At 42.3% G+C, this 137,652-nt stretch overlaps 2 protein-coding genes across 2 annotated transcripts in view; both read right to left on the bottom strand.

The window, feature by feature from the left end:
• GAREM2 (GRB2 associated regulator of MAPK1 subtype 2) overlaps window positions 1-9,555 on the bottom strand; it is a 14,176-nt gene extending 4,621 nt beyond the window's left edge. The window contains exons 1-3 of the mRNA XM_032391463.1: window positions 9,371-9,555; window positions 6,329-6,469; window positions 646-776 (exon numbers count right to left, since the gene is read on the bottom strand). Of these exons, the coding sequence (XP_032247354.1) occupies window positions 646-776; window positions 6,329-6,469; window positions 9,371-9,482 (384 nt within the window). The 5' untranslated portion in view covers window positions 9,483-9,555. The remainder of the gene's footprint in view (window positions 1-645; window positions 777-6,328; window positions 6,470-9,370) is intronic.
• Window positions 9,556-35,606: 26,051 nt separating this feature from the next.
• Window positions 35,607-122,839, bottom strand: RAB10 (RAB10, member RAS oncogene family). The gene is made up of 6 exons (XM_032391477.1): window positions 122,045-122,839; window positions 64,972-65,032; window positions 49,403-49,541; window positions 43,446-43,535; window positions 42,828-42,929; window positions 35,607-38,094 (listed from the first exon to the last, which is right to left on the bottom strand). The coding sequence occupies exons 1-6, from the start codon at window positions 122,169-122,171 to the stop codon at window positions 38,011-38,013; spliced, it is 603 nt and encodes a 200-aa protein (XP_032247368.1). The 5' UTR covers window positions 122,172-122,839; the 3' UTR covers window positions 35,607-38,010.
• Window positions 122,840-137,652: the final 14,813 nt, after the last annotated feature.

Here is a 137,652-nt window from a genome sequence, read left to right as displayed (position 1 = left end):
GGGGGGGGGGGGGGGGGGGGGGGGGGGGGCGTGTTCCCCGGGCTGAAACCCGATCAAGACCACTGGACTGGGGGGTTGGGGACCCACCTTCCCTCCTGGAGAGGCCACATGGCAGCTGTGCAACCTTAAATGAGCCACCTCTGGGGCCTAGTTGCCTCATGTAATAACTCCTACTTGGAAGAATTGCTGTATGTACAGTGACCTACTTTGAAAATACCCAATAAATGACAATTTTATTATCGTTATCTTTACAATTTGGGCAGGAATAATGCTCCACCCACTCAACAAGGCTACTGTGAAGAGAAATGAATTGATGGATAAGGGTTTGTAAACAGTAAAGAGCGATCTGTACACAAGTGGGGTCTGTTGGTATTGTGTACCCCAACAGCCACCCCTTACCAGTGGACGCTAGGACAGGCTGCCCTGAAGGCCTCCAAGTCAGGGCCTGATGCTCCACACTTACTCCTGCCTCACCACCTTTCCAGAAAGTTCTGCAGGCCAGTGGGTCATACACCTAGCTCTTCTGATATGGCCCAGTCGTGCCAAATGCCGTCGGGGAGCTGCCAGGAGCCACACTGCCCTTCTACCTAAGGGCAACCCTCCAGCCAGCGAGGGGGCATCCTGCCTGGTGTGGCAAGGACTGACCTTGACACTGAAGGTGATGGCTTCCATCACAAAGATGCGGTCAGGGAAGACGCTGGCCACCTCCTCCACGCTGCTGAAGTACCTCACTGGCTCCCGCACATCCCGGGCCTGCTCCAGGAGCTTGAACTTCCCTACAAAGGAGGAACACAGGCTGCTAGGGCAGGCCTGCCTGCTAGTCCCTGCTTCCTGCTACCCTCACCTCAGCCAGCCCCGCTGGAACTCCGGCGGGCAGAAAGGCAGGTCTGCACCCGCAGGAGGTGGAAGGGGCTGGTCAGCTGGCTCAAGGGCAAAGGGAGAGCACAGACATAGCATCTGGAACCCCACGGAGAGCTTGTGGGTGGGTGAGGAGGTTAGCAGCTGCCTGCCCAGAGAAATCCGAGCGCAAAGAGGCAGCCGAACACTTGCACACAGAGCTGGCCTCTACCCAAGCATCAGTGTGGTGCAGGAGATGCAGGCTCCTAGCTTTGTCCCAGCCCCACTCTGACTTGCTGTGACCCTAGACAAGTCCCTTCCCCTCTCTGGGTGCTCATGTGAGGGTGCTGGAGCAGGGCCTTTGGGGCCCTGTCTGGATCTGGCATCTAATGCGTCGACCTTGGGTGGCTGATCCATAGCGATGCACTGGGCAGGCCGGGGGCTCAGCCCGAGGCCTTGGAGGCCCCAGGAGAGCTGCTCAGACTCCAGCTCTGTTCCCAGACCCTGCCCCGGTCCAACATCCAGCCGCACCGTCCCAGAGACCTCTGACCAGAGCCCAGCAAAATCCCTCAGAGGCGGCCTTCCGGGCCTGCAGTCTAGGGCTGTTTTGGCTGGCTCGGCGGATGCCCCCTGCAGACACGGACTTCCAAAGAAGGAGGCTAATCCATGAAGCTGACACCCTTGTGTAAATGGTCTTAACTCACTGGCCACACACGTGTAATGTGCCCACCTACAAGAGCACAAAGACAGGCTGCGAAAATCCCGGACATGTGGACGGATACCCTCTTCTCAGGCCTTCCACAGACAGAGGGGAATCTTAGGTGAGGGGACAACAGGCCAAGAGGAGGCAAGGTGGCTCTTTAGCTTCCATAGCCTTCCTGGAGGAGGTTGCTGCAGTCCTGGTTCCAGCATTTACTCATTCCCCAGTTATGGAGCACCCTCTGCGTGCCAGATGTTGGGCTAGACCTGACAGAGGGTGCAAACCCAGGGACTCGGACAGAGTGGGTGTGACGGTGAGCACCCAGTACCGGCGGGTGGGGACCCGGGACTAGAGAGCCAGAGGACCGCGGAGTGAGTGGGAACCTGCCTGGCAGCCTGAGGGGATCCTGAGAATGAGACGAGTTTTACGGAACAGACCGTCCCACATGGAAGAACTGGTGCAAACCAGAGTCAGGAGAGCAGACTGCCGGCCCTGGGCCCGACAGGGGAGTGCCTGTGCCCAGGACTTGAGGAAGGGGACAACAGCTGGGGAAGTAGCATCCGGGTGATGAAAGGCTCTGAACGCCAGACTAAGGCAGAAGGATTCTACGCAGGAAGAAATGAGCTTTCGGCTTTTTAGCTTTTCTCCTAAATTCAATCCCAATGAGATCAAAGTCTTATACCTGAGGTGCACTGGTGGGAAAGCTGGGGCCATGTCTGCGGGGCCTCCAAGATTGGCCCCCTGAGTCTGTCTCCAAACAAGGTGAGTGAGGACATCGCCCGAACCAGTGGTGACTGCAAGGGTCTGAGGTGGACAGTGACACTGACCATTCAAGACAGGCCCAGATTGAACTGGTACCTTCTGCCCTCTGCTCCGATCATCAAAGCCCTCAATGAACCACCAAGAGACAGAAAGAAGCAGAAAGACCTGAATCACAGTGGAAACATCACTTTTCAGGAGATTGTCAACACTGCCCCACAGAAGTGGCACGCATCAGTAGCTAGAGAACTCTCTGGAACCGTTCAAGAGATCCTGGGGACTGCCCAGTCTGTAGGCCGCAATGTTGATGGCTGTCACCTTCGTGACCTCATAGATGGCATCAACAGTGGTGCAGCAGAATGCCCCACTAGTTAAGAACCAAAAGGAAAGTATTTCAATAAAGGGTCATCCGACCCCCCCCGCCAAAAAAAAAAGAAAGAGAAAATAAAAAGAAATGAAAGCAATTACAGTGTGTTTTGAGCAAGGAAATGCCAAGATCCAAGTTGAGCTCTGTAAAGAAAGTGTGGGCGGCCGGCCGGTCAAGTCAATCGGCCAGGGACTGTTCTGCAGCAGAGCCCGGACGGTGGCTGGGGGCAGAGCGAAATCGAACAGACAAAGGGGTACGTGGAAGGAAGACTGGGGTGGCAGATGAGGAGTGGGCAGGGGAGGAGAGGACTCGGGCCACCACGCCCGGCAGGAATAGAGCTGGCAAAACAGACTCTTAATGCTAGACAACAAACTGAGCGTTGCTAGAGGGAGGTGGGCAGGGGGTGGGCCACATGGGTGATGGGGATTAAGGAAGGCACTTGTGATGAGCACCAGGGGGTGTATGTAAGTGATGAATCCCACACCTGAAATCAATATTACACTGTACGTTAGCTGGATTTTAAATAAAAACTTGAAACTACAAGAAAGAAAAAAAGGAGACAAAAAAAGAAGAAAAAATGGAGCTGGCAGAGCTGCTAAGCGAAACTGGGGACCCAGAAGTAACATGCTGTGGGGCTGGAGCCAGTCCTGAGGAGGCCAACTGAGGGGGTGGGAGGCCAGGAAGGGGTGCTCCTGGGGGGGTCGGGGGCAGGGCTTGGGGATGCCTGGTCAGAAGTTCAGACTGAAGGTCATCAGCCCACGGGTGGAGTCTTCCCTAGGGCAGGGAAGACAGCTCAAGGAAAGAAGAACAGAAGATCTTAACGCTCTGGGAACCCTCTTCCCAGAAAAATGCCCACAGCGAACTCCTGGCATGAACACAAACACCATTTTGTATACAGTGTGGGGAGTCCTGGATTCCCCAAAACCCAGCCAGAATCCCAGACTGAGGACCCCCCACTGGGCCTCCCCAGTGCTGGGTAGGAAGCAGGAAGGGCCAAGGACAGACTCCATGAGCATCTAGAAGCAGGAAAGAAGTGAGAGCGGAGAAAGAGAAGGGCAAGTGCCCCGGAGAAAGCTGGGGAGGGAGTCCTGCCCCCACCATTCTGAGACCCTCGAATGAAGACGTGCCTCAGCCCTTGAGGGCAGCAGGGATGCCGGGGGAGGGGCCCAGCAGGGAACAGCCGTCTGGGGGTCGGGTGGCAGGACTTGCACTTCGGCTACCTTCCCACCGGGAGCGCTGCCCCTCCCTCACCCGGCGTCCCCCCCCAGCCCCCAAACCCCCCCACCCCAAGCAGCCATGCAGGGCGAAATGCCCGCTGCCCCCTGTGGGGAGAGCCGGAGCCAAGTCAGGGCTGCAGCCGGGGGAGGATGTGGCCCGGGGATCGATGTAACCATGGTAGCCGGCACCACCCCCTCGGCCGCAGCCTGAGCCCAGCACCGGTCATTACTGCAGGAGGAAGGAAGGAAGGGAACCCTCCCGGGACTGAGGCGCTAGCCCCTGGAAGCCTTTACTCCCCCCTGCAGCTTCTTCTCCTGCCTTCCCCCGGCCCGAGACCCCCGCAGGCCCAGGGAGCTGCACCCCCTCCCCCAGCCTGCCCCTGCTCCCTGCCCTCCCCTCCTAGAACACATGTGTGCTGCCTGGCGTCCCGTCCAGCCCGAAGCAGCCCTGCTTATCTCCCCTCTTCCCAGCAGCCCACCCCGGCAGCCGTTCCCTCAAGAATGATGGGTAAATGTGCACACTTGGGGGTGGACAGACCCGGTTGTATCCCATCTCTGGCACCAACCAGCTGTGTGACCTTAGGCAACCTATTTACTCTCTGTAGGCTTTAGTTTTCCCATCTGTGAAATGGAAGCATACGGCCTAGCGCCCCGAGTGCCAGCCGCCGCTGACCAGAGCCACCTGGCCCCGCACTCGGGGCGGTGGGGGCTGCCTCAGAACAGCCAGGTTTCCCCGGACTCCCGGGTGCGGGGCTGCACTCCCCACCCCCGCGGCCCTCCGGTCCACAGCCACTGCCCCCGCCCACCCTATTATTAATTCATTAGGAGGAACTGGGCTGTGCTCTCAGCTTCCTCCTTACCCCGCCCCTCCTACTCCTAAGGGGCCCGGCCTCCCCTCCCCCACCGAGCCACCCACTGGAAAGATGCTGATGGGGATGCTCCTCTCCTACAGGCCAGCTGTCACCTCATGACCACAGGGTCCACATGCACTCAGGGGCACCAAAAGACATAGGGGAAGGGCTAGAAGCCTCCTGCTCTCACTCTTCCTAGGAGGTTCTGTGCCTTGGTTTCCCGGATTCTTAATCACACAACTGAAATAGGAGAGTAAAGTCACACTTCTGTCAGTGAGGGCTTTTTCCAATTTTTGCTTTTTTATCCCAAGAAGACCTGGGACCTCTTCCTGGACGAACACCAGATAGATACCCAGCCTGGGAAGTTTCTAGCTTCTAAGCAGGCCTTCTCAAGGGCTCAGGGCTCAGGACAGAACCCCAGGTCAGAAAGAACCTGAGAGAGTTTTCTCGTCTTTTAAATGGGGTGTGAGGGCTATGGGGGTACCAACTTCGCAGTGTTGTTGTAAAGAGCAGAAGCCTTTGTCTTAGTCCTGTCCCCCCTGGTTCAGGAAGGGCTGGGGGTGGGGGGCAAGCTACTGGAGTTCCTGGAGCCTCACTTTGTGAGTTAAATGGAATTAATAAGACTTTCTCACAGGGTGCCCGTGGGGATAAAATGATGAAATGCTCAGCTCAGTGTCTGGAAGGCAGCCATGGGTTTAACACACAGGAGCTGTGTGGTCGTGGGCTCACATGGGGGCTTCGCTGGGATGGAGCCACCAGATTCCCATCCTCCCCACCCAGGTGACAACAACCCTGCATTGCTGGTGTGGTGCAAGCAAGCACCAGCCCCGGAGTCAGGTTACTGGGGTTCTAGCCCATGCTCTGCTTCTTACTAGCCGTGTGACCCTGGGCAAGTCCCTTCCCTCTTAAACCCTCTGTTTTATCATGTGTAAAATACAAGGGCTGTATTTTCCCTCTCCAGCAGCAGAATCCTTTCTTCAAACAAAATCTGATGTAGATCAACATCATATGTATAAAAGATAAAAGTAGTTCATTAGCGTAATCTTATTTAAAAGTCTAAAACATTAACATTCACTTATAAAGTCAATCAATGAAAACAACGAATTTAACACAAAAATTGGGAAGAACAGGATTACAGTGGGCAGGGGCAGCCAGATACTCCGCCCAAGCATCCCTTTGCTTCTGAAGGGCTTTGGCTGCACGCCACTGAGAAGATCCTGGCCGTGTTCTCCTTGAGGGTCCGTACCAAACAGGCTTAATGAGGCAGCTCACGGAACACAGCCCAGGTCTCTCGCTGGGCTTAAGGTTTGACTCCTAGCAATCTGAGAGTGTGGGTATTTTTTTTAATCAGTTGTTTAAAATCTATTTTAAAATAAAATGTGAATCAAAGGTTTTCAACAAGAAAACCAGGACTCCCCAGAACAGTATGAAAACCACGGGACCCTAACCCTAACCGCCCCCTGCCCGCCAGGCCCTGGCTCAGCCCTGTGGCTCCAAGGAAAGGGTGGTCACCAACAGCTTCTCCCAAGCCCCACCCCCTACCCTCCTGCCTCCACCCCCCAGCGGCTCTATGTCATCTGTCCCTGGCTGGGCACACCTGGGTACTGCAGGGGGATGTCAATCTTGGGTCCGATGACGTAGTGGCCCTCCTCCAGGGTATGGGCTGTCACTGTTGTCCACTGGCGGCAGGAGTGAATGAGCAGGATGTCTCTCTCACTGACGCCCTCGGCATACTCCCCTGGGAAGCGAAGGACGGGAGAGGAGGGAAAGGCAAAGCGAACGTCAGGAGGGGCAGAGAGAGTAGGGAGGCTGACTACTCTAAGACCCCGACTAGGGGCAGCTCCCCATGAGCCTGTCCGGGTCAGCAAGGCTCAGGGGATAAGCAGTTTGCCAGCTGTGGCCTCAGGGCTGTGAGTCATGCCCCGTCTCCCAGGGCCCAGATTCCCGCCCCTGACAGGGCCCCAGCAACCAGCCCAGCCATAGTCCTGAGTCTTTCACCTGCTGTCCCAGGCCTAGTGCTGCTCGGGGCCCTGGGGCTGGGGGGGGGGGGGGGGCCAGGGAGGAGCACCTCCCAGCAGATTCGCCAGCCCTGCCCTCCAGGAGCACTTAGACCCATGGGGAGGTGGAAGAAATGTGAACGGAGAAAACAGACCACCTTTGACGTTGAGTGGAGGGTGTCTGGGCACTCCCAGAGGGGAGCAGCAAACTAGCTGGGGGTGGGGTGAGCAGCAGACCCTAGAGCTGGCCCGCAGGACCACCAGCAGGGTTCTCAGCCCCCAAGTCAGTGCCTGAGCCAGGCAAGGAGGCCTGTCCCAGCCCTATCTGTGTTGGAGGCACAGACAGGGCTGAGACAGGGCTGTCCGTTGTGAGTCCCAGCTGAGGGCTCCCCCCAGCACCATACATCACTCGAGTCAGAAGAAGAACAGGGCTTGGAGGAGCTGATTCCTGCCTCTCTCACGGGCAGCCCTTTTACATGCATTGCCCCAGGAGACTCTTACATTCAGGGGATCCCAAAGGAGAGGGAGGAAAGTCTCAGATACCCCCTAGCCCCTCACAGAAAGGCTGTTTCTTGGCCCGCCCTTTGTCAGCCCTTCACCCTCCCAGTCTCTGGAACACTGTGATGAGGTTGGGGGGGGCGGCTTTCAGGGGGGGCCTAGTTCTGGGGGAAGCTGCCACTGGGACAGAGGTGTTGGGAGGGGCCTGGGCCCAGGAGGCTCCAATCCCAGCAACGGTTTCCAGGGGAGCCGGAGCGGCCTCCTGGCTGCAGCTGGTGGGCAGGGGGGGTGGGGGACGCCTCCTTCCCAGCCCTCTCAGACACAACTGACTCAATTGCTGCCACCCAACCGAATGGGAAGTGGTTTATCCTGATGCCTGAGGGCCCCATGAAGTGTGTGGGGAGGATGTGTTCAGGTGCTTGGGGGAGGGCCTGGCTCCCACTGTGTTGGAGGGGGTCTGAACCTTCCTCCTGGAGCCCTCCCCTCCGGGGGCAGAGAAAGCTCTCCTAAGCCCCGGCCCACCCTTCCACAGGGACACGGGCCACCGCCACACAGGGCACACACCAAGAGCCACGGGTCACGGTCCCAACAGTCGAGGCAGCACAGCCACCTGGCCCAGTGACAGACAGGAGCTGGTCACCCCACTGACACAACTCAGTCCCACAGCCCCACTAAGGGGCCTCTCCCAAACGCAGAGGCATACAAGGACTTTTAAGACTTCAAGACACACTTTGTTCGCATAGTCACACTCATGGTGACCACAGCCACAGCCCCCACGGTCACAGCTAGACCATCACCAGTTGTCCATGCATTCATCCATTGGGTCAGTAAGTCCATAATCTTTATTAAGCAGGATGTCTCCCTTCAAGGAGGATGCAGCCCAGCCTTAAGACAATAAGCTATTACAGTGGGTGCACAGGACTCAAGTCAGGGGTGCCAGAGGGGTCATGGGAGTCCAAAAGAGGCCTGCCCAGACCGGGGAGCTTAGAAAGGACCCCCAGGAGGGAGAGATGCCCAAGAGGATGTGTGGCAAGTGGCCAGGCAGAACCCAGGGCCCGCTCAGCCCATTCACAGGCAGACACATACAGCCTTGAGGCTGACACGGACGGTCTCGGGATCACACGCCGACGACCCGGAGAACAAGACGCTGGGCGGCTGAGCCCCTCTGTCCGACGGCCCGGGCACGGACGCCGCCACGCAGTGCGCTCGCGAAACGCGCTGAGGCTCACGGTGCCCACTCGTCGCCACCGCGGGTCGGAGGAGGGGCCGCGGGCCCCAAGGAGAGGAGAGGAGCCTGTGGCCGCGGGCCCCATTAGCATTCAGGGAAGCGAGTGTGCCAACGCGGGCCAAACCCCTATTCTTCTCACACACAAAACCCCCGGCCTGGCTGCCAGCCCCGGCTCCCGCCCCTCCTCCAGCCGAGCAGCTCCCCTTCCTCCAAACGGTCCCCTCACTCCGTGCAGCCTCCAGGCGTCCCCTTTCGGGCCCCCATGCAGAGTCCCATCGGCAGAGCACCCGGGCCCCTGGGAAGTGGGGCAAGATGTGGGGGAGGACCGGGGACTTGGGGGCACGCCCGGCGGGAGGGCCAATCATTCGGGTCTCTCCCCGAGGTGGCCTGCCCGCCTGGGGCCGCAGACTGCTCCCCAGGACGCGAAAGGAAGGTGCAAGAAGGGTCCCAAGAGGGGCCAAGCAGGGCTGGGGGGCGGCGGCGGTGGGAAGACAGAGTCGGAGGCCCAAGGGATGCGGGAGGATCGAGGTGAGAGGCGGGAGACAAAGGGACGGAGGGGGCGCGGCCCGGGCGGGGGTCTGAGCGCGGCAGGGAAAGGGATGCACGACGGGGCGGGCGCGGGGCCTCCGCCGCGCTCCGGGTTCTAGCTGGCCCGGAAAACTCTGTCCCGGCCGGGCCTCAGTGCCTGTCCCGGATTTCTGTCCCGGTGCCCGTGCGCAGGGCCCAGGAGGCGGCGGACCCTCGGCTCTCGGGCCCCGGGTCTCCAGGGAAGGCGCACCGGGAGCTGCGCGGGACCGGCGCCGGGAGCGGGAGGGCAGAGGCCACATCCTCACGCCCCCCCCATCCCCCAGCACCTGCCCCGAGAGTCCCCGATTTCCCCGCGGACCCCCAGCCGCCCTCCCCCGCACCCCGGTACCTGGCCCGAGGCAGGCGAGCGTGGGCAGGCGGCAGCGGCTGACGATGAGGTCGAGCGGGAAGGCGCCCATGCTCCAGCGCAGGCCGGCCAGCCCGGCCGCCAGCTTCTCCATGGCATGGGCGCCCCCGACGGCCAGTCCCGCGTGGCCCGGGCTCCCGCGCCCGCCGCCACCTCCTGGGGCCGCCGCGGCGCTCCCCGCCTGGCCGCCCGGCCGGGGCTGCGGGCGTCACGTGGCCGGCCTCCCCGCGAGGCGCCGGCCCCCGCCCCCCGGCCCCCGGCCCCCGCCCCCCCGGCCCTCGCCCCACCCCCCGGCCCCCGCCCGCAGCCGCCGCCAAGTCCCGCCTCTCCGCCCCGCGGGGCGCGCCGGCCCCCCTCCCCGGGCGTCCAGGTGACAGCCCAGGACCGAGGACCCCGGGCGGGCGCCTGGAACGAAAAGGAAGACGCGCGGCGGCATCTCCGGGTCGGGGGCAGAGGGCAGCCTCCTCTACCCCGCCGAGTGCGTCTGGAACCCCTTTCTCCGCCGGGAGCGGCGCCTCTCCTCGGCCCCTTGTGCCACCGCCCACCCCGGGTCCGCTCCGCTTCCCGAAGCTCCTGCGCAGAATTCGGCAGCTGCGGTCGCGGCTGCCATGGCATCTATCACCTCCAGCTTCACAAAGCCCGGCGAGGCCGCCTCATTAACCCCGTTTTACCGATGAGCAAACTGAGGCTCAGAGAGGTCAAGTGGCAGCTCGGCTTGTGTCCTGGTTTGACTTCAAAACCTACTGCCTTCCCCGATACTCGCCGCACCCCCCCCCCGAACCCCACTGAAGAGCACTTGCCAAGCTCCCACTGCCCTGGAACCGATTTTCACGGGTCCTGCGGGCCGGATAGCTCCAGCACACGCAGCACGCCACGCACAACCGCTCCGCCTGAGGCCCCAGCAGGTGACTGGTGGTGGAGTCTCCTCTCTCAGGCGGATTGTCCGGTCTCTCCTTCCCTTAAGTTGCTCTTCCTTTTCTGCTGTCCACACCCCCTCCTTCCAACCCCTCGTGGCTCCAGTGCGGGACCTCCTCTTGGGAAGCCCTTCCAGAAGATGCGGTGGCTTCAGCGGGGGACGCGCTGCCAGAGGACCCCCGTGGCCCTCGATGTGTCTGCGGTGCCTTCGCAGGTGACAGGGGCGGGTGCAGGCCTGCGGAGGGGCCTGCGCCGCCAAAAGTAGGCCTTAGCCCCAGCTGGTCCTTAAAGGGCTCCATGGACTCTAGTCCTCAGCCTCCCAACCCAGGGAGACCCCCACACAGGTGCATGCAAACCCTCTCTTCGAGGGGACTGACCTCCCACATCGTGTGACCTGAGCCCCATGAGCAGTGGCACCAGAGAGGATGAACACAACTTCACAGTGGGAAGACATTTCTGATCACTTGTCCCATCTCCATCTTCTGCAGAGGAAGCAAGGGCAACTCCAAGAGCAGGAATGCCTGGCTCCAAGATAACAAAACAGGAAAGCAGAGGAGGCCGGCCTCCGCCAGTGCTGACTCCGCAACCAGGCCCGCGGGCCCGCAGCCCAGCCCAGGCCGCCTCCCTCCATGTCCACTGTCCCGAGGCTGAGCGGCTGGCCCTCGGGCTCGCTCTTCCTTCAGCCACCACAGCTGTGACTTGGGCTAACCCGGATGGTCTGTGGGGTGGGGAGGAGCACGCTCCTGGGGAAGTGGGCAAGAAGAAGGTAGAGCAAGGGGAAAATGCAGGCGTTTAAGGCAGGCATGGAGGGTCAGAGGTAGGAGGATGAGGAGGCCGAAAGAAGCAAATGGGTGAAAGGAGCCTGACTTAGTCACTTTTCTTTCCCTGCCCTGCAGGCTCTCTTGAGTAGGGTGACCACAGCATTTGTCATCCAGACGAGGACACTTCTGAGTGAAGGAGGTGCCAGGCGGAACAATAGGCATAAACCAGACTCTAGGACAGCGGCTGTAAACCAGGACTGGGCCATGTGGTCGGTCACCCTGTCTCTGAAGGACGCCTCTGAGCCGTGCCTACCGCGGCTTCTCACGCTCGGCAGGAGCTCACCCCGACTCACCCCGGCTCTAGGCCTCAGTTTCCAGCTCTGCGCCTCCACCCCGGAAGCAGCATCCGCAGGCCTTCCGTTTCAACAATCACGCTTGTGTTTGCTCCTCTGTTACCTTCTATCCCAGCTAAGGAATCGCCTTTCACCTGGTGCCCTAACCTGGAAATCTCCTTAACCCTTACTTACATCCACCTGGTCACCAAGTCCTGGTGATTCCCCTTCTAGCGTGTGTCCTGTGGAGCCCTTCCTCCTCTCCAGGCCTGCTTGTCCCAGCCTGACTTCCGTTCCTCCTCCAGCCTTCTCTCCCTGAGGCCACCCTTCGTAGTTCACGCCCAAAGCCCTGCATACAGCTCTGAATGGGGGCTGAGTCAGGGACCACACACGTGTGAGACATCAGGCAGAACCACGTAACTGGCTGGACCCACTTGCTAACTGTTGTAGAGTTCCAGAACCTCTCCAGGGCTTTTTAATGCTTGGCAAAGCTCAGGGACCGGACACACAAGTGCCCCAATACAGAGATCCCTGGATTTGCTTGGGGCTCAGGCGCCGTGTGGGAAGGAACTCAGCGTCACTTAGAGTCCGAACTTCTTAGAGCTTAGGCGGAGGTTTCTGGAAGATGGTTGGCAAGACGGAGAGCCAGGAAGCAAAGTGAGGTAGGAAGATGGGTCAGTAGAAAAGCCAGACTGAGCAGCTGGATCTGGAAGTGAGAGAGCCAGGGGGCCTGCGTGGTGTATGAGGCTGTGCCTGAGGTTTCCAGCCCTGGGAGAGTGTGGGTCTGGCTGAGAGGCAGAGGCCTGGGCTGGGTCACTGGGATCCCAGCTGCTCTGCTGACAGGGTTGATGGTGACAGGTAGAAGGTGGCTTCCTACTGGGTGGAGGGGAGGACACGTGAGAGGTCAGTGGTGTGGGGGAGGGGGTCGGAGCCCTGGCAGAGGCCCACTTTTGGCCCAGTGGCCAGGGGTTAGCCGAGCAGCCCGTGAGTGGGGCAGAAGCGTCAGTGGAGTAAAAAGATGGCAAAAGGGGCCAGCCCTGGCCGGGGTTGTGTGTGAAACAGCCCCACCCCACCCCATCTAGGGGACAGATAGCCTTCTCTGAGTCCATGAACTATAGGAGGCCAGAGAACATTTGGGTAAGCACCTCTGAGAATTCTAGGAAATACTGTATCCAACTTTTTATTCTAGAAAATTCGAAATGTACAGAAAAGTAGAGGTAATAGTCTTATGAATCCTCCATGTATCTCAGTGCACTTGTTTACTCCCCCTCTTAATTTTTTTTAAAAGTTTATTGAGATATAATTCACATACTATGCAATTCATCCATTTAAAGTTATACAATGTTTTTAGCGTATTCACCATATTGTGCCACCATCACCATGATTTTGCCATAAATATTATTTGTATCTGGACCAGGCAGCTGTACCATCATTAGGCGTTTCTAAGACTACCACACACCCATTAGAAATAATGCTTACAAAAGAATCGTAATGATTTGGGGAAATCCTCATTGTAAAAGGTTAATGTAAAAAAGTCAGGATAGCATTTCATGAATAAATGAACTATAAAAAAAGAAACAGTCAAAGGGAACATGCTCTAATTTTTTTTTAAAGATTTTATTTATTTATTTTTGAGAAAGAGAGAGAGCGACCCTGCCCATGATCGGAGGGGAGGGGCAGACGGAGAAGCTGACTCCCCAGTGAGCAGGGAACCCAATGAGGGCTGGGCTCAGTGAGGGGCTGGATGCAGGGCTCATTTCGGGTCTCGATTCAGGGCTGGATGGGGGGCTGGATGCGGGGCTCAATGTGGCCCTTGATCCCAGGGATCATGACCTGAGCTGAAGGCAGATGCTTCACCGACTGAGCCACCCAGGCGCCCTGCTCTAATGTTGAAAGTGTGTCTGGGTCATGGAATAAGTGATATTGTTTCTCTAATTTTAAAATATTATCCAAAGTTTTATATAGTGAAGAGGCATTTATTTGGTAATTAGAAGCCAGTTTAAACTTTACAAATGAGGGTGTAGGACCTGATGGTATCTGACGCCCTGCCCGCCTCAAAGTTTTTGTGTTTGAATATTCTCCCCACAGGCGTCCCACCGCCCACCAGAGGGAGGAGCGGGGCCCCCCAGCCAGGGCCCTCCGGGTGGGGGTGGGTGAAGGCCTGCCCGCTGGGAGAGAGGGTTCTGGGCCCAGCAGGTCCTCCACAGCTGGAGACAGCCAGCTTGCCCCCTCACAGGCACCCAGGGAGATCACCATCCTGTGCCTCATTCAACATCAATTTTCTTTGATAAAAGAAATTCTTTCAAAAAAAAAAAAAAGACATTCTTTCATTACCACTGTATTACAAATTTAGGCATTTATTACTTGCACTAAACACATAACTTTTTGACAATTTATTTGGAATTGTCTTTCATTTCACTCACAATCACTAAGTAATTTCCATGGACATATAGTTCCAACATTTTGTTCAACCTCTGCTTACTGTTCTCCTTCAGATTGTCTTTTGCAATATTAAGAATCAGACAACTTATGTGTAAACTAATTAGAATTTAAATAAAAACTTGAAACAAAAAAACAAAGAATATATGGGGCTCCTGGCTGGCTCGGTTGGTAGGGCACACGATTCTTGATCTTGGGGTATTGAGTTCGAGCCCCACAATGGGTATAGAGATTACTTAAAAATAAAAAAAAATCTTAAAAAAAAAAATAATATAGCTGTCCCGTGAGCAACTTCAACTATGCCATCATAGAGATTCCAAATTGTAACTGTCCTCAGATGTCTATCAGCTGACAATTTTTCCAATTGTTCATTGCAACTGTATAGAAATACAGTTGATTTTTATATATATTGTCCTTCAAACTTCTTAAATTCACTTACCAGTTTTCATATCTATTTTTGTAGATTCCTGGGAATTTTCTATGTCCATGATCGTTTGTCTATAGAAACAAAGACCGTTTTATTTGATTGTCTTCAATCTGTATGCCTTTTATTTTGTACACTGGTGAGGACCTCCAGTTCTGTGTTGAATCGGAGAGGTGAAAGCAGACATCTTTGCCTTGTTCCTGATTTTCTAGAGGGAAAATCTTTCATCTTTTACCATTGAGTAGGATGTTAATTGTGGGGGTTTTGTAGGTGACTTTTATCAGGATGAGTTCCTTCCTATTCCTACCATTTTATTGTTTTCTTTTTGTCTCGATTTTTTGTTCCTCTGGTTCTTCCTTTCCTGCCTCTTTTTTTTTAATCTATTTCATTATTTCTATTGGCTTTTTAGCTATACTTCTTTCCACTGTGTGTGTGTGTGTGGTTGTTCTAGGGATTACATTATTCACTCATGTTTTCCCAGTACTGCTTCATACTAAATGTAGAAAACTTGCAACATATAAATCCATCTATCCCCTCTCCAATATACTATAGTGTGAAATGGATTCCATCTACATATATCTTATTAACCCCACAAGACAGTATTGTCACTTTTTTTTTAAGATTTTATTTATTTATTTGAGAGAGAGCGCACAAGCAGGGAGAGTGGCAGAGGGAGAGGGAGAAGCAGGCTCCCCGCTGAGCAGGGAGCCCAATGTGGGGCTCAATCCCAGGACCCTGGGATCATGACCTGAGCCGAAGGCAGATGCTTAACGACTGAGCCACCCGGGCACCCTGACAGTGTCGTCACTTTTAAAGAGTCTTAAAAATAAATAAATAAAAATAAAGAGTCATACATAAAATAATGAAATTAAGAGGAAAATAACAGACCCTTTACATTTACACACTGATGGTCTTTATTCCTCTGAGGACCTAAGTTTCCATCTGGTATTATATCCCTTCAGCCTGTAGGACTTTCTTTAGCAATTAGTGTAGTGAGAATCTGCTGGTGGTGAATTTTCTTTTATCTGAGAATCCCTATTTTACTTTTATTCTTGAAGGATGTTTTCAGTGGATATAGAATTCTTAGTTGATACCTTTTTTTTCCCCAGCCTTTAAAGAGATCCTTTTACTTTTTTTTTTAAGATTTTATTTATTTATTTGACAGAGAGAGACACAGTGAGAGAGGGAACACAAGCAGGGGGAGTGGGAGAGGGAGAAGCAGGCTTCCCGCTGAGCAGGGAGCCTGATGTGGGGCTCAATCCCAGGACCCTGGGATCATGACCTGAGCCGAAGGCAGACGCTTAACGACTGAGCCACCCAGGCGCCCCTACTTTTTTTTTTCAAGATTTTATTTATTTATTTGAGAGAGAGAGAGAGAGAGAGAGAGAGCATGAGAGGGGGAGGGTCAGAGGGAGAAGCAGACTCCCCGATGAGCAGGGAGCCCAATGCAGGACTCTATCTTAGGACTCCAGGATCATAACCTGAGTTGAAGGCAGTCTCTTAAGCAACTGAGCCACCCAGGTGCCCGAGATCCTTTTACTTTTATTTGCTATTTATAGTCCACTCTCTAGGGGCTTACTTTAGCTGTTTTTATGTGTATGTGTTAAATCCAGAGGGTTTTTTTTTTTTTTTTTTTCTGTGTAAAATTGCTCTGGCAGGATCTTACTCAACTATTACCAGAAGCAGATGTGTCACAACTTTATTTTCCAACTAGGCTTTTTCTTTTGAAAAAAGTAAAACCTATAGGAAAGTTGCAAGAATATTACAACAAACTCCCATATGTCCTTTACCTAGATTCACAATATAATACCTATTATTTTTTTTTTCTGAACCATTTGAAAGCTAGTTCCAGACATCATGCCACTTTGCCCATAAATCCTTCATTGTGTGTTTCCTAAGAACCAGGACATTCTCTTACACAGCTAGAATTCAATTCTTAAATTCAGGAAATTTAATATTAATACTAATATTCAGTTCATATTTAATTTTTATTATCCCAATATTGTCCTTTATAGTTTATAGAGTTGTTTTTTTTTTTCCAAGATTAATCTAGGATCTAGGATCATGCATTGCGTTTAGTTGTTATGTCTCTGGTCGAATCTAGAACAGTTTCTCAGCCTTTGTTGAACTTTTAAGAAATTGACAATTCTGAAGATACAGACCATTTGCTCTGTAGAATGATCAGTTTTGGCTGATGCATCACCGTCAGGAAGACTCAACACATCACATCAGGAGGCAGGTGATGCCCGTTTGTCCCATTTTTTGTGATGTCAACTTGGATCACTTGGTTAAGGTGGTGTCTGCCAGTGTCCCCACTGTAATGGCACTTTTTTCCCCCTTTGTGATTAATAAAGAATTGGTGGGAAGATGTTTGGCTGGGTAAGCATCCTGTTCCCAACACACTTGCATCCCATGATAGCATCCGATTCTGATTCCTGCCTGAGTCAATTATTACTGTGATGGTTGCCAAATGATTTTTCTACCTCTGTCATTTCCACACGTATCAGTCAGCATTCCGCTGTAAAGAGGCACTTGCCCTCCCCCTCCCTTTATTGATTAACAATTCACGAGTTCTTCTAAGTTTTTCATTCATTGTGACACTCACATTGCCCTGTATTTGACCAATGGGAGCACCTTTCAGCTAGTTCCTCTGTTCCATTGTCGGGATTCCATAGTTCTTTGGAATTTTTCTAAGTTTCTGGAACAATAGGATGTTCCAGGGTCATTCTGCACAGTCCCTGCCCAGCCCAAGAATGGAATCAGCCATTTCTTCAAGGACTACTGTTTCCTTATAGTGTTTTGTCAACTGTACTCCAGGCAGCTTTATCTGTTGGGTCCGGGGGAGAGATGCTCATTAGAGTTAAGGACAAGTAAGAAGCTCGTGTTGTCATCTGAGGGAAATGTGTCCACAGTCCGGTCCCCCTGCTGCATCTCTCTGTGGATGGAACACATAGTCACTGCCCTCTCTGCTGGCAGGCCGCATAGACCAAAGAACAGTCTGGAAGTCTTTCTTACTGCTGATATTTGGAGCGCCATATGGGTCCATGTGTTCTTATAAAAAGAAAAATACAAAAAAAAGAAAAATATTAAAAAAAACACATGTCACCATGTGTTCTTATAAAAAGCTGAGCCATGTTGAAGGAGCAGGGGACTCTTGATCTCAGGGTCATGAGTTTGAGCCCCATGTTGGGTACAGAGATTACTTAAATAAATAAAACTTTTTAAAAAAAAATTTTTAAAAACTGAGCCATTCATAAGGACATTTAAAAACTGAGTTTAATTTGTTGACTCTCAGCCCTCATTCAAGTCAGGGTGTAACACTGTGGTAGTTTCATTTTTATATGTCCTCTACAGTTAAGAATAGTTGACTTAAGATTTTCCTTCTTATTTCTGTGGTGTGAATTATGGCATCACTTAGAACACAGCAAGATGTAAAAGAACCACAATTTGATTGGCTTTTGCAATTTACCGAATGTAGCTTGTTATTGCAAAAGAAAATGTGGAGGGGCACCTGGCTGGCTCAGTTGGTAGAGCATGTGACTCTTGATCCCAGGGTCATGAGTTCAAGCCCCACAGTGGACATAGAGCTCACTAAAAAAATAAATAAATAAAAAGGAAAAAGAAGAGAAAATGTGGAAAGGAGTCTATTCAAGGGAATTTCTTGGCATGTTTCTATTTTATCATAAAAAAGAGAGTACTGTAAGGATAAAGAGGAATGGAGGCCTAACCCTCATCTATAGGCTGTTCCTGAAATGCTCCTTCCTAAAAATAAATAACTCATGAAATATTTACTTCAGGAAGCTAGAACTTTAAGTTTTGGTCAATAGTGCTGAACACAGTAAATCAAACTATACCTCTTATAAATTGTGTATTTTTTTTAAAAAAGATATTATTTATTTATTTGTCAGAGAGAAAGAGTGTGTACAAGCAGGGGAGTGGCAGGCAGAGGGAGAAGCAGGCTCCCCACTGAGCAAGGAGTCCTTAGCAGGACTTGATCCCAGGACCCTGGGATCATGACCTGAGCCGAAGGCAGGCACTTAACCAACTGAGCCACCCAGGCGTCCCAAATTGTATATTTTTTAAATGAATATGTTTTATTTTTAACTAAATAATACATGTTTATCCAAAACAAAATGTTTTGACTCTAAATAGTATTTTAAGCTTAAAAAAGTAAAAAATGATCAACATGTTGCATTATTTTCCTTATCCCCTATTTTTTATTTTGTAAAATTTCTTCTAATTAAGCTTCACTCTCACTAAGACTTTTTCTTCTTTTAAGTAAGCTCTTCACCCAGCATGGGGTTTGAACTCACGACCCCGAGTCCGCCCTCTACCAACTGAGCCAGCCAAGTGCCCCACAGTAAGGCGTTCTTAAATTTGAAGCTGCATTATCCTTTTCATCTCTTGCTTTTAAATGTTTTCACTTTCACAACATGACAAGTTTCAGAATCCTTTAAAAATGACTTTGTTCAAATTGTTTTCTAAAAGTGAGATTTTGTATTATTTGTCTTTCATACCATCCAGAACCACATTTGCCTGAATAGACATTTTGGATGGACTCAGTGTCATTTGGGCCCAAGTGACAGCAAATGATGAAGCAAAACTGTAGAAATTGTCCAACATCTTTTGTGTGAATCAAGTTGATGATCTGCTGAGGATCTAACAGCTTTGCCTTTGTCTGCTGAGACAGATTGTCCAATAATTCTACTGAAATTCCCATCTGAGCAATAAGACAACTAGATCGATGGAAGAGAACAGAGAGCCAGAAATAGGCATATACAAATAGAGTCAGCTGATCTTTGACAAAAGAGCAAAGGCAATTCAATGGTGAAAGAAAGAATAGTCTTTGCAACAAATGGTGCTGGAAAACAGGACATCCACATGCAAAAAAAGAAAGGAATCTAGGGGCACCTGGCTGGCTCAGTCAGTAGAGCATGTGACTCTTGATCTCGGGGTTGTAGGTTCGAGCCCCACGTTAGGGTATCGAGATTGCTTTAAAAAAATAAAATCTTTAAAAAAAAAGAATCTAGAAATAGACCTTACATCCTCACAAAAATTAATTCAAAATGGATTATAGATCTAAATGTAAAATATAAAACTATAGAATTCATAGAAGTTAACATAGGAGAAAACATAAATGACCTTGAGTTGGGTGATGACTTTTTAGATACAACACCAAAAGCATCATTCATGAAAGAAAAATCGGACTTCGATAAAATTACAAATGTCTGCTCTACAAATCTGAGTAGCAGACAGAGCCTGGACAATATTCATGGCTACCAGGAAGTGTCAGCTTCCTTCCTTCCTCCCTCCCTCCCTCCCTCCCTTCCTTCCTTTTCCTTCCATCCTTCCTTCCTTTTCCTTCTTTTTCCTTCCTTCCTTCCTTTTCCTTTCTCCATTCCTTTTCCTTCCTTCCTTCCTTCCTTCCTTCCTTCCTTCCTTCCTTCCTTCCTTCCATCTTTCCTTCCTTCCTTCCTTCCCTCCTTCCATCTTTCCTTCCTTCCTTCCTTCCCTCCTTCCCTCCCTCCTTCCCTCCTTCCTTCCTTCCATTTTGAAGAAGGCAACAAATTCTAGGAGATAATATATTGGCTTATATTTGAATCAGGACAGGAAAAGGAGAGCTTCCCCATTTTTGTAGGAAATGAAATTATTCCCATCACAAAAAAAGCACAACATGGCTGTTGTTTTATAACCAGGAAAGCCAACCACAAATCTACCCTTACCCCTGCTTTGCCCCTGTTTGCACCAGGCTTCTGGTCACCCGGCAGCAGGGAGGGAAGGCAGCAACTGAGAGCCCTGAGCTTACGGATCTAGTCAAGCCAAGAAGTTTCCAGAACTTGTGGGACAGCTCCCACCCGGTCACCTACATAGTGACTGAACAGCCCTCTTGGTAAGTTGAACTGATCCTTTATGTCGTGCTCCTGGCCTCACAAGTAGATTCGATGCAGAAACTCAAAACTCACTGTGAAACCGTTGGCTGTTACATGGAACATGAGAATTTCGAAGTTTTTAGCAAATTACATATTTCAACTTATTTATAAGTGGACTTCTGAAGAAAGCATTTAATTTACTACTAAACCACTGATAAAATTAAATACGATATAATGCTATCGTTAAAAACTGTGGTCACAAAAATTGTAATATATAACATACAATTTACCATTTTAAAGACTTTTACCATTTTGTTTTTGGGGCACCTGTGTGGCTCAGTCTGTTAAGCATCTGTCTTCAGCTCAGGTCATGATCCCAGGGTCCTGGGATCAGGGTCTGCCTCGGGCTCCCTGCTCAGCGGGGAGCCCGCTTCTCCCCCTCCCTCTGCCCCTCACCCCCACCCCCCAGCCCCACTCCCATTCCCACTCCCACTTGTGCTCTCTCTCACTATCTCTTTCTCTCTCAAATAAGTAAATACAATCTTTAAAAAAAAATTTGTTTTTAAGTAATCTCTCTACCCAATGTGGGGCTCAAACTCATAACCCCAAGATCAAGAGTCACACACTCCACTGAGTCAGCCAGGTGCCCCTAAAATTTATCATTTTAAAGTGTGCAATTTGGTGATATTAGTACATTCACAACATTGTGCAACCATCACCATTATCTAGTTCCAGAACATTTTCATCACCCCAAGAGGAAACTCTACACCCTTTAAGCGGTCACTCCCCAGGCCTTCTATTCCCCAGCCCTGGCAACGACCAATCTACTTTCTGTCTCTGGGATTTTTCTGTTCTGAACATATCATATAAATGAATCATACACTATGTGATCTTTTGTGTCTGGCTTCATTCACTTACCACAGTGTTTTCTAGGTTCATCCCTTTTGTAGCATGTGTCAACACTTCATTTTTAAGGCTGAATAATACTCCAATGTATAGACATAGCACATTTTGTTTATCCGTTCTTCAGTTGATGGACATTTGGGTTGTTTCTACTTTTTGGCTATTGTGAGCAGGGCTGCTTTGGCCATTCCGGTACACATTTTTTGTTTGAACACCTGTTTTCAACTAGTTTGGTTACATACTTAGGAGTGGATTTGCTGGGTCATATGGTAATTCTGTGTTCAGCAACCACCAAACTGGTTTCCACAGTGGCTGCACCATTTGACATTCCCACCAGCAGTGAACGTGGGTTCCAGTTTCTCCACTTAACCGACACTTGACTTGTGGTGGAGTTTTTTGTGTTTTTTTGTTTGTTTTTGTTATAATCATTCTAATGCATGTGAAGTGGTATCTCATTGTAATTTTTAAAAGAGAAGACGCTTTTTATTTTTTTAAGATTTTATTTACTTATTTGAGAGAGGGTGAGCGAGAGAGAGAGTACAAGTGGGGGACGGGGGAGGCAGAGGGAGAAGCAGACTCCCCACGGAGCAGGGAGCCTGACGCGGGGCTCGATCCCAGGACCCTGAGATCATGACCTGAGCCAAAGGCAGACCCTTAACCGACTGAGCCACCCAGGCACCCCCAGAAGATGCTTTTTATGATTTCAATCTTTTTAAATTTATTGAGACTTGTTAAATATATATAATGCTGTTTTATAAATAACACGAGTCTATTCTATTTGCTTTTTTATTTGAATACTTATTACACTATTATGGGAAATTAAATATTAATAAAAATCAGTTTTGAAAAAAGGAATTGTAAACTAATCAATTGTATAAATTTACCTCTGTGTGATGCAAACTCCCATTTTTATAATATCATAGTATATACACTTCTTATATTATTTCCTAAGGTACTGCTTTATTTTCATTACAAATATCAAGGAGTGAAAACAGCCCTTCATTAGGGCGTGGACATCAGAGGGAGGTAAACACCCGGGTCTGGGAGTCAGACCCACCCGGGATTAAACCAGTTTTTCTCCCTGCTAGCTGTGTGATCAGGGCGAGTTACATAACTTTGCTGAGCTTGCATTTATTCATGTGCCAAATGGGGACGAGAACACGTAAGTCAAGGAGTATGTCTCCTAAGTCAGGATTAGTTGAAGTCAGATAATAAAAAGATGGGTTGCTGAGCAGGGAATTCTGCATTTGGAGGGGGGAGACAAGCATCTTTGGGGGCGCCAATCCCTCCATGACCCTGAGAAAATGCCTCCAGAATGTCTGCTTTGCTTTTCCCTTTCCTGAGAAGTTCCCAGCAGGAAGTAAGGGCAAGAGATGGGATTCATTCATTCAACAGGCACTTACTGAGCCCTGAGCCCGCTCTGTGTGCCAGGGGCCACTCTAGGTGCCCGGAGACACAGCAGCAAACAGGAGAGACAGAGCCCCTGTCTACATGGAGCTTCTATCCCAGTGGGAGACAGGCAGTCACCTACTAAACCGGGAGATTTTAATATGGCAGATGGTGGGAAGAACTGGATGAAAAAAGAAAGCAAGGGGAAAGGATAGGGACTCCAGGGCGGGGGTGGCATGGTTCCTATCCTATGTGGAGCGTCCGGGGAGGGCCTGAGTGATCAGGGGACATCTGGGCAGAGACCAGAAGGAAGCGGCAGTGTGAGTGGTTCTGATATAGGGAAGATGCGGATTTCCAACAGAAGGAACAGCGAATGCAAAAGTCCTAAGGCACAGCGTGGTTTGTTAGGGGTCAGAATGGGAAGGGGGGCAATGGGTGACATATTAAGGACTTCTGAGTGAGGTGGGAAGCCTCTGAAGTGTTTTCGGAAGAACCATGCATGACCCAATCTAAACGTTCTCGGAGGTCGCTCTGTGTGCTGGGTCGAGAAGAGCCCATGGGCAAGGGAGGAAGGGGACCCGTTGGGGCTTTCCCATTCTCGCTTGCTGGGACTAGACAGAGCTGTCCTGGTGAGATGCGGTAGGGTCTGCGGATATTTTGGAGGTAAATTTACTGACATATTGCTGTGAACTCAGAGAGAAAGAGGGACTCAGGGATGCTTAGAGCCACCGTGAGGATGGTGCTGCCTATTTTCTCGGGGGGGGGGGGGGGGAGCCTGGGGGAAGCGCCGGGCAAGGGAATCGGTGTGTCTTAGGGCAGTTACCCCGAGGGTGGCTGAGCAGGCAGCTGCCTGAGCCTGGAGTTGGGGGGATGCTCCCCTGGGAGTCTTCAGGGCGTATGTGGTGTCTAAAGCCAGGCGCTTGCAGGACGTTCCCTGGGGCCACGGGTGTAGATGAAGACAAGTGCTCTGAGCACTGAGTTCTGAGCCACTCTGACACTTAGAGGTCAGGAAGATGAAGAGACACCAGCAAGACTGAGGAGGAGGAGAAGGAGGGAGGGAGGGGGCAAGGGGTGTCCTGGACGCCTGGAGAAGGAAGTGTTTCAGGAAGGAAGGAGATGGAGTTAACATCTCAAGAATTAGTGGCCACTCCGACCTTGGCAAGAGCACTCCTGATGGAGGTGGAGGGGATGAGGCCCCAAGGGAATGCTCTAGAAGGGCTGGAGACCAGTACACACAGCTCTTTCAGGGAGTTCTGCATAAACTGGAGCAGGGAGATGGCGGGGAGCTGGAGGGGGGTGTGGAGCCTGGCATCAAGGGAGAGTGCTTTTATATTGGCCAAGTATTGGAGATATTTCGGCATGTTTCAAGTTGTATCCCTACTCGTGTGTGAAACACTGTGCGGGCAGGAGAGATCTCCCCTGTGCTAAATGGTTTGGAGCCACTTCTCTAGAAAACATTTTCTTTCTGAGTTCTCCAGTCAGTTTTCTCAACACTGAGCATTTGCCCCGAGTAACAGCTCCTTCTTTAATTATGGCAGCCAGCTGCAGAAGGGAAACTCCAGGGGCTGGGAATGCTGCCCCTCTGCTTTCTGCCTCTTACCGACTGTGAGGACTAATCACCGCCCTGATGGGAAGGTTTAAGGTCACCACACGCGTGCATTTAATTCTGCTAGTTCTCAAGTAAGAGCAGAGGCGCCAGGAGAAAGTGCAAAGGGCCCTGGTGGGGAAGAGACAGCGACCTGCCCCCCGCCCTCCCTTCAGTGACCATCAGCTGTGTGACCACAGCATGTCATGGGGCATCTCCGGGCATCTTTAGTGAAAGCACTGCAAGCAGGTCTCTAAGTGACCTATTTGTCCCTCAGACTGTCCTTGCTTTCTTGAGAATTTAGCTATGCATTTACAATTATATTTATCCTCTATTTCTAGGTGTCTGCAGTGGGAAGGGGAACAGGTCTGCTTTCTTGCCTGCCTAAAAGCACAGCTGTGAAGCTGGATCAGGTCACTTCCATGCATTCACTCGTTCGCTCATTTAACAGTATTGACTGAGCACCAACCCTGTGCCAGGAACAGGTAGGCCCTGGGGACCCAGGGGTACACGAGGCATATTGTATCCCTGCCCTCAGAGAGCCTGCTGCCTAGCTTCCCTAGGTCTTTCACATGGTCCTTTAGCTGTGTGACACACCCACCACTTAGATTTCTCCCTTGTTCTCTGGGAGACCACATCCTCTGGGTCTGCTGGAGGTTGCTTGCTTCCTGGGCCAGCCGCACAGCCCTCAGGGGCTGGCTTCCTGGGACTCAGAGCTCCCTTTCTTGGGGTACTTTTTCATTTTGCTCAAGAATGTCCTCTAATAGGGGCGCCTGGGTGGCTCAGTCATTAGGCGTCTGCCTTCGGCTCAGGTCATGATCCCAGGGTCCTGGGATCGAGCCCCACGCCGGGCTCCTGCTCAGCTTGAAGCCTGCTTCTCCCCGTTTGTGCTCTCTCTCTGACAAATAAATAAAATCTTCAAAAAAAAAAAAAAAAAAAAAGAATGTCCTCTAATAGATTCCTGAGAAGGTGAGCAAGGGAAGAAAAAATTTACCTCTTTGCATATCTGAAGACATCATTTCCTATTTGCCGGAAAGTTGAATAAGTAGAGAACTCTCCCTAGAACAGCCATTCAAAATTTGGACGCTATTGCCCCGTTGTTTCCTAAGTCTCCACATTACTTTAGGAAAATTTCTATCATTCAGGTTCTCAATTCTTTGTGGGTGACCTATCTCTCACCCTTGGATGCTTTTTCTTTTTTTCTCTTAATCTTTTCTTTTATCCTTGGGGTTCTGAAATGCCATGATAACATTCCTTGGTGCAGTAATTTTTCATTCTTTTGGGCTAGGCCCTTTTGATCTGGAGACTAATAACCCTCAGTTCTGGGCAGTTTTCTTGTCTTCTCTTTCCCGACAATCACCTTCGTTTTCCTCTTTTTTTTTTTTTCCAAAGATTTTATTTATTTATTTGACAGAGAGAGACAAAGAGAGACAGGGAACACAAGCAGGGGGAGAGGGAGAAGCAGGCTTCCCGCTGAGCAGGGAGCCCGATGCGGGGTTCGATCCCAGGACCCTGGGATCATGACCTGAGCCGAAGGCAGATGCTTAACGACTGAGCCACCCAGGCGCCCCTGTTTTCCTCTTTCTTTTCTTTTTCTGGACCTCCAATTAATCAGATTTTGGCTTTTGGATTGGCCCTCTGAATTCCTTATCATTCCTCTTTTCCATGTCCCTCTCCTTCCCTCCCTCTCTCTGCTGGTTTGTGTGTTTTATTTCTGGGAGATTTCCCTCACTTTCACCTTCTAATTCTTCTCTTGAATCTTTTATTTCAGTTGACTGTTTTTATTTTAATGAATTCTATCTCGTTTTTTAAATAGCATCCTATTTTTCTAATTCTTTTTTAAAAATATTTTATTTATTTATTTGAGAGAGAGAGAGCATGAGCTCAGGGAAGGGCAGAAGGAGAGGGAGAAGCAGACTCCCCCCTGAGCAGGAGCCTGATGCGGGACTCGATCCCAGGACCCCAGGATCATGACCTGAGCCGAAGGCAGATGCTTAACCAACTGAGCCACCCAGGTGTCCGCCCCCCTTTTATTTAAGTAGCTTCTACACCCACCACCGGGATGGAACTCGGCAACCCCAAGATCAAGAGTTGCGTCCTCTACCGATGTAACCAGTCAGCTGCCCCAGCATCCTATTCTTGCTTTATGGATTCAATATCATGTCGTATCCAAGGATATTCATTAAAGTGTGTTTGAGGTTTCTCTTCGGTTTTGCAGTTTTTTTATTTCCTTTTTTTGTTTGTTTTTTTATTCTCTTTTATGTCACCATGCAGAACTGAATATCTGAATGCAAATATCTGTTCAGTCTGGGTATCAGGTATGTGGATTTTTATTGTCTATGCTTTTCATATGTTTGAATGATTTCATATATGTTTTAGGTAGATTAGAAACTTTACATATGTTCGTCTGCCTTGGTGACTGGAACCGTTCAGCTCAGCACAATCCGCAGGGAGCTGACCTTTTAGTTGGTGTACCTCCAAGTGACACTATTTGTCAGTCTTTTCTTTTGAGCCAGGTTTTCCAGAGACCTTCCTAATCTGCCTGGGTACCTACGTCTGGCTGCCAAAGCTGGGAGAAGGGAGGGGAGAAGGCAGGAAAGAGTCTGAGAAGCCCATCATTTAAGATGCAGCTGTTGGGGCGCCTGGGGGGCTCAGATGGTTAAGCCTCTGCCTTTGGCTCAGGTCATGATCCCGGGGTCCTGGGATCGAGCCCCGCGTCGGGCTCCCTGCTCAGCAGAGAGCCTGCTTCTCCCTCTGCCTCTGCCTCTCCCCCTGCTCATGCGCACTCTCTCTCTCTCTGTGTCTCAAATGAATAAATAAAATCTTAAAAAAAAAAAATAAGATGCAGTGGTTCACTGAACCTGCTGCTTTCGATCCTGTGCCTCATCCCCACCTTTCCCTTCGTCCTCCTGGTGCCCCCGAGTCTGGAGCCTCTTTCGTTCCATTTCTGCAGACCATAAACCTTCAGAAGGGGTGGCAGCCACTCCTGGCTGCGAGGGGTGATCAGGGACACCCGGGGCTCCCGTTATTTCTTACAGAGACTTCCTACCGGCCCCATGTTCATCTACTGTCTCATGCCTGACATGTCAGTGGTACCCGGCGCTCCTAAATCCTGGAACTCTTGGATTCAGGGCGAACCTGCTCACTTTTTATCGACGTTCCTCTTGGAAAACAGGGAGGTTGTAACTTCTTCTCTAGGACATTTAGCTCTAGCTGTTCCCCATCTCCCGTTTTTAAAAGATTTAAGTTCAATATTTGCATAAATAAACCTTTTAACTCTCACAGATTGCTTGCCTTTTAACTTTTTTTTTTAGTATAGTTGACACAAAATGTTACATTAGTTTCAGATGGACAACAGGGTGGTTGGGTGTTGTGTTGTGCTCCCCATAGGTGGGCAGCTACATCCCGTACCAGGAACGCTGTTACGGCATCTCTGACTATGTTCCCTACGCTGTGTCTTTTATTCCCGTGACTTACCATTCCGTAGCTGGAAGCCTGGCTCTCCCACTTAATTTTGTGTGGCTATGTTTACCAAACTCCTACAGGATGGGACCTCAGACTGAAGGGCTCTACGGGAGTTTCTTGTGACACAATGAAGACATGCAGTTCTCAGAAATGGTCACAAGGTGGCTCAGTGACTCTATATTTAATTTAAAGTTACTTTCTCCCTACTACTGGGCCAACCCACAAGAGTTAAAAGTCTTGAATCTTGGTTAATCCAGCATAGGATAATTATGCTGGGCTGAGGTTCGGCGTGCTTTCTAGTCCACCTGCTTCTAGAGACAAGGGAATGGAGAGCCATTCGGGAGTCACCCAGTCTGTCTTCTATCTGGAGGGGCTCCGTGGGAACAGGCCCTAGGCTTGAATTTTAAAATTCTTTTAAAGTCATATTCAAAGCTGCCTTCAAACTGTAATACTGTGTGAGTGCATGAAGGTGGCAGGGGGCACGAGGAGGCCAGCGCAGCCCCCGCTGCATGAGGTGGCGTGAAAGAAACAGAAGAGGAGTCCCTGGGTCACTTACCACATGTCCTGAACTCTTGCCTCGTGCCACTAAGCACTGTGAAAACACAAAGGGGTCAAGACAGGGTCCCTGCCCTCCAGAGTTTACAACCTGGTAAGGAGATGAGCCCACAGAAGACACTTGACTGCAACCAAGGAAGTCTGCCATAAATGCCCAGGGGAGGAACGGGAACAGTGCTCTTCTCGGTGCGGGGATGCGGGAGTCACTCCCCTGCTCCGGAGTGGAAGGCCCTTGCTGGGGATGGGGCTGGCCTTGGAAGAACGGTCTAAGTCAACCCTTCTCAAATTGGAATAGGTGCAGTAGGCATCGCCTAGGGCTTTTGTTTAACGGTAGATTCAAATTCAGCAGGGCTGTGCGTGCGTGCGGAGTCTCACCTGAAACATATTGTGTTAACTGGGCTGGGTGCAACCCCGGCGTTCGGTATTTTTAAAAGCACTTCCCAGGTGATTCTAATGCACGGGAAGGTTCGAACATCACTGACGTGGGGACCATGTGTCACTCCACCCAGCACCTGAACCCCCCAGCTAGAGTCAGAGCCCACCCCACACTATGGAAGCTGCACGCGAGACCCTCTTTCCCCCACTTCCCTAGCGTCTGGGGCTCGAGCATGCACTTCGGGCTTCACCAACCAACTTGACCATCTCAGACTTCGCTTGCAGCAAGAGCTACTGAAAGAAGCCGAAGCTGCTCAGTACTGACCTTAGCAAGGATTTTGGCCTTGGTGGCAGCTCTACTGTTCTCAGAGGCGGCGGTGACCATTCCGGGGGCATGATGTTCAGCCGCAGTCAGGCCTCGGCAGACCAATTCTGCTAAGCCTGACTTTGAGCAGTGGTCTTGTCCGCACAGCCTCTGAAACTGGTCCTATGGTCCTGGAGATTGTGAGCTACCCAATATATTAAACCCACCCAGAGTCCTTTATGACTAAATATAATACACCCTTTAAAACTCCGTAACACAAATGTGTAGATTAATGAATTGGTTTTTGTTGTTGTTGTTTTTTGTTTGTTTTTTAAGATTTTATTTATTCGACAGAGAGACACAGCGAGAGAGGGAACACAAGCAGGGGGAGTGGGAGAGGGAGAAGCAGGCTTCCCGCTGAGCAGGGAGCCCGATGTGGGGCTCGATCCCAGGACCCTGGGATCATGACCTGAGTCGAAGGCAGATGCTTAACGACTGAGCCACCTGGGCGCCCCAGATTAATGAATTGTTATAAGGCAAACACCCTTGTAAACATCCCTGCAAGAAGAGTTTGCTATCCCTGAAATCCTCCATGTGCCCCCTAGCATTTTTTAAAAGATTTATTTATTTATTTATTTTGGGGGCGGGGAAGGGCAGAGAGAGAGGGAGAGACAGAATCTTTTTTTTTTTTAAGATTTTATTTATTTGTCAGAGTACAAGCTGGGGGAGCGGCAGGCAGAGGGAGAAGCAGGCTCCCTGCTGAGCAAGGGCTTGATCCCAGGACCCTGGGATCATGACTGGAGCCAAAAGCAGATGCTTATCTGACTGAGCCACCCAGGTATCCCAAGAGACAGAATCTTGAAGAGGACTCCGTGCTGAGCCTGGAGCCAGACGCAGGGCTCGACCCCATGACCAGGAGATCGTGACCTGAGCAGAAACCAAGAGTCAGACGCCTAACCGACTGAGCCACCCAGGCATCCCAACCCCCTACCATTTATAACTCCTCCCTCCCTGCTAAGAATATCCCTATCCTGACTTTTAGAGTAATCATTTCCTTCATTTTCTTTATATTACCTCTGTAGTTCCCTAAATACATTATAGTTTTACCTTTTTTTTTTTTTCTTTCAGTCTTTGATTCATTTATAAGCTCTCACTCTCCCTCCATTGAAATTTCATTGCTGAAGAGACTGGATCAGTTGTCCCGTAACATTTACCAATCTGGATTTTGTTGATTGATGTAGTTCATTATGTTCCTCTGTCCTCAGATTTCCTGTAAATTGGTAGTTGGATCTAGACCAAAACTTTGATCTGACTGATGTTTGAGACTTTGTTTGGCGTGGCCTCGTCGTAGGAAGTATTGTGTTAGCGGTCAGAGGTACATAGGTGTTTGGCTCTATTTCGTTGTATCTCCCTTTGTGATGTCAGCCTTTGATCATTCCTAGATCCATTAATTCATTAGCAGTTACAAAACAGTTATATTCTATCATTTCTTCTTTCTTCCTCTGGTGGAATACTTCTCCATAGACCCCCTTCACCTTACTATTTATTGGGAAGAAAAACTTTCTCTATCCTCCTAGGTGCAGTGTTTGGAAGCTTGCAAATTAAACTGACAAAAGACAGATTAGTAACAGAAAAGCAGATTTTTATCCACTATGTATCTGTGCGTTCACAGAAGAATGTGTCTCTTCTAATTTGGGGCTTATATGCCACCTTAATAGGGGGTAGGGAAGGGCAGAGAGGCACTTCTTACACGGGGAGGGGGAGAAAGGGCACTTACATGGCTTTTTGGAGAGATAAACAGACCCTTAGGAGGACGGGAGGTCAAACAGTCCACGTTTGTGACCGTGTTTGGGTGTGTACAAATCTCTCCAAGAGCTTCGAGTTGCTCCTTAGTGACCAGTGAGTTCTTTTGGGAAAAGCTATGCTTTTAAGCAGATAAGGGATTTCAGAAATTCAGAAACCTTCAGTTCAAAATCATGTTCATGCCCCAGTGGCTTATTCTGGCCCCCTTCGCTGTTCAGTCACCCAGTGGTGTGGTCTGTAGAGGGAAGTCAGGTAAGTTCTCGATTCTTTTATTTACCAGGGAGGGTGTGGTGGGGAAGAGAGCTGTTTCCCAAGCACCTCCCGAGAGTGACCGGTTAGGGGGGCGGGTGCCTGCGTGGGTGTATCCCATCATCGTGGAGCCACAGATTTATAAATATTTGATGTGTTCTCTGGCCAGAGCGGGCCTCTTCAAGTTGGCTCCCAAGCCCTATTGACACATCCTTAGATTTTCAGGACTTCTCTGTCTGATGTGACAAACATGGACTCTGCCATTTCTTCACAAAGCTCTGGTTTCTTCTAGTGGGAAAAAGGAACTTCTTAGGGCAAGGAACTCGCTTGCCGTTGGAACGCGCAAACCCCTCTGAATGTCCGCCGCGGCTCTCATGTTGGCTTGCGGTGTGTTTTCAAGTACTTGCAGGTTATTTTGGAGTTCTTCAATCCACCAGATGGCCCGTTTCCTCCCTACGCTTTCCTCCTCACAGACACTATTATGCAGTTCCTGTCTCTATCAGAAGTTTGTGTTTGGGAGTGTGTGGGGGTACCCTGTCAACTGCTTTGGCTGCATACACTGCTCATGGGTTTTCCTATCCTACTTGCTGTGTTTTTATGGAGGGATTTGTGGAAAATGAAAAATCAGGCCGCTTGCCACCACCTTCGTATAAAAATGCAACTTTAGGGGCGCCTGGGTGGCTCAGTCGGTTGAGTGTCTGACTCTTGATTTCGGCTCAGGTCGTGATCTCAGCGTTGTGAGATCGAGCCCCGCACTGGGTTCCACCCTCCGCGGGGAGTCTGCCGGGGATTCTTTCTCTCCTTCGCCCTCTGCTCCTCCTCCCCACCCCCGCTCGCACACACTCTCTAAAAATAAATAAATCTTTTTTAAAAATGCAACTTTAACACCCTTTTACAAAATGTCTTCCACTGTTTAAATGAAGCAAATTTGGTTTTTACTATTTGCAGCTAAGAACTGCACAGAGGGGTATTAAGCCAAGGGATGGTAGACGCAATTTGTTGCCCGACCTGTTTTGAGGCCTACAGAGAGCTAAGGAAATTTGTGTAGCACTTTGGGTGGACCATTAAGGCTGTAACATGGATTGGGGCCTGGAACATCCTCAACCGTTGGACCAGGTCAACTCACTGTTTTATTTCCCTGGAAGCTTGGATGATGACGAACTATGGTCAAAGCATGACACATCTTTGCTGTAGGCGACGGGGCCACCGTAGATTCTCGAGCAGGACAGTGGGGTGCTCAGAAGACAAACCTTCTGAGTGTGCAAGAGGGACAAGGGGAGTGAGCGGGAGAGCAATACTAGGTGGCGAGTTAGGCAAGTAACGCCCTGGTCTACAAAGAGAGGACGAAGTATCGAAACGAGAGCGGTGGGAATGTCAAGGGGAAGACAGGTGACAATGGAGGAAAACTGAACGGTACTAGGTGACCATGAGGGGAAGAGTCATCACTGGGTGAGGTCTCAAAGTTGGGTGACTAGAAACAAGAATAGTAATGTCACCTCCCACATGAGTGACCTAGAGTTGAAACTGGAAAAGTGATCCCTATCCTAGGAATTTATTCTTCACATAATTCTCTTCAAACATTTATTTCCAAGGTGACATGTAAGTGGCCTGTGTTGATTAAGAGGAGTGGGACGAGTGCCTCGCCCGTGCTCGGGGGTTCTCCCGGCCGCAGGGATGTGGGAGGTGCCCCAGTGAAGGGCACAGCGTAGAGGGACTTCAGAGCCGGCTGGCTCATCCCAGAGCGCTGGCCTGGAGAAAGTTAGCGCCTTAGCCTCACAGGCAGTCAGTCCACTGCGGCATCTGCCTTCGGAACCTGCCAGACCCGCGGCTTCTGTAATTGCCCACGTGACACCGAGGAGGCTTTAAGCACTTCAGAAGGGGCCCGGGTGAACGGCCTCTCCTGTGAGTCCGATCATTTCCAAGGCCACATCCACTCTGACCCCTGCACATCTGGTCTAAAGTAAACAGACCTTTTCCACTCACCACTAAAACCCTGCACTTCAAGCACTCACGGGAAAGCTCAATCTTGGACTGACTACACTCAAGCTCCAGTCAAGACGACTGCGATCGTTTCAGAATCAAATGAGAATGGTAATGACCCTTTCTTGAAGAAGCAAATAAACTCTGTCTATAGCAAGTTATATCACCAGAAAGCTACAAGTCTACACTCATTACTTCAGCTCCCTGCAGAAATGCCACCATGGGTTTTCAATGTACTTTTCTGTTTCACAGAAATTAGCAAAAATGATAGAGCAAAATGACAAGCAAATTTATGCATTTTATGAACTTGCATTGGAGACATTTTCACTTTGATAGCCAATAAAACCTTAATGGTAGAAATTTCTGAATTTTGTACTGGAGATTTTTTCTTAGCAACCGTTCTAAGATGCAACAAGATGACACCTCTCTGTATCTTGGTGCTGGAAATCTCAGATCTAAATTCAGTGTCCCAGAAAAGCTTGAAGCCCTCAATTCCCCTACAGGACCCTTAATCTTGCATCAAGTTATACTGTACTAGTCATTTATTACAAACTATCTCAAACCTAAGAATTTGGCATAAATTATATCCAACTGCCTTCTTTTCCCTCTCCTGTATTTTGAGTTTTTTCACCAATACTTGTGGTAGTGATTAATAAACAACACAGGTGCCTCTCAAAGTCTAGCTTTAGAAAGCCAATTAAGAGAAATGTGAAAAACAACTACCTGTTTACTTTCAGCCAAAAGATGGTTTGGAGTAGGGGCACCTGGGTGGCTCAGTCGTTAAGCGTCTGCCTTCGGCTCAGGTCATGATCCCAGGGTCCTGGGATCGAGCCCCACATCGGGCTCCCTGCTCCGCGGGAAGCCTGCTTCTCTCTCTCCCACTTCCCCTGCTTGTGTTCCCTCTCGCTGTGTCTCTGTCAAATAAACAAAATCTTTAAAAAAAAAAAAAAAAAAGATGGTTTGGAGTAGGAGAAAACAAAATTGTCAGGGTGCGGGGGTGGGGGTGGAATATGGGTTTAAACTAAAACTGTTAACTGGGCTAAGTACTTTCAAGGGCATGACTGTTAGAAGGGGCCAATGTTAAGCTCACTGGTTACATTAACTAGCTAAGACTACACTCTAGAATTCTTTGTTAGCTCTGGCACAGAGCCCATATTACCTCCATTAAAATCATAACCAAACCTTAAGACCTTATCCTGAGAAACTGTGATAAGCTGAAGGTGAAAACAATGAGCACTGGCGTCAGGCTTGGTTTCAAAATCCAACTCCAGCACCAATGGGATGTGCAACCTTAGGCAAAATACTTAATCTGAGACCGTTTTTTTGTAAATAAACGGTATTTTGGATACCATCTCACCAGGTCATTGGGGACATAAAGAACACAGAACAGTGTCACAAGTAACTAGTAGGATCCCTAGGAGGCAAAAAATATTCTTTCCCTTTCACATATTTGAGCTTAAAACCCTGGGTTGCCCTCTGCCATCATTTTAGCCTGGTCCTATTCAAATTTCAACTAACCTACTAACTTCCTATGTGATCAATCTCCAGAACCTTCCAGCTTCTTCCTCTTCCAACACATCTAGACTTGTTTTTCCTCACACACACACTGCGCTCACCACTCTTTTGAGGGCTCACCAGGATTCCCCATTGCCTGTCGTTGTCCAGTCCAGCTGGACTTCTGGTTTCTTACATAAGCAAAGCCTGTTTCGAATTTACCTGTGGTCCCTTCTTACCCTCCCCCTTAGCCAATCAGTCTACTTACCTAAGAACCAATTCAACTATTCCCATCAACTGAACTTGCTCTTAACTATTAATACAGTACTTAAAATCTGAATCACATCTAGTTGGACCTTTTTTTTTTAAGAGTAAGCTCTACGCCCAATGCATGGCTTAAACTACTCACGACCCTGAGATCAAGAGTTGCATGTTCTATTGACTAAGCTAGCCAGGCACCCCTTGTTGGCTCTTATATACACTTAGCTAATGATTGCTTTTGCTTTCTAAACTAGATCTCAAATTTAAGGGCAGAGACCATGTTCTATTTTCCTATACCAGTCTCAAAAGGAAAATCATGGGACTCACCCTAGACACACGAAACAGAAAAAGTTGGAGAGTGAATGGGGGAACCCCTCTGTCAAATAAATCAATCAATCTTTAAAAAAAACAAAAACACTCCAGGTGATTCCTATCAACACTGCAGGACAAGAAAACTTCTACACATTATCCTTCCCACAGAGATAATCTTGTCAACAAATATTTATTTCTGTTGACTAATAATGCCCTAATATGGGATTAACCTTTTCTTTATATAAAACAAATTTGTCAGGGCGCCTGGGTGGCTCAGTCGGTTAATTATCTGTCTTCGTCGCAGGTCATGATCCCGGGGTCCTGGGATCGAGCCCCCATCACGTAAGCTGCCGCTTATGGTTCACAAAAAAAGTAAGAAATACTTTTTTCAGATAAGAGGATAGTCACTGCTAAAACAAGCATTCACCCTCCAGGCTGGGAGCCTACCTTGGCGCCCCTGGGTAATCAGCTGTGTTCAGCTGCAGTTGGCCTTGGCACATTCTAGTGTTGTTGGCTGGGGAGTGACTGACTGGTGTCTCTTTTGACACCAGGATGATATTGCTGAGATTTCCATTTTTTATGTAGTTTCTTACCAAAGATAGTTCTTAAAATTGCTTTCTGGTTTCCCTAGGCTGAGAAAGTTATTTCCCTTCTATTTCTGCTCCTCTAATATTCAGTTTGCTATTTTGCATTGTCTTCACTTCAGAAGTAATCCTCCATCTTCAACTCCATAAATAAATGAAAACCAAGTCACACAGTTGGAAATCAAGTTTTGTTTTTATATGAACAGAAGTAGACCATCTAGAAATATTTCAGTTTATTTAAATTGTTAAGTAGAATATGAAACCGAATTTGTAGCTAGTACCAGAGAATGGACTTAACTGTTTGGTGTTTAATGAGAACAGCTTCTACACAGGATCCCAAGAGACTTACAGAAAAAGGGGCAAAGCCCTAATATTAAGCAAATAAAACTCATGTTTCAAACAGGTTATACAAAAATTGATTTATACTCCATTTCCCTTTTTTTTTGATATTTAGAAAGTGCAGATTTAACAAAAGGTAGCCATATCCTTTCTATGTACAATGCCGATTATAATTATGCAAACAAAACTGTCAGTCTTTTACCCAAAAATCCCAGTGTTTAGCTCTCAAACCTTAAGTCACTGAATTGAATAAGGATTAAAGAGGGTTAAAAATAAAAAAGCTATTGCCACATTCCAGATGAAGGAAAGCAACACATACATTAAAATTAATCTAACAATAGTAGGTTTAACCTATAACTTTTCGAGAAGCTTAACATCATTTCATTATTATTTTTAGTGGAAAATTAGGGATTATTTGGCAATGCTGCTTTTACTAGTAAACAATGATAAAGTCAAGTGAAGGAAAAACCTAAGAACAACCAGTGAGGCATATAAAACTGTTTTTAGGGCACTATCTGAAAAATTCATGGATGTTTACAGCAGATACGTCCCTATGCTGTTGACGTGAGCCAAGAGGGCATTAAAATGCTATCCACGACACAAGAGAGACTTTTCAATGGAAGCTGCTGTCCTAAACTCAGCCTCTGCTAGAAATGAATCATGCTATTCACAATTATTTCAACAAAGGTATCATCTTAGGATGCTAGCAGCATTGCAAACTTAACTTACCCTATCCTGATGATAAGCAATGAAGCAAAACTAGAAAAATGAAGTGAAAAAAGGACAGGGTTAGAGATAGCTGGAGATCTTATCTGTACATGAAAAGCCTTTTGTTGTCCTTTTCCCAAATCCATGGTAATACACATTTTCCAAAGGGATGTGAAGACAGGACTTAAAATTAATAATATTCTAAAGTATTTCTAATCTTAAGGTAAAGACAACTTAACACTGAAAAAGTGTTCTTCAAAGGCCAAATCTCAGTATATTTGGCAAACATGTTAATAAATTTCACTCCTCCTTCCCACCATTTAAAACAAAACCAAAACCAAAAACAACCAAACCTTTACTGGGCTACCAAACTGCGAGAGGAGTTGCCAGAATGGAGACTCAAACTTCGGTTACAAGATTTATTCTAGGAAAGTGAATAGGCTATACACCTAATTAGAAAGACAAACCACAACACCCTCCAAACACTAGTGCATGCAATTAACTCTTCCATTTCATAAACTCAGTGGATAGAAAGGGAACAAAGAGGGAAGGAGAAGAGGAGCATGAAGTAAGAGAGCGAATGGAGGAATCCGGGGCAGAAGTTTTAGGAGAGAGAAAATGAGGGGGAAGACATTTGATAGTAGTAGGCAGTTAGAATTTATCTTTCAGTTTACTTATCAAGGTAAATCAGTACTTTATGTTAAACTTGAAAAACCTACTAGTTTGCCCCTTTCATTTTTAAATAACTCATACCATTGGGTGGTGGGGGAAGGAGAAGCAAATAAAGCAGCATGCAGGAAGACAGACACAAGGAAAAAGTGGCCAAAGAGAAGAACTGGTGGCAGGAATAGTTTTAAATATCAAGGCCACTTAAAATAAGACTCAGCAAACCAAAGCTATCATTTCTGCATTACCCTTTGTCCTCAATTAACTACTTTGAAAATTACAGCCAAGCAAACCACAAACATTTTAATGGTTTATGTTTGGATGATATGTATGTCTCCTGCACATGCTTCCACCAAAACAAACAAACAAAAGGAAAAACCAAAAAAGTTCCTTTCCACATAAGGCACAGGACAAAATTAATCCCATTTACATATTCAAGGCGAAATGAGTGTTTTCCTGGCTTTTGTTTCTTTTGCTATCACATGTCTATAGATTATAGGGACTCAAGCACATTATCCATGACAGAAAATTCCACTGTTGTACAAAATAAAATTGTTAATTCTAACTTTTATTCTCATACAATTTGCAGAATAGAGTTGAAATGATTGCTATAGGTTTTAATGTTGATAAGAACTGGACTATAATACAACTGAAATGCAGTGGTGAGCTGAGCAAGTACATTTAAAAATGAAGTCACAGACATGATTTTTCTATACATTTTCTTGTTTGAAGAAAATTATAAAGTCAGCAAGCAGTCACAGATGAAAGAACAAATAAAACAGGTGGATTGGATAGTTAAGATGAGGAACAAAAATATCTGTTTAGAGTTAAAAATGGACAGAGTGGTTTATTTTGCAGCAAGAGGAGAAAACAGGGTGGTGGATGGCAACTGACGGAACATGAGGACGCTCAGCAACATTTGCTCTTCCAGCCTGTCACGCCGCCTCCACTGCTGATATCTACATTTTCACTGTTGGGCTCTTTTACAGGGGTCTGGAACAAACACACAAGGAAAGTAACCCATGAAAAACATTGCCATGGAGAAATCACGATTCAAAAGAAATATTCTCATAAAGGTAACAAAATGTAACTCAAGTCACACGAGATAAGGTTTTCTCTCCCATGCACAGTAAAGATTTGGCAGCTTTGTTTTCGATCTACATTTTACCTGCTTATGCCAAGCTGTGAAATGTCTAGAGGCCTCTAGGCATCCCTTTAATAAAGCTTCCAATATCTTTTCTGCTCTCGTTTGCACAGAGGTTTGCTAATAACTCTTAGCTCTGACCTCTGAGTATCTAGTATTTAAGAAGCATTATCGAGCATCTGTATAAAACCAATGTTGGGTCAAGTCTAACCTCAGAGAAGTGAAACAGCCCTTTCTGTATAGTTACTTGCTTTTTGAAACTGAAGTTTGTAATGCTCTACCATAGATTTAAAAAGGCAAGCTCAAAAATGATATGCTAACATTAAGTGGAAGAAAAAGGGTAGGGCAGAATGCCAAGTTGTGTAATTCATGTTAAAAATGGATATAGAAAAAAATCAAAAGGAGGGACACCAAATGTTAACAGTAGAAAACCCTTAGGTGGTGGGTTTATGAGTGATTTTATTTTCTTCTATGAATAATCCTGTATTTCCCCAATAACCTAAATATTACTTTTAAAATCAAAAGAATATATTTTCAATGGATAGCCTATACGGTATGTATGAAAGGAACATTTTTTTTTTTTTTTGAAACTGCTTACATATAGTAAAGTATACAAATCTTAATTGTGCTTGATGGATTTTTAGTATATAAAGTAAAGCTATCAGATCAAAACATAGACTATAATACCCCCAGAAGGCTCCCATGTCCCTTCCAGCCAGTACTACCCTCCTAAAGGTAACCAGTACTCTCATTTCTGTCACCAGAAATTAATTTTTTTTTCTGTTCTTGACATTCAAATACCTGGAACCACGTTTTATGTATTCTTTTATGTATGATACCCTTTACTTAGTATCAGTCTGTGAAATTTATCCAGGCTATTGTGTTAACAGTAGGTCATCATGAATGAAATTTTAAAAGCTAGGATGTAACTGGGAACATATTCTCGCATGGAAACAAGAAAAAGTCATGTAGCCCAAGAGAAGCCCTACTTAACTCATACGGAGGTGAAATTTCGACTTGCACTTTGAGCTCACCTACCTACTCTCCACTGCCTTATGGGATTCTTCTCCTCATTGTATGTTAAAGCTACAAGTTTTGCATTAAAAAAATCTTTGCGTTTTCCTGAACAACCAACTTTATTCCTATTGCAGATCTTGAGAAAAATGACAGAAGAAGAGAAAGAGCCCCTCAGTACCTATCTCACAGCAAAAGAATATGGTTACACAGGAAATATTCTTTCTCTGGTAACTTCCAGGTGTGGGTCAGTTAAAAGTACATGGATGTTTAAAAAAAAAACCCAGGGAGGTCACTATATTCATTCATTTAACACCTCACAGTCTGTCCTTTTACAATTTAACTTAGATCCTTGAAAGAGACTCTCTGGGGGCGCCTGGGTGGCTCAGTTGGTTAAGCAACTGCCTTCAGCTCAGGTCATGATCCTGGAGTCCCGGGATCGAGTCCCACATCGGGCTCCCTGCTCAGCTGGGGGTCTGCTTCTCCCTCTGACCCTCTTCCCTCTCGTGCTCTCTGTCTCTCATTCTCTCTCTCTCAAATAAATAAATAAAATCTTTAAAAAAAAAAAAAAAAAAGAAAGAGACTCTCTGAAAAAAGGAATTATCCCATGCAGAGTAAAACATTTTAAAGCCAGAAGTATTAATCAAGTTTATTAAATACAACTTTAAGCTATTCCTAGCCAAGAATAAGAAAAGGGCCAATAACTAAAAAAGTGAGCAAAGGAGTAAAACAAGTTTACAGGAAAGGAAATATAAAAGTGATTCTTAAAACTATCTTTAAAAATGCTCACCATACTCATAAGAGAGCTGCAAATTAAACCTACTTTTTTTTTTTTTAACCTGTCAGGTTGGGAAAGATCTAAAAGTCTTACAATCCATTATGTGGGCCAGAGTGTGAGGAAACAGGCTAGTAGGAGTGGGTACAACCCTCATGCCAGCACATGGCAACATGTATCAGAATTATAAAAATGTACATATATGCTCTTTGGCCACTTCTAGGAATCTGTCCTTCATATACTTGCACATAATCATATGCTTGCAAAATGATTTAAATATAAGATTATTCACTGCAATACAATTTATGAGATCATAAGGCTGAAAATCACCTGCATGTCCCTCACTGAGAAAACCTGTTCAATTATGACATATCCAAACGAGTAGCATTCAATTATTTAAAGAGTGGGATTATTTTACTTATTTTAAGTGCCAAACAGAGTACAGCATGTTGCCTTATCTGTTTTAAAAGGGGGGGGGGGGGGGGGGAATAAAAATATATATTCGTATTTACTCATATATTAATAATTAAGAGGTTAATTACATTGGTTACCTGTGGGGGAGGAATGAGGAGTTGGGAGAATGCAGTGGGAAACTTCTCTGCACTTGCACTCTCTTTATTTTAAATGTTTGAACCATGAGAATGAATTACCTATTCAAATAATTAAGTTAAAAATGTTTTAAATTGCTTTCATTCTAAAGTTAATTTTTCTTTTACTAACTCTGGAGAGAAATCATGGCACAGAGAGCTGCTAGTTAGGAAGCACTCCTGTATTTCCCACACGTCAATGTAAAGCATGTTTATGTTTGATGTTTTAACTCCTAACTTTACCACATCAAAAAGCATATGTATGTGTATGAGAAAAAAATGGGACCTCACATTGGGGCGTGCCTACATGGGGAAGACTCCAGACTGAGATCTTTATTGGTGTACCCATAATTTTTAACCTTTAATATAACAAGGAAGATCTATCATACTGGGACACAGGTTGTAAGACTACATAAGCATTATTTTTTTTTAAAAAATGCCAAGATTAGTGAGAAAATCAAGGGATACAGTATGGGCAGAAAAAAATCAAAAACATGGAGAAAACCAAAAAATCCAGAAAGAGAAAGAACACAAGAGACAAGAGTATTTCAACAAGTGTTATGGTAAATTCTGTGGGTACCGAATAATTTTTCACTGTGACCTACGAAACTCTGAAATGCAAAGTATTCCACTAATTAAAAGAGGATTTTTCTATTCCTGTTATTTCCTTCATTTAATTAAAAATATGAACATTTTTCCTTGTCCATCTAGTACTTTATTTTTCTATTCTTCTATTTTTATTTCTCACAGGAATATTTTCAAATATAAAAATTCCTCAAGGAATTCACGGCGTTTTACCTTTACATACTGTGAAAGAATATTTTAAAAATTTTAAGTTGTTTTTATAACTTTAAAAAGATACATTAAATTTTCTAAACAAAACTATATAAACGTAAGAGTCATTGTGTAATTCTGTTCTGTGTCTCCTTCCCCTTACCACCGTCACCCACTTGGAATACTCGCTACTATTGAAGTTTGGTATAGATCCTTCCAGATCTTTATTTGCTAAACATAACCAAACATATGTGTGCACATGCATACGCATGTGTGTTTGGTATCATACGTAATTTTTAAAAATAAGATCGTACTACATGTATTATATCCTAACTTGCTTTTTATTACTCGATATATTATAGATACCAGGCAGAGGTGGAAGGACACAACTTTTATAGTCACTGTGAATAGCAATATAACTGACCGACTTTTTTCTGGTTTGAACACACAATTATAGTTAACGGATAACTACATTTCACTATAAAAAATTAAGCTGTTTGATTTCTCCCAAATTTCACTCAATTTATATTTGAGATGCCATCTCTATTACAGCTTATGTTTTATAGATATATATACTTTTTAATTTGGGGATTGGGTTTTGAAAAAATACTGTCATTTCAATCATAAACATAGAAAGGTTACCAGAAGCAATTACATTTTCTCCTATACAATGCCTGCTTCTCCTTTAGGAGTTATATCAGATTTTTTCTGTTTTTATGTGCATTTAAATGTATCATACAGATTGAACGGACAACTCAGGACTCATAACCAAATCTGCATACTATAGTCATTTGAGGAATCCTATAAGAATCAGATTTCCCAATTTTGCTACAAGTTACTCATTGGTAAGTATGGGGATTCACAAATTAAACCCAGAAAACTAACCCTGAAGTAAAATGAATTCCCTGGGATCATATTTCAGCAATTTTTAAAATATTACAGATTGAAATGATTGGCTAAATGAAATACAGGGATGGATTTATTCACTATATCATATACACACGCTCTTTACTGGCACACCTTAGAAGTGACTATATAGTTGGAAGAAAGTGATTCTGTAGCAGTAACTATTACCTTAAATTTTAAGAAATTATCTATGGAAATGCAAAGAATGTGTAAGAGAAGTGAGTCCAAAAGTAGACAGAAGAACCATAAGACCACAGACCAGACAAAAAGCTGAAAAAAGGAGCATGACACTGGGGACTTGAGAGTCAGTGCGGGAGCTCAGAAGAGTGTTACCGCGACCAGACGCTACAGATGCCTAATGGCTCACTGTTCCCCCAGGTCCTACTTCACTTTAGAGGGTTAGATACTGGTGATAGGTAAACATTTAGGAACAATACCACCAAAATCTAATTTCTGTATGTTAATCCAGTACTTCAAAAAAGAACTGTGACACTGGGCACCTTGGGAAGTAAAAATAGGATCTTACCTTTCGAAGGATATCTTCAGCTAATGTGAGGAAAGCCTTTTCGATGTTTATATTTGCTTTTGCACTAGTCTCAAAAAATCTAATACCATGCTCCCTTGCAATCTAAAATAGAAGCAAAATGTCATCACAAAATTATCAAGCATAGAGTGCCAACTGTTGACTTCAGCACCCTGTAGGAAATAATATTATTCTAAAGGAAGCAGTCCCTACTAGGTTATATAAAGCAAAGTACTTCAATGGGTCACGATTCAAATGGTCAAGTTCTTTCAAAAATAAATAAGTAAACAAAAATAATAATAAAAGAATCCTCTCCTCACTTCATGAGTTTACTTCAAATACTCTGAGGTACTTAAAGTCTTAAGTTAAAAAACTGAGGATCACTGATTTGTATTTTTCCCTCTTTGTAGTTTAAATACAGTTGAAAATACTACTACCAAAGGTTTGATTCTCCCACACCTGTTAGATATACACTGAAAAAATTCATTCAAATGATAAACTGTTTCCCACAGCATTTATAAAACAATGTGAATAGTTCAGCACAGTCCATTACCACTACCAAATGCAATACCATCTTCACAAAGAAAGGGCAGCATATTAGTTTCATTCATAGCTTTTTACCTGTTCTCCTTTTCCTTTAGGTACAACTCTTTTATCATCCATATCACATTTGTTTCCTAGTAACATCCTTTCCACATCTTCATTGGCATGCTACAATGGAATGAAGATTTAATTTACATAATACCATGACTTATAGCTTAATATTCTCTAAAGATGACTTTATTTTTCTCAATTTTCAGTGTCATTTTAATAATCTGAAGTTTTAAAGCAATCACCCTGAAATCACCCCATGCTAAAAGCCTACACAAATTCGTAAATTACTTAGAAAAGGAAACATAATTCCTAAGACATGACGCTGTCAAATATTATTTTACCCCAACAGGAGGCTGTCTAGTTTCTAGATATATTCTCACCAAAACTGAAGATACAGGCAAAAGATCTGAAATGAAATCTCTTATGCATAATCTCAATCCAAGCTGGATCATGATTTTAGATAATGAGTATTACCCTGTAGAAGCCTTAATTAAAAATTCTACAGAGCTCTTAAAATCTCAAAAAGCTACACTGCTAGGGCACAAGGAGATCCCATGCAGAAAAATCAGTTAAAAACAAATGTTTGCTCCACTGAAATCCTAACAATACCATTTGCACAAATAGAAAAATCCATCCCTGAAATTCATATGTAACCTTGAGGGACTCTGAACAGCCAAAATGATCTTGAAAAAGAAGTACAAAGCTGGAAAATTCATACTTACTCCCTGATTTCAAAACTTACTACAAAGCTACAATAATCAAGAGTGTGCTACTGGCATAAAGATATGTACGTGAATAAACAGGATACAGAGCCAAGAAATAATCCCTTGCATGCATGATCAAATCGTGCATGCATGATTTTCAACAAGAGTGCCAAGACCATTCAATGGAACAGTCTTTTCAAAAAATGGTCTTGGGCATACCAGATCTCAAAATGCGAAAGAATGAAGTTGGACCCTTAACTTACACCATATACAAAAATGAACTCAGAGTGGATCAAAGGCCTAAATGTAAGACCTAAAACTATAAAATTCAGGGGACGCCTGGATGGCTCAGTCATTGGGCGTCTGCCTTCGGCCCGGGTCATGGCCCCTGCATCGGGCTCCCTGCTCAGCGGGAAGCCTGCTTCTCCCTCTCCCACTCTCCCTGCTTGTGTTCCCTCTCTCGCTGTCTCTCTCTCTGTCAAATAAATAAATAAAATCTAAAAAAAAAAAAAAAAAAAAACTATAAAATTCAGAAAGAAAATATAGGAGAAAAATTTTATGACATTGGATTTGGCAATGGTGTCTTAGATATGACACCAAAAGTATAGGCAACAAAAGAAAAAATAGGCAAATTATACTTCATCAAAATTAAAAACTTTTATGTGTCAAAGGTCACTATCAGAGTGAAAAGACAACCATCCCCTGGAGTAAGAAAAATATTTGCAAATCATCTATCTTTGGCCCAACACTCCTTTCCCTGAATGTATCTACAGTCAAGGTAGTTAAGTTCTCTAGATAACGAAAGCACTTTGAGATTTGTCTTAAATTTGAATCGATTACATTCTTTCCACCAACCCTATCCTTTTCTGGGTAACTTTTACTCATTTCTTCAGATCTCAGCTTAAATGTCATTCCTCGTATCAAAGCCTGTTTGACTATTCTGGGTCCTAGGCCTGCACACCATATGAATTTTAAGATCAGCCTGTCAATTTCTGCCAACCCCCCACCCGACCCCCCAAGACAGCAGCTGGAATTTTGATAGGATTACACCGAGTCTGCACATCACTTTGGCTAGTGCTGCCATCTTAACAGTGTGAAATCTTCCAATTCATAAACATGGGTGCCTTTCCAATTACATGGATCTTTAATTTCTTTTAACATTTTATGGTTATCAGTATGTAAGTTTGTACATCTTTGGTTAAATTTTTCCTAACTAGTTTTTCTTCTTTTTGATGCTACTGTAAATGGAATTATATTCTTAATTTCATTTTTGGATTATTCACTGCTAGGGTATAGAAATACAATTGATTTTTGTATACTGATCTTGTATCCTCCAAGCTTACTGAACTTGTTCATCCATTCTAACAGTTTTATTTTTTGGTGTATGTTCCTTGGGATTTTTTTTTCTTTCTTTCTTCCTTTCTTTCCCTTCCTTCCTTCCCTCCTTCCTTTCCTTTTTTTTTAAAGATCTATTTATTTGATGGGGTGCCTGGGTGGCTCAGTCAGTTAAGCATCTGCCTTCGGCTCAGGTCATAATCCCAGGGTCCTCGGATCAAGCCCCACATTGGGGTCCCTGATCAGTAGGGAACCTGCTTCTCCCTCTCTCTCTGCCTGCTACTCCCCCCTGCTTATGCTCTGTCTTAAAAAAAAAAAAAAAAGATTTTATTTGAGTGAGAGAGGGAGAGAGGGAGCACACAAGCAGGGGGAGGGATGGGGGGTGGGGGAAAGCCGGATCCCCACGGAGCAGGAAGCCCAATGTGGGGCTCGATCCCAGGACCCTGTGATCATGACCTGAACCATAGGCAGAGGCTTAACTGACTGAGCCACCCAGGCACCCCTCCTTAGGATTTTCTATATACAAAATCTCATTATTTACATATACAGTTTTCCCTCCCAATATGGGTTTCCCCCTTTTCTTCTCTCCCTAACTGCCTTGGCTAGAACCTCCACTACAATTCTGAACAGTACTGGCATACTTCTCATTTTCTTGATTGTAAGGACAGGTACGCTGTTAGCTGTGGGATTTTCACAGATGTCCTTTACTAGGCTAAGGATGTTCTATTTCTAGTTTTCTGAGTGTTTTTATCATGAAAGGGTGTTGGATTTTGTCAATTTTTTTTCTGTGTCTGTTGGCATAATCATATGGTTTTTGTCTTTTATCAATACGGTGTATTACACGGGGCACTTGGGTGGCTCAGTCAGTTAAGTGTCTGCCTTCAGTTCAGGTCATGATCCCAGGGTTCTGGGATCAAGGCCCGCGTCGGGCTCCCTGCTCAGCAGGGAACCTGCTTCTCTCACTTTCTCTGTCTGCTGCTCTGCCTGCTTGTGCTCATGCGCGCTCTCTGTCAGATAAATAAATAAATAAAATCTTTAATTAAAAAAAAAAAAAAGATGGTGTATTACAGGGACACCTGGGTGGCTCAGTCAGTTAAGTGTCTGCCTTTGGCTTAGGTTGTGATCTTGGGGTTCTGGGATCGAGCCCCAAGTCGGGCTCCCTGCTCAGCAAGGAGTCTGCTTCTCCCTCTCCCTCTGCCCCTCCCCACTGCTCATTCCCGCTCTCTCTCTCAAATAAATAAAACCTTAAAAAAATAAAATAAAATAAAAAGACAGTGTATCAGACTGATTTGACTTCTTATATTGAACCACCCTTGCATTCCTAGGTAAATTCCTCTTGACCATGATATATAATCCTTTTAAAATGTTGCTGGATCAATTCAGCTTTTTTTCAGTTAAAGCTTTAATTTCTACAACAAAGTGAAAATTAGGCAACACCAATCTCTTATATGTCAGAAAAACAGATTTTCTTTTTAATGGCTGAGTTTTATGTATCTTAATTCTCATGTTGGGAAACTGAAGCCATCCGGCCTACGAAGTGCATAAGGCTATAATATAAATAAAAAAACGTATTTGGCCTTGGTGCCCTGGCACAGAACTCCTAATTTCCTGAGTGACAGAGTGTCTTCTGTTGTTCTTAACAGGGCCCTTTCTACCTACCTAAGTTTATGCTAATGAACTAGGGCAGAGGGGTGGCCTACAGAGCTTCACAATGGAAGCTGGTCACTAGAGGAACCAAACATATGAATAAAGAATTGGAACTTTCAAGGGGCACCTGGGTGGCTCAGTCCATTAAGGGTCTAAGGGTCTGCCTTCAGCTCAGGTCATGATCTCCAGGTCCTAGGATCAAGCCCAGCATCAGGCTCCTTGCTCAGCGGGGAGTCTGCTTCTCCCTCCCCCTGCTCATGCTCTCTCTCTCTCCCTCCTCGCAAATAAAAAATAAAAATAAGAAGATTTGGAACTTTCAGCCACTCCCCTACGTCCCATGAGGTGAAGGGGGCTAGAGATTAAGTTTAATCACCAGAGGCCAATGATTTAACTAACCATACCTATGCAGTAAAACCTGAATCAAAATTCTGAAACAATTAAGTGAGGGGACCTCTTCCAGGTTGGTGGTGAACACATCAAAATGCCCAGAGGGTGGCATGTCCAGAGATGGCATGGAAGCTCTCTGTTCCCCAACCCCCATACCTTGCCTGTACATCTCTTCCATTTAGCTGTTCCTGCACTGTATACTTTATAATAAAATTATAAATGTTAAATAAAAACACTTTCCTGAAGTCTAGGAGTCATTCTAGCCAACTATTGAACCCGAAAGTGGCTCCTGGGAACCCCCAAATGTGTAGCCAAATCAGACAGAAGTATGGGTGGCTGAGGGGACCTAGGACTTAACATTTGAAGGAAGGGTAGTCCTTAAACTTGGAGAATCTGACTAAGGCTGGGCAGTTAGCGTCAGAATAGGACTGAATTGTAGGATATCCAGTTCACGTCACAGATTTTGGAAAGCTGTTGGAAAAACAATGCACAGTCTCTTTATCAATTGCTCCTACTATACGTGCTACTTGGCTAAATCATAAAATAAAGGCTAAGAAAATCCAAAATGGAGCCTTTTTTGTTTAAAAAATCTGTGTATTGTTGGGGCGCCTGGGTGGCTCAGTCGTTAAGCGTCTGCCTTCGGCTCAGGTCGTGATCCTGGGGCCCTGGGATCAAGCCCCGCATTAGGATCCCTGCTCAGTGGGAAGTCTGTTTCTCCCTCTCCCACTCCCCCTGCTTGTGTTCCCTCTCTGTGTCTCTCTCTGTCAAATAAATAAATAAAATCTTAAAAAAAAAAAATCTGTGTATCATTAACTGATTATTAAATACTAACAGGCATCTCTTTGAAGATTTTTTTAAAAAGATTTTATTTATTTGACAGAGAGAGAGAGAAAGAGAGAGGGAGTAAAAGCAGGCAGAGTGAGAGGGAGAAGCAGGCTTCCCGCTGAGCAGGGAGCCCAATGCGGGGCTCGATCCCAGGATCCCGGGATCATGACCTGAGCCGAAGGGAGACACTTAACCAACTGAGCCACCCAGGCACCCCTTCTCTTTGAAGATTTATTGCAGCAATGGAAAAGTTAGTAATGAGTTGTCAGGATTGCTACCATTGAGATATCATTATCATGAGTCTAATACTGGCTTAACACTTGGTCTTGTAGCCAAAAGTGCTTTAAGGAGTTAGCCTTAAGGAAATCCAAAGCCCAGCAGGCTGCAATAAGACATGAAAAATAATTTCAACAAGAAGCTACCTATATTGCAGAACAGAAACAAACTGGCTTTGACACATATTTTACCTTATAAAAACGGACATCTTCACATGCAATGATATGGCACTATTTTCTTGGTTAGGTTTTTACCGCATTACTACTCTGTATCTTTCAAAATGTCTAGAAATGATCTGACGTTTCTGTTGTTTTAAATTACTACTGAAAAATTTAGTAATTCATTCATTCAATAAAAATTCACTGAGAAAGAATTCATTTAGGGGCGCCTGGGTGGCTCAGTCGTTAAGCATCTGCCTTCGGCTCAGGTCATGATCCCAGGGTCCTGGGATCAAGTCCCACATTGGGCCCCTGCTCCGCGGGAAATCTGCTTCTTCCTCTCCCTCTGCCCCTGCTTGTGTTTAGAGAGAGGTGTGTAAAACCACTGGTAGCTTCTACATGGGACCATCTTATAAGATGGCTGTATATAAAGTTTTTTGGGTAAGTTAGTAATTGCCTTGGATGGGGTTCTAGATAGACTTACCCAAATATTTAAGGGAAAGGTAGATAAAATATAACATTAACCTTTAAGAAGTAGAAATAACTCAATAATAATAATAGTACATTATATCCTAAACATAATTTAGAATTATTCTTAACTAAACACAAAAAATGGTCTTTATAAAGGGTTTATACAATTTCTAGGTCTTACCTCATCTATGTTTCTAAGCCATTTGCTGATGTTTTCAAAACTTTTACCATTGGTGATGTCATATACTAGCATGATACCCATTGCCCCTCTGTAGTAGGAGGTTGTGATGGTGTGAAATCGTTCCTGGCCTGCCGTATCCCTGAAATAAACAGCAATAATCTGTATTGAGCATTTTGATATTATGACATTCGAGATAAAGGGCAAAACAGTAGAATGGTTTGGTAAGATTAACATTAAATCCACTATACGCTACAAAGCAAAACAGTACCACCACTCATTTAATTCTTAAATGGAAAATAATTATGGTTTATTCATAAGAATATATATGTGTGTGTGCGTGCGTGTGTGTGTGTGTGTGTGTGTGTGTGTGTGTAACTTTCTTTAGTCAAAGGAAATTCATGACCTACCTATAGTGGATGAAAATCTGGAAGGGAAACCCACAGAAAAATGACACATAAAACTCTTTTAAGTTATTTTAAAAGGAACACCAGCAAGTGTGATAAAAACTCCTGAAATTCCATTTTATTCAGTGATCTAGTTCCATAACATAACACAAAAGCATGTGGAATGTTTAGAACATTAAAGGATTAAACCATAGCACAGCCACATTTACCTTTAGGATCATTTACAAAATGCTGTAAAGATAACCTCATTTTTAAGTAACAAGATGGAAATATGTAAATAGTATTTTTCAATTCCTTCATGCCAAAGATCCGAGACATGTATTTTGCTCCTGTAATTTCCCCCTCGTTTGCATCACCAATTTCTTCCTTTTATGGATCATTCTCATCAGCATACATACATGTTTCAGTATCCCCTTTTCTAAAAAAGCAAAATTAAAACAAAAAACCCCACTCTCAACCCTACACCCCTCCAACTAACATCACATTTCTCTGTTCCCCTCCCCAGCAAACTTTTTTTTTAACTTTTATTTTAAAATAATTATAGTCTCACAGGAAGTTACAAAAATAGGACAAAGAAGTCTTGTGTATCCTTTACCCAGTTCTCCCCAATGGTAATATCTTACACCATAGTACAAAAGCAAAACGAGGAAATTTACATTGGTACAATCAAAAGACCTTATTTAAAGTCTACTTTTCTTTTTTAACATACACTCGTGTGTGTGTGTGGGCACACATGCATGCATGTATGTAGTTCTCTGCAATTTTATCAGATGTATAGATTTGTGTTGTCACCACCACAAACACTGACAGAAAACTGCTGCATCACCCCTCTATCTCCTTTAGTCCCTACATCCTGGCCAATAATGTGTTGTCCATATCTATGATTTTGTCATTTCCAGAATGCTATATAAATGGAATCATGCTATATACAACCTTTCGAAATGGTCATCTTACACTTTTCACCATGATCTCCTTGAGATCCATCCAAGTTGTTGCATGTAACACTAGTCTGTTCCATTTTACTGCTGAATAGTATTCCATTGTATGGACATACCACAATTTGTTTAATTACTCACCCGTGGAAGGACATTGGGTTGTTTCCAGTTTTTGGCCATTACAAATAAAGCTGCTATGAATAATTATGTACAAGTTCCTGTGTGTACATAAGTTTTCATTTCTTCGGGATGAATACCCAGGAATGTTACTGCTAAGCCATATGATATGTTTACATTTATAAGAAACTACGAAACTTTTCTAGAGTGGCTGTACCACTTTACATTCCAACTAGCAAGGTAACAGATCCAGTTTCCCCGCATCCATTAGCATTTGGTGTTGTCACTATTTTTTATTTTAATCTAATAAATAAGGCATGTAGTGATATCATCATTTAAATTTGTATTTCTCTATGGCTAATGATGGTGAACATTTTTTCATGGAATTATTTGCCATCCATATATCCTCTCTGGTGAAATGGCTGTTCTTTTCTGTCCATTTTCTAATTGGACTGTTTGCCGTCTTTTTTTTTTTTTTTTTTTTTTTTAAACACTGCTACATGCTGAGAGTTTTGTACCTAGTTTTTTAATTTCTTGACAGGGTCTTTTGTGGAGTGAAAGTTTTAAATACTGAAATCCAAATTACTGATTTTTAAAGAATCTTTTATGGATCACGGTTTTAGTGTTATACCTAAGAACTCTTCACCTAGTCTTAGGTCCCAAAGATTTTCTATGTTTTCTTCTAAAAGTCCATGGTTTTATATTTTATATTTAAACTGATGATACAGGGGCACCTGGGTGGCTCAGTTGGTTAAGCATCTGCCTTCGGCTCAGGTCATGATCCCAGGGTCTTGGGATCGAGCCCCACGTCGGGCGCCTTGCTCAGCGCGAAGCCCGCTATTCCCTCTCCCTCTGCCCGCCGCTCCCCCTGCTTGTGCTTTCTCTGTCCAGATAGATAGATAGATAGATAGATAGATAGATAGATAGATGATAAATTTTGAGTTAATTTTTGTACATGTGTGAATTTTTAGAGGTTCATGTTTTTACTTATGGATGTCCAACTACTCTAGCACCATTTGTTGAAAATGTTGAGGAAATAGCCTTTCTTCACTGAATTGCTTTTGCACCTGTGACAAAAAAAATCAATCAACCATGACCCAGTCTATTTCTGGGTTTTTCTTTTTGTTCCAATGACCTATGTGTCTATGCCTCCCCAAATGCCATACTGTCTTGATTACTGTAGCTAAATAAAGTCTTAAAACCAGATAGATTCCTCCCACTTATTTTTGCCAGAGTTGTTTTAGCTGATCTAGCATTTGCATATAAGTTGTTGTTGTTTTTATGTGGGCTCCATGCCTGGTGTGGAGCCCGGTGTGGGGCTTGAACTCACAATCCTCATATCAAGACCCAGCTGAGATCAAGAGTCAGATGCCTAACTGAGACACCCAGGCAACCCTCCATATAAATTTTAAAACCAGTTTGTCTATATCTACAAAAAAATCTCCCCAGCAAACTTCTTTAAAGAGTTCTCTAATTTCTGTCTTCCCAAGTTCATTTCTCAACCAATTCTAATATGACTACTGCTACTACTATTCTACCAAACTGCTCTTCTTCAAAGGGTCTCCAAAAACCTCTGCTAGCTAAATCCAGGATTTAGTTCCTTTTTATATATTTTAATCATTCATCAGGATGCCATAAAATTGACCACATTCTCTTCTCGAAATATTTTATTCTCATGGCTTTTCTGACACCACATGTTTCTGCTCTTAGTTCTACGGCACTAACTGCTCATTCTCAGTAGCTTTTGCTGGCATTCTAACATTCAGAGATATAGGGGCTGACATTCTCTATATAGCAGCCAGAGTGATCTTCTTTAAATATGTGTCTGAGCATACGATTTTTGCTTAAAACTTCCAATAGCTTCAATGGGGAAAGAGTAAGTTTTTCAACAAATGGTGCTAAAACAACTGGTTATCTCCATGCAAAAGAATGAAGTTGGACCCCTACCTCATACCATATATAAAAATTAATTCGGGGCACCTGGGTGGCTCGGTCGTTAAGCATCTGCCTTCGGCTCAGGTCATGAAGGATCGAGCCCCGCATCGGGCTCCCTGCTCAGTGGGAAGCCTGCTTCTCACTTTCCCACTCCCCCTGCTTGTGTTCCCTCTCTCACTGTGTCTCTCTCTGTCAAAGAAATAAATAAAATCTTAAAAATTCATTCAAAACAGATCTAAGACCTGAATATAAGAGCTAAAACTATAAAACTCTTAGAAGAAAATATGAGAAGGATGTTCAACATCATTAGTCATTAGGGAACTGTTAATCAAAATCACTTCATACACCCTAGGATGGCTATAATCAAAAAAGCAAACAATAAAGGATATAGAGAAATTGGAACCCTCATACCTTGTTGGTATAAATGTAAACTGATGCTGCCACTGTGGAAAATAGTCTGGCAGTTCCTCAAAATGTTAAACATACAGCTACCATATGATCCTGCAATTCTACTTCTTGGTATATAACCAAGAGAAATGAAAACATATGCCCACACAAAGACTCACACATGAATGTTCATAACAACATTATTCATAATAGCCAAAAAGCAGAAACAACCTAAATGTCCATCAACTGATGAATGGATAAATAAAATGTGGTATAGTCATATAATGGAATATTATTCAGCGATAAAACAGACTGAAGTACTGGTATCTGCTACAACATGAGTGAGCCTTGATAACATTATGTTAAGTGAGAGAAATCAGACAGAAAAGATCAAATAATGTATGATTCCATTTATATGAAATGTCCAGAATAGGAAAATCTACATAGGCAGAAAGTATATTAGTGGCTGCCCTGGCTAAGGGGTTTGGTCAGGATGGGGAGCGGCTGCTAAAGAGCACAGTTTCAAAAAAAAGAGCATGGAGTTTCTTTTGGGGAATATAAACATGTTCTAAAATTGCGATAATTGTGAATATATATACCTTGTAAATACACTAAAAAATTAGTTTTATACTTAAATGGGTGAATTATGGTATATGAATTATGTCTCATCTCAATAAAGTCATCACAAAACAAACACCAAGGATTACTAGGCTTAAAAAACACAATTTCCGGGGAGGAGGATGGGGGGATGGGTTAGCCTGGTGATGGGTATTAAAGAGGGCACGTTCTGCATGGAGCACTGGGTGTTATACGCAAACAATGAATCATGGAACACTACATCAAAAACTAATGATGTAATGTATGGTGATTAACATAACATAAAAAAAAAATTTCCAATTCATTATAACCAGAACCAATTCCAAAATCCTTATGTTGAGGTTTACAAGTGTTACAGGACTTGTTATTTTCTCCAGCCCCCCAAATTTTGAGGCATTCCTTTCCCTGACAACTAGAGTCATGTGTTGTGCGTTGTTGTTTTTTTGATGTCCCAAAATTCACAAGCTTGTTTTCGCTTGACAGCCTCTACACTAGCTGTTCCTACAGTCTGCCTATACATGACTGGCTCCTCATGTTCACATTTTAACCATCACCTTAACAATGAAGCCTTCTCTGACCACCCAATTTAAATAGTCATCCAGTCTCTCTTCATTCTGTATCCCTGCTTAACTTCTCTGTGTAACACTTATTACAGATTTATTTACTGTTTGTCTCCCACGCCCTCTAAAATTAAAGTTCCATCAGAGATCTGTCTTGTTCATTGCAGAATCCATTCTATCTACAAGGCGAATAAGCATTCAAATGTTAATGAGTCAGTATTTCAGAATATTACCTTGCAGATTCTGTATTATTTTACATATCAAGCTGCTCCAATTCAGTTACATGACCCTTAAAAATGTATTTTAAAAATAATGCTTATATGCCTAAAAATATATGTAGCCAGAAATAAGAGAACTACCAGTACATCAATATTCCTTACATTCAATCCTGGTGTACAATTACCATGTTCATACATCTGCCCTCTATCCGTCTGTTCATACATCTGCCCTCCATCCATCTATCCATCAATTCAAATAGTGTGCTAGGCATATACAAGAACACACACAGAACATGGGTTTGGAGTCAGATCCAAGTTTATCCTCAGATTCCAATCCTTCCAGGTGGGTGACCTTAAAGGTATGTAATCTCTCTGAATCTTTGTTTTTTCATTCACAGCTAGAAGAAATAACTAAAGTAAAATTCCGTAATTTATTTGTGTGTTATAAATAAGCCGAAAGCAATCTGTAGTATAAAAATATGCAAAGATGCGATAACGTCATTTTGAGATTCAAAATTTGTTTTCAATTTGTCCTAAGTCAAAAAACCATCTCTGCAGATGCTCTTTCAAGTTGGTAGCTGTCTGTGTTTAAGCTGTACTCAAAGCTGCTGTTTCACAAGGAAATCCCTGGCTTTGCCTAAAGCCTATTTCAGAATAAATGTAAAATAAAATGATTTTTTATTTAGCCAAGATGATCTGGCTGGATTTTTCAACTTTTGTAAGAGAATTTCAGCCCTGTCACTTGCCCATCTCATCTCAAAGTATATGGATCTGCCCTTTAAAATAATGTAAAATCCCATTTATTCATTCTGCAAGTATTTATTGAACAAATAGTACATGCCAGACACTATTCTAGGCACCGGAGAGAAAGCTGTAAACAGAAAAAAACTCCTGCCTTAATCAAGTTTTATATCCTACTGGGGGTAGACGACAACCAAATAAATCATAATTTCTAAACTATACATCTTCAGAGGGTGAAAAGTACCAAGAACACAAGAAGTTAAAGAAACTAGGGGCTGATGTTGCAAGCAAGGAAAATTTTAAACAGGGTGGTGAGGGAAGGCCTCAATGAGAAGAGAAAGGGAGTAAGGAAGTATCTGGGGGTAACAATGTTCCAAGAAGAGGGAAGTATAAAGTATAAAAGTATAAAGTATAAAAACAAGTATAAAGGTCCTGACCCATGGTTGAGGAATAATAAGGTGGTCAGTAGGATTTCAGCTTTTCCTCTGAGTGAAATCAGAAGTCTGTTGAAGGGTTTTACAAAAAGAAGTAACTTAGCCTGGGTTTAAAAAGCATCATTCTATTTACTGTGTTGAAAATGGGTGTGTGTGGAGAAGCAGAGTTAGGAGGTAATGCAATACCAAAAACTGCCAACAGAACTGTCATTTAAGAAAAACCATCTAAGTGAGCGCCTGGGTGGCTCAGTTGGTTAAGCATCTGCCTTCGGCTCAGGTCATGATCCCAGGGACCTAGGATCGAGTCCCAAATCGGACTCCCTGCTCAGCGGGAGTCTGCTTCTCCCTCTGACCCTCCCCCCTTCTCAAGCTCTCTCTAATAAATAAATAAATCTTTAAAAAAAAAAAAACAAACATGTAAGAGACAGGCTATCAGTTCTTCCAGATTGTATCCTTAAATCAAGTTAGATCAGTAAAGGCTACACACACAGGCACACATACATATTTCTATCTGTATATTTATTTACATTCTTAGACCACAATTTTTATATCATTACCTTTAGTATATTAATTTATTAAAAATCACAAGAAGGAGCTTTATGAAAATGTATTCTGTATTTGTGATGATCTGTTTTCTCCCCCATTCTTTACATTATTTTTGAAAAGAGTAATGTAATCTACTGTGGGTAGCCCTCCTTCTTGGTTCTTTTTTACCTTGGCCCCCAAAGAAATTTCTAGGTAAGTTTTACAAATTAAGCATAGCAAATAAGTTGTCCTTCAGAGATAGTGTATTTACATCTTCCATTTTCCTCAATTCCAAATTCTTGTTCTATCTTTTATTAATCTTCTCTATTTAGTCACAAGGTACCTATAATCACATGTAATTTATGATTTCATGAAAGAACAACAAAAATTTTGTCTCATCACAGTTGAAATAGTTTAGTTCTTTTCTAAATTGGTAAAAAGTATAAATCAACTAATAATTCTATACCCTTAGAGAGGGGTTAAAGTTTCCTAGCTAAAATCCAGGATGGAAATGTGCTTACTCAAGACAGAGTATATAGCACCTGGGCTTCCAGAAGTGCCTACTGGTTAGAGTGCAGGAGGCATAAAACTTGTACTTTATTTTTTGTCATTAGTAAAAACAATTTAAAGAGATCTTCCACAGCACTCACCTATGAACAACCACCCCCAACACTGTCTAGCTATGATATGCTTTCTTCTTTCCCATTCATTCACATTACAAAATTAGCAAATTATATGCCCATTTCGATGTCAAATCTATGACTAAATTCTCTACCAACAAAGAATACACTGCAAAAGAAACTACTTAGTTAAATCTAAATCAACAGCACTTAGGAGGTTTTATAATACTGGTTATATATGAAATGTCAATATAAAAGATACTGAACTATTAAGGGCCCCTCTGAAAGGAAAGTAATCACTATTTAGTTAAGTTTCTGTTTTGATTCATGACATTCTACTCCATCTGTTCTTTTAGTCTCTTCCACTTCCAAAATCTCTTACACCCAACTACCTTCCTTCTTCTTATATGCTTTCCCTGCTAAGTTTTTTAAAGGCTTTCTACATCCCATTTTCATTTACACATGTCATACATTTATACCTTCCAACATGACTGTATCCACCCCACAAGATGATCTGGCTCCTTGACTCCTTGATCTCAAATTACCCTTTTCCTGAGTCCTGCGTAGATACTTAAATCAGCCCCTACCAATTGTTAAGGCAATCAACCATTTATTTCGAACCAGAAACAGAGTTCTTGCTCAATACCTCTAAGCTAATTGATGATCCTTTGCCCAGGGCTAAAAATAGCCACAGCTGCTTATTCACTGCCCAAATTATTTTTAGGTTTGCATGCACATATACACCCAAGATTAAAGACAGCGGGTTGACCCCAATAAGCAAACCAGGTATTAAATATTTGAAGAGCAATTAAACACTGTATGTACTCACAATATATGTCTATGTACCATAATACAGGTTTTAAGCCTGTTTCAAAATCACTCAACTTGGTTTTCCTTTCTTACAATTTTTTTCTTCTCAGCCTACGTTTAAGGTTTCTGAAATTACAACCCAGTGGCAACAGAACTTTCCTTACATAAAATAATAGACACACAGCTAAGAGAATGTGAAATCCTATTTTTTCCCCCACTGACATATTATAAAAGGAGTGATATATGTTCCTAGGAACTAAAATAGCTTATTTCCTTACTTGTTAGTCCCACATGCAGGTCAAGGAAGCTGTGTGCCCTGGCTGCTATCATGACAGCTATTTTTAGTCTGGGCACTGACAAGACCAGAACAGTCCAGAGACAACATCAATCTGCTCTACAAAGCAGAGATCCCAAATTTCGTAACTCTGTGTTTTTGGTAACATAATGAAGTTATTTCTTACTTTATAAATTAGGATGTCAAATTTTGCCCTGAGGTGGTTTTTTTTTTTTTTTAAGATTTTATTTTTAAGTAATCTCTACACCCAACATGGGGCTCAAACTTATAACATGGAGATCAAGAGTCACACACTCCACTGAACTGAGCCAGTCAGGGGCCCCACACTGAGTTTTATTTTATTTTTATTTTTTTTTAACAGTTGTAGCTCTATGGTTTTTTGCTTTGTTTTGTTTTTATTTTATTATGTTAATCACCATACATTACATCATTAGTTTTTGATGTAGTGTCCATGCTTTATTGTTTGCATATAACACCCAGTGCTCCATTCAGTACGTGCCCTCTTTAATACCCATCACCAGGCTAACCCATCCCCCCACCCCCCACCCCCTCCCCTCTAGAACCCTCAGTTTGTTTCTCAGAGTCCATAGTCTCTCATGGTTTGTCTCCCCCTCCGATTCCCCCCCTTCATTTTTCCCTTCCTGCTTTTTTTTTTTTAAAACATATAATGTATTACTTGTTTCAGAGGTACAGGTCTGTGATTCAACAGTCTCACACAATTCACAGCGCTCACCACAGCACATACCCTCCCCAATGTCTATCACCCAGCCACCCCATCCCTCCCACCCCCCACCACTCCAGCAGCCCTCAGTTTGTTTCCTGAGATTAAGAATTCCTCATCAGTGAACTGAGTTTTATTTTAACAAGACCTTGATTTCCTCATAGATATCCAATTTCGCTACTTCAAAATATCATTTAACTCTGCTTATCTTTAAAAAAAAAAAAAGGAGTCTGAAACCCACTCTTGCAAAGCTTATATTCCAGTGGGGAAAGGAACAAGCAAATAAATGAATAAATATATAATCCCAAACTGTGTAAACAGGACGGAGTGATGAAGAATGGGGTAAGGGGAAGGAAAAACATAATCTAGATAGGATGATCAGGGAGGTCCCTGATACTTTCGGTGAGAAGTATAAACAGAAATCAAACAAGGTCATTTAGGCAACAAATATTTACTGAGCATCTGTATTTGCCAAGTTCTGTTCTAGGTGGTCATTATAATAACCACATATCAGACAGATAGGATCCCCAGCCTAGGAAGGGGAGGAATAATGGACACTTTTAAAAAAATATGGTAACTTTATTTTTTTAAAGTGTATTTATTTAATAGAGATAGAAAGAGCACATGTGTGAACAGGGGGAGGGGCAGAGGGAGAGACAAGGGAGTCTGATGTGGGGTTCGATCCCTCAACCCTGAGATCACAACCTGAGCAGAAATCAAGAGTCGGACACTCAACCAACTGAGCCACCCAGGAGCCCCCAAAATATGGTAACTTTAGATATGAAAAAATACTATGATAAAGATCAACTAGAATAAATGTGACAGTGCCTGAAGGACTGGGCTGCTTCAGCTTGAAATCATGCAAGGCCTCCCTCAGAGGATAATGTGGAATTAAGATCTGAATGAAAAGGCAGCAGGACAAAGATGTGAAGAGAAGCATTCCAAGCAGTTGAAGTACAAAGGCCCTGAGATAGGAACATGCTTGGCATGCTCAAGGGAGAGAAAATGGCCACAACAATTAGAGCAAAACTGGTGAGAGAGGAGGTCAGAAGGGGCAGTAGCCACAACCTGACATTTTCAAATTTTATTTCTGATGAAATGGGAAGCTTCTGGAATGAAGTGGTACTTCAGAATGTTCAGTCTAGCCACAGCTGGGGTTGAGGGGAATGGGGGTGTCTGAGGAAGGTCTATGGAGCATGTACAGAGGTCCCAAATTGGAAAAGAGCTTGCCATGTTCATGTTCATCAGCTGCACGAGACCACAAAATGAGGTTGAGGCCACTCTGTTAACTGGGGTAAGGAATTTGGATGTGAAATTTGGACTTTCATTTGAAATGCAATGGAACTCAAATGGTTATAAATGGGGAAGGAATGACAACATGATCTATACTTGATTTATATTTGAAAAAAGATTACTCTGGCTGTTATGTGGGAAAAGACAGAAAGGAAGAAGGCAAAAGGGAAAATAAGGACCTGTTAGGATATTAAGAGCCTACCTACTGGCTCAAAGAAGCAGTACTGGTGGCTTGGACTGGGGGGGTTACAAAGGAGACGGCAAATTGTATATGGATTCTAGAAATATAAGACTGAATCAACAGGGCTTACCAAAGAGGATGTTGGGATTAAGGGAATGGGAAGAATCAAAGATGACTCCCCAAGAATCTGGCACCTTATGTAGATAAATGGTTAATTCCTCTACAATGTGACACTACTGATTTCTGGTTGACTGTGCTGATGTTAAATTTGCTGCTGGCTGAGGCACTTGGGTAGCACAGTTGGTTAAGCGGCTGTCTTTGGCTCAGGCAGGTCATGATCCCAGGGTCCTGGGACCTAGCCCCATGTCAGGCTCCCTGCTCAGTGGGGAGTCTTCTTCTCCTGCTGCTTGAGCTCTCTTGCTCATGCTCTCTCTCTAATAAATAAATAAAATCTAAAAAAAAAAAAAATTGCTGCTGGTACAAGATACAGATGCCAACAGTAACAAGTATTTCTGACCACCGTCCCTTAAAAAAACAAACAAAAAACAACAAGAAAAGGCAAACTTGAAGTAACTCACTATGGCTTTTTTCCTGGCAGGACCCACAACACTATAGAAAATGTAGATAGATACTGTGATGGAAACTTCTAGAGATCTGGGATTTAAAAAGCCACAGCTGCTTCTCTATCAGCCAGACAAGCTAATTTTAGGCCTACACACATTTGCCTTGGCCAGGGTGAGACCCATCGCCACCCTTATGCAACAGATAGCCTACAAGACCCCTGGAAAAAAGACAAGAAGTGAAGATCATTCAAGTAAAGAAAAATGACACAAATCTTTAGCACAGACTTTAGAAAAGTTTCCCAAATCAATATTCAATCACAGAACAGAATTTTTCATGCTGAAACAGGAATCTGAATATATTCATTCAAACTAGAGACAGATAAAAAAAAAAAATCACTGTGCTTTTTAGTAGCAATTGGAAGCAAAACACTTAATGTTGAGTAAGGATAGCATTTTGAATTTATGAGTAACGGGTTTTTCATGCTAAAAGCCTTCTTCAATTATTGTGGCATATTCCAGATCTCTTAACTTGGATCTGCATGGTTTCCTTCTCCCTGGATTGTTAGCATGCGAACCTTCAAAAGCGAAGAAAGAAAATCAGCTAGCACAATGCTAACCTCTTAAAAACTATCAATCACAAATTTTCACCACTCATTCCTAATCTTTATAGGAAAATGGATATTTCAAATTAAAAGCAGTTTTATATATGAAAACCTACACTAAAAAATTTCTTTCTAAAGAGTGTTTACCCAAAAGAGGTAAAAATCAAACAATTCTAAATTAGAGATGTTACCATTTCTATGCTATACTTGAGATTTAGAAGTACAGCAGAAATCTTTTCTAGATTAATCTTGAAGGCCACACTGGAGGACTTACTGTTACAAAAGAACATCTTTTGGGAAGGCTCTCTTTTTCAAAAACAAGTGTTAGTTGTTACTGTTTACTTCTAGAAGCTACAGAAACTAAAATGAGAGGGAGAAAAAAATACTTAAAGCCACAGGACAAGGAACAAAAGGGAAAGTTTGTGGGGCACCTGGGTGGCTCAGTGGGTTAAGTGTCCGACTCTTGATTTTGGCTCAGGTCATGATCTCAGGATTGTGAGATCAGGCCCCAGGTCCAGCTCACGTACTGGGCATGGAGCCTGCTTAAGATTTTCTCTCTCCCTCTCCCTCTGTCCCTCTACCCGTCTCTAAAAAAAAAAAAAAAGGTGGGGGGAAGTCTGTGGAAGAACAGGACAAATTTAGTAGGGCAAAGGTTTTATGTGTTATATAAATAAAAATATATCTTAAAGTTTTTTGCACTTTTGTTTCTGTTGTATACACTCACATATAAATGTACGTATATATTGAGTCACAGAGTTACAATGTAAAATGTGACTCTCACCATCAAAAAAGCTTGAACATTACTAGTTTAAAGTGTGCACAGAGGGGATGCAGTTGAGAGGAAAGAATCAGTGTGGCAGAGCCTAAGAGAGACTTGGAACACAGACTAACCGGTAGGGCCAACGCTGGGATAAGGCATGGGGCTAAAAAGGGGCAGAGGGTAGAGTTGGTTGAAATTCAGAATAAATAATTGACATCCATTCCCTTGAGATCAGCTTTAATTATAATGAAACAGAATTTAGGCACAGTTCATTTGCTGAGTTATTTCCCAGTTAAAGTAAGGAAAAATCAATGATCATCAAGTGGACTGTGCTTCAAGGGGAATCATTAAATTTAGGAAATACTTTAAAATGTCTACATTTTAAATTTGTATTAAATTTTAAAGATGTTATAAAGATTATACCTCTAATTACATGGTCAGGTAATGACATTCTGGTTAAACATATCCTACTCTTCTAATTATTAGCTCCCTTTGGCACCTGGGTGGCTCAGTCAGTGAAGCGCCCAACTCTTAGTTTCAGCTCACATAATCTCAGGGTTGTGAGACTGAGCCCCAATCTGGGCACAGAGCCTGCTTAAGATTCTCTCTCTCGGAGCTCCTGGGTGGCTCAGTCGGTTAAGCGTCTGCCTTCGGCTCAGGTCATGATCCCGGGGTGCTGGAGATCAAGTGGGAAGTCTGCGTCTCCCTTTCCCTCTGACCCTCCTTCCTGCTTATGCTCGCTCTCTCAAGTAAATAAATAAAATCTTTTTTTTTTTTTAAGATTTTTTTTTTTAATTTGACAGAGAGAGATACAGCGAGAGAAGGAACACAAGCAGGGGGAGTGGGAGAGGGAGAAGCAGGCTTCCCGCCGAGCAGGAAGCCCGATGTGGGGCTCGATCCCAGGACCCCGGGACCATGACCTGAGCCAAAGGCAGACGCTTAACGACTGAGCCACCCAGGCACCCGTAAATAAATAAAATCTTAAAAAAAAAAAAATTCTCTCTCCCTCTGCCCCTCCCCAACCCCCTGCTCACTTGCGTTCTCTCTAATAATATAAATATTAATAGTATAAATAATAATAATTATTATTATTTGCAGCTCCCTTTCAAAAGGAATACCTAACTTTTTGAAACTGTCTTTGGATTCTGGGACACTGTTCTCCCCTAATTCTCTAAATCTCCTCTGCAATCTCCTTTGCTAACTTCCGCCTCTGCTCATATCCTAAAATAAAATGTCATTATTCTTAGGGTTCTAGCCTCTTAATGGGAGATAGCCAAATAATAATAGCTATGATTTATTAAACATTAATTACGTATCAGACATTGCTCTTAGTGCTTTACATGTACCACTCATTCTCATAACCATTCTATGACAGGTCCTTTTATAGTGAAACCCAAGATAACAATGAATTCAAAATCAGCACAATTACTGATTGGTAATAAAGAAATGACAGCACTGGAAAGAGCAGGAAAATCAACTATCAAACTGCACTATTTATAGGAAGCAGTAGAGTAATGAACAGTTTTACTCTCAACTCTACAATCTGAGCATGTAATGTATCCCTGCTCTACCATTTACATGCCAAAGACCTTAGTTATTTCAAAATGCACCCATTTCATTATCTATAAAACAGGGATAATCCAAGAGAAAGGAAAATATATACCTACACAAAGATTTATAGCAGCTTTATGGTGAATAACCAAGTTGTGATGTATCTTAACAATAGAATACTACTCAGCAATAAAAAGTAATGAACTTATTGATACACACAAAAAGCAGTGATAATTTTCAAAATAATTACACTGAAAGAAGCCAGACCCTCCCCCAAAAAAAAGACCAAAAAAAAAAAAGACACTGTATGATTGTATTTATATACAGTACTAGAAAATGGAAACTAGTCTACAGTGACAGAAAGCAGAAGAATGGTTGCTTGGGGACCAGGAATAGGAAGGAGGGAAGGAAGGAGAGATTACAAAGAGGCTTCAAGGATGAATACGTTCATTATCTTGATTGTGGTGATGGTTTCACAGGTTTATATATGTGTGTAAACTCACCAAATTGTATACTTTAAATACATACAGTTATTGTATGTCAGTTATACCTCAACAAGGCTGTTAACATATCCCACGGGGTCATTTTGAGTATTTAATAGGTTAATATATATATATATATATGTAAAACAGTATTTACTATAAAATACTGCTATTCTAATTTTAAAGTCTATGATTCATACTTGAATACAAATTTAAAGAATTTCATTTTACTTCTATGGGGCAAATCCTATACAAACTAATAAAAATAATGCCTATAAAAAAGTTATAAACACATTAAAGGAAACAAGTATTTTAGTTTAAGACTGTCAAAGCAATGAACTTTTTATATTGAGTGTTTGTAAAGTATGGTGCTAACGGTTCTACATAGATTATCTCATGTAATCCTTAGAACAATCTTTTGAGATAAGTGGTATTATCTCTATTTTACATATGAAGATACAGTCTCACAGTGTTATGCAGCTTGCTCAAGTTCACAGAATAAGTGGAAAAGGTAAAACACTCAGCCAGATCTCATGGACTGAAAATAAATAAAGCCCATGTCAATATTTATTTATTTATTTTTAAAGTAATCTCTCCACCCAACATGGGGCTTGAGCTCACAACCCCGAGACCAAGAGTCACATGTTCTACCAACTGAGCCGTCAGGTGCTCCACGTCCATAATTTTTTTTTCTTCACTGTAAGAAGGTGACTTGACTGCTGGCTTTACAAAGGAAAGTCTCACAGAATCTAAACTGGTGACAAGGAAGGATTTCACTGCCAAACCTTCAGGAGCTTGGCAATCTACTATATAAAGTAGGTAAATCAGCATCACTTACCATATCTGTAGTTTGATCTTCTTCCCTTGCAATTCAACTGTTTTGATCTTAAAGTCTATTCCTACAACACAGAAAAAAAAAAAAGGTAAATTGTATCTATGGCTCTGAACTTAGCTCTCCTAAAATTAACTGGAGTAAAAATAAAAACACACTTTTAAAATCTGTGTTTGTTTGGCTCGACGGTCACTAGGTATGCAAATTCTGAGCAAATTATTCAATTTTAAACTCAAGTAATAGAAGATCCATCATGGCAGAAGAAACAGCTATATAGAAAGTTTTTTTACAATTAGGAAACGAAAAGGTAAACTTTAAAATGTCTAAATTTTTTTTAAAGTAAGCTCCACACCCAATGTGGAGCTTGAACTCATGAACCCAAGATCAGGAGTCGCATGCTCTACCAACTGAGCCAGCGAGGTGCCCCTAAAATATCTAATATTTTAATGCAAAAGAATAAAAATGTTTCCTAGTAGGAAAAAAATATAGCCTTTACTAGCTTGCAAAGTAAAAAGACTCCAGGGATAAAGAGGGTTATTTCTTTTTTTTTTTAAGATTTTATTTATTTGAGATCGAGAGAGCGAGAGAGCAAGAGAGCGAGAGAGAGTCTGCACGCACGCACTCGCAACGGGGGGGAGGAGGAGAGGGAGAAGCAAACTCCCTGCTGAGCAGGGAGCTCAACACGGAACTCGATCCCAGGACCTGAGCCAAAGACAGATGTTTAATGACTGAGCCACCCAGGCGCCCAAGAGGGTCACTTCAAGATGATAAAAGGGTGAATTAAGAAGGCATAAAAATACTAAATGCTTATTCATCTAATAACACAGAGCTTCGAAAGACATGAAGTGAAAGTACTGTAACCAACCAAAATCTTCAGCTTGGGTTGAGTTTCTCATACCCAAATAAAAAGGAAAAAAAGGCAATGTGCCTGGCATTTATAAACCTCAGACTTTACCCACAGCCCCATATTTTTGTTTCTCTCGGAATTACTGAGAAAATCATCCTACAGTGACCTAGTTGTCAAGACCAACTCTGAACCAGACTAACAATTCCAATTAGGCATACAATTTGTTAATTAATCTTAATGACAAACCTGACAACCAATACTATTTCAGAAAACTTCCCTGAAGGGAGGTGAAATTAGGACACGGTCTGAAAGTTCCATACCTTTTGAGATAGAAACCAGGTACAACTGGAAAATAAGATTTTAGGCTGTTTTAAGCTAACTACCACCATCCTAGACTCCTTGAGTTTCTCTCTCAATCAATGTTGTCTATCCTCAAACTAATTAGCAGTGGTTAAAGCAGTTCTTCATTCTTTTCTGCACAAAAACTCTCCTTGTCTACCTCGGCCATTCATTCTTCAATCTTCATTACTGGTTTCTCCTTATCTCTCTGAACTTTTCCAAAACTTGGAGTGAACTTTTCCAACTTCACTCATTCCCTTGGTGATTTTCCCTAATTTCATGGCTTTAAATTCCACAAACACACTGATAACTCTCAAATTTATATCAAAGCCCAGACCACTCTCTTGAACTCCAAACTTGAGATAACCATTTATTGTCTATGTACAAATCCCATGTTTCACAAAGACAGAAGCAAAAGTTCTTAAAATGGTTCATAAGGCCCTACCCTGCCCACCTCCCCATTTTCCACCCTGTCCTCATAATTCTCTGTATCTTTCTCTGATCTAGCTAAGTGTATCAGCCTGTTTACTATTCCACACACAGGTCAGGAAGATTCCCACCTCAAGGTCTTTGCATATAACTGTTCTCCCAACTTGGAATATCTCTTCTCCATCCATTATGGCTCCCTCCCCTCACTATCCTTTCCTAAGTAACAACATTTCCCCATGTCCCCCACCCCATGTCCATTGTCTGTTAATAACCCCTACCCCTCTTCCTTACTTTTCATCTTTAACATCCCTCAAATATACTGTATACATTTACTTGTTCCCGTTATTGTCTGTCTCCCTAAGCCAAAATATAAGGTCCAAGGGTAGGAATTTTTATCTGTTTAATTCAGTTAAATCCCCAGCACCTACAGCTATGCCTGACATAAAAGCAGACATTCAAAAAGTATTTGAATAAACAGATAAATGATGTTTTCTAGAGAAAGTGAAATGGTACCTGAGAAAAGATATATAGATATTTCACCCTTAGGGTGAAACTCACCACTTGACAAGCTCCACACTTGTCCAGGCAGCATCCACAATCATATTTGTAGAGCCTCAAGCCAAAATATGAACAACAAAAGTTCCAATGAGATACCAGAACCGAAACAAACCAAAAAAGAGAACCTGAAGGAAAAAGGGGCAATGCAGAGAAAGAGAAAAGACAGCTCCTTTTATCTTCTCAAAACATGATGGGGAAAAAAAGAGAGAGAGAAAGGAAGGAAAATCAACCTGAATCAGAAAACTCTTGGAAATTAAAAAGGGGGGGGGATTAATATATTCAACAGAAAGACTAAGAGAAAATTGAGATCCCCCAGAAAATATAACAAAATGACAAAGAATGGAATTTATGTGATATTTGACACATTAGAAGATCAACCTGGGAAGTCCGACATCTAACTAACAGAAGTTAAAGAAAGAACAGAGAAAACGACATGTAGAAAATAATAATTTATAAACTGTACAAGAAATCTGCACAGCAAGGGAAACAATCAATAAGGCAACCTACAGAAAAGGAGACGATATTTGCAAATGACATATCTGATAAAGGGTTAGTATCCTGAATAAAGAACTTATAAAATTCAACCCCCAAAAAACTAATAATCCCATTAAAAGATGGGCAGAAGACATGAATACACATTTTTCCAAAGAAGAAATACAGATGGCCAACAGACACATGAAAAGATGCTCAACATCACCTATCATCAGGGAAACACAAATCAAAACTACAATGAGATTATCACCTTACACATGTCAGAATGGCTAAAATCAACAACACAAGAAACAACAGGTGTTGGCTAGGATGTGGAGACGGGGGAACCCTCTTGCACTGCAGGTGGGAATGTAAACTGGTGCACCCACTCTGGAAAACAATTTGGAGGTTCCTCAAAAAGTTACAGAACTACCCTACGATCCAGCAATTGCACTACTAGGTATTTACCCAAAAAAATACAAAAATACTAATTCCCAGGGATACTGCACCCCGATGTTTATAGCAGCATTATCTACAATAGCCAAATTATGGAAACAGCCCAAGTGCCCACTGATTCATGAATGGATAAAGAAGATAACGGAGCCTGAGTGGCTCAGTCGGTTAAGCGTCTGCCTTCGGCTCAGGTCATGATCCCAGCGTCCTGGGATCGAGCCCCACATGGGGCTCCCTGCTCAGCCACAAGCCAGCTTTTCCCTCTCCCACTCCCCCTGTTTGTGTTCCCTCTCTCTGTATCAAATAAACTCTTTGGGGAAAAAAAAAAAAAGAAGAAGAAGATAAAGACAGTGCCTGGATGGCTCAGTCAGTTAAACATCTGCCTTCGGCTCAGGTCCTGACCCCACAGTCCCAGGATCGAGCCCCATGCTCCCTCTGACCTTCAACCCCACTCACACTCTTGCACTCTCTTATAAATAAATAAAATCTAAAAAAAAAGAAGACACCCACACACTGGAATATTTCTCAGCCATAAAAAAGAATGAAATCTTGCAACCACACAGATGGAGTTAGAGAGTATTATTAAGTGAAAGAAGTTGGTCAAAGATAAATACCATACGATTTCACTCATATGTGGAATTTAAGAAACAAAGCAAATGAGCAAAGGGGAAAAAAAATTAAAGGAGAGAGAGAGGCAAACCAAGAAACAAAGCTCTTAACTACAGAGAACAAACCAATGGTTACCAGAATGGAGGTGGGTGGGGAGGGATGGGTTAAATAGGTGATGGGGATTAAAGAGTGCACTTGCTGTGATGAGCACCTGGTGTATGGAAGTGTTGAATCACTATATTGTACACCTGAAACTAGTATTATGCTGTATGTTAACTAACCGGAATTTAAATTAAAACTTTAAAAAAATTGTGCAAGAAAACAGAACCAAAGGAATCTATTTTAGACTGACTCACCAAATGCCTAGCATAATGAATAAAATAAGGTCTATACATCATAGTAGTAGCACCATGAAATTTCAAGACAGCAGGAATAAAGATATTACAAAAGCTTGCATAAACTAGGCTCCATATTAAAAATCAAAAGTGACCACTCTGAACTTGTACTTTTCAACAGCAAAACTAGAATACAATAAGATAATGTTTTGGGTCTTTTTTTTTTTAAAGATTTTATTTATTTTACAGTCATCCCGAAAGCGAAAAAGAAGGGAAAGGAGGGGGGGGGGGGGGAGGAGACAGAGCTGACACAGGGCTTGATCCCAGGACTCTGGGATCATGACCCAAGCTGAAGGCAGACACTTAACTGATTGAGCCACCCAGGTGCCCCAATAAGATAATGTCTTTAAAAAATACTTTCAACCTGGGGCACCTGGCTGGCTCAGCCAGTAGAGAGCATGCAACTCAATCTCACGGACATGAGTTTAAGCCCCACATTGAGCGCAGTGTGCTTACTTTAAAAAAAATATATATATATATTTTTTCAACCCATATCCAGCCCCAAATCAAATGAAGGTAAAATAAATGCATTTCTAGACATGAAAAATCTCAAAATAGTTAGCTCCCATGCATCTTTTCTAAGACAACTACCAGGAGATTGCTTTGCCAAAAACAAGAAGAAATCCAGCCAAGAGTGAGGTAAATGGCAGCTCAAACTGGCTAGAGAACAACCAGTTCAGAAGCGAATGAGGACAGAAAAGGACAGAACAAAATGAGAGGAAAGTTCCAAGAAGTATGCCTACTAAGAGAGGAAGGGGAAGAAATGGTATTAACGTAATCTGTATAAAAAACAGAAATTCAGGGGCGCGTGGGTGGCTCAGTCAGTTAAGCATCTGCCTTTGGCTCAAGTCATGATCCCAGGATCCTGGGATGGAGTCCCGCATCGGGGTCCTGGGACGGAGTCCCGCATCGGGGTCCTGGGATGGAGTCCCGCATCGGGCTCCCTGCCTGCTTCTCCCTCTGCCTACCTCTCATGAATAAACAAAATCTTAAAAAAAAAAAAAAGAAAGAAAAGAAAAACAGAAATTCAGAGAATTTGGCAATTCTGTTGCAGAGTTTGGGATAAAGTATGAATAGTGTCTTGAAATCTAAGGGAATGTAACAATGAAGGAACTGTAAATTACAATAAAAAGAGAAAGTCATCCAAGAAAGGAAAAGTGATTATAGTATACTACTTGGTTTAACAGCTAATAAAAACATGTGTTATAACTATTTGAGAAGATGAAGAGAAAGGCACCAGGAGTGTCCAGTGTTATCAGAGTAATCGATTCTTATTTCCCATAACAACAAGAGAGAATTTCTGAAGTTAAGTTTTTGGGGTTTATTTTAAGTTAAAAGCTATGACTAAGGAATATGGTGCTGAGGAATAGAGAAAAAGGCCAAAAAGTGTTTGGCAAAGGAAACACACAGGTAGGCACAGGGCAAAGATTTGTTGTTGCTGCTGTCCTCACAGGCCTTGAAATACTATGTGACTTCTGAAATTCTGGTCTATTTCATTAACAGAAATAAAAATTGGGTTAACAAAGGAGGAGTTATGTTTACAAATATGTTCTCTCCACTATTTAAAGACTTCAATTTGATCATATTTTAGCATGGCCCTAAGCCACCCCTGCAGTCTCATTCCCCTTCCAGTCTTCCTCTTGTAACTTCAAACACAACTTCTGCAGCTGTGTGCTTTTTCCAAGTAAATACCTTTGTCACTCCAGCATGTACTTTCTACATTCCCCAAAACACCTAAGTATGGGAAAACTTATACTTAAGATACAGTAGAAAGGGGGTGGGGGGATGGGTTAGCCTGGTGGTGGGTATTAAAGAGGGCACGTATTGAATAGAGCACTGGGTGTTATATGCAAACAATGAATCATGGAACACTACAGCAAAAACTAATGATGTAATGTATGGTGATTAACATAATAAAATAAAATTTAAAAAAAGATAGAGTAGAAAAGCTTTTGATAAAATTTAGGAATTAGAGCAAAATCAATAGCTCAACTGCCAAGAGAAGCTAGGAAAATCTATCACCCTTTAAGATTCTGCCAGGAGAAATAATGAGATTCTCCTGCAACACTATCATTTCCTAAATTACCACAGACTACAGCAATCATAGGGTTTGCTCCAACCAGTGATTCTCTTTTAGGTTTTGCTTATTTAAAAACACTCTAAAGGAAATCTCTGTTTTTTACAGATTCCTGGGACTCAGCTCACATGAATATTTCAATTTACTGCAATCTAACTTTTACCAATTTTCAGCTGCTCAGGAAAGTAAGAAACAGTATCAGCCAAAATACCTGCCTTAATAATACTGCAGAAGCACCATCGAGTGGCAAGAGGAGTAACTGCAACTTCTAGCACTATAAATATCAGTTTAGCTTCTGATGACACAACACATAGGCAGAAATATAATAAACTCCAGACAAAGTTTAACAACTCATAGGTAAATAATACCTGCGATTTTTAACAAGTGAAAATAAAGTATTTTTACTACATCAGGAAAGGAAATAAGAATCCTATACCCACAATCCTTTGAATGCAGCTTTGTCTGGAATTTAAGAAACATTCTAATCCTAGCTCTAGCTCTGTCATAATAGCACAAATTTTGAAAAGACCACTTTTCAATAAAGACATTCAGTTTCTTTATCTAGATGCAGATGTGAAAATGCAGAATGCAAAAGCTTCCTGTGAAGATTCTTTCATGTAATAGTAACAGCTTACTAAACACTGAGAATTTACAATGTGCTTGGCACTGTTTTAAGCAGATTAATGCATTAAATCCTCAGAACAATCCTAACCCATACTTTTATTTCCATTCTACAAATGAAAAATAAAATAAAAACCAATAGCAGGAGAAAAAAAAAAGCAGTAACACTAATAATATTTACTGGATAACTACTAAGTGTTCTAAGCATTCCACATATACTATCTCATTTAATATCCAAAAATATCCTCCACAAAAGTACTAATATGCCTATTTACAGAAGAGGAAATTTTATTTTTTTTTAACTTAAATTTTAGTTACCATACAGTGCAATATTGGTTTCAGGAGTAGAATTCGGTGGTTCATCACTTACATACAACACCCAGTGATCATCACAAGTGCCCTCTTTAATACCCATCACCCATCTGGCCGATCCCCCACCTCCCTCCCTGCATCAACTCTCAGTTTGTTCTCTCTTATGGTTTGTTTCTCTCTCCTTTTTTTCTTTTCCCCCTTCTCATACGTTCATCTGTTTTCTTTCTTAAATTCCACATGAGTGAGATCATATGGTATTTGTCATTCTCTGACTTATTTCACTTAGCATAATACATTCTAGCTCTATCCACATCATTGCAAATGGCAAGATTTCATTCTTTTTGATGGCTGAGTAATATCCCACTGTGTGTGTGTGTGTGTGTGTGTGTGTGTGTGTGTGTGTATACACACACACATACCACATCTTCTTTATCCATTCATCAGTTGATGGACATTTGGGCTCTCTCCATAGTTTGGCTATTGTTAATAATGCTGCTATAAACACTGGAGTGCAGGTACCCCTTCAAATCTGTAGTTTTGTATCCTTTGGGTAAATACCTAGTAGTGCAATTGCTGGATCGTAGTGTAGTTTTATTTTTAATGTTCTGAGAAACCTCCATACTGTTCTACAGAGTGGCTGCGCCAGTTTGCATTCCCACCAACAGGGCAAGAGGGTTCCCCTTTCCAGAAGAGGAAACTTTAATTTACCCAAGGTCAGAGAACTAACAGGTAGCAGAACCAGAAATCAATTCCATGTGTTTTTTCAGACCATACAAGCTCTTAACTTACATTAAGTTCCTAACTCCACTTTTAAAATTTATTTTTATTATTTTTGAGAGAGAAAACACATAGGCGTGCAGGGGTGGGGGGAGGGGAGAAGGAGAGAGAGAATCTTAATTAAGCAGGCTCCACATCCAGCATGGAGCCCAATGCGAGGCTCGATCTCACAACCCAGAGATCACGACTTAGGCCAAAATCAAGAGTTGGACGCTTAACTGAGTCACCCAGGTGCCTCCATAACTCCATTTTTTTATTTACCTATTTTCTATTGAGGTAAAATTCACGTAAGATGCACCATTTTAAAATGAACAATTTAGTACATTCAAATGTTGTGCTACCAGCACCTCTATTTAGTTCCAAAATGTTTTCATCACCTCAAAAGGAAATTCCATACCCACGAAGCAGCTGCTTTCCATTATCCCCTCCCATGACTCCCTGGAAACCATGTCTGCATTGTCTCTATAGATTTACCTATTCTGGATATTTTATATAAATAGAAGCACACAACACGTGACCTTTTGTCTCTAGCTTCTTTTACTTAGCATAATGTTTTCAAGGCCTATCCACATTGTAGCATTTATCATACTTCATTCTTTTATGAATGAAAATTCCCTTATATGTATATACACCATAATTTATCCACTTACTTTTTTAAGATTTTATTTATTTTCACGCATGAGAGAGAGAGAACAAGCAGGAGTGGGGTGGGGAGCAGCAGAGGGAGAAGCAGACTCCCCGATGAACAGGGAGCCCCATGCGGCACTCGATCCCAGGACCCTGGAGTCATGACCTGAGCTAAAGGAAGCTGCCCAACCGACTGAGCAACCCAGGCGCCCCATCCACTTCTTTCTTGATGAAAATTTGGGAGGTTTCCAACTTTTGGCTTTTGTGAATAGCACTGCTATGAACACACACATACATGTATTTATGTGAGCACGTGTTTTTCAATTCTTTGGGGAATACGAAGAATAGAATTGCTGGGTCATATGGTCAAATTAAACATAATTTTATGTTTAACTGCTTGAGGAACCACTGTTTTCCACATCAGCTACACCATTTTACATTCCCACTAGCAACGTATGAGGGTTCAATTTTCTACATCCTTGCCAATATTTATTATTTTCCTTTTTAAATTTTAAGTCATCATAGTGGTTGCATATGAAGTAGTACCTCATTGTGGTTTTGATTTGTGTTTCCCAAAGGACTAATGATGTTGAGCATCAATTCATCTGCTTCTTGGCCATCTGTATATCTTCTTTGAAGAAATGTGTATTCAAGTCCTTTGCCTATTTTTTAATCAAGGTTTTGTTGTTGAGTTGTAGGATTCTTTTTACATTTTGGGTACCAGACCCTTATCAGACATATGATTTGCAAATATTTCCTACATTCTGTAGGCTGTCTTTTCACTTTAATTTCCACTGACACTATAAAAGCTTTTAATTTTAATGAAGTCCAATTAAATTATCTATTTTTTTTATTTTGTTGCATGCTATATAACTTCATTGATTTTAATTTTTGAAATGCATGAGATAGGAGAAGTTCCTGGGAATTAAAAAATTACTGATGGGCGCCTGGGTGGCTCAGTCGTTAAGCATCTGTCTTCAGCTCAGGTCATGATCCCAGAGTTCTGGGATCGAGCCCCACATCGGGCTCCTTGCTCGGTGGGAGGCCTGCTTCTCCCTCTCCTGCTCCCCCTGCTTGTGTTCCCTCTCTTACGGTCTCTGTCAAATAAATAAATAAAATCTTAAAAAAAAAAAAAAATAATGACAGGAAATTTACAGTCCAGAGAGAGGAGACAGTAAAATTTTAAAAAATTGTTTTTAAGATTTATTTATTTGTGGGGCTCCTGGGTGGCTCAGTTGGTTAAGTGTCTGCCTTCGGCTCAGGTCATGATTCCAGGGTCCTGGGATCTAGCCCCACGTCGGGCTCCCTGCTCAGTGGAGAGTCTGCTTCTCCCTCTCCCTCTGCCCACCCCCGACTTATGCTTTCTCTCTCAAATAAATAAAATCTTTTTTTTTTTTTTTTAAAGATTTTATTTATGGGGCGCCTGGGTGGCTCAGTCGTTAAGTGTCTGCCTTTGGCTCAGGTCATGATTCCAGGGTCCTAGGATCGAGCCCCGCATCGGGCTCCCTGCTCAGCGGGGAGTCTGCTACTCCCTCTCCCACTCCCCCTGCTTGTGTTCCCTCTCTCGCTGTCTCTGTCAAAAAAAAAAAAAAAAAAGATTTTATTTATTTATTTGACAGAGAGAGATAGAGGGAGAGAGCACAAGCAGGGGGAGCTGCAAGCAGAAGGAGAGGGAGAAAAGCAGGTTCCCCTAGGAGCAGGGAGCCGGATGTGGGGCTCGATCCCAGGACCCCCCGGATCATGACCTGAGCCCAAGGCAGCCGCTTCACCGACTGAGCTACCAAGGCGCCCCTCAAATAAATAAAATCTTAAAAAAAAATTTTTTTAAAAGATTTATTTGAGAGACAGCGTGCACACACAAGGTGGGGAGGGGGAGAGAAGGAGAGAGAGTCTTAAGCAGACCCTGCACTGAGCACACAGCCCGACCTGGGCCTTGATCTCAAGACCCTGAGAGATCACGACCTGAGCCAAAACCAAGAGCCGGATGCTTAACCGACCGTGCCACCCAGGCACTACAATAAAACAAGATTTTTAATGTTAGGAATCACAAATGCTATAAACAGGAATGGGGAGAGAGCTATTTTATACAAGAAAATCAGGGAATGCTTTACTGAAAGACCTTTGAGCAAAGACCTCAAGGAGGTCTGGAAACAAAGCCATGTGAATATCTAAGGAGAGTGTTGCAGGCAGAAACACTAAGAGCAAAGGATCTGAAGTAAAAATATGCTTGGTGTGTTCAAGAAACATAGACAGGGGTTTGAATATAGTGATATAAGCCTTCTAAACCATGAACATGGTGAAGTTCTCCATTTATTTGGATCTTCTTTAAGTTCTCTCAACAGTATTTTGTAGTCTTCAGTGCCTATGTCTTACATATTATTTTGTTAAATTTATTCCTATTTCCTTTTTAGGATGCTATTATAAATAATACTTTTAAAGGTTTCATTTTCCAATTGTTTGTTGCTAAATGCAGAATACAACTTATTTTTGTATACGGACCTTATCCTGCAACTTTACTACAGTCACTTCTTAATTCTAGCTGCTCTTTTTTTGGGGGTGGGGTGGCGGGGGTGGTGTTTAGGGTTTTCTATGAATGTAATCATAATCAGATAGTCTACAAAAAGGCACTTTTTTATGATCTTCCTTTTGAACCTCTGATTTCTTTCTTTCTCTTGCCTTATTGTTGCCAGCTAGGACCTCTAATAAAATGTTGTTTTGTACTTGATCCTTAAGAGAAAGCTTAGACTGAAAGCTTCACCATTAAAGTATCATGTTAACTGTACATCATTTAGTAGGTTGAAGAAATGTCCTTCTACTCCTAGTTTGCTCTGGTATCATGTGCAAATAAGGCTGCATTTTGTCAGATGCTTTTTCTATACCTATTAAGATGATCATGACTTTTCTTCTTTATCCCATCAAGTCAGCTAATTAAAATTGATTCTGAATGTGAAATCAACATTGGATTCTGGAAATAAAGCCTACTTGGTCACGATGTATTACTCTTTTTGTAAGTTCCCAGAATTGCTTTGCAATTATTTAGTTAAGGATTCTTATGCACATGTTCATGAAGGACATGTCAATGTTCATTAGAGATATCTTTGGTTTTAGTATCTAGGATAAGGCTGGTCAAATAAATGATTTGAAAAGTGTGCCCTCCTCTGCCATCTACTAAAATAGAATTTTCTTCCTTAAACTAAATCTGATAAAACTCACCAGTGAAGCCATCTGGGTCTTAAAGTTTCTTTCAGAAAAACTTAAATTAAGATTCTATTTCTTTAATATAGGTCTATTTACTCTATCAATCACTACAGAGGAATGGTGAATATACAACTATAACTGTATATTTCTATTTCTCCTTCCAATTCTGTTGATTTTTGCTTCAAGTATTTTGAAACCTTGTTATTAGGCATATAAATATGATAAACTGACACCTTTATCATTACAAAAAAAAAATTCTCTTTATTCCTGAAAGTATATCCCTTGCTCTGAAATCTACTTTGTCTAATGTTAATATAGCTACCTGAGCTTTTTTTTTATACTTAGTAGCTTATTAGATAGTCGTAATATATTTTTAGTGGTTGCACTAGAGTTTATAATATACATTTTTAACTAAGCACAATTCACCTTCAAACAGCATTATACCATTTCTCCTTTTTTTTTTTTTTTTTTTAAAGATTTTTTATTTATTTATTTTGACAGAGTGAGAGACACATCGAGAGAGGGAACACAAGCAGGGGGAGTGGGAGAGGGAGAAGCAGGCTTCCCGCCGAGCAGGGAGCCCGATGTGGGGCTCGATCCCAGGACCCTGGGACCATGACCTGAGCCGAAGGCAGACGCTTAACGACTGAGCCACCCAGGCGCCCCCATTTCTCCTATTAACATAAGAACCTTATAGCAGTAAACTCCCACTTTCTGCCTCCCATTATTGGGCTATTATTTTTTTCACTTTTTACTTCTACTTGTACTTCTGAATTTTACTTGTAAATTGTCTTTGAAATAAATTTAAATCTGAGAAAAAAGTATTTTATATTTCCCCACATTTCTTATCCTCTCCATTCCTCTGTGTATATCTGGGTTTCCACCTAGAATGACTTTCTTCAGCCTCAAAAACTTCCTTTAACATTTTTAATAGTGCAAGATGGTCGGCAAGAAATTCTCTCGGCTTTTGTTTGGAAAATGTCTTTATTTTGCCTTCATTTTTGAAAATTTTTTTTTTTAAGATTTTATTTATTTGACAGAGAGAGAGAAAGAGAGGAGTACAAGCAGGCAGAGCGAGAGGGAGAAGCAGGCTCTCCGCTGAGCAGGGAGCCCAATGTGGGGCTCAATCCCAGAACCCTGGGATCATGACCTGAGCCGAAGGCAGACTTTAACCGACTGACCCACCCAGGCGCCCCGAAAGGTATTTTTGTTAGGATTAAATTCTAACTTGATAGTATTCTGCCTTCGAACTGTTTTTTAATATTTTATTTTTAAATAATCTCTACAACCAAAGTGAGGCTTGAACTTACAACCCTGAGATCAATAGTCGCATGCCCTACTGACTGAGCCAGCTAGGCGCCCCTCCCTTCAGAACTTTAAAAGTGTTACTCCATTGTCTTCTGGCTTGCACTGCCTCACACACACCGCTTTTGGTAGAAATGTATATTTAAGAAATTTATTATTATTAAATGATATTAAAGAAAAGTTGCAAAAACAGAGTCCACATATACCTCTCATTCAGCTTCTTCTAATGTTAACACTTAAATAACCATTTATCAGAAACAAGAAAGTAACAATGGTACAATGTGATTAACTATAGACCTAATCTACCAGTTTTTTCACTAATGTCCTTTTCTGTTTCAGGATCCAATCTAATTCCCACACTGCATTTAGTTGACAAGCCTCCTGAAATCTGTAACAGTTACTCAGTATGTTCTTGTCTTGCAGGACCTTGATAATTCTGAAGAATACTAGTCAGGTATTTTGTAGAATCTCCCTCCATTTGGGTTTGTCTGAGGTCTTCTCATAATTAGAGCAAAGCTTCACATTTTTTGGTAAGAACACCACAGATATAATATTTTGCCTTTCTTAGCTCATTATCAGGGAGTATACATTGCAAGTATCTTACTGCTGTGATATTAACCTTGATAACTTGGTTATGGTGGTATCTACTATATACATACATATATATATATCTCTCCACTATAAATTCACTGTTTTTCCCTTTGTAACTAATAAGATTTTTGGAGAAAATACTCTAAGACTATGCAAATATCATGCTTCTCATCATACCTTCACCCACTGATTTTACCTTCCATCATTAATTTGTTCCTGTGACAACTGTTACTGTAAAATTTGCCTAATGGTGATGTTATGTTTCAGTCACTGCTTTACACTTAATAACTGGAATTCCATTATTTATTATTGCCAATATGGACTCATAGAAATCTTATTCTACTGCTTATAATGCAATACTATAATTATTTGATTCCAGCTTTGGTCATTAGAAGCTCTTTCAGGTTGGCTCCTATGTCCTTTTGATATGTCCCACCCTTTTCTAGCACTTCTTTGTTTTCTGGCACCAAAGATGTCCCAGGATCATCTTCTACTGCCCCTATCCCAGCTCTTTGCTCAAAGAGCACTGGTTCCTCTTATTGAAGAATTGTAGAGTCCAAGATCTGGGCACAAGGTATGCTCATTGCTACTGGGATGTAACTGCTTGTAGACGTTCCCAGAGGACAGAGTGAGGAAATACATTTCTGTAAAATAACCCATGCATATACATACATTTCTGTAACTATCTATCTGTATGTATAATATATACAAAACCATAAGTTAATATTGAGACCTCTGACACCTCCAATTCAACACCAAAAAGTTCATTCTAGTCTCTTTCCTTTCCTTACTTGTAACCTCTTCATTTAACAATTAGATACCTGGCTGTCATTACCTAAAATATATTTACTTATATATTCAATCCCAGTATATACATAAAGTAGTTTATACACAAAGCAGTTTCAGACTTACTAACCCATACCCTTATAAGAAAGGGTAGATTTACTAACTAGAATACTTGTATATAGTTCTTTTTATCTTTAGTCTTACAGTATATCTAGCCAACATACTGTGGTTTTTTTGTTTTGTTTTGAGAGACAGAGCAGGGGAGAGGGGTACAGGAAGAGGGGGAGAGAGACAATCTTAAGCAGGCTCCACACTGAGCGCAGAGGCCAACGAGGAGCTCAATCTCACAACCCTGAGATAACGACCTGAGCCAAAATCAAGAGTTGGACACAACCGACTAAGCCACCCAGACACACCACAAAATACTGTTTTCTAAAGTTACTCTGATTATCCTCTTCGTCCCCCTCAGTGTGGTTATGTTATTCAATTGTAATAAAGTGAGGTTCATTTGTTGGCTTACATTATTTTCCTGAAAAGTCAACAGCTGTTGCCCTGTGTATATATAATGTGTCTATCTTTCCTCTAGCTTCTCTTAAGACTTCTCTTTAGGGCGCCTGGGTGGCTCAGTTGGTTAAGCGACTGCCTTCGGCTCAGGTCATGATCCTGGAGTCCCTGGATTGAGTCCCGCATCGGGCTCCCTGCTCGGCAGGGAGCCTGCTTCTCCCTCTGACCCTCCCCCATCTCATGTGCTCTCATTCTCTCTGTCTCAAATAAATAAATAAAATCTTTAAAAAAAATAAAATAAAAAAAAAGACTTCTCTTTGTAACTGGTTTTCAGAAACTGGATTAGGCTGTGCCTTGGTGTGACTCTTTTTATCCTATCTGGTTTCATTAAGTCTAAGGGATTATAGCTTTCATCATATCTGGAAATTTTTCAGCTATTATTTCTTCAAATACTTGGGCAACTGCAGCCCCTCCCCTGAATTCCAAATGCAAATGTATTACACTATCTGATAATGTCCCATACATCACTGAGGCTCTTTTTTTTTCCCCCAGCCTTTTTTCCCTTGTGCTTCATTTTGGACAGTTTCTTTTTTTAAAAAAGATTTTATTTGACAGAGAGAAACACAGCGAAAGAGGGAACACAAGCAGGGGGAGTGGGAGAGGGAGAAGCAGGCTTCCCGCAGAGCAGGGAGCCCGATGTGGGACTCGATCCCAGGACCCTGGGATCATGACCTGAGCCGAAGACAGACGCTTAACGACTGAGCCACCCAGGCGCCCCCATTTTGGACAGTTTCTATTACCCATGATATTTTCTTCCGTATATCTAATCTGTTGTTAAGCCCCATCGACTGAGTTATCATTTCAGATACTGTATTTTTCAGTTCTAGAAGTTCCAGTGGGTCTTTTTTTACATCTTATATTTCTTTCATCTTCATGCTTTCCTTTAACTGCTCCAACATATCTCTGTCTTCTAAAACTATCATCTCTGTCATTTCTGGGTCTGTTTCCATCAACTGATTTTTCTCCTGGTTAAGGATTACATTTTCTTATTTCTTCATATGTCTAATAATTTCAAATTAGGTGCATCTTACGTATTTTTATTATATATCTTATATAATCTTATATATTTTGTTATATATATTTTGCATCTTACATATTTTGTTAATGTATAGATTTTTTTTTTTTTTTTAATATTTATTTGTCAGAGAAAGAGCGAGCACAAGCAGGGGGAGCAGCAAGCAGGAGAAACAGGCTCCCCACTGAGCAGGGAGCCTGACGTGGGGCTCAATCCCAGGACCCTGGGATCATGACCTGAGCCAAAGGCAGACGCTTTACTGACTGAGCCACCCCAGGCATCCCTAATGAATAGATTTTTTAAATGTTGAGTTTTGTTCAGATGAGCAGCTAAATTAGTTGAAAATCAGCTTAATCCTTTAGAGATCTGTTTTTGAGTTGTTTTTTTTTTTTTAAGATTTTATTTATTTGAGTGTGAGAGAGAGAGCATGCGCACAAGTAGGGGGAAGGGCAGAGGGAGAAGCCGACTCACCGCTGAGCAAGGAGTCGGATGTGGAACTCGATCCCAGGTCTCCGGGATCATGACCTGAGCTGAAGGAAGACGCTTAACCGACTGAGCCACCCAGGCGCCCATTTCAGCACAGTTTTAAGGTAGGGCGAGAACAGCCTTTTCTCCAGAATTACTTTAGCCCTACTCCTAATGAGTACCATTTCTGGGGTCTCCCCCAAATGGCCCTGATTGTCAGTAAGTTCTCTCTATTCAGGGTGGTCAGAACTAGAATGTATCCCAACCCATTTTAAGTCTCAATACTTCTACCAGCTATCTGGTAGTTGTTCTTCCCCTAATAGTTGTTTTCTGCCCAGCCGTGGAGTCCCACAAATCTTACTATACAGGCAAAGATTCAAAGGGACTCCTTTCTGGATCTCACTGTCTATAGAACCCCATCTTCTCTATTATTATTATTATTTTTTTTTTACAAGAAAAGTTTTAAAATAGGCTCCACGCCCAAAGTGGGGCTTGAACTCATAACCCTGAGATCAAGAGTCACATGCTCTACCAACTGAGCCAGCCAGGTGCCCCCATAACTCCATCGTCTATGATAAACAATCCTGCAAATTCCAGCCTCCCTGGTCTCTCTCTACTCTGATTTCTATCACCTTAGCCCAACAAGACTGCCTTGCCCTGCTTAGATCCTGCACTGGAATCCAGTTTCAGACAGAAAGCCAGGGTGATCAGGTTGGGTTCAATTTCTTTGTTTTCCTTCTCTCAAGGATTGCATTTCTGCCCCAGCTGTTACCAAATATTTAAAAACAGTTGTTTCATGTTTTGTCCGGTTTTCTAGCAGTTTATAGCCAGAAGGCTATTCTGGTACCTGTTACTCTATAATGTCCAGAAGTTCTCAACAAGCTTTATTGTCTTTTAAAGATTAAGTAATCCTTGATCTTTGTTGGAATATGTTTCAAATCGTTTGAGAACCTAATGAAAATCATGGATCCTTTGCCCATACCCTTACACCAAACTGCACATATACAAAATTTGGAGTACAATTTCAGGGAGTTTATAGCCTCTGCCCAAGTCCCCCACCTTCTATTGTACCAGAGGGTTGTGGTCTACAGTATTAGCGCATTATCATTCTTTCAAAGCTTTAGAGCCAATTTTTATTCACTGAAAACTTGCTGGGCTACAATTAAAGTATTTGAATGACGGAAGTTTGTTTTTTTTTTTTTTTTTAATCAAAGAAGACACTTTAAAACAAGTATAATTCAAAGTTCAGAAATAATACAGCTATTATTGTTTCTTCATGTGTGACAGATAGTATTTCTCACATATCTTCATGATGATACACTGGCAGTTTGATATTACAGACTGAAGAAACAAAGCTGAAGTAACCTGGATTTTGTACCTAATTAGCTTTCTTTTGTTATATAATTATTAAAAAGCAAATTATTTTTTTACTATGCTGATCCAGCCACCAACAAGAGTAACACTGATACTGAATTATAAATATATACACTTCATATACATATTCATTCTTCATTAACTGCTATTAAAAACTGGATTCTCTTAGGTTACTAGTCCTACAGTAGCACAAGCCAGCTCTGTCAGGCCAGATGGATGTGAGTAAATAACATCTCACCTAATCCTATATATTCAGCAATAAATACTTGTTGATTTAAGTAATAGAAGGAAGTTGAGAAAGTAAAGACAGAAAGGTAAATGAAAGGATAGCATATAAGAATGCTTAATATTTAATTATCAAAACTCAGTTGATCAGAATGTAAGGGTTTATTTCTGGACTCTCAATTCTATTCCACTGATCTGTAATGTTTACCTTTACGCTAGAACCACACGGTCTTCATTACTGTAGCTTTGCTTTAACTTTTGAAATCAGGTAGTGTGTCTCCCAACATTGTGCTTCGTTTTCAAGATTATTTTGGCTATTCTGGGTCCTCTGCATTTCTCTATTAATCTTAGCCACCTGTCAACTTCTGCAAACAAGCTTGCTAGTATTTTGACAGGAAATGCATTGAATCTGTAGACCAATTTGGTTAGTACTGCCACCTTACTACGGTCTTCTGATCCATGAACAATGGGTATCTTTCCATTTTTTTAGATCTTTAGTCTCTTTCAACAGTTTTCAGTGTACAAGTCCTGTACTTCTTTTGTTAAATTTGTTCCTAAATGATTCTTTTTGATGACAGTATAAATAGAATGAATGTCTTAATTTCATTTTTAGATGTTTCATTACCATAGAGATACATTCAATTTCTGTATATTGATCTTGTATTCTATTTAGACTTTTAAAAAGCAAAGTAGCTATTCTAAAGTACCTGTACATTATATTACATTAAAATTATATTACAGGGGCGCCTGGGTGGCTCAGATGGTTAAGCATCTGCCTTCGGCTCAGGTCGTGATCCCAGGGTCCTGGGATCGAGCCCCCCATCGGGCTCCCTGCTTGGCAGGGAGCCTGCTTCTCCCCCTCCCTGTGCTGTTCTCCCTGCTTGTGCTCTTTCGCTCTGTCAAATAAATAAATAAAATCTTTAAAAATAAATAAAATTATATTACAAATAACAAAAGTCATTCTAACAAAAAATAACTTCATCCAACAAAAGCAGGTGATGTTACAAAGTAGTATATAATAAGGCCCAAGAACTGGGCACCTGGGTGGCTCGGTTGTTAAGCGTCTGCCTTCGGCTCAGGTCATGATCCCAGGGTCCTGGGATCGAGTCCCACATTGGCTCCCTGCTGAGCGGGAAGCCTGCCTCTCCCTCTCCCACTCCCCCTGCTTGTGTTCTTGCTCTCACTATCTCTGTCTCTGTCAAATAAATAAGTAAAATCTTAAAAAAAAAAAAAAAAAAAGCCCAAGAATTGCCAAATCTATAGGTATAACTCAGGATGAAGAAAGTCTTATTTGTTATGCACTAATTTTAGAGACACTCCCCTAATTCATTAAGATTCTCAGAAGTAATATAGTTAAGAAAAGACAACTGGGAAATCTAATAAATTCCACAATACCAGTTAATAGAGCACAAAATAAAAGAGAAGCAACACCTCAAAAACAGAAAATTAACATATTTGTCTATGCACAAAAGATGTATTATCTTTATTCACTCTGCTAGAATAAGTTACATTTTCTTATTTGAAAATTTAAAATTTAATATATATATACACATATATATACACACACACATATATATATATGTATTTTTTTTTAAAGATTTTATTTTTAAGTAATCTCTACACCCAATGTGGGGCTCGACCTCACAACCCGGAGATCAAGAGTCACATGGTCTACTGAGAGCCAGTCAGACACCCCTAATACCTATTTTGTAATACCCATGTAGCATTTTAAGTATTATCTGGCATTTTGCCTTTTACCACCTACCCAATTTGGCAAAAATGAAAAACAATAACCAATTTACACTTGTACCTTAACAAGATTTCTGAAAAATCAAAAGCTCTTCACACTTACTGTCTCTTAATTATTTTGAATTCAAAATTAGTATAGCAGAAGTTAATGAGCTTTCTGCTTTCACATAAGCCATAAGATTTATTTCACTGGAGTCATATATTTCCAAAAGTAGTTTTAAATTTGGCATGTGTAGTTAATTCCTCAAGTCCCTAATGAATTTCCTTCATTTCCTTTATTCCTAAGCTCTTTATAAGCTCCTTTGACACTTTTCTAAAAAAGGAAGGAGAGACTTTTTCATGTCAAAGAACTGAGCAAGTAAATTCTGTGATGAAACACTATCTTGCTGCTTTTGCTGTCACTTCCACTACCCAAAACTTTGGAGGCACCTTCCAGAAGTCGTTCTCCAGAACATGGCAGTACCTTATGTTCTTGAACAGGTACCACAGCACCAAGAGTCACGCTGCCTCAAATATCTATCTTGATTCCTACACAAAGCTACTCCAATCATATTTTTATGATCTATTAGGTTATAAACTACACCTCAACAAGCAAATACAAGTATGGTGTTGACAGTGAATTAAGAAAGGCTGTATGTAGCATAATGATTAAGAGTATGCAGATAAACATGGTCTCCTGGCTCTGCCACATATTAGCTATGTCGCATTGGGTGAAACTTTAACCTTTCTAGACCTTTTCTTGTTGCCTCTCCATCTACAGTAGGAATTATAATTTCCATCTCCAAGATGTTGAAAGGATTAGATAAGATCATGTGCAGAAAGTCTAGGAGGGTACATAACAAGCTTTCAGTTAAGCTATTCTTAAGGCGGTCCTGACTATTCTAACTACTTAATTTCAGGCTTCTCCCAGTCTAATGTTTTGCCACTTGTGAGTCGAACTGTCTATCCTCTTTTTGGCCTGCCCTTATCTTACTCTTCTGACACAGCTCCTTGATCCAGCCCAAACTGTATCCCATGCAGCAGCATGACTGTTAGGTTAGTAACTCTTCTCAACTTTCCCAGCACTTGCTCACTTATCTCCTAACCCTCTGCTTAAATTTCTACCTTCAATCCTTTTCTGTGGATCTTTAAAACTTTTCACATTATGAAAGGTTTTTCTGGATCATTATGAGTTCATATACGATCTCCAAAGGCCACCAAATCTTCAGAATCTAGGACTTAATTAACTGTTTCAAATTTATTAATGAATAATGCTGATCTCCACATAGTATGACAACTTGTCACTTGGCCATTATACTCTCACATCAGAATAATACTTTGCAATGGCATTTGTTTATTCTGTATTAGATAAAACATTACCACTTTAAATTCCTAATTTACTTGACTACCTCCTCTCTTCCCCTCTTACTTTCAGCTCAGGTTTTAATGTTTTCTTTTTTTTGGTCTTAAAAAAGAAAGAAAAAAAAAAACCTGAGGTGCCTGGATGGCACAATAGGTTAGGCGTCCGACTGTTTCGGCTAAGGTCAAGATCTCAGGGTCAAGAGATCGAGCCCCGTGTCAGGCTCTGTGCTCAGTGGGAAGTCTGTTTAAGTTTCTCTCTCTCCCTCTTCCTCTGCCCCTCCCCCGCCCACACTCGCACACATGTGTGCGTGCACTCTCTCAAATAAACAAATCTTTAAAAAAAAAAAAAAAAAGCCTTTTAAACAGCCTCTTCCCAAGCTTATTTATGAGAGAGACAAAACATCTGCTTAAACAAGTTAAATCTGCACTGATCCATTTAGGACACCAGCCAAAGCACAAAACCATTTTATTCCATAGAGAAGTGGGAGGAGGTGATGGGGAGGATCTTCAAATGGAATCAGGCAATAAATGACTTAATGGAGGAAATGAGGACCATTTTCCCTACTGGAAAACGAAGGACAGTTCTTTTGGCACTAAAGAATTTAGAAGGCACTGGCTTGTTAAGAATGTTTGATGTGGGGGGAAAAAAGGAGATACTAATAAAATTTGAGCATAATATTCTCTAATTTCTTACCAATATTCCAATCTTCAATTATTTCATCTCGACATTTTCTTCAATTCTCCAGGAAGACTGTACTCTCATACTGTTTTAACTAGCTGCTCTAAAATTTAGAACCAGGCGGCTCTCCTCAAGAGCTCCAAATTAAGTTCAGTCTCTACTCTCAACAAATGAAAAAAGAACACCACTTCCTTTTCCCCCAAACTTCTTATCCCTCTCTGAGGTCCCTGGCTTTTGTTACTGTTCTTGTTTTAACAAACATTTACATAGTGCTTACTATGTGCCGGACATGTTCCAAGCATTTTACAAACATTAACTCAGGGTTTTGGGGATGAGAAAATCAAAGGCACATGGAGGATAAGTAATTTACCCAAAGGTACATGGCTACTAAGTGGCAGGACTGGCATTTCAACTCCATCAGTTTGACTCCAAAGTCCATGGCTCTTAACTATGAATGCTATCTTTTCTAAGCTTAAAAAAAAACCCGTAACTTACAAAATGCCCGTGTAAGAAATCAGAGCAAGCAAGAGTTCTCCCCTCCTTTATAATCCAAGCTTAGGTTTTATCCACAGATGCCGGATGAGAAAGAAAAAGATGGAAAGATTTAAAGGAAGAGGCAGGGAGTCCTCAGGGCCCAAAATAACACTACCAATGTTACCACAGTAGTATGTTATTTTGCACATCATTTAAGTCACTTTTCTTCCAAATGTCTCAATGTAATGTTGCTTCATTTTCTGCCAAAGGCCTTACTGCTGGTACACTGCTATTTCCCCATACATAGGAAACCATCTCTTCAACTATAAACCATCTCTTCAACTATAAACCATCTCTTCAACTGTGCTAGTAACTACAAATACAATCCATATAAACCACTTAGTACAGTTCCTGGCATATAGTTAGCCTAAGAGTTAGATCATATTACTTTTATTATAAACAGAAAACTAAGGCCAAGAGATGAAATCATTTGCCTATTTAAAAAAAATTATTGTTGACAAAGCTAGTTTTCGGTCTCCAATAAAAGGTTCCATCTACTACCTACAACTACCAAAAGATTACTACAGAACAGAACAAAGAAACAAAGTATTCCAGTATTCCAGTTTATAGCCTCTGGAACTTGTTTAAAAATCCAATGATTCGGCATATCTGGGCGGCTAAATCTGTTAAGTGTCTGACTTTGGCTCAGGTCATGATCTCAGGATCAGCAGGGAGTCTGCTTCTCCTTCTCCCTCTGCTCCTCCCCCTGTTCATGCTCGCTAGCACGCTCTCCCTCTCTAAAATAAAATCTTTAAAAAATAAAATAAAAACTAAAATTCCAGTGATTCATTCAATTATTCAATGCTCAATCTCCCACCCGTAACTTTCACCAAGTGCTCTTCTTCTACTCTGTGCTACAAAATGATGATGGAAGGCACAAATCTAAGAAGTTCAAACCCATTTCTAACTCCCATTGGTTTACATCAACCTCCCATTAGGGGTGCATGGCTGGCTCAGTCAGTAGAGCATACAACTCTTGATCTCCGGGTTGTAAGTTTGAGCCCCACGGTGGATTTAGAGATTACTTTTTTTTTTTTAAAGATTTTATTTATTTATTTGACAGAGAGAGAGATAGCTAGAGCAGGAACACAAGCAGGGGGAGTGGGAGAGGGAGAAGCAGGCTTCCCGCCGAGCAGGGAGCCCAATGTGGGACTCGATCCCAGGACCCTGGGATCATGACCTGAGCCGAAGGCAGACGCTTAACGACTGAGCCACCCAGGTGCCCTAGAGATTACTTAAAAATAAAATCTTGGGGCGCCTGGGTGGCTCAGTTGGTTAAACGGCTGCCTTCGGTTCAGGTCCTATCCTGGGATCCAGCCCCGCATCCGGCTCCTTGCTCAGCAGAGAGCCTGCTTCTCCCTCTCCCTCTGCCTGCCTGCCACTCCCCCTGCTTGTGCTCTCTCTCTCACTCTCTCTCTCTGTCAAATAAATAAAATCTTTAAAAAAAAAAATAGATAAAAATAAAATAAAATCTTAAAACAAAACAAAACCTCCCATTAACTGGTTATGCACATTATCTTTCCACTGCAAACCTAGAACAAATAAAGAATGGTTTTTCCAGTTGAGGGGTCCTAGACTGCTAAAAACAAAGCATTCTACTTATAAACGTTTAAAATTAATTCTATTCCTAAATCAAAGAGAAATTAAAAATTGCTTTAGCGATATAGAAAGCATTAATTCCAGATAGCCTGAAAGGGTATTTGCCCTTTATATTTCCTGAAACACCCCATCTGCAATCTACACAACCTGCTGCACTAAATGCTTCTACTTAGTGATTCCACAGCCCCCCTACAGAAGTCTTCCTTATCTATACTCCCAAGTTTGCAAAAAAAGAAGTTATAACAACATGAAAATACTAATAAATAGACACCAGCATCTATCCCTCACCTGTCACATGGACATTGTTAGAATGTCTTTTACCAGACGGTCCAATAACACAGTGTAAAACTTAATTACAAAGAGACTGTGAATGCAGTGAAAAATGTTAGACTAGAACTGTTAAGCCATTGACAAATGAGGAATAGAGTTAACAGATGAACAGAAATAGTTAAGGATGACAGCACAAGTGGGTTTAAAATTTAAATTATATGAAAAGGACTAAAAGAGTCACTTAAGGAAACAGGTAAGACTTTTAAATATATTTTTAATAACTTTTATGTTCATAATATAAAAGTCAAAAGATTAAAGATCTTACCTACACAATTCTGTCCGAAAACGTATGCCAATCCTTCCAACATAACTTTTATGTTCATAATATAAAAGTCAAAAGTAAGATTAAAAATCTTACCTACACAATTTTGTCCGAAAAGGTATGCCAACCCTTCTCTCAGCACTAAATAGTAACCAAGAATTAAAATTATAATCCAATTTTGTCAAATACAAGATAAAACAAACTTGCTTTCATAAGTTTTTTTTTTAATCTTTTTTTTTTTTTTTTTAAGATTTTATTTATTTGCGAGAGAGAGAATGAGAGACAGAGAGCATGAGAGGGAGGAAGGTCAGAGGGAGAAGCAGACTCCCTGCTGAGCAGGGAGCCCGATGTGGGACTCGACCCCGGGACTCCAGGATCATGACCTGAGCCGAAGGCAGTCGCTTAACCAACTGAGCCACCCAGGCGCCCGCTTTCATAAGTTTTAATTTCATTTCTGAAGTTCCCAATATTTTTGTTTTCCATTATTTGCTAGGAAAATTTGTTTACTGTTTTGAATGGACTCCTTTTAAAGTAACTTTTCTCAGTACCATTGTTTCATACATTATTTTATCATTTCACTTTTCATTTTATGTCAGTTTCCTGTATCAGATTATAAACAGAATTAGGAGGGACTGTAGAAGCAATGAAAGAGGTACACCACCAGTTCTCAAACTTTTTGTTCTGAGGACCCATTTATGCTCCTAAAATTACTGAGGATCCCAAAAGTCTTTAGTTTATGTAGGTTATGTCAATTTATATTTACCATACTAGAAATTAAAACTAAGAAAACTTTTAACTATTAATGTATTTTAAAATAATAAACCCAGGGACGCCTGGGTGGCCCAGTCAGTTAAGTGTGTGCCTTCGGCTCGGGTCATGATCCTGGAGTCCTGGGGTCCTGGGATCAAGCCTCGAGTCAGGCGCCTTGCTCAGCGGGGAGCCTGCTTCTCTCTCTCCCTCTGCCTGCTGCTCCCCCTGCTTGTGCTCTCTCGCTCTCTCTCTCTGGCAAATAAATAAGTAAAATCTTTAAAAAATAATAATAAACCCATAAATAAAATTTTTATGAAAATAACTATTTTCTAAAAACGAAAGTAAACTTGGTGAGAAGAGTGGCATGATTTTATAGTTTTGTTAACTTTAACGTCCAGCTTAATAGACAGCAAATGGATTTTCAATCTGCTTCTGCATTCAATCTGTTACAACACGCTGTTAGGCTTTCATATGAAGACTATGAAGTATATGAAGTCTAGTTGCATACAAATATACAGCTGAAAAAGGAATGTGTATTTTAAGAACATATTCAGATAATTCTAAATATTCTTCTTTGACGCTACATAACTCAACAAGTGGTACTTTCTCAAAAATTTGTTGCAATGTGGAATCTGAAACCATATGAACGAACTGTTCATATTCAACTGCATTAAATCCGTTACTTTTATATTTTCAGTGGATCTTTTTATACATGCACGATTTTATAACATCACATATTGGTCATTTGGAAAATACGGGTTCACTAAGCTACACAGTTCTTCCAGATGTTTGACACATCTCAGCACACAATATGAAAAAAAAAACCATGTTTGTTAACATCACCGTGGACCTCAGCAGGACAATCTCTAAGTACTGGAAAACTGTCAAGCTCATTAAAGGGAGACACAAGTTTTCCAAAATTCTAATTTTCAGGGGTGCCTGGGTGGCTCAGTCAGTTAAGCATCTGTCTTCGGCTTAGATCATGATCCCAGGGTCCTGGGATGGAGCCCCGCATGGAGCCTGCTTCTCTCTCTCTCTCTCTCTCTCTCTCTCTCTCTGCTGCTCCCCCTGCTTGTATTCTCTCTGTCAAAAAAATAAAATCTTTTTAAAAAATAAATAAACAAACAAATAAAATTGCCACAATGGTCTGCTGATTCCATCTAGAAAAATTACAGGTGTAATCATTAAAAAAAAAAAAAAAACCCACAAAATTCTAATTTTCATTTAAAAGCATGAATTTTATCATCGGCAACAAATACTATCATTTCACTGAGAAAGCATCTGCCAAATACTCAAGGTGGAATAACCATAGTGTGCCAGTTATTCTTTCAAGGATAAACGGTGTTCCATGAAAAAGGTGGCTAATTTGAACAATTTCACTGGTGCTTTTCCTTGAGACAACCATCACTGCTTCAGAATAAGGCAGAAGTATTTTACAGTTACTTCCCATTTTGTCACACAGAAAAAAAGATGGGTGCTGAGGGTCAAGTTTTAGTAAAAATAAAAATTACTTCTGCTTCTTCGAGGAAATTAAGCTTTGTTTTTCTCCTATTGAGTCCTTGGTGGTGAAGAAAACAATGACTCATTAGTCCAGCTTGATGCCACTGTCTTGGTTAATGGTAAAGCCAGCAATTTTACACACCATTGCTTCTGAACAGTTTAAGCATCAACATGGTGAAAAATGGGAAACATCTTAGAATATGAAATAGTTTTGACCTTCTGGTCATAAAAGATCCACATGTGGGATCTGTGGAGATTCAAATTTTTGGGATCTGTGGAGATCCAAATTTTGAAAATCCCAGAGGTAACACTACCATTTGTTGAGAATTTACATGTCATACCATGTATTAGATGCTTCCATTATGTATTTCATCTGCTCCTTCCAACAATCTTGAAAGAGTTTTTTTTAAACAGAGGAGGAAATTCCAGTGGAGTCAAAAAACAAATCCAACTGTTTCTAATCCCAAAGCTTTCCATCACCATATTTAAGACCAGACTCTGATATATTTGACATATTATCAAAGGCAGGTCATTAAATTCTGCTTCCTCATTTGTGAAATGATAATAACTACCTACTTTGCCCTCTTCACAGCATTGTGCAAGACTCGTAAGAAGGAAAGTAGTACTCTAAAATTCTTCCTAAACTATATTAAGTATTATGAAACAAACAAAAGTCAGCTCCAAGAAGGGGGAAAAAAATCTTTGAGATTCAAAAAGATGTAGTCACTTTATTAAGTGATTGTAAAAACTTACATACCTGTTTTCAAACAGGTAAAAAAAAAAAAAAATGTCACCATTGACATATCTCAAGAAATCTACATCACCATCATCGAAGCCCCAGGTCACCGTGACTTCACTGAGAACACGATCACAGGTACCTCGCAGGCTGACTGAGCTGCACTGACTGCAAGTGGTGTAGGTGAGTTTGAGTCTGTTTTGCTCCAATCACAACTTCTTGATATAATCTACTCTTTCCCATCATTTCCTATTGAGCTCTCCAGACTATCCCTCTGAACAAGATCTAATTTCTGAATTTCCCAGAACCAAAAGTAAGCCCTCTACTCTCTGTGGAAAAGCCAGGAAGCCAAACCCGGAAAAGGAGAAATAAGACGCCAAGAAAACAAACTCTCATGAGAAAGCCAAGGATGCTAAACTTCAAATCCAAGAAGCTTGATCCTTAAAACCAAAGAGCTCAAGTAGAATACTTATAGCTGTACACCCATTACAGTTCAATATAACAGTGCAGAATAAAGATAAATCTAAGGGGATGCCTGGGTGGCTCAGTTGGTTAAGCAGCTGCCTTCAGCTCAGGTCATGATCCCAGGGTCCTGGGATCAAGTCCCACATCGGGCTCCCCGCTCAGCAGGAAGCCTGCTTCTCCCTCTGCCTGCCACTCCTCCTGCTTGTGCTCGCTCTCTCTCTCTCTCTGAAAAATAAATAAATAAAATGTTCAAAAAAAAAAAAAAAAAAAGATAGATCTAAGACTGACACACACAGAATTACACTGCCCCAAAACCAAAACTGTTACCGTAAAACTATCTGAGCGGTTGGAAGTTTTTTAAATGCTTTGCTATTTAAAAAGCATTAATATCTTCAAGATATGCCTCAAAAAGTTTAAATTGTGCGGGCACCTGGGGGGCTCAGTCAGTTAAGGGTCTGCCTTTGGCTCAAGTAATGATCCCAGGGTCCTGGTATGGAGCCCCGCATCAGGCTCCCTGCTCAGTTGGGGGAGCCCGCTTCTCCCCCTCCCTCTTCCCTGCTCATGCTCGCAATCTCTCTAATAAGTAAATAAAATCTTTTATTTTATTTTATTTGAGAGAGAGAGAGAAAGAGAGAGAGCAAGAGCACGAGAGAGCAGAGGAAGAGGGAGAAGGAGGCTCCCCGCTGAGCAGGACCCTGGGATCATGAACTGAGCTGAAGGCAGACACTTAACTGACTGAGCCACCCAGGCTCCCCAACAGATAAAATCTTTAAAAAAAAAAAAAAAAAGTCTAAATTGTGGGAAAACATAAATCTATAAATCCTGAGGAACACTGCAATCTAGCATTATTCTTGGGACAGTTGAAATTTTTAAAGAATATATGAAATTACAGGGGCACCTGGATGGCTCAGTTGGGTAAGCATCCAACTCTTTAATTTCAGTCCAGGTCATGATCTCAGGGTCGTGAGATCAAGACCCATGTCGGGCTCTGCACTGGGCATGGAGCCTGCTTAAGACTCTCTCTCTTTGGGCGCCTGGGTGGCTCAGTTGGTTAAGCGACTGCCTTCGGCTCAGGTCATGATCCTGGAGTCCCTGGATCGAGTCCCGCATCGGGCTCCCTGCTCAGCGAGGAGCCTGCTTCTCCCTCTGACCCTCCCCCCTCTCATGTACTCTCTCTCATTCTCGCTCTCTCAAATAAATAAATAAATCTTTAAAAAAAAAAAAAAAAAAAAGACTCTCTCTCTTTAAAAAAAAAAATTAGAATAGGGGCTCCTGGTTGGCACAGTGGTTGAGCATCCGATTCTTGGTTCCCGCCCAGGTTGTGATCTCAAAATCACTAGACTGAGCCCCACATGGGGCTCCACGCTCAGCATGGAGTATGCCTGACTACAGAAGCATAAGGAATTTAAAAATTCTTAAATTCGAACTGCCACTAAAACACAACAAAGTGTATCAGTCTTGTCCCCTAGCTCCCGTGTACCATATTCTCACTCCTAAATGAAGAATCTGCATGAATACACTAACTGCTCTGCAAAAAACTTTTATTTAAAAAACAATAAATAGGGGCGCCTGGGTGGCTCAGTCGGTTAAACGTCTGCCTTCGGCTCAGGTCATGATCCCAGGGTCCTGGGATCAAGCCCCGCATCGGGCTCCCTGCTCAGCGGGAAGCCTGCTTCTCTCTCTCCCGCTCCCCCTGCTTGTGTTCCCTCTCTCGCTGTCTCTCTCTCTCTGTCAAATAAATAAAATCTTAAAAAAAAAAAATAAAATTAAAAAAATAAAAAATAAATAAAACATCCATAAAACAACTTCTTTCCTCTGACTTCTACACAACAGATATGAGATGTCATGAAGTTGGCTAAGCTGACTTTAATTAAGCCTTGCCCACATAGTCTAAGAAAATGACTCAGCAAGACTAAGCCCATATGTTAACTACAGTTAAGCGATTAACACAATTAAGTTAAACACCTATTTCTCTAACATGCCCAATTTACAAATAAGAAAAGAGGCTCAGAGGTTAGATGACTTGCTCAAACTCACAAAGCAAACTGATGATTAGAACCTTGTTCCCTGGCTCAATATTCTAATACATTTGGCACTAAAAGGATAATTTCCAAAAATTAGATCATTCCAAAAAAAGAAATATTCTTTGTGTCATATCTATATATCTTTATTAGTCATGTCCCTTGTATTCCTCTGAAGAATGTGGGGGTTTTTTTTAGTATGGTTGTATTTTTTAATAGAGTTTTCTATAGTCCCCTAAGTTGTATTTAAAGATTGATATATTGAAAATTGTTGACACTTTCATTTGGCATTTACCTGTATGCAAGATTTTATTTTCAATAACTGCAATTTGCCAAAAACTTCAAAACCTGAACTTTTTGGCATTTCAATTCATTGATTAAAAAAATGCAACCAAGAGGTGCCTGACTGGCTCAGTGGAGCATGTGACTCTTGATCTCAGGGTAGTGAGTTCAAGCCCCACATTGGGCACGGAGCCTACCTTATATATATACATAAATACATAAATAAATGCAACCAAAATTTCTAAGACTCATTTATAAAAAATTATTCACTGCCACTGTAGCACACTCAGGTAGATTTATGAAGTAGTTCTTTAAAAGTTCAAACATAGGGCACCTGGGTGGCTCAGTCATTAAGCGTCTGCCTTCGGCTCAGGTCATGATCCCAGGGTCCTGGGATCAAGCCCCGGGCTCCCTGCTCTGCGGGAAGCCTGCTTCTCCCTTTCCCACTCCCCCTGCTTGTGTTCCCTCTCTCGATGTGTCTCTGTCAAATTAATTAATTAATTTAAAAGTTCAAACATTTCCAAAATATGTAACAGAGAGAAATCATATGTCGCCATTAATGTGTATGTATACAGAAATCAGCACAACAGCTTGATCACAAATTGTATACTTCAGTCATTGTGTGTTTCTAAATTTTAACATCTAAATTGGGGTGCCTGGGTGGCTCAGTCGGTTAAGCATCTGCCTTTTCAGCTCAGGTCATGATCTCCGGGTCCTGGGATCCTGGTATTGAGCCCCACATCCCTGCTAAGCAGGGAGTCTGCTTCTCTCTCTCTCCCCCCCTCTGCTCCTCCCCACTGCTCATTCTCTCTCAAATAAATTTTAAAAACCTAATATATATATATGTGTATATATATATATATATATGTAATGTTATCTTTCAAATGGTAGAATATTGTAGCCTTCCCACTCTCCCCCTTTCTACTTATTTTTGTGAGTATAACTGACATACCATGTGACATCAGTTTCAGGTATACAACATAAATTCAACAACTCTATACCTTATGCTATGCTCACCACAGTAGAGCTACCATCTGTCACCAAACGATGCTATTACAATACCATTGCCTGTATTCCCTATCTTGTACATCTTTTGTTTTATTTTATTTTATTTTATTTTATTTTATTTATTTGACAGAGAGATATAGAGAGAGCACAAGCAGGCAGAGCAGCAGGCAGAGGGAGAGGGAGAAGCAGGCTCCCCGCTGAGCAGGGAGCCCAATATGGCGCTCAATCCCAGGACCCCGGGATCACGACCCAAGCCGAAGGCAGCCGCTTAACCGACTGAGCCACCCAGGTGCCCCTCTTGTACATCTTTTATTCCCATGAATTATTCATTACATAACTGGAAGTCTGCTATCGCCCACTCCCCTTAACCCATTGTGCTCACCTTCAAATCCCCAATTGTCGCCTTTTTGTATGCAGTTAGGACAATGTGTATTCCACAGTCATTCCAAGTATATTTTTTGTTCTATAGTACTTTTTAGTTTAATAGGAACATTTTTGCAATAACACTTTTACTCCACCCAAATTTGTATTCTTACCATCACTAACAGAAAAACCTTTCGGGTGCCTGGGTGGCTCAGATGGTTAAGCATCTGCCTTCGGCTCAGGTCATGATCCCAGGGTCCTGGGATCGAGCCCTGCATCAGGCTCCCTACTCAGTGGGGAGCCTGCTTCTCCCTCTCCCTCTGCCATTCCCTCCACTGTGCTCTCTGGCTCTATCTCTCTGTCAAATAAATAAATAAAATCTTAAAAAGAAAAAAACCTTTCCAATAGGGTTTATATAGATTGATAGAGACCTCACATAAATGAACTCACAAATAAGATGGAATGAGATTCCCCATCCTCCTCCTGCATCTGTCACCTACCACTATTTCACTTAAAGATAGTTATCAGTTAGGGGTGCCTCAGTGGCACAGTGGGTTGAGCGTCTGACGGTTTCGGCTCAGGTCATAATCTCGGGGTCATGAGATTGAGCCCTGCATCAGGGTCTGTGCTCAGCAGCGGAGTTCACTTGAGATTCTCTCTCCCTCTCCCTTTGCCCCACCCCCCACTCTCTCTCTCTCTCTCTCCAAAAAAAAAAAAAAAAAAGAATTAAGGAGACATACATGGCAAATAAAAGACCCAGCTACATCTCTAAAACAGAATATTCACCTCTTATAAGACAAATCAGCAGCATGGATTCTGGAGCCAGTATGTCTGGGCTGAAACTCTCATATTCCACAAAAGGAAATCAACAGATAATGTCTAAAACTGATAAACAGCAATATAATATTATTTAGAAATATGATGGTAAATACAGGAGAATTAGCGAAAAGTCAAAATGGTTGTCATAGGGAAACAGGACTCAGTGGAAACAGTATTACAGGGAACTCCTATCTTTCACAGTAAGTCATACAGTACTGTTTAACTTTTTTTTTTAAAGATTTATTTATTTATTTGAGATAAGATAGTGAGAGAGCAGCAGGAGGGGAGCAGAGGGAGAGGGAGAAGCAGGCTCCCCGCTGAGCCGGGAGCCTGACGTGGGGCTCAATCCCAAGACCCTGGGATCATGACCTGAGCTGAAGGCAGACGCTTTACCAACTTAGCCACCCAGGCGCCCCCTGTTTAATTTTTTTTAAACTACAAATCATTATTACTTTGATTAAAATTTTTTGAAATTTGTTTAAAGAAAGAAAAGGCTGGAAAGACTAGATCAAGGAACCCTATTATGGCTGTGTATGGAGTTGGTTTTGTTTTGTTTTTTTTAAGTCAGGATAATGCTCATTTAATTATGTACATGTTAACACAATTCTGGCTAATGAAAAGTGAAAGTAAGCTGGCCAAAGGACTCTGGTCAGAGTTTCTATGCTCTGAAAAGAAGATAAAAAGGAATGAGAGAAAGATAAGCAATTTTTTTTGAAACCCCAATGTAATCACTGATTCATTCATGGATCAAACCAGTGGGTAAAATGTTATTAGAGAATACAATAGTCACACAGCCTCAAAGCATCATCGTACCTAAAAATTACAAATGGGAAAAATACCTTAGCAATTTGGCAGATTATATCTTACACAAGGGCTCAAATTTATTATCTCCAATAATAGACAAAATGACATTATGCACACTTCCTGATGCGATGAGTTGAAAAAGACAGATCACCTAGTTAATATATTTGCCAAAAATAGTTTAATTTGAATCTATCATGAAGAAGCAACTCCAAAATGTGGGGCATTCTATTAACAAAATATACTCATTCAAGAATGTCAACGTCATGGAGCGCCTGGGTGGCTCAGTCATTAAGTGTCTGCCTTCAGCTCAGGTCATGATCCCAGGGTCCTCCGGTCAAGCCCCGCATTGGGCTCCCTGCATCGGGCTCCCTGCTCTGCAGGAAGCCTGCTTCTCCCTCCCCCACTCCCCCTGCTTGTGTTCCCTCTCTCTCTGTCTCTCTCTCTGTCAAATAAATAAAATTAAAAACAAAAAACAAAAAAACTAATCTTTAAAAAAAAAAAAAAGAATGTCAATTTAATGATCAGTTTTGTTCTCAATTAAGGAAAGTAAAGAGACAGGACAACTAAATTCAATGCAATATCCTGAAATGGACTCTGGACACTTCCACTGCCAACTACCCTCCAAAAAAAGTCAAAGGAGTTGAGAAAGTTTAAATAAGGACTATAAAACATGTAACTGACTAATGTTAAATTTCTTGAGTGTAATTATAATATTGCAGTTATATAAGTTATATAAGAGAACATTCTTGTTTTGAGCTGATATATACTGGAGTATTTGGGGATAAAGTGTCATATCTGCAGCTTACTTTCAAATTTTCAAATGGCCTAGCAAATAAAAGAAATACAAACACAAAGTGTGTGAGTGCACAAACGCAGCAAAATATGTTATTAGAAAACCCACATTGGGCGCCTGGGTGGCTCAGTTGGTTAAGCGACTGCCTTCGGCTCAGGTCATGATCCTGGAGTCCCTAGATCGAGTCCCGCATCGGGCTCCCTGCTCAGCGGGGAGTCTGCTTCTCCCTCTGACCCTCCCCCCTCTCATGTACTCGCTCTCTCTCATTCTCTCTCTCTCAAATAAATAATAAAAAAATCTTTTTAAAAAAAAAAAAAGAAAGAAAACCCACATGAAGGGTATATATGTGAATAGTGGTACTATTCCTCCAAATTTTCAGTAGGTTTCAAAGTTTTCAAAATAAAAAGCCAGAAGGGAAAAGAAAGACACAAGGAAGAAACGGTCCTTTTTCTTCAGGATGATGTTATGTCTCAGTATGTCTGGAGCCTAAAATTGCTGCAGCTATCTCCACACGATGAGGAAAGCTAGCTAGGGAAACACTACTGACTGAGTGGCAGGATGGAAAATAACTTGGGCTCTTGCTGAAATTGCTAAGCCACTTAGTAAATGGACCCTTGAAACGGCACAGCTTCAAGCTTCTTATTGTTTAAGCCAGTCTGTGGGATTTCTTGGGAGGCAAGGGGCTGTCACTTCCTCATACACAAATGTACTGAAAAGAAGTACTGCCACCAAAAAGACATTGAGGCTGTAGAGCCAAGGACAGGCAGCAAGGAAGAGAGGTACCACAATACTTATCCTTTCTATGTTACACATTTTAATACTGTATTTTTAAAATAATAGGCATTACTTTTTAAAATTAAATTTTCAATGAATATAATTCAAATAAAAACAAATGCACCTATTACTGGAAATCACTTTCCTGACCCAGGCGTAAGGGCACTGACTACAGTAATTTACCACAGAATAAAAATATTCTAAACCAAAGAAAATGTCACATACAGAAACTCCAACTCCACCCTTTTTCTGAAAGCTCCTAGAACTATAAGCTGTTGGTGGTTAGAGCTTTAGAGGTTTCAGTGGGTTCCATTTAAAGAGGTATGATGTTTATGTGAAGAAAGATGGCTGCTTAAAATTATCAACAGAAGAGATCAATGATAAAAAAAAATTTTCAGCTAAATATCAGCTCTTTCAACGTAAAAATATGAATAGCACAAATTGTCTATAAACTATATCTAGTCTGTTTATAACCATCCCCAAATTACATATCCAAAGAAATCACTCATGTAAAAGATGATTTTTTTTTTTTAATTTTATTTATTTTACAGAGAGAGAGCACACGCAAGCGGGTGTAGGGGCAGAGGGAGAGGAAGAGAATCTCAAGCAGCCTAGTCTACGCTGAGCGCAGAGCCGGAGGCAGGGCTCGATCCCAGGACCGGAGTTGAAACCAAGAGTCAAACGCTCAACCGAATGAGCCACCCTGGTGCCCCTAAAAGATATTTTTCAATAAAGTCTTCTTAAGTCACAAAATGGTCCAGCCCTGTACTGTCTTATCATTCCATTTAATCCAATCAGGTTTACAAGGTAGGCATTATTAGCCCCTGTCTAAAAAGAGTCCAAAAGATTTTAAAACCTGCCTGAAATTAAACAGTGGCAACAAAGATATTAATTAATCCATGTTCTTTTCATTACACGATCCCTCCCTTACCACTCTAGCCACTACTTCTTCATTTCCTTGCTGGATTCCTATCCTGTCTACACTTGAATGTTGGTATGCCTTGCAGTTTCTAGAGGTCTTCTCTTCTTACTCCACCATGACTTCAACTGCTTTTATTTCTCCGGACCAGATTCCACTCCTTACTTCCCAGACATGATATACAAAATATCTACTGTCTACTAGATACCCTATAGGCACATAACCCAACTTGAAAACTTATCATGCCTCCGACCTGCTCTTTCTCACATAAATATTTCCTGTTAATGATACCAATTCACCCAACCAGTGGCAGCATCAGAAATACGTGGTACAGGGCATCTGGGTGGCTCAGTTGGTTAAGCATCCAACTCCTAATTTTGGCTCAGGTCAGGATCTCAGGGTCACATCGGGCTCTGGGCTGCGCATAGAGCCTGGTTAAGATTCTCTCTCCCTCTCCCCACTGCGTACTCTTTTTTTTTTTTTTTAAAGATTTTATTTATTTATTTGACAGAGAGAGACAGTGAGAGAGGGAACACAAGCAGGGGGAGTGGGAGAGGGAGAAGCAGGCCTCCCGCGGAGCAGGGAGCCAGACGCGGGGCTTGATCCCAGCACCCCGGGACCACGACCCGAGCCAAAGGCAGACGCCTAACGACTGAGCCACCCAGGCGCCCCCCTCTCTCTCTCTTAAAAAAAAAAAAAAAAAAAAAGTGGCACGGGGGCATCTGGCTGGCTCAGCCCGTGGAGCATGCAACTCTTGATCTCAGGGTTGTGGTTTGAGACCCACGTTGGGTTTAGAAATTACTTAAAAATTAAAAAATAAATAAATAAATACGTGGCTCGGCTTTAACACTGCCACTCACTACCCCATCTACAGGGTGAAGTATAAGTTCACTGCCAGATCATACAAAGCCCCTTCACAGCTGGCACCACATGTTTCTAAACACCTGATACCCCAGACCCAAGATGCCAATAAATACAGGACGGGGGGCGCCTGGGTGGCTCAGTCGTTAAGCGTCTGCCTTCGGCTCAGGTCATGATCCCAGGGTCCTGGGATCGAGCCCCGTGTCGGGCTCCCTGCTCCGCGGGAAGCCTGCTTCCCCCTCTCCCGCTCCCCCTGCTTGTGTTCCCTCTCTCGCTGTGTTTCTCTCTGTCAAATAAATAAATAAAATCTTTAAAAAAAAATAAATAAAATAAATAAATAAATACAGGACGGACGGGCTGAATGTGATACATCTAATGGAACACTATGCAGCAGTTTAAAAAATGAAGAAAGTAACAATGATGAGGAATGATCTCCAAGATACATTACAGGAGAAGGGGGGGAAATACAACTATTTCTGAGATATATTTATTTAATAGTACAGTTGACCCCTGAACAACATGGGTTTGAACTGCACTGGTCCAATTACATGCAGATTTTTTTTTTTTAATAAACACACGCTGCAAGTGTATTTTCTCTTCCTTAGAATTTTCTCAGTAACATTTTCTTTCCTCTAGCTTTCCTTATTGTAAGAATATAGTATGTAACGTATAACATAAAATTATGTGTTAATTAACTGTTTATATTATTGGTAAGGCTTCTAGTCAACAGTAGGCTATTAGCAGTTGAGTTTGGGGGGAGTCAAAAGTTATACACAGATTTTCGACAGCGCAGGGAGGTTGGCACCCCTAACCCCCACATTGTTCAAGGGTCAACTGTACAACCTTAGTTCTCAAACTTTAGGCTGTATCCAATCATCTGAGGTGGAACATGAGAACGTGCATTTCCAGCAAGTTTCCTGGTGATGCTGGTGCTGCTGTTAAGGGAACCACACTTTGGAACCACAGCCTTTACAGACACTGCACATTTCAAAAAAAAATCCATTTTTATAATCTTTAAAGAAAATCAACCCATCACAGACTGTCCAAATTTTACAATGGTAAAGGAAGGCCAAATACTGCCTAAAAGCAAATCATCCAATGAAGCAGATTCATGGCAATTACAGGAGAAAATTTAACTGACAAATAGCAAGAAAGATGAGTCAAGCTATAATACTATTCCACAGTGCATGTCAAAATCTACAAAACAACATACAATCATGTAATACCAAGCAAGCACACACCACCACTGCTTTCAGGAAGATGAGTTTCAGAGTAGAAGAGTCAAGGACAAATTAACAAAAAATTTATTTACTCTTGAAATTGTCAGCTATAATGTGTTCTTTAAAATTAACGTCTGACTTCCAATTCTTGGTGCGCCTGGGTGGCTCAGTCAGTTAAGCATCTGCCTTTGGCTCAGGTCATGATCCCAGCGTCCTGGGATCAAGCCCGGCACTGGGCTCCGTGCTCAGCAGGGAGCCTGCTTCTCCCTCTCCCTCTGCCTGCCTGCCTGGGTACTTGTGATCTCTCTCTCTCTGTCAAATAAATAAATAAAATCTTTAAAAAAAGAAAAGACTTCCAATTCTTTCCTTGTAGCCACTCGTTCCCATCAATCAACAAACTCACTTAACAGATAATAAAAGAAACTGTATTTGAGAATACAGTTCCCTAAAAAATTCTCATTCAACTGAGCAGTTTTAAACTCAGTAATTTACTAAAATTCATTAAGATACCAGGAAAAAATGTTAGAAGAACCCCTTCAGCAGGAACATTTTTATGAAGCTAAAGTATTCCAAGGGTAGACAGAATGTCAAGCATGGAGATGTTCCCCAAGACTGAAGAAAATGGTGAAAGAGCAAACTGTGCCTAACTAGATCACTAGTGGAGTTGGAAATCATCATTAAATAGGAAGTTCACAACCCAGGGAAAAGGGTAAGAGCATTCATATAAATATATTGCCTTGTCACCAACAACCCAATAAACAATGCCTGTAACATAGCATAACCTAAAAAATAGTGGAAATCAGCTCAAGAAAATATATGTTGGGCGCTAAAGAAAGTTTAAAATGTCCTGTGTTAAAAAGAAAAAAAGTCCTGGGGTGCCTGGGTGGCTCAGTCGGTTAAGCGGCTGCCTTCAGCTCATGTCATGATCCCAGCATCCTGGGATTGAGCCCCGCATCGGGCTCCCTGCTCGGCGGAGAGCCTGCTTCTCCCTCTCCCTCTGTCTGCCGCTCTGCCTACTTGTGCTCTCTCTCTCTGTTAAATAAATAAATACATAAATAAATACATACATAAATAAATAGATAGATAGATAGATAGAAAAAGAAAAAAAGTCCTGTTAAGTTGTGGCACCTAAACATAAAAACATCTTAATAAGGAAAAATTTTCAGGGCGCCAGGGTGGCTCAGTCGTTAAGCATCTGCCTTTGGCTCGGATCATGATCCCAGAGTCCTGGGATCGAGCCCCACATCGGGCTCCCTGCTCAGCGGGAAGCCTGCTTCTCCCTCTCCCACTCCCCCTGCTTGTGTTCCCTCTCTCACTGTCAAAATAAATAAATATTTAAAAATAAATAAATAAGGAAAATTTTTCAGAAGATAAAGTGAGGGGGCACCTGGGTGGCTCAGTCATTAAGCGTCTGCCTTCGGCTCAGGTCATGATCCCAGGGTCCTGGGATCGAGCCCCACATCGGGCTCCCCGCTCAGCGGGAAGCCTGCTTCTCCCTTTCCTACTCCCCCTGCTTGTGTTCCCTCTCTCGCTGTGTCTCTCTCTGTCAAATAAATAAATAAAATCTTTAAAAAAAAAAAAAAAAAAAGAGGATAAAGTGAGGGTAAGTCATAGTGTAAAACTTAGTTACACTGGAGTTTATCAGGTTAATACTGAATTTATTTTTATTCCCTTAAGTATGCATTAACTAATAGTAACAAACAGCCTCAAAGTACAGTCCATATATTGCTTAATTTATAGTCACCTGTGTTATATATTACTATTTTAATACTTTTATTAGAATATTTTATTGTACAGAGAAATACAAACTATCAAATCCTCTCTGACTTATGATCCACAAGTCCACTATTCTTGAGGGAGGCATATAAAGATAAGAACATGGCTGACCTCCTAGAAATCTATCTTAAAGGTTAGGTATAAGCTGGTTGTTTTGTTTTTTTTTTAAAGATTTTATTTATTTATTTGACAGAGAGAGACACAGCGAGAGAGGGAACATAAGCAGGGGGAGTGGGAGATGGAGAAGCAGGCTTCCCACTGAGCAGAGAGCCTGATGTGGGACTCGATCCCAGGACCCTGGGATCATGACCAGAGCCGAAGGCAGACACTCAACGACTGAGCCACCCAGGTGCCCCAGATATAAGCTAGTTTCACTAAGATGCTATTTATGCCTCTGACATTCATTCACACATCTGTGCAGACCCTCTTTGAGTCCATTTAAAACAGAGAAATTATTTCTCTTAATGTATCATTCAATATGCCAAAAAATCCTTATATTTACCCCCCAAACTGCTTCACTCACATGTCAAAGGATAACCTTCCAACAAATCCTAGAACTTGAGAAGTAGTAAATAAATACTAAGTATACCTTAGCCAGGCTCATAATTTTCTCTTTGAATTATATGCACCCTCAGGCCTCACTTTTCCAATGATAATCCCAATTTTTTTTAATCTTTTTGAATGTAAGAAATGTTTTATTATGTTTTGATAAATCATTTATTCAGCATCTTGTAGAAAAAATAGTCCACAAAAGTTAAACTGATTATATGTAACAAGGTATCAAAACTTAATCATTTTGTCTGCAAAATATACCAAACTTTCTACCTTGACAGAAACTACTAAAGATAAAGAATTTCTTCTCACTGATAATCATCAGTTCACAAATCTGTAACTGTATGGTATAGTAATACAATCTTTAATCTTCATTTTAGTTTTCAGGTTTCCTCCCTAAATGTCTACTTGGTCTCATTTTTTCTGGCTAGACATGTTACCTGCATAACAGCAAAAGTCTGCTGCTTCTTGGGGCGCCTACGTGGCTCAGTCGTTAAGCGTCTGCCTTCGGCTCAGGTCATGGTCCCAGGGTCCTGGGATCGAGTTCCGCATCGGGCTCCCTGCTCCGCGGGAAGCCTGCCTCTCCCTCTCCCACTCGCCCTGCTTGTGTTCCCTCTCTCGCTGTCTCTGTCAAATAAATAAATAAAATCTTAAAAAAAAAAAAGTCTGCTGCTTCTTAATTGCTTTGGGCTTAATAAAATGGGGTTAAAAATCAAAGTCAGTGAGACACTGAGAAAACACCAAGTACTGCGGTGCTGGAAGACTAATCCCTAGATAAATGCAGTGTTACTAGTTGGTTGTTAAAATACTCCATCTTAAAAGAACTCTACATCTTTCTAAAAGCAACTATAATTATGTAAAAAAATAAAATAGAAAAATAAGGTATCTTAAAAGGCATAAAGTTTATATTTCTCAAAACACAAAATGTCTTAGAAGAAGAGCAAAGAAAAAAAATAGCAAAGGTACCGTGAATCAGATTCTAACTTCAGGTGCTAAGAAAGTAGTAGTTATTTTGGTACTTTTCAACCACTCCCTCCCCTGTAGAGCTGAAACTCCACAAGAGCAGTTGCCAAGTCTTTACCACTCACCACTACATCCCTGATACTCATACAAGATGCCTAACACATTTTGTAAAATCTCTATTTTTTTTAATAAACAGTAACTGTAAAGGCTTATAGCTTAATTTCTTATTATTTTTTTCTAAATGACTATGGGGGCGCCTGGGTGGCTCAGTCGGTTAAACGTCTGTCTTCAGCTGGGGTCATGATCCCAGGGTCCTGGGATCGAGCCCCACATCATCACATCATCGGGCTCCTTGCTCCGTGGGGAGCCTGCTTCTCTCTCTCCCTCTGCCTGCTGCTCTCCCTGCTTGTGTTCTAGCGCTCTGTCAAATAAATAAATAAACCTTTAAAAAAATTTTTTTAAATAAATAACTATGTTCCCCTTGAAGTATGTATCTTTAAACTATTTTAAATCAGACACCACATCATACACAAAATAAACTCTCTTAAGAGACATAAAAGGAAATGTAGCAAAATACCTGCTATTGGCAAATCGGGGATTCACTGTAATTTTAACTTTTCTGTAGGTTTTAAATTCTTCAAAAGAAAAAAAGTTTGGGGGTGCCTGTGTGGCTCAGTCAGTTAAGCGTCTGCCTTCCGCCCAGGTCATGATCCCAGGGTCCTAGGATTGAGCCCCATGTCGGGATCTCTGCTCAACGGGAGCCTGCTTCTCCCTCTCCCTGTCACCCCCCTGCTTGTGCTGTCAAATAAAGAAATAAAATCTTAAAAAAAAAAAGTTTTTAAAACTCTTACTCACTTAGGCAAAGAGCTAATGTTTGAACAATTATTTTGATATTATATTTACCTTCTATAACACTCTTGCCCCTTTACTATGCTGAGAATATATCCCCACAAATACATGCAAAAAGATACTACTGGATTTTTTTTAAAAAATTCTTATTTATCTGCTAACTTCTGATTTAAGGAAGGCAAAGGTGTTTTTTAATAAGACTAAGAATATATAAAGAGGTAGAATAACTTAATAATTATACTTGGTAAGGATAAATGTTTACTAGGAGGTCTCAAACCAGCAAAATCATGAGTGAGATACTTTATCATTCAATGCCAAGTGCTATAATATATGGGACACACTGCAATCTTCTAACAGATTACGAATTTGCTGAATCATCTGTTGTTCAGTATTTTATAAAATAGTATACATCAAAAGCAGAAGACTGAAATTATAGACTCAGTCATACTTTGTTCAAAAAGCAAAAATACTCCTTTTTCCCCCAAGTAAATCAACCAAGAATTATATATCTAAACTAAAACTGTTTCCTCTAAATAACACTTTCTGAACAGAACTAGTCTGATTCTCCACCACATTCATCTGATTATCCTAAGTAACAAAAACAAAAATATTTTGAGGATGGGCTGGATATTTAAAAAACAGTAGCAAAATATTATTCATCCTAACTCTACTGGATGTTCTGAGTTAAAAAGTAAAGTCAATATCATTTTGATTCAAAAATTACTTCAAATTCCAGGGGCGCCTGGCTGGCTCAGTTGGAAGAGCACGCAACTCTTGATCTCAGGGTCATGAGTTTGAGCCCCACATCGGGGGGTAGAGATTACTTAAATAAATAATTTTTTTTTTTAATTACTTCAAGTTCCAGCTAAGGTAGTATAGAAAGATCTTTCTGACCCATTGTCTCCAAAATCACACCAAAACAGCAAGGAAAACAAGAAATATTAAATAAATAAATAGACATCATAACTCTAATCTCAATACATAAGACAAAATCTTATGACCTCAGGGTCCACTGAAGACACTGAGGAGGAGCAAGCCAATTCATGTCTCTGAACCCTGGAAAGGTTTTGCAACAGAAGGTATCAGGCACCAGGCAGAAAAGGAAGGCCTGATTAAAGGTTTACATAAGGACACCCCCAAGACCAAGGCTCCATCTCACCTAGCCAGATTTTACCACTCAAGGCTAAAGCAGGAATCTAACGGTTTATTCTCTAGAAAATATAAAACAGATACACTTCGAATTCAAGAACAAGAGACTCAATGCAGTGTGGAAAGGACACAAAAAAGGGAGATTAAAAAGCCCCACCCATGCTTACAGAGCTTGCAAACATCTTTTTAATGATCCATTCTTCATTCTTAATTATGAACATACACCCTGAAATTACCAATCATTTGAGAAAGGCCTCTAAATACAGAATAAATCGGGGCGCCTGGGTGGCTCAGTCATTAAGCATCTGCCTTCAGCTCAGGTCATGATCCCAGGGTCCTGGGATCGAGCCCCGCATCGGGCTCCCTGCTTGGCGGGAAGCCTGCTTCTCCCTCTCCCACTCCCCCTGCTTGTGTTCCCTCTCTTGCTGTGTGTCTCTCTCTCAAATAAATAAAATCTTAAAATAAAATAAAATAAAATTTTAAGTTTTTATTTATTTGAGAGACAGAGAGAGCAGGGGCAAGATAAGGGGCAGAGGGAGCGGAAGCAGACTCCCTGCTGAGCAAGAGGCTCAATCCCAGGACCCTGAGATCATGACTTGAGCTCAGGTCAGGTGCTTAACCAACTGAGCCACCCAGGAGCCCCCAAAATAAAATCTTTGAAAAGAAAAAAGTTTGGGGCGCCTGGGTGGCTCAGTCATTAAGCGTCTGCCTTCGGCTCAGGTCATGATCCCAGGGTCCTGGGATCGAGCCCCGCATCGGGCTCCCTGCTTCCTGCTTCCTGCTTCGCGGGAAGCCTGCTTCTCCCTCTCCCATTCGCCCTGCTTGTGTTCCCTCTCTCGCTGTCTCTCTCTGTCAAATAAATAAAATAAAATCTTAAATAAATAAATACAGAATAAATCTTGTGATCTCCTTATTTGTTGCAAATACAAAATAAATAAAAAATAAAAAAATAAGGGCACCTGGGTGGCTCAGTCGGTTTAAGCATCTGCCTTCGGCTCAGGTCATAAACCCGAGGTTCTGGGATCAAGCCCCACATCAGGCTCCCTGCTCCTCCCTCTCCCTCTGACACTCCCCCTGCCTGTGCGCACACGTTCTCTTTATCCAATAAATAAAATCTTTTAAAAAATTAAATAAAAAAAATAAAATGCAGAATAAAACAAATGTGGGGAGAACACAGAAAACTTGAAAGAAAAAAACAGTCAAGAAGTAGAGGAAAATATCAAAGCTATCTTCCAAGAAAAAAATACCGTATTTATGAAAAGAGAACACTTTAAAAGACAAATTTCAAGGGTAAACAAGAAAAAACTACTAGAAAATTTAAAATATGACAGCTGAAATAAAACCTTCAATAAAAAAGTCAGAAGATAAAATCGAGGAAATCTTCCAGAAATTAAAACAAATGAACAAAGCTAGAAAATAGGAAACTACACAATCAATCCAGGAAGTCCAAAAACCAATTAAAACAGAAAAAAGGGAAGAAAATTATAGGGGTAAAAATGCAAGAAAAACCTGGAAAGACCCACCAAATATTTAGAAAAATGGGTCCATTAAGAAAAGATCCCACCCACTAAGATACATCATTGTGAATATTGTCACCAGGAATTCAAAAATTTTTTGAACCTAAAAACTTCCAGAGACAAACTAGGCCACAAATAATGGATAAAGTATCAGAGTGGTACTGGACTTGCTAGCAACATCAAAAGCAACAAAACCATAGACTACTACTTTCAAAATCAAGAAAAATTATTTTCAACCTAGAATCCGAATCCCTGTCAACCTTCGTTGAGTGAAAAGAATTAAGACATTGTCAAATGTGGAAAGTCTCAAAAAATTTCCTTTGCCATGCACCCCTTTTTCAAGAAGCTACTAAACCATGAAACGATCCAAGGCCATAAACCAAAAAGAAAAAAAACAAAAAACAAAAAACAGTATCGCACAGAAGAGGAGGCTAAGGGAATTCCCAAGGCAATAGCTGTACAACAGGCCTAGTTAATGACCAATCCATTATTGAAGCAGGAAGGAGAAAAGATCTAGAAGAGATGCGTCCAGGAAGAAAAAAAAAAATGATTGTCTGATGATGTGACTGTATAGATAATCATTCTGAGAGATTGTTGGAGAACGTAAGAAGACAATGGGTAAAAGGAAATTAATCAAATAGAAACTTTTAACTTCAGAGGAAAGGAGAGTCAAAAACTATTTGGCTTGACAAGGTATATTTACAAGGACATATTAATGGAACCACTAGAAATCAATTTAACAAAAAGGAGAAAGAGTGGGATGAGATTATAAGATGTTAAAATTCTCATTTAATATTAATGACTCAAGAGATGGCTATACAGGCCGATCATTCAAAAAGAGGTAGGTAGGGGCGCCTGACTGGCTCAGTCAGAAGAGTATGAGACTCTTGATCTTGGGGTCGTGAGTCTGAGCCCCACATTGGGCGTAGAGCTTACTTAAATAATAATAATAATAATAATAATAATAATAAATATGAAAAAAAGAAAATAGAAGTAGGTAACAGAAGAGCCAGAGGATGCCTCTCAAGAGCAGGACAAGGGATGGAGAGGGATGGGACAAGAGATTCCTTTTTTTTGTTACTATAAATCTTTTATTTTTTTAATCTTTTTTTGAAGATTTTATTTATTTGAGAGAGAGAAAGAGAGCATGCATGCACACGAATACATCTGTGCACAAGTGGGGTGGGGGGAGGGCAGAGGAGGGAGAAGCAGGCTCCCTGCGGACAGGCACCTCAGTTACTATGAATCTTTTAGCAGTGTTTTATTTCAAATATTATATATCACTGATAAAAATTAATTTTAAAAACCTTTCAGAAAGCACAGTATAAACTGCTATTATAAAAGAGTCAGTCAGGCACCTGGGTGGCTCAGTTGGCTAAGCATCTGACTTTGGCTCAGGTCATGATCTCAGGGTCCTGGGACTGAGGCCCACATTGGGCTCCTCGCTCAGTGGGGAGCCTGCTTCTCCCTCTGCCTCTCCCCCTGCTCACGCACATGCTCCTCCCTCTCTCTCAAATAAATAAAATCTTTTTAAAAAATGGAAGAAAATCTTCAGGACCTAGGACTAATAAAGTTCTTAGACACCAAAAGCATGATCCATAAAAAGAAAAATTAGACTTCATCAAAATTAAAACTGTTTGCTCTATAAGTGTCCACATGAAAAAGAGACAAGCTACAGACTAGGAGATATTTGCAAAGCACATATCCAACAAAGGACTAGCATCTAAAATATATAAGAACTCTCAAAACTCAACAGTAAAAACAATCCAAGAAAATGGGCAACTGACATGAACAGACATTTCATCAGAAGATAGATAGATGGTAAATAAGGATTTTTCAACACCTCTGGCCAGCAGGGAAATGCAAATTAAAACCACAATGAGAGTATCACTACACATATACCAGAATAGCAAAATACAAAATAGTAACACCATCAAATGCTGGTAAGGATGCAGAGAAACTAGATCACTCACACAGTGCTGGTAGGAATGTAAAATAGTACAGCCTCTCTGGAAACGTGAAATTATCATATGACCCACTAATTATACTATTGGGCATTTATCCCAGAGAAATGAAAACTTATGATCATATAAAAACCTATACACAAATATTCATATCAGCTTTATTTATAACAGCCAAAAACTGGAATCAGCTATGATGTTCCTCAACAGGTGAATGGTTAAACAGTGGTGAATGCATACCATGGAATACTACGCAATAAAAAAGAACTACTGATATACACAACTTGGATGAATCTCCAGAGAATTACGCTAAGTGAATAAAAGCCAATCCCAAAGGTTACATCCAATATAATTCCATTTATATAATATTTATGAAATGACAAAACTTTATAAATGAAAAACAAATTTCTGGAGGAGATAAATGGGGGTAGGAGTATAGTTAAAATAACACTAGGGATCCCTACACCTTGGAACGGTTCATCATCTTGATAGTGGTGATGACTACATTAACCTACACAAGTGATAAAACTGGAGAGAATTTATTTATTTATTTATTTTTTTAAAGATTTTATTTATTTATTTGATAGAGACACAGCGAGAGAGGGAACACAATCAGGGGGAGTGGGGGAGAGAGAGAAGCAGGCTTCCCGCTGAGCGGGGAGCCCGATGTGGGGCTCGATCCCAGGACCCTGGGACCATGACCTGAGCCGAAGGCAGACGCTTAACAACTGAGCCACCCAGGCGCCCCAAAACTGGAGAGAATTTAATACATATACACATAAATGAAAATAAACCTGGGAAATGTAAATAAGATTGGTGTACCATGCCAGATGTCAATATCCTGGTTGTGATATACTATAGTATCAAAAAATGTTTTCATAGGGAGAAACTGGGTAAAGTGTACAAGGGATCCCTCTGTATTGTAACTGCATGTGAATCTACAACTGCCTTAATAAAAATCTCCATTAAAAAAAGTTCTGCATAAGCATTTCTATTGATATGAAAGAAACAAATCAACACAGTCCTTCTGTTCTGATTTTGATACGTTGTACTTTTTGGGTCTCCAGAATACTGGTTTTTCCATTTTCTAATGATTTACAACCTTGGATGCTCTGTTTCTGGGTCATACTGGAAACTCAGTGTTCCATCACCAGTTGCTGTTTACCTCAAAAAACAAATTTTTCATTTCTGGAAAGAAGGATAAACATCAAGTAATCATTTTTGCTTATAATCCAAAGCACTGTTTTCAAAGAAATTTTTTTCTCATTTCAGATTTCCCTTCAGGTGAGTTTTCTTCACCAAAATTTTATTCTAACCATCTTTTCAAATTCTTTATCTTATAATCCAGATTTTAAAAACTTATTCCAGGGGTACCTGGCTCAGTAGGTAGAGCATGCAATTTTTTTTTTTTTTTAAGATTTTTTTATTTATTTGACAGAGAGAGAGCACAAGCAGGCAGAGTAGCAGGTAGAGAGAAAGGGAGAAGCAGGCTCCCCGCTGAGCAAGGAGCCCAAACCGGGGCTGGAGCCCAAACCGGGGCTCGATCCCAGGGTCCTGGGATCATGACCTGAGCCAAAGGCAGTCACTTAACCAACTGAGCCACCCAGGCACCGCTGAGCATGCGACTCTTGATTTCAGGATTGAAAATTCAAGCAATTGGGTGTAGGGATTACCTAAAAATAGTATCTTAAAAAAAATTTTTTTTCTATTAACCCCCAATATTCATCATTTGAAGGAAGTAAATCTATGACCTTTACAAGACTTTTATCAGTCTTTCGGGTTCAGAAAATGTTCTATTAACATGCTCTGTAGCTTTCAACTGTTCATTTATGACCGAACCATCTCCATAAGCAATTTTCGCATGCAGATCTCTAGTCACACAATTTATACTTTATGCTAAATAGCAGTTTCTAATTTGTAAATCAACACTCAAGCAGCTCTTACACTTCTCTATTAATCACAGCTCCTACCACAGCACTGACTGGGGAAACTAGTACTGTTAAAACTTGACAGATTACCAGTATTTCTCCTATCATTCTTTTTTACAAACCAAACAGGAGTATCACTATTTCCTTTGCCACATCTCATACGCCATGATTCTGGAAATGAAAGTAATTATCCCTAACATTATCTGCTTAGCTCTGCTCTGTTATGCTCTAAGTTTGCAAAGGACAAGTAACCTGAACAAACTTTTTGATATTTGGTGCTGATACTTGTTACTCTTCCTCACTTCCGCCAAAACAAAAACAAAAACAAAGCAGAAAACCACTGCAACTCCACTTTTCAAATAGAAATTGATGAGTAGGAAGAATTATCCATCATTAATTTTTTTTTTCAAACAAAACAATGAAATTCTCTGAATGAGAAACATGGCCATGACAGAATATAGACAGAACTGGATCTAGATTCTAGTCAAAACTTTCAGGGCATGTGGGTGGTTCAGTCAGTTAAGTGTCTGACTCTTGGTTTTGGCTCATGTCATGATCTTGTGGTGGTGAAATAGAGCCCTGCCTTGGGTGCCACACTCAGAGGTGAGTCTGCTTGTCCCTCTCCCTCTGCTCCTCCCCCCAAGCCTTGCACATTCGTGCGGCTCTCTCTCTTAAAATAAATAAAATCTTTAAAAAAAAAAAAACTCTTTCACTAACCAGCCATACAATCTATTGGAACTTCCTTCACCTCACCAGTCTGTTTCCTGACTCTTAAAATTAATTGGAGGGTTCTTTCCTGCATTCATATTTCATGATTCTAACATTCCAAGGAGTTCTACGTAGATATACACAACAAAAAGACAAACCTGTCTTCAGTATCTAAAAGTACAGACCAATGACACTAAAGTGTGGTAAGATACCATAAAGGATCCTGACTGAATGACCACTGGTTAACAGTAGCTACCACATGGAACAGTGAGGGGCTGTCTGTGAGCAAAAGCTCTTACAGGAACTGGGTCAAGTGTTGGGTAGTTCTGCTTGTTTTTTGGATTCTTAGTAAAATATACATAACATAAAATTTACCTTTTTAAATTATGGTAAAAATACACATAAGACTTACCATGTTAACAAGTTTTAAGTGCATAATGCAGTAGCATTAAATATATTCACACTGTTGTGCAACAGATCTCCAGCACTTTTTCATCTTACAAAACTGAAACTCTATACCCATTAAACAACTCCCTATTTCCCCCTTCCCCCACTCCCTGGGGGACTATCACTACCTTTCACCATTCTACTTTCTGTTTCTATGAATCTGAATTTAGATACCTCATGTAAGTACAATCATACAGTGAATATTTGCCTTTTTGTGCATTTTAACCATTTTTAAGCATACAATTCAGTGGCATTATATTCTAATTGTTACACAAGCACCACCACTATCCATCTCCCCAAGCTGAAACTCTGTACCCATTAAGCAATAATTCCCCCATTAACTGAAAATCTGTACACATTAAGCAATAATTCCCCATTACCCAGTCCCCAGGCCCTGGTAACGACTATTCTACTTTCTCTATGAATCTGCCTATTCTAGGTACCTCATATAAATGATTTCACACAATATTTGTCCCTTTTTTTTTTTTTGGTCTGGCTTGTTTCACTTAGCACAGTGTTTTCAAGGTCCAGCCATGTTGTAGCATATATCAGAATTTCATTCCTTTTTAAGGCTGAGTGATATTCCACTCTATGTATACAATACTACATTTTGTGTGGCCATTCATGTGGACATTTGGGTTGTTTCCACCATTTGGCTATTACGAATAATGCCGCTAAATAGATAATAAGGGTTGGTGAGGATGTGGAGAAACTGGAACACTGGTGCAGTGATAGTGGGAATGTAAAACAGTGCAGCCACTGTGGAAAATATGGTAGTTTCTCAAAAACTTAAAAATAGAATTACCACATGATCCAGTAATTCCACTTCTGGGTCTACACCCAAAGGAACTGAAAGAACTTAAACAGGTAATGATATAACAAAGTGCATTTGTGAGAAATCAGTCATCCGAATGGGTGTGAGGTAACATCTCATAGTGGTTGTGACTGGCATTTCCCTAATGATTAGTGATGTTGAACATCTTTTCATGTGCTAACTGGCCATTTGTATATCTTCCTTGGGAAAAATGTCTGGATAGTTTTTAATCAATCCTAAAAATACTGTGTTCAAACGAATGATCCATTAGGCATTCTGGAATTCCTGTAGCATAAGCTGCTGAATGAAAATCACAGCAAAGTCCAGCCACATTTAATATGTCAGAGGTTTTTTCATTTCTCTAAAAAGCAGCCTCCCCATATAAATGGGCTCAATTCAACTTCATCAACCAATTCTTAAATGCAGCTAGTGGAACCATCCTCCTCTTCCAAAGCTTAGCAAAATCACTCAGAAAGACAACAAAAGGGTGCATTCATAATACCTCTCCCAGGGGCAAGAGTCTTTACCAATTTAACTTCTTGCATGGAGCCCAGATGCTCCATTTCCCAATGAAAGAAATTCCCTATGGAAAAGGTAATAATAAGTCTAGGCGTGGAGGGAGGATTAACACCACCAAAAAGTAGCACATTCAGTAAGACAGTCCACTAAAAATTCCTGCCTTGGGACAAGTACATGTAACTACTGTATCACTAAAGGGTAATGTTTTCCTGACCTCATACTGCCAAGAGGGTTATAACCAAATCAACCACTAAAATTTGCTCGTCCAAAACCAGTCACTCTCTTCTAGCAAATACTTCTCAAATAATCTTTGAACTTCCAAGGCCAGTTTTACCCTAAAATTACTCTATTAGCCAAACAGCTAATATCTTTAGGCAAAGATCCCAATCTACTTCACATATATAATGCTCAGAAAGGAGGTAGAAAGGAAAATATTAAAACAAAAATAGCCTGCTTCTATTCTATATTAGAGGATCCTGACTCTGTACTACTTGTCTGTCTGCCTCTCTTCATTCATTCATTATTTATCATGCACCCATTAAATGAAGAGACTCTTCTAGGTGCTTAGCATCTATCAGCAAAAACAAAAACAAAAACAAACAACCCACCTCTGCCCTTGTGTAGCTTATAGTCTAGTGCCCTTGGATTCTCTTTGATAATGTTGAGTGTGAAACATACCAGTAATTTATTTTGGCAACTCTATCTGCAATAAATCTGACCATAAATATCATACATAATTTCTGATGTAAATATGTGGGAATAAAAAGACACAGAAAAATTTAAATACAGTAGTCTTTGAGTGTACTATAAGCACAATAAGCCTGTAAAAATTCTTCCAAGAATCAATGACCAATGAACAACTAAAATGATTCTGACTGAAATAATGAGGGCCTGCCTAATATTGACAGTTTGGCCCTTCTGAATACCTACTTCTATTTATTTCTGAATACTCACCTAGCAAGATAACTACCTACCCAAACCTTAGGAGGTTTTAACTATCAAGTAACAACTCAAATTTCACTATCATTATAATTAGAGAATGCTCCACATTTTTTAAAAAGTCAAGGAGAAAAAAAACAACCCTAGTCTACTGATAAAATTTAAAATTTTTTAAAAGTAGTATACATCCAAAGTCATTTCTAGTCATCTGCACATTAGCCAACTAGCTAGTTCAGACTGTTTAGACATGCACGGTCCAATATGGTAGCCACCAGCCACATGCGACTATTGGGCACTTGAAATGTGCCCAATCTAAATTGAAATTAGCTGTAAGTATAACATACACACTGGGAAAAAAAATATAAAATATGTCAACATTTTCTTAATTTTGATAACATAATAAAATGATAACATTTGGGGAAAAAATGATAACATTTGGGATAAAAACGAGTTAAAATTTATCATTAAATTCTTCTTTGGGGTGCCTAGGTGGCTCAGTTGGTTAAGTGTCTGACTCCTGATTTTAGCTCGGGGCATGATCTCAAGTCTGTGGATTGAGCCCCTGCTTGAGATTCTCTCCCTCTCTCTCTCTCTCTCTCTGCCCCTCCCCCTCCCCACACGCACACACTCTAAAATAAATAAATTTTTTTAAAAAATAAAAATAAAAAATAGGGGTGCCTGGGTGGCTAAGTCGTTAAGCGTCTGCCTTCTGCTCAGGTCATAATCCCAGGGTCCTGGGATCAAGTCCCGCATCGGGCTCCCTGCTCAGCAGAAAGCCTGCTTCTCCCTCTACCACTCCCCCTGCTTGTGTTCCCTCTCGTGTCTCTCTCCCTCTGTCAAATAAGTAAATAAAATCTTTTTAAATAAATAAATAAATAAATAAATAATTCTTCTTTTATTTTTTTTAAGATTTATTTTCTCTGGGGCGCCTGGGTGGCTCAGTCAGTTGGGTGTCTGCCTTCTGCTCAGGTCATGATCTCAGGGCCTGGGATCAAGCCCTGAATAAGGCTTCCTGCTCAACAAGGAGTCAGCTTCTTCCTCTCCCTCTGCCCCTCCCCCTACCTGTGCTCCCGCTCTCGCGCTCTCTCCCTCCCTCAAATAAATAAATAAAATCTAAAAAAAAAGAAAGATTTATTTTTTCTTAAAGATTTTATTTATTTTGGGCACCTGGGTGGCTCAGTCAGTTAAGCATCTGCCTTCAGCTCAGGTCATGATCCCAGGGTCCTGGGATCAAGTCCCGCATCAGGCTCCCTGCTCAGCAGGGAGTCTGCTTCTCCCTTTGCCCCCTCCCCTCCCACCCCCATCCTCACCCCCACTTATTCTCTACCCCCCTCGCAAAAATAAATAAAATCTTAAAAAAGAAAAAAAAGATTTTATTTATTTTGAGAGAGAGCACAAACACGAGAGCACAGGGGAAGGAGCAGAGGGAGAGAGAGAATCTCAAAATACATTCCATGCTGAGCCCAGAGCCCAACACCGCCCAATCTCACAACCGACCTGAGCCAAAACCAAGAGTTATACACTTAAACGACTGAACCATCCAGGCACCCCAAGTTTTATTTATTTATTTAGAGAGCACGTGCGTGCGCACACACACACACACACACACACAGGGGAATGGGGGCAGAGGGAGAGGATCTCAAGCTGACTCCCCGCTAAGCACAGAGTCCAAAGCAGGGCTCAATCTCACAACCCCAAGATCATGACCTGAGCCAAAATCAAGTCAGATGCTCAACCAATTGAGCCACCCAGGCGCCTCATTTTTTTACTTCTTTTAATGTAAAATATATTTTTTACATTTTTTAATACCAAAAAATATCCACGTGGCTGGCTCACATTATATATATATTTTTAAAGATTTTATTCATTTATTTGACAGAAACACAGGGAAAGCAGGAACACAAGCAGCGGGACTGGGAGAGGGAGAAGCAGGCTTTCTGCTGAGCAGGGAGCCCAATGCGGGGCTCGATCCCAGGATCCTGGGACCATGACCCGAGCCAAAGGCAGACGCTTAACTGACTGAGCCACCCAGGCGCCCCACATTATATTTGTTTTAAACAGCACTGGTTTAAGACAACACACTTCTAAACCTGCACACAGAGTAACACATGCAATATACATTGGAGCTATGTTCAGAATTTTACACTTATGTATTTATTCATTTCTCAGTTCACACTCTTCAACCTATCTTCTTTATCAAAATGCCAACATCAGATATTTTTATATCAAAATACGAAAGTTTCAGAGTCTAATGTGAAATTGGTCAGCAGAGCACTAACAAATATTTGAGTGACCACTGTACACAGGGTATTCAATCCATAACGTAACTTGTTCTACTGCACTTCAACAGCCAAAGGGACACACATTCTGTATCTAGCTAATATGCACTCTGCTCCTACGGTGTGCCCGGTATCATGCTAGATGCTTTACTCTCACTGACCCATAAAACCCTCACAACTACCCTACGTAGTAGGTCCTATTTAAAGAAAAAACTTGGGGGCGCCTGGGTGGCTCAGTCATTAAGCGTCTGCCTTCACCTCAGGTCATGGTCCCGGGGTCCTGGGATGGAGCCCCGCATCGGGCTCCCTGCTCCGCGGGAAGCCTGCTTCTCCCTCTCCCACGCCCCCTGCTTGTGTTCCCTCTCTCGCTGTGTCTCTCTGTCAAATAAATAAATAAAATCTTTAAAAAAGAGAAAGAAAAAGAAAAAACTGAAGCACACAGAGGTTAAGTAACCTGCCAAAGCCCACAGCCTGTGTAAGTAGGATTCCAACCCAGCAGGCTCAAACCAAAACCACCGCACATTTTCCCTAATAAAAGGACTACACAAGGGGTGCCCGGCTGGTTCAACTGGAAGAGCATGAGACTCTTGATCTCAGGATTTTGAGTTCAAGCCCCATGATGGGTATAAAGATTACTAAAAAAATAAAACTTTAAAAAAAAAAAAGGACTATACAAGATTGTGTCATTATCTTACAGGATTGAGTTCTAGTTGTGGGTTATGTACCCATTACAAAAAAACTGGAATAGATGGGGTGTAATGCATTGCTTCCTACTCTCCACCACCCTTCTAAATGGCAGGTTAAAGCTGCCCACACGAATTAAATCCCTGATCTTACTACAAGTTTATACTGTGCTCCCTTTTCCAGAATTTCTAGATCCTATGCTATCCCTCTGGTCCAATTCCTATGTCCTTCAGGCTTCATTTCAGACATCATCTCCATGCAAGCCTACTCAAGACTCCCCATGATTTAGGCTAGTCACCCCTCCTCCCTGCGCTCATCCCTATTGTAGCACTTCCCACATTCTGATTGCCCTCACTAGACTGCTCGAGGGGTCTACGTGTTCACCACTCACCACTTATAGTACCTAAAACCGTGCCTAACATTAGGTGCTCAATAAATATTTGCTGAACTATCTAACCACCCGACCCACCCAGCTACAGTTAAAAGTGGAATATTAAAAGCAAACAGTGGTAGAAGGTGCTAATCCACAAGCACAGAACAAGTTCTAAATTTCATGAAATTTATGACAGGTCAAAAGAATAATATCGTATACAGGAAATCATGATTGCAAGGACTCCTACCCACCCCCAAAAAAGGAAGAGTAAAATTAAAATCTATTTTATTTTTTTATTTTTTTTTAAGATTTTATTTATTTATTTGACAGAGAGAGAGAGACAGCGAGAGAGGGAACACAAGTAGGGGGGGTGGGAGAGGGAGAAGCAGGCTTCCCGCCGAGCAGGGAGCCCGATGCGGGGCTCGATCCCAGGACCCTGGTATCTTGACCTGAGCCGAAGGCAGACGCTTAACGACTGAGCCACCCAGGTGCCCCTTAAAATCTATTTTAAATGATCACTTGCCCAATTTAGTTTCAGCATAATTTGTAAGAATGAATTAAGTAGCTGACAAAAATTCTGTCATGAGAAATCCAAATCAACCATTCCATTCCATCGTTTCTCGGCCTTTTGGCTAAGATCAAGTGCAAATCAACCATTCCAGTAATGCTATAAATTGAAATCAGCTTAATTCTGACAATTCTCAGAGTTCCGAAAAGACTGCAGTTGCTTTTTTAAATCGTCTCAAACATAAAACTAGTTACACTTATAATTGGGTTTCACTCCCCAATGCTCAGTGCTGGGCTCCAAATGACAGGAGCAACTATGTATTCTTTAAGATACTTATGGGGGGCAGGGGAACGGTTTTCACGTACAATTCATTTAACAAAAGTCGTGTTAATTCCACTAAATTTTCTAACCAGAGTCCGAAGGGACTTTCCTAGAGCCTTCCCTTTTCCAAAACGGGAAACCGACTAAAAAGGTCAATCTTTAGTTCTTACTTCCACACTAAGTAATTCTGAAACATGAGGTGAAAGTACATGAGAAGTTCTAGGGCTAGGACTGGCCAAATGTTTTCCTGTAAACTGCAGCGTAAAGTCAAATAGGAGAGAACTACATTCTTTCGGATTTGAGGACAGAAACTGATCATCTCTTTTAGATTACTGCTTCTGTTGATGTCTGCAAAAGCACTGTGAGGCAAACATGCCACTGAGTCCCACCCCAAGCACGAAGAGCCTCCGATTGTTTGACACATCAATGGATTAGTCAACGCGGGGGAACTCACTTTTCCCCTCTAATTTGCTTTAATTATTCCTCACACAAACCCTCAAGTTTACTCTAAGTTATGACCATATGGAATCTTCTCTTTGCCCTGAAGTATAAATTCAGGCCTTTACCAAATGACTACTACCGCTTCGATCCAAACCACTAAAATAAATCCCTTACAAGTACCGTACATCTAGTAACGCCACACAAATATGGAAAAAGCCAGTCCAGTCGCTTAAAGAAACACCATTCTGGGACGTGGTTAATGCTGCATATTTTGCAACAGAGGCAATGAACAGAGTAGGAGACTTGAAAGCAAAAGACCAGATGGAAAGCATGGGAAGACCCCGCCCCAGTAAGCTCGATGTCGATTCAAACAGTAACTTGGATCTGTCGCTTGGAATCGGAATCACTGAAACAAAGGCGTTTATTACGGGAAGCAAGATGTCTGGAGTAAAAGAAACGGTTTGCAGCTACCCAGACCGTACACCATCTTCCCACAGGTCTTACCTATGGTGGAAATAAAGGTGGTATTGAAGGCATCATCCGAAAAGCGAAAAAGGACGCAGGTCTTCCCTACTCCCGAGTCTCCGATCAGGAGCAGCTTGAAAAGCAGGTCGTACGTCTTCTTCGCCATTGGGAGGAGCGGCTCAGGCTCTCGCCGCCGGGGGCCCCAAGGGATCGGTCCCTCTCACTACGGCCAACTCCTCACTTGGGCGTTCTCAGGCCGGAGTACCGGGGAAGCGTGGGAAAAACGAGGGCTCGAGAGGGCGCGGGCGACCTACGAACGGCCTCGTCGAGGAAGCCCCGACGGTGGCGGCGTCCGGTGCCTCCGAGGGCGGCGACCGCGGCTCCACAGCCTCTCCCAGCCGCTCCGCCCGGTTCCGGGGAGTCGGTCGGGACAAAATGGCCTCCCCTCCCCCCTCAGGGCTGCTCGGCCGGGACGCTCCCACGGACGAGCGAGCAAGCTCTGCCGTCGAGGAAGCGCGACGGACGTGAGGACAGTCTCTCTCCCGAGCAGAAACTCCGCGCCAGGACGCGGCGGTGGCAGCAAGGAAGGACCCCGAGCCAACGAGCTCAGCTACATAGCCACAGGAAGCCGAGCCGCCCCGGCCAGAGCCACCTTTTCCCCGTGCCCTCTCACGCCGGCGTGCGCGCTGCCTGAGACGCACGCAAGGACGTACGCCCGCCCTTCCCTCGCGCCCTCGCCCTGCGGATCGCCTCTGCGCACGCGCGCCGGAGGGTGCAGGGGCATGCGGGGGCGGAGAGTGGCGCGCCGGGTCTCCGAGCCCCAGTCTAAGGCCCCGCGGAGAAGAGAGAGGGGAGGGGCGAGAGAGGGCGAGGCCGCGGGCGCGCTCCCTGCGGCCGTCTGATAGGGTGCGCCGCGTTACGAGCACGCCCCGCGGGGAGGCGCTGCCTGGTGACTGCGCAGGCGCGGCACGCTGGAGTAGCCCCTTGAAACCCCCCCCCCCCTTTCGTCCTGGGGTCGCCCTCCCGGCTACGCTGAGGATGCTCTCGGTCGTGTTTGTGGCGTGTGTCGAGCTGAAGGTCTTGGCGCAGTGACTGGCTTGGATGGCCGTGTGTTCCTGTGTAGCTGTAGTTCGTAAACGCGAGAAAAAGTGGCGCCCTGGGTCATTAATAGGTTCTTTGCTAAAATGAGACGCATCCTGGAGTGCCCTCCCTCGTGGCTAATCGTGACAGGAGAAACACTAGAGCTCCATCCTGGTTTTACTTAAGGAGCGAGAGTTGACGTTCCAGAGAGCAGGAGTCTGACACGGAAAAACTGGCCGGGCTGCTCAGATTGGGATGATGTAATCCGCCTTTCAGGGCGAGGAGAGGAGGGTTGAGGAACACCTGGGCGCAGGGAGAACCTCCCGGCAAAGTGGGAGCTTCGGTGCTGTGCTCTACGGCGAGAACCCACTGCAGGCCTTGCGGTCCTTTTGGAATACGGGAGAGCCCAGAGCTCCATACGGGAAGAAGCAGGGCCCCTCCCTGCCGCCAAAATCGAACCACCGGTGTCCAAAATTGAAGGATGGTGAAGCCAACCCCAACCCTACGCTGCCTCTTCCTTGCACTTTCTTTTCATATGCCTTACACCCTTCTGTCTCTCCCCATCAGTCTTTATGCTTCCCTCTTCCTCTTCTTCTCTGTAGTTTAGTCATCCTCCTGCCCTGCCATTCTCAGTTTGTTTCACCGGGCAAAGCACACCTAGGATGTCATGGCTGGATAGTTGAACCTGGTAGGCTGGTTAAACCTAATACAGGAGAAAACCCTGATCCATCTGGAAACAGGGATTAAGAGAGAAGTAAAAACTACATTTTTACACCCTGCCACCACCCCCAAAATGTTTGTGTATGTAATATGTGATTAAAATAGGTCTTTGAGGGGCGCCTGGGTGGCTCAGATGGTTAAGCGTCTGCCTTCAGCTCAGGTCATGATCCCAGGGTCCTGGGATAGAGCCCCATATCGGGCTCCTGGCTCAGCGGGGAGCCTGCTTCTCCCTCTCCCTCTGCCACTACCCCTGCTCATGCTCTCTCTCTCTCTCTCTCTCTGTATCTCTGTGTCTCAAATGAATAAATAAAAAATTTTTTAAATAAAATAGGTCTTTGAGGCAGTTAGGGTCATCATATTTCAGTCTCCCTTTTTTTAGAGGCGTGGCTTGCATTTTTCCTCCCCAACCACCCCTAAAGCTTCCCTACTGAAAATGCTTGTCTTCTCTAATACACCTCGCCCTTCAGTTTGTTTCTATGATTGTTCTTGTCACTTAAACCTTATCCTCTAGTTGGGAGTGTCTTAAGATAATACCAACAATTTTAATATAGGCTAGCTATGCAAATCAAAATGAGCTATGATCAGTGCTACACAGGTTTGTCATCAGTTGCATTACATTGAGCACTTAAGGGAATCTTCAATGTTAGCGTGATTCGCCCTTTCAAAATAAGTTTGATTATGGGGTACCTAGATGGCTCAGTCTTTAAGGGTCTGCCTTCAGCTCAGGTCATGATCCCAGAGTCCTGGGATCAAGCCACCATGGCTGCTTCTCCCTCTGCCCCTGCCCCTGCTTGTGCTCTCTTGCTCACTCTCTCAAATAAATAAAAATTTGGGGGACACCTGGGTGGCTCAATGGGTTAAGCGTCTGCCTTCGGCTCAGGTCATGATCCCAGGGTCCTGGGATCGAGTCCTGCATCGGGCTCCCTGCTCAGCGGGGAGCCTGCTTCTCCCTCTGCCTGTTGCTCCCCCTGCTTGTGTTCTCTCTGACAAATAAATAAATAAAATCTTAAATCAAATAAATAAAATTTTTTTAAAAATAACAAAAAAATAAGTTTGATTAACTCAAGCCCCAATATTGTAAAGCATTTTCAAATGTTATGATTTTTATTTTTATTTTTTTTAAAGATTTTTATTTATTTATTTGACAGAGACACAGCGAGAGAGGGAACACAAGCAGGGGGAGCGGGAGAGGGAGGAGCAGGCCTCCTGCTGAGCAGGGAGCCCGATGCGGGGGCCCGATCCCAGGATCCTGGGATTATGACCTGAGCCGAAGGCAGACGACGCCCAACGACTGAGCCACCCAGGCGCCCCTCAAATGTTATGATTTTTAAATGTAAAAAGCCTAATTAATTCCACTACATAAATTTTGGGAATTAGGGCAGCTAAATATGGAAAATAAATGTTAAAAACTATGCTTTATCCCAGTTATTTCGAGCAGTTCCATCAATTAGAGCCTTTCCTCCATGGGCTCCATATTCTGAAAACTTAGGAGTTAATTACACTTATTAACAAATTTTATTTATTATTGGGTCAAAATCATAGAATTTTAGAGCTTTCATATCTTTTTTTTTTTTTTTTTTTTGAAGATTTACTTATTTGAGAGAGAGAAAGAGAGCACGTGGCAGGCTGGGAATCCCAAGCAGAGTCTGTGCTGAGCTCAGAGCACAGCCCGACGAGGGGCTCTATCCCACAACCCTGAGATCATGACCTGACCCAAAACCAAGAGTCAGATGCCCAACCAGCTGTGCCACCCAGGTGCCCCAAGGTTTCATATCTTTAAATCGTAATTCAACTCCTGCACGTAATTTACAGATAAGTCTAAGGCTTAGAGACGTTAGGGACTTGCCAGAGGTCACACTGTTAGTAGCAGAGCTAGCACTATGTGCAAGGGAAAAGGGAAGAAAACCTCGACAGGACATCACACTGCATGGAGGTGGGAACTGGGAGGCTCAGCCAGGACTTAATGTTTGGCTTCCCTAAAGTTAATTCAAAGTTTTGCTGGAGTCAGACATAAGCATCAAGCTGTATCTACCACTGGAGGTGGCGGGAATGATCAAAGCATGAAAGATCTCTGACTCTAGAAAAAAAAAGAATGAAATGGGGGTCTATGTAGGCCTAAAAGGTAAACCCAGCATCATGAAGTAATATTTGATAAATGCTAAAACTTAGTGAAAGAAAATGCCAATTTAGTACTAGCTTAGGATTTATGCCTTTTAAAACATTGCTCTGTTAAGACTCTAGTTCAAATATTTGCAAAGTCAAGAAAGAAAATAGGTATATTTATATATTCATATTATCAGTTAAGGAATTATTTGTATATTTTTCTAGAGAACACACAGCTGACTGAAGTCACGTTTCCAGTCCTCAGCTTCAACTTTCAGGACCTGCCTCAGGGCACCTGGCTGGCTTAGTCTGAGGAACGTGCGACTCTTTATCTTGGAGTCATGAGTTTGAGCCCCATGTTGAATGTAAGGATTACTTAAATACATAAATACATAAACTTTTAAAAAAAATCCCTACTTCAAAAAATACTGACTCAGGATCATCTTTACTCCTCTTCCTCCATATGTTTTCCATTCTCTCTACCTTATTTCTTCCTCTAATTTCTCCGCCCCTTGCTCTCTCTGTTCTCCTCAAAAATGGGAGTTCTTCCCTTGAATGGCAGTCCCACTGCTATGTCATCACCTTGCTGTCAAACCTACCACTCCAACCTCGGGGATTTTGCCCATTTGCTACTGCCTATCTCCTCTGTTCACATTCCCAGTCTCCAGCAGGGACATCCCTGAGGAAGGTCTGTGTGAGTCATCCCTGATGCTGAGTACCAATTGCCCAGAGGCTGCCGCTGTTCTGATCACCATCACCTGCCAATATTCTGCCCTGCCTACATATCTTGACTTAGTCCTACCTCATGTTAGAGAATGATTGCCCCATGAGCCTTCCCCAACCCCTTGGATGTGTTTGTTCTAATCTTCTCCAGGGATACCTCAGTTCTGAAATACGGGGCTCCTGAGCTGGCACTTAAGGGCAAGCCCTAGCCAGTGAGTTATATTTCCTATCCTAGCTTCCACAGACTCGTCTCCAGATGAACTGAACTAGTCATCTTTTCTGCAGTTACTATGCATCTTCTTGATTTCATGCTTAGTTTAATGTGGTTCTCTCCATGTGAAATGCACCCTCTCCTCAACTCCCCCCCCATATTCCTTCAGCATTCAGCTTAAATATCCTCACTATAGTGAGGATATTTAAGTTCTAAGTTTAGAAACTTAGAACTGCACATAAGCAAAACAAAAAATATTAATTATCAAAAATTCTACCTCCAGGGGTGCCTGGCTGGCTCAGTTCATAGAACATGTGAATAGTGGAATAAACACAGTGGAATAAACACTAAACTTGGAGTCAGATAATGTAGACTCAGGGACAGCTCAGCTACTGACTAGCTCTGTCAGCTCACTGGCTAGGGCTTGCCCTTAAGTCTTCCCCAACACTTGCTGGGAGGAACTTGTTTCTCTTTTGAACTCCCGTAGCACTTTTATTTTTTTTTTTTTCTATTTTATTTGCCAGAGAGAGAGAGAGGGGGAGAGAGGGAACACAAGCAGGGGGAGTGGCACGCAGAGGGAGAAGCAGGCTTCCCACTGAGCAAGGAGCCCAATGCAGGACTCGATCCCAGGACCCTGGGATCATGACCCGAGCCAAAGGCAGACACTTGACCCACTGAGCCACCCAGGTGTCCCTCCCATACCACTTTTAAAAATCAACTGTTCCCCTTTCTTATTTCATAGTAACACATATTTATTTTTAGAAACTTAGAACTGCACATAAGCAAAACAAAAAATATTAATTATCAAAAATTCTACCTCCAGGGGATGCCTGGCTGGCTCAGTTCATAGAACATGCGACTCTTGATCTCAGGGTTGTGAGTTTGAGCCCCATGTTGGGCACAGACTTACTTAAAAAGAAAAAAATCTGGGTGCTTGGCTGGCTCAGTTAGTAGAGCATGCGACCCTTGATTTCAGGATTGTAAGTTCAAGTCCCACGTTGGGTATGGAGATTACTTAAAAATAAAAATCTTTCTGGGGCGCCTGGGTGGCTCAGTCGGTTAAGCGTCTGCTTTCGGCTTAGGTCGTGATCCCAGGGTCCCGGGATCAAGTCCCACATCAGTGGGACCCTGCTCGGTGAGGAGCCTGCTTCTCCCTCCCCCTCTGCCTGCCCCTCCCCCTGCTTCTGCTCTCTCTCTTTCTCTCTGTCAAATAAATAAAAAATAAATAAATAAAAATCTTTCAAATAGAAAAAAATCGACCCCCAGGGATGACCATTATTAGTACTTTGGTGAATAACCATGTCTCCTTCCCATAGCTCTTTATTTAAACATTTCTTATGATACATTTTCCACATTTTATAGAGGTATTTATGTACATATCTTATTTTCTCCAATTAAACTCTCCTTGAGAGATGTGACTATTATATACATCACTTTGCACAGAGTCTTAAATATATCAGAAAGTCAAAACATGTTTACTGAAGGAAAAAGAAAATGAAATTCAGAGGTTCACTTTTTTTCCCCTAGAAAACAATACTAATTTGGAGAAATTTTCAGTGTTGGGAAAAAAATTGAAAACTTAAAAGAAGTAAATGCAAAGATAATACCTTTGCAGCAGATTTTATTAATTTTAGAAACTACATGAAGAACTCATCTAACTCCAGTATAGAATTTATTTCTGTAAACAAGAAATACTATTAAGGCTAAAAGAGCAACTGTCATGTGGACAGTGGAATAAACACTAAACTTGGAGTCAGATAATGTAGACTCAGGGACAGCTCAGCTACTGACTAGCTCTGTGACAATGAATTCATTTAACCTCATGCCTATTTTCCCCATATGTCAAAAGGGTGTGGTACTTCATAAGATTGTTTCAAAAATTAAATAAAAGGAAAAAAAAAATTAAATAAAAGGATGCAAATAAATGTACTTTGTATAGTATAAAACACCATGTAAATATAAGTTATTACTATTATTCATAAGAAGTAAGTGTGATGAATTACACCATAAGGAAAAAAAAAGAAAAATTACAAGTGAAGTTAGAATACTTAGAAATGATCAAAGCAATAAGCTATCATGGAAGAAATATGGTGTTAAAAGAAATTGAACTAAGGGCGCCTGGGTGGCTCAGTCGGTTAAGCGTCTGCCTTCGGCTCAGGTCATGATCCCGGGGTCCTGGGATCGAGTCCCGCATCAGGCTGCCTGCTCAATGGAGAGTCTGCTTCTCCCTCTGCCCCTCCCCCCACCCCACCCCACCCCCGCTCATGTGCTTGCTCTCTCTCTCTCTCTCTCTCTCTCTCTCGTGCGCACGCGCACAAAAATAAATAAAATCTTAAAAAAAAAAAAAAGAAATTGAACTAAGAACAGAAATAGGTCAGAGGAGGGGCGCCTGAGTGACTCAGTCGGTTAAGCGTCTGCCTTTAGCTCAGGTCATGATCCCAGGGCCCATCAGGGTCTCTGCTCAGCAGAGAGCCTGCTTCTCCCTCTGCCTGCCACTCTGCCTATCTGTGCTCTCTATCTCTCTGTCAAATAAATAAATAAAATCTTTAAAAAAAAAGAAATAGGTCAGAAGAGGGAGAAATGAAGGACTAAAATTGGGAGAAGCAAGAATCAGAACTGACTTGAGTTGCAAAGTTTCAATGATATCATCAAAAGGAATAATGGGACAAGAAAGAAAGAAGGGAGAAGGAAAGGAAGGAGAAGAAATAAAGAAAGAGAAAGGGAGAAAGAAAAGGGAGGGAGGGAGGAAGGAAGAAAGGAAGGAAGGAAGAAGAAGGGAGGGAGGGAGGGAGGGAGAAAGGAAGGAAGGAAAGAAAGAAAGAAAATCTAATGGCTGAAGGCAGCAGATTCCCCCCTCCCTCCATCCCAGCTGAAAAAAAAAAAGAACACACCATCAACTCCAGGAGGTGAACCCAAAACAATCCATGTTGGAACAATTGGTCCAGCATAGTGATTTAAAAAAATGGACCTTGAGTTGGCTAGATCTAAGGTTCTACATCTGTCCCTTTGTTAAAAAGAGACCTTGGGTAAGTTACCATCTCTAAACCTGTTTTCTCATCTGTAAAGTGAGAATAAGATAGAAACTACCATACGGTTGTGTGAGGATTAAATGAGGCGCAGTGTTTGGTTTTCATTTAAGCCTCAGCAGTGTTATTACCACCATAAGAACTGAGAAAACTTTTTCCATTTGAGGATCATCGGCTTGTAGAAAAACGCAAACCTAGAGAGACATAAATCTTAACAAATCACACATTTTGAGACATGAAACCCGTTCTGTTAATCCATGGGGACATCCTAGAAGGGAAGGGATTTCCCCTAAATCCATCTTTGCAACTTTATGCCTCTTCTAAAATGATTATGGATCCAGTGGGAACCCTAACCAGTCTAGGGGTTTTATATTCACAAATAAAAATGTAAATATGTAAGTTAACCTTTTTTTGATGTTTAAACAAAAACAAAAAAATCATCCAAGGCAAACGATGATTTTCAAATAATTGGCTATTCAACTAGGTACTAAAGTAATAACTGCTCAATTCACACTACTTAGAAAATGAGAGCAGCAGGAAATAAACAAACATAGTGGTTCTCTTTTAACATGAAGACATACAGAGTAACCCCCTGGATGGATCAATGCAAAATAGGGCTATAAGGCACACTTCGTCTATCACAGGAACTAGAATTTTTATAACAGCAAAAGTCAGAGCTCTGAAGAGCAAAGAAGGCTTCAGATAAATTGAGAGACAGGAGGGGACAGCACAGGGTGTGACAACTTGACCTGCATAAAATGGTGGGAAAACTCATAGAAGCATCAAAAGTCAGAAGAGAACAGAGTTAGAGAAAAAAGGCACTTTCGAGAGGCAGAGCCAGGGCACTTGAATGCTTTAACCCTTTTCGAAGCCAAAAAATTTGAAGCTACACTGTGACTTATAAATTCATAGACTCATGGCATGATACGATGGAGTCACAGTGATCTGATTTTGAATCCCTGTTCTATCTCATTTAGCTGGGTCATCTTAGACAATTACTAATCATCCTGAGCTTCAGTTCCTTCATCTGGATAGTGGGGTTATCAGCTGCCAAACCAAGCTATTGTGAAGATTAAAATAATTCACGTAAAGAACCTGGCAATGGGACTAGCAGTCCCTTAAACATTGATTCTCTTCCCCCTGAAAGATGTAAACCATCTAAGGAAACACTGTTGTATCTTCTATAATACTTAAACCAGTGTCTTGCATGTAGTAGGGGCTCAATACACAGAAATGAGATTGAATCACATCTGCATTAGAGGAAATCTTGGAAAGGATCTAAACTAATTTCCTGCTCCATGCAACAATGCCCTAAGCAACCAATGGCCTGTCCAGTGTCTGAATACTCTCAGTGAGTTTGCTGATGCCAAAAGGACCGATTCCAGTACTGGGTATTTCTGACAGAAAAGGGTTCCCCATACTGAGTCTAAGTGTGTTTCCCTGAAACATCATCCATTTGTTTTAATTCTGTACTCTGGAGCAACACAGAATGAACTTTTCCTCACATTCACATGACAGCTCTTCAACTATTTGAAGATAGCATTGGTATTTTCCTTTAAGCTGCTCCAAGCTAACTGTCTTCAGTAAGATGACTCTCGGATAACCACCAGCACTACCATTTTGGTTTGCATACGTCCCTCCAGTGGAATGTGGCACCCATAACTGAACATTATTTGAGTCGAGGATCTAACTCTATGGAAATGCCCAGATCAGGCTACCACTGGCAGGTTATAGAAATCAGGGCCAATTGGGATACTCCCTAAGACTGAGGTGATTTGGTACTTGATTGAGAAGAAACCCCCTTCCAGATGAACCTGGCCTTGTAACCATTCTTTAAGTTACTAAAGCTATTCAATAAATTACGATAGGGGCGCCTGGGTGGCTCAGTCGTTAAGCGTCTGCCTTCAGCTCAGGTCATGATCCCAGGGTCCTGGGATCGAGCCCCACATCGGGCTCCATGCTCCGCAGGAAGCCTGCTTCTCCCTCTCTCACTCCCATTGCTTGTGTTCCCTCTCTCACTGTGTCTGTCTCTGTCAAATAAATAAATAAAATCTTTAAAAAAATAAAAAAATAAAATAAATAAATTACGATAAAAATTACCTCTTACATATGCAAACTTAAACAAAGGAGAGAAATGGTAATTCACAGGAATATAAGAAGAATGTATGAAGAAATGTTCAAATTCACTTGTAATCAGAGAAGTTCAAACAACAAGATAGTATTTTCTGCCAATCAGAATGACAAAAATTAAAAAGATGGATAATGCCAAGTGTTGGTGAGGATATGGAGGGACAAGAACTCTTATGCATGGCTGGTGGGAGTGCAGTCTGGTCCAGCCATTCTGGAAAGCAATGAGGCAATATACAATAAATGATGTACATGCCTATGATACCAATAATACCACTCCTGGGTGTGTCCATGAGAAATCCTCACATAGGTTCATCATGGCTTTGTTTGTGGCTGCTAGATGGAATCAATCTAAGCATCTGTTACTAGAGGAATGAGTAAATAAAATGTGGAGGATGCATATTGAGTTAGTCCAGATCACAAAGGGTCAGCCTGGGGATGAAAATTGGCCAATATTGGGTGCCTGGGTAACTCAGTTGGCTAAACGTCTGCCTTCAGCTCAGGTCATGATCCCAGGGTCCTGGAATCGAGTCCCATGTCATTGGGCTCCCTGGTCAGCGGGAGGCCTGCTTCTCCCTCTCCCTCTGCCCCTCCCCTGGCTTGTGCTCTCTCTTGCTCACTCTCTCTCTCAAATAAATAAATAATTTTTTTTTAAATTGGCTAGTATTGGGGTGCCTGAGTGGCTTAGTCAGTTAAGCATCTGACTCTTGATTTTGACTCAGGTGATGATCTCAGTGTTGTGGGATCAGGTCCCCCGTTGGGCTCCGTGCTCAGCACGGATCTGCTTGTACCTCTCCCTCTGCTTCTCTCCGTGCTCACTTGCTTATGCACGCTCTCTTTCAAATAAATAAATAAAATCTTACAAAAAAGAAAAGAAAATTGGCTAACATGACAACTCAGACCCAAGGCTACATTGTTACCACTTTAGTTTGCTAATACACTGGCAACCAAGTAAAGCAAAGAACAAGGCCATACACATGCCCAAATTCTCATGATCAGTGCAGGCCATGTAGAGGGGAAAAGATGGGTCTAATGAGTTCAGAGTCGGGACTAAGTTTTTATAGGATTAGGTTTGATGAGAGGCTGGGCCAGCATTCAAGGGCCCATCATCTACCATGTAAGAAAATTCTTCCTTTTGTACTATTGGACCAATAGCAGGCCTGAGCATGGCCTACCCCACACGCTATAAAATACTGTGTAGCAATATTAAGCTAGTAACAAGCTGCATGTTCAGCAACTGGAACAAAGGAAACAAAATGATATACAGTACAATGCCATTCCTGTAAATTAAAAACATACAAAACGATATTGCATGAGGTTTCACACATATTTAATAATGTACATCAAACACATTACAGAGGGAACCTGTGGAAAGGGAGAGCAATGAGAGGGGACGAAGGGAAAAATATGAAATAAAATAAAATGTGAAGGACCTTGCACAGATTAAAAATGTCAGTCGTCAGTGTGCAGATAAGTGAGGAAGGTGGTTAACTCAGTACTCGGCCTCCCAGATCTAAATTTTTATTTTTATTTTTATTTTTACTTATTTATTTTTAGAGAGGGGTGAGCAGAAGAAGAGGGAAATAGAGAACCAGATCTAAATTTTTAAACAAAACAGAAATGAGGAGGGGATTCAATTGTACCTGGAGATAGGGCTGCCTGGGTGGCTCTGCGGGTTAAGCATCTGCCTTTGGCTCAGGTCATGATACCAGGGTCCTGGGATCGAGCCCCTCATAGGGCTCCCTGCTCAGCAGGGAACCTGCTTCACCTTCTGCCCCTCCCCCTGCTTGTGCTCACATGCTTGCACATGCTCTCTCTCTCAAATAAATAAGTAAAATCTTTTAAAAGATTTTATTTATTTATTTGAGAGAGAGAGAATGAGAGAGAGAAAGAGAAAGAGAGCACATGAGAGGGGGGAGGGAAGAGGGAGAAGCAGACTCCCTGCTGAGCAGGGAGCCCGATGCGGGACTCGATCCCGGGACTCCAGGATCATGACCTGAGCCGAAGGCAGTCGCCCAACCAACTGAGCCACCCAGGCGCCCCAATAAATAAAATCTCTAAAAAAAAATTGTACCTGGAGATAGAGGAAATCAATACTGATACTCCCCGTACATATGAGTGATAGCAAAGTGAGAAAAAAAAAAAAACCCTAAATACTTGGTTTGGCTTGAACAAAAGAATAGATTCTGGCTGTTTTTTTATGCCTAATTACCTCATAACATAACAATAGTTATGCAAATTTTAAAATTTGTGACAGATTTATTTGATCACATTGATTGATTACAGAAGCTCAGACTTCATGGAATTGTCCATTCATGAAGCTGGGAGCTCAGCTCTCAGCTGTCACCTGTCAGCCCTTACCCAGTCCTGCTTCCAGCGCTTTGGACTAAGCACCCAGTTATTTGCAGGCTGTCCCACCTCTTTCCTGGAGCCCGAGAGAGGGTGGAAGCACGGGGTATCAAAAGCCTCCACACTACATACCAGTTGAGTTGGCCACTGCCGAGAGGATATCTGAGTACAGCCATCTCGACTGTCCAGACTCCTCCGGGGGGAAACCGGGCCTTCGCCACATAACTTGTACATCCAGCATGCCACCACCTTTTGCCCTGCTCGGGGCAGCCACGTGGAAATCCTACAGGGATTTCTCTGCCTCGTTCCCTCCGCTGCCAGTCCCCCAGCCCTCACCCACAGTCCCACTCCCTTCCTGGTGGAACAGACATTTGTCAGGTCTTTGGCTGCCCGCCATTGAACCCCCTTCCTTTGACAAGCCAAGCCCCCACCGCAAGCTGCCAGGACGCAGAGCCCTCCTCCCACTGTGTTTCCCTTCCCCAGCAGCCACCCCCGCAAACACACATCTAGGCCGTGGGAACATGCGCTGGGCTCTACCAGCCCGAAGTACCAGCCTAAAGCTTTGGTGCAGGGACGGATGACACAAAGCAACAGGCACAGGGGGGCAAGTCCTGGGGAGGCAGTGGGATGCAGCAACGGTACCTGGGTCCCAGGGCACGTGCGAGCCCCAGAGCTGGATAGCACCCCAGGCCCAGTGCGGCCCACCCTAGCGCTGCAGGCTGCGTCTCTTCGGGGTGCACGGGGCAGTGAGGGCTCACGCACCCTCTGCAAGTGCGGCCTGCTTGTGCCCCGACTCCTCAGTCTGGCTCTCCAGACTCAGTCATTCTGACAGCTTCCCAGTAACCTTTCAATAACCTTATTTTCTGCTTCTATTTGCCAAAATCAGTTGGTGTTGCAACCAAGATCCCTGACTATCACACTCACTTCTGGTAGAACTCCCACAGTGACTCCACTTTTGCCCGACGTTCCCGCCACGTTTACTTTACCTTTCTCATTTTCTGCTGACCTTGCTGCGTGGACCTGCCACACCCCTGCTCACACTTGGCCTCTGTCTGCCAGTCTTTCTCATAAGGCTGCTGTACCTTTGATCTCTCTTTCCTATGACTCCGTGGCCTCCCTCTAGCCCCCGCCCTAGGACTCAGGCACCCTGCGCTCCCAGCCCATCCTGAGGCCTGGACAGCTGGGTGGTCATCCTAACCCTGTCGCAATGTCAGCAGCAGACCTAGTGCTGAGAGGGGAGAGAGTCCTTAGATGCTACAAGGAGGGGCCTTTAGGAGGAAAGAGGGGCACATGCAGAGAGATGGGAGGGTAGCAAGACTTTTCCTATTTTTATTATTTTATTTAATAATACAAGTTGTCATTTACCCGGTTCTTGCACCACGCTGGCCCTTTATATGCATGACCTCACATTAATACTTTAAGGTAGGGACGATTATAATCCCCACTTTCAGATGAGGAAACAAGAGTTTGAAGAAGTTGGGGTGCCTGGCTGGCTCTGTCGGTGGAGTGTGCAACTCTTGGTCTTGGGGTTTTAAGTTCAAGACCCATGTTGGGTGTAGAGCTTACTTTAAAAAAAAAAAAGTCTGAAGAAGTTAAGAGGGATGGAATAGATGATGCCTGGGATCTCCTTCAAAATAATTGGAGGGAGGGGAGACAAAACAAGGAGTGATGAAACAAGATAGGCCACGGGTTGGTAATTGTTCAAGCTGGATAATAGATATTTGGAAATTTATCATACTATTATGTCTAATTTCTCTATATTCGAAATTTTAATATGTGTTGTTTTCTTTTAAGTTAAGAAACTTGATCAAAGTGATAAAAATAATACATGATAAAGTTGGGTTTTGATTCCAGAGCCTCCAGACTTCAAAACCTGCTCTCTTAACCTCTACCCTGGATTCTTGACAAGGTACCTAAAAAAGATCTAAGAGGAAAATCTTAGTGATTTTCAGAGGATTCAAAGGGGATTCAGCGGCCTCTTGGCTAATTTCTGCTCCTGTTTTCCAGGTAAATTTTGGCAAGGATCAACAGAGTATGGCCAGATATTAATTCCCCATGCCTAGAGCTTATTATAAAGATGTCCTCGTTTCCTCTGCCTGTTTCTGAGGAGATGCAGAAGCAGCCCATGAGTCTTTGGCAGCCAAAGTTTTCTAAAAACACCCAGGCAACAGCTGTCCTTGGACTGTCACCTGACTTGCCAGGCCCTGACTCAGCGCCACTCCCCCGGCCCAGCCCCCACTGCTGAGCCAGATCTGACTTGCCGTTTCCCGGCTGAGCTGAACCGGTTGGGCCTGCCCTGCGCTGCCCTGTCCCAGCATCCTCCTCAGTGGGTGGTTTCTTGCTCCCTTACTCTCACCTGGGGTTCCCACCTTTGCACCTCTCTTGTCATCCAGAGCAGCAAACTCATGCCTGAAACTTGAACTCCGAAGGGAGCCAAAAGACAACCTCCCAGATGTTGGAGACATGGACAGGGCCCTGGAATCTGTCCTTGGACAGAAAAAATGGACTGGGTACCAGCATCTCTTACTATCTGCAAAGGAAGTCTTCCTTCTCTGGGTGACTCCAGCATTAGCTTTAGGAGAAAAGCAGAAACAAAAATACAAAGACACTGCGCCTCTCCCGTAGAGGAGGATTCCACCCCTAGGCTCAAGCCCGGAAGAGACTGGGTCTGGGGAAATATGGAGACCATATTTTTGGTCTGTGGTTTTTTTTGTTTTTTTTTAAAGATTTTTATTTATTTATTTGAGAGAGAGAGAGACAGCGAGAGAGGGAACACAAGCAGGGGGAGTGGGAGAGGGAGAAGCAGGCTTCCCGCCGAGCAGGGAGCCCGATGTGAGGCTCGATCCCAGGACTCTGGGATCATGATCTGAGCCGAAGGCAGACGCTTAACGACTGAGCCACCCAGGCGCCCCTTGGTCTGTGTTTCTGTGGAGAAACTTCTGTGGGTCCTCTCATCACTCCCTTTTCTTGGTCTAGACATAAAGCCATAGTAAGTGCTCACATGACATACTCCCCAGGTGCTGGTGCTCATTAAGCCCGGGCGCCGGGCGACTGGACAGTGCAGACACTGACCCACTGCTAAGTCACCAGACTTAGCTTTCTCCCTGATGTCAGCTCCGTCCCTCAGGCCTCCAGGCCAGCCTGTTCTGAATCCTGGCCCTGCCACTTAGACACATGTGACCCTAGGATAATAACTAATCTCTCTGAGCTCAGTTTTTGTCATCAGTAAAATAGGAATAAAATACTTACCTTGTAGGTTTGTTGTGAAGGTCAAAAAAAGTAGTGTATAGGGGCACCCGGGTGGCTCA

This window comes from Phoca vitulina, unplaced genomic scaffold (genome assembly GCF_004348235.1).
Source record: "Phoca vitulina isolate PV1807 unplaced genomic scaffold, GSC_HSeal_1.0 scaffold63, whole genome shotgun sequence".
Taxonomy (NCBI): domain Eukaryota; kingdom Metazoa; phylum Chordata; class Mammalia; order Carnivora; family Phocidae; genus Phoca; species Phoca vitulina.
Note: the sequence above shows the minus strand (reverse complement) of the source record. Positions and strands in the feature narration are given on the sequence as shown.

Bases quoted from the DNA above. Each gene is read 5' to 3' on its own strand.
- RAB10 (XM_032391477.1), bottom strand. From the start codon at position 122,171: ATGGCGAAGAAGACGTACGACCTGCTTTTCAAGCTGCTCCTGATCGGA. The intron at 42,930-43,445 runs GTAAAAAGCTAT...CTTCTATTTTAG, and splicing joins CTAAAGGAAAAGGAGAACAG to ATTGCAAGGGAGCATGGTAT. The intron at 38,095-42,827 runs GTAAGATCCTAT...TGTTTGTTCCAG, and splicing joins CTGAAGATATCCTTCGAAAG to ACCCCTGTAAAAGAGCCCAA.